The 121,823-nt window shown below is 37.9% G+C and overlaps 2 protein-coding genes across 2 annotated transcripts; both read right to left on the minus strand.

The window, feature by feature from the left end:
- Window positions 1-1,036: 1,036 nt before the first annotated feature.
- CSRNP3 (cysteine and serine rich nuclear protein 3) lies at window positions 1,037-116,938 on the minus strand. The gene is made up of 5 exons (XM_010365305.1): window positions 116,690-116,938; window positions 93,774-93,944; window positions 29,771-30,030; window positions 5,143-5,439; window positions 1,037-3,032 (listed from the first exon to the last, which is right to left on the minus strand). The coding sequence occupies exons 2-5, from the start codon at window positions 93,919-93,921 to the stop codon at window positions 1,977-1,979; spliced, it is 1,761 nt and encodes a 586-aa protein (XP_010363607.1). The 5' UTR covers window positions 93,922-93,944; window positions 116,690-116,938; the 3' UTR covers window positions 1,037-1,976.
- LOC115893294 (26S proteasome complex subunit SEM1) lies at window positions 45,533-46,016 on the minus strand. Its single transcript, XM_030917067.1, has one exon. It carries the CDS (start codon window positions 45,905-45,907, stop codon window positions 45,695-45,697), a length of 213 nt encoding a protein of 70 aa, XP_030772927.1. The 5' UTR covers window positions 45,908-46,016; the 3' UTR covers window positions 45,533-45,694.
- Window positions 116,939-121,823: the final 4,885 nt, after the last annotated feature.

The following is a 121,823-nucleotide window of genomic DNA, read 5'->3' on the forward strand; positions in this document are numbered from 1 at the left end:
TATATATTTGAGATTTCAACAAATCCTCATTCTAATTAGCCCAAAGGGCCAATCATTCAAAAGGAACAACCCTGCTCTCATTACTGCAACCTACATAAACACAAACCCAAAGCTCTTTTAATGTTAATATTAATGGTTATAAATTTGGCCCAATGGAGGGGGGAAGAGAAGGGACAGAAACCAACTGCACAGTGGAAAAGCTGCCAAGTAAACATTTTTTCCCCAAAACAAATTTCAGTAGAAACTTTTTCCATTGGAGGACTTTCTCTAGATCAAGCATTTTTAAGTTCAATTAAATAAAATATTTTTTTTAGAAATTGAGATCTACAATATATTTATATCCATAATTCTAAACACCCAAGTCTAAAAGACATAAAAAATAAGTAGCGATGCAGTCACTGAATAGCAAGGCATGTCCACATTTCAAATAGTTATAAAACATGTGAAGTGATATAACAATAGAAGGTCAAAAATGTGAAACAGGTTTAGCATAGTCATATTGCGTTGGAAAAAAAAAAGGTAGAATTACACTATTTAGTTACCTAAATTAATTTACAGGGAAACGGGATCCTAGAAGTCCTCCGACGAACCAAGTGCAGATAATCTAAAGGTGGGGAGTGCATGTTTTATTTCTATCTGTTCTCTTTAATAAGAGAATGTGAGGTAATTAGAAAGTATGCAATGCATTCTGGACTGTTCTGCTAGTTGTCCCAGGCAAGACAAATAGAAATGCTTCAGAAAAGAAAGGCCTAGTTGAGTATTTGGGTAGAGGCCCCCCTTCAATCAGCTAGTCACTAAGTGGAAATCTCATTATACACTGATTTTGTAGAGATGGATTGATCACGCTGGAGAAAAGGCTGGTTGCTGAGGTCGTGTCTCTTCCATGTTTCCTCAGCCTCCTCTGCATTTACTGAGTTAGGTCCTCAGAGTGGTGAAGGAAAATAGGTCATTTTCCCTTTATAAGTATCATTGGATGATTCCTCTATATTAATTATATGAACCTTATAATAGTTAAAGATCTTTTTAATTTTTTAAAAAATTTTTTCATCTCAAAGAGTTCTCAGTCCCCACCCCACACGAGGTACCGTGAAGGGGCACTAAAGTGCATTTTGATGTAGGGGGTAGAGCTTAAAGGTGCTGTCCAAGCTAAGAACCAAGATGATGCTGTTTAAAAAAGAAAGGCAATTCCTTCTACCTCCATCTCTGGAGTCAGCTGAGGGAGGACAGTGAACTAGACTCTCCCCAGAGGATTGTCCTAACTCTTAACTTTAGAGAAAACTGTGTAAGGACCTGCACATATAGAATCATTTGTTTGTCCAAAATAGCAAAAATAGGCCTATTTCACCCTTAAGAATTTGCAAATCTGATCAGTCATGATCATAAAAATGTGAATGGATTCCAGATGCAATCCATGTGGGCATGCTCTGTGGAACTAGCTATGCATCTTCAGCTTGAATGAACATGCGGCTGTTCATTTTCATCAAAACATGACTTCTAAACTACCATAAATAAAATACACATGGAACAATTAAATCTTTTTCTTACAATAATTACTTTTACATTAAAAAGTCACCATTATCTTCAGATATATCGAAAATTAGGACTCTAAATCTTATTATTTCCCAGCCTTAGTTAACAATCTTGCACAGGCCCGATAATCCAAAATTTGGAGCTCTGATCTACACAGATTGGCAGGTTTCACACAGTTTGACAGGTAGGCAACTGTGAGATATGCGTTTTAAAATTTAGCATTTTCTATCAAAACAGTCTGAAATCTTTTAAAATCCCTACAGAGACTGTATTTGTGCAATGCCACAGTCATGTGGCTAGAAAGGAAAAAACAAAATACAGTCTGGAAGATTAACCATCGTCCAAGTTTTCTTGGTCTTCAGTTTAAACAATGATGAGCCCAGGAAATCCAATTAAATACAGTGCCTTAAATAGGAGAAGAGTTGGTCCTAGAATAATTTAAGCTACTAAACAGGGACTGTCTCAACCACGGGTGATTTGATACACTCTTCATGCAATATGCTCTTTTCTGCAAGGCTCAAAGAATTTTCAGCAGGATGCTCTGAAATGTGACTGTCACCATTCAATGTAGAGACAAACCCTTCCTGGGAGGGGCCTTTCAAGTATGAGTGAAATTCCACTTGAGGGTGATTGGACCTGTGTTCGGGATACAAACTATTGCAGGGCACACCGCTATCATTTTCGGAAGAGGAGCAGCAAACGATTACAGAGGGGTTGGCAGCTGGGTAGTGGGAGGCACCATAGGCCTCTTCTGCTTGTCGGGCATAGTCAACGAATTGCTCCGGGGTCATGGTGTAAGGCACCAGCGAAAGGGTACCGTTTTTGACAGTGTCTCTTTCAGAATAGTTCTCAGAGATCTGATTTGGAGTTCCTGGAATGTGGCTATCTATTTGGTAATACAGAGTTGAAGAGTTGGCATAAAAAGAAGCATTCTTTGCATGGCTTTCGTGAACGGTGGTGCCATCAGAATAACAAAGAACCGAAGGAAGAGGGACAACTTCGGCATGGGTGCCTAAACCTTCCACGAAGCCATCTCCTTTGTCATCATCGTCATCCTCCTCCTCCTCCTCTTCCTCTTCTTCTTCCTCCTCCTCCTCGTCTGACTCACTAGGTGCCAAGCTTTGCGTGCTAGAATCTGTGACTCCACTGCAAAAGCTGCTCCCATCCTCCTCTTCTTCCTCCTCCTCTCCTTGGCAATCTAATTCTTCAGCAGACTGCAGGTGCAGCACTGCAGCCTGGGGTTCAGTTTCAATCTCAAAACCGTCTGCGATTGAATATTCTACGGAGTGAGCGACAGGGCCCATGGAACTACTGTGAGCACTTATCTCACTGTGGCAGCCATTCAGCGTGGGGATTTGCTGCTCTCGGTTTTTCTCCAGTTCAAGTTTCATTATTGTGTGCAAAAAGTGAGTCCGAACACGGATAGGATTAAATTCAATTCTACCTGCTGTGTTACTACATCCTTCTTTAGTGCAGCCACACGGGAAAGACATACGATCCACCTTGGAAGGAAGAACACAGATTAGCACCATGGAACTATTACAAACCAAATAAAAGCCCAGAACCTTTCAGCAACTTCTTTGAATTAGGTAATCCACTTAATTCCACGTATGCCAGAGCAAATGACAACCAAACTTCAAATAGAAATGAAAAGGGGAAAGTGAAGGCTTAAAACATAAGAGTTAACTGCTTTTTATACCTATATTTAAAATAAAAATGGGTTATGGGCAAAAGTGTGTATTTTCAGTTCACTGACCCACTCCATGGCTTTCTTCCCTTTTTTCTCTATTCCCCACTTTCCCTTCCCTCCATTTCTTTAATTTTGCTTCCATGTTTTCAATGCTCCTGTCTTTCCCCCAAGTTCCTTTTCTTTCTGCTGCATCCCAGCTCTTGTGCCTGATTTTAAACAAGCGAACTTACTGTACTCCTCTCCACATGCTATTAATCTAACATATATGATGTACCCATGTTAACTTTTCCTTTTGCTTATTATAAAGTTGCTTATCCCTTTGCTTATTATAAAATGGACTTACATGACTTAGCATCACGCACCCTCACAATGTGCTCTCGTTTGCTTACCTTCTCATTGTTTGGGGTGCTTGGTACATGGGTGCATGTGTGTGTACCATACTGCAGGGCTGCAATGGATATGCACATTCATGACTATGACTGGGGGACTCATGTGTTTAAGTCCTCAATCCCCCCTTCCCTCCCCATTCCATTAGATACAATCTTTTTGAGGGAAGGGCATGTACATTTCATCAATATTCCAAAACGATTTTGGTGATTGGACACTGGAGATACAGTGATTGGGTTCAACAAGTGTTGGACTGACCTCTTCACTCAGGTGAGAGGTGGAGTTCTGGACAATCCAAGGGTACTCATGAGAGATTTGCCAATTGTCTCAGATTCCACAGATTAATCTGTATGCAGACCAGAGTATAGGCAAGAGAAGAAAACTTGTTCTGTCACCGTATCCAGCCAGGGAATTTCCTATGCTAAAGAAGAATAGGCAGACTATTCTAACACAATCATCTTGGCCCCAGTAAAATGTATAGCAGATATTAGAGCCAGAATTTGTATCTGTAATTTTTTTTTATTCATGAATCTCTTTTCTGTGAATCCATCTTAAGCAACTGTTTAGCAGATAGGCACTGCCCTCTTCTTTTGCCTACTTGAGTTGCTTTCTTTATTGAAAAAGCCAAGTTTCTACATAAAATAGTGACACTAATCACAGGGCACCAACGATGTTATAAATGAACGGGGACCAGGAAATTATCTGGTTGCCAATCATCAGGGTTTGGTAAACTTTTTATTTGCAGAGGTCAAAGGAGTAAATATTTTACACTTTGTGGGTCATATGGGCTCTGTGGCAACTACAATACTCAATTCTGCTGTAGGAGCAAGAAAGCAGTCATAGGCAATATGTAAAGAAAAAAAATGTGGCCTTGATCCAATGAAACTCAAAATCATGTGGCAAGGTCAGATTTGGCCTGTGAACTTACAGTGTGCCAACCCCTGGCCTAGTTCAGCTCCTTCATTTTAGAGATAAAGAAAGTAACCCAGAGGGTTTACCTAACTTGCCAATTTCATACAGTTGGCAAATAGCAAAGATGGGAGTACAATTTCGTTTTCCGCAGTCTCAAGCTAGTAATTTTTCCACTAATCCAACCATCTTTAATCAATCATGATTTTATATCCCATGGATGGATCAGAAAATATACACTCCAGTGTTAGGGATGTCATGATATCCTTCAATATTGGTAAAAAGCTGAAAGGTGATATAATAAAGGTGATATAATAAAAAGCTGAAAGGTGATATAATACAAGAATCCAAGATAAACTAATTTTAATTAACTCAACTGCTACTTGGGTTGTCTTTCAAATTATATCTTATATGTATAAGCACTTTATGTATTCCCATGAATGTCCTTAAATTAGTCTTTCTCTCTTCCTGAATTATGTCTTTCTCTCTTCCTGAATTACATGTCTTGCCTTGCCACAAAAATTTCTTTTACATGTGGGCAGCTTCATTATAGGTACCATGACTGCCTCCTTAGGGGGTGGTAGGCAATGTCTTGTCTTTGGATGCCCTGAAATCTCAACCCTTACCTGGCACTTAATGCCAGCCAGGCTGCAGGTGCACGTGTCTGGATCACAGAACACTCGGCAGTCACAGCCACAGTCCTCTCGTGAGAGGCGGATGGCTCGGAGTTCATGCTTTTCCTCCACGTCAATCTTTTTCACTCCAGAGGCACGCAGCAGAGCTCTTCGTTTTTTTGTTGGCAAAGGTTGTAGAAAGAAGTACTCGTCTACCTCTGTGTTGTCCAGGTCAATGTCATCATCAGAAATGTCATCCAGTGTAAGAGTGCTGGCTTCTTCTGATTCTACTGTGCCATTCTTAGTCATCTAAAAACACAAAGCAGCAAATAAGAGACTCATTAAGGGCAGGGTACAAAATCTCTATGTCTTTACTGGGTGAGAATGAACTGTTATATATCATCATGTCTCCCGTAATCAACAAGTGTTTGTTAGATCTTTTTTTTTTAATCCTGAGGAGAAATCACAGAAAGGAAAATAAAGGCATCAAAATGTTAGGTTTTTAAATGTACTGGTAACAGAAGACAGTTAATTGGAACTCATAACCTCCTAATGTTAGGAGCTACAGTTGTTGGAGCTTTTAGACAGTGCCATGTGAAAAACACCAAAGGTTACAAATGCTCATCAGTGAAAGCTATCTTTAGATGCAGTTCACGATAGGCACCTCCAATGATGGAATAAACGTGTCCTTGTTCAGAGGTAATAGCATCCTTGTGGAAGCCATCACCACCTAACTCAGCAAATATGTTGTCCTTGAAATAACAGCTGTCTTTTGAGCTCCAGCAAAACCATGTACCAGGAAATAAAGGTGTGCTGCACTGTGCTACAGAGATTACAAATACAATTATTCTACAGAACATTCCAGGAATGAGGGCTTGATATAAAGTAATCAGTCAGGTCAGTGTGCTCTTAGTAAGACAAAGAACAGAGGGAAGGGCCTGCAAGCCCTCAGCAACCAACAACTGAAACAATAAATTCTGCCCTCAGAGGAGTTCACACAAACCCTCACCCAAAACGGTACCTTCTGCATGATAGCTCATGTGGAAAGTGTCTCACACACCCGTGACTAGTCTGCTTCTATTTATATTTCTTCTCTAAATTAATCTCATCCATCAGTAAGCCCTGAATCAGTATTTCATTTCTTACTATTATATCATGTTATGTTTCCTTCATAAAAAAGCATTGAGAAAAATAAGTTTTCTCTGAATATGAGCGAGATAGCTATCCTGAGGAGCAGCATAGAGTTGATGCAGAAACTCCATGAGAAAAGTCATGGAAGTTCTAAATACAGAAGGAATTTTAATTCTTTCATATTTAAATTTATTACTTCCTAAAATTCATTAATTATAATTATTACTAAGCTTGGTAAGCTTAACAACAGTTCATCCATCACACAGTTAAAATACTTGCAACATCAGACATCATTGTCTCATCTTTACGGGAAAAAGTCTAAGAATTAGATAAGAAAATTTTGTTGGAAAAAACCCTCTAACTAGAAAAATCTGAATGTATTAAAAAACAAATAGAAGACTGGACTTTGCCCTCAAGCAGAGAAACTTTCACAGAGGAAATAACACAGTAGCAAGTGTATGTTAAATATATCACAAACGCCAGGTGCAGTGGCTCACGCCTGTAATCCCAGCACTTGGGGAGTCCAAGGTGGACAGATTGCTTGAGGTTAAGAGTTCAAGACCAGCCTTGGCAACATGATGAAACCCCATCTCTATCAAAAAAAACACAAAAATTAGCTGGGCATTGTGGGGAAAAGAACGAGAGATCAGCTTGTTACCATGTCTATATAGAAGGAAGTAGACATAAAAGACTCCATTTAGTTCTGTGTTTGAGATGCTGTTAAACTGTGACCTTACCTCCAACCTTGTCCTTGCAAGAGACATGTGCTGTGGTGACTTAAGGTTAAAAGGATTTTGGGCGGTGCAGAATGTGCTTTGTTAAACAAGTGCCTAAAGGCTGCTTATGGTTAAAGGTCATCACCATTCTCTTTAATCTCAAGAAAGAGAAAAACATTTGTCTCCTGCCCCTCCCTGGGCTATGGAACATCTCCGGGTAATACCCATTGTGTGCCTTGTTTACTGAGTGAGGAGAAACCGCCTTTAGGAATAAGGTGGGACTTGCTGGAGCAATACTGCTAAAAGGTTTATGGAGATGTCGCATATACATCTCAAGGCACAGCATTTTCCTTTAAACTTATTCATGTTACAAGGATTTTTTGTTCATATGTCTTACTGCTGATTTCCTCCCTACAATGATCCTATTGTCCAGCCACTCCCTTATCTTTTTGATGGTAAAGATAATTATCAATAAATACTAAGGGAACTCAGAGGCCGGTGCCGGCGTGGGTCCTCTCTAAGCTGAGCGCAGGTCCCCTGGGCCCTGCTTTTCTTTCTCTACACTTTGTCTCTGTGTTTTATTCCTTTTCTCAAGTCTTTCGTTTCCACCTAACGAGAAACACCCACAAGTGTGGAGGGGCAGGCCACCCCTTCAGGCATAGTGGTGGGTGCCTGTAGTCCCACCTGCTTGGGAGGCTGAGGTGCAAGGATCACTTGAGCCCGAGAGGTCGAGGCTGCAGCGAGCCATGATTGCACCACTGCATTCCAGCCTGGGTGGCAAAGTGAGATCCTAGAAGTATTTATATATATACATACTTTATAAGGTATAAATATATATATACTTCTGAATGTTTCAGAGCTAAAATCTGTGATCATGCAAAGGTACACATTCCTCTTTATTGGGTTTTGTTTCTTGGTATAATCCAACATTTATTTCCTTCCTTGGCATTTCTTTACATATGCATTGTTTAAACTGTGATAGCCACTAGTAGGATGTCACGTTGACTGATTGTGTTTATCATTTTTGTTAATTGTCATTTGTAACAAGCTGCATGTTTTTAGCTGTATAGATCTGATTTTCTAATGAATTCAAGTGTATAATTGCCTAACATACACTCAATCCTCTGTGATAGGTAAAGCTGTAGTAACAGAAAGGAAGTCTTCCCTTTTACATCTTACCACTGTATGGCACTTTGGTTGCATTAATTCTTGGCTTGTCTCTGTGATCCTCAGCAAGCTCCTGACTCCTCAGCACATGGAGCACACTCAGGACTTGGGTAGCATGATTCACTTTAACACTTCCTACTTAATCTCCATGTTCTGTAATATTTATGCTTACTTGTGCAGTTGGTAACGCAACAACAAAATCTCCATTTTATATCAACAGAGATTTATTTATTTTTATTTATTTATTTATTTTGAGACAGAGTCTCGCTCTGTTTCCCAGGATGGAGTACAATGGCGTGATCTCAGCTAGCTGCAACTTCAGTCTCCCAGGTTCGAGTGATTCTCCTGCCTCAGCCTCCTGAGTAGCTGGGATTACAGGCACTTACCACCATGCCCAACTAATTTTTGTATTTTTAGTAAAGATGGGGTTTCACCCTGTTGATCAGGCTGGTCTCGAACTCCTGACCTCAGGTGATCCACCTGCCTTGGCCTCCCAAAGTGCTGGGATTACAGGCATGAGCCACCTCTATTTTTTCAAATCATTGTTATCAGCCTAATTTTTTTAAATAGTTGTTATCAGATAATATATGAAATCTAAAAGTCAACATGTAAGGTTTTAGCAAACATTTAAAAACATACCAAAATTTTCAGGGCAACATGAATAACCAATTGGCGCCTAAGAATTAAAAAACAAACAACCGTATCTCATATGAACTGCAGCTTCAGTTTACTCCGAATATAGGTGCCCTTAGAAATAAAATCTGCATCTCCTATTCCTTCATACTAAAATTATAATAAGGAATTTCATTTCAAAATAAAAATGTAATTAAGAATCTGTCCTGCTGCGGTGGCTTATGCCTGTAATCACAACACTTTGGGAGATGGAGGCAGGTGGATCACTTGAGGTCAGGAGTTCGAGACTAGCCTAGGCAACATGGCAAAACCACATCTCTACTACAAATACAAAAATTAGCCAGGCATGGAGGGGTACACCTGTAATCACAGCTACTCAGGTGGCTAAGGCACGAGAATCGCTTGAACCTGGAAGGCAAAGGTTGCAGTGAGCCAAGATCGCACCACTATACTACAGCCTGGGTGACAGAGTGATGCCCCGTCTCAAAAAAAAAAAAAAAAAAAAAAAATCTAAAAGAGCTACATACTGTTTCACTCTTGCTCAGTAAACTACAAGTTTTCTAATTGAGATTTTCAAAATCTGATATTAACATTGAAGGGAGCTGATAGGGTTTTCTCTTCATCATCTCAATATCACCTCTATCATTTCTAATAAAGACTGGAGATACTCTAGCTTAGGCTGGTCACTGGCCTATCCTCTCCTCACAGTTTCTGGTTTGGTGTGCAGCCTTTGAGACATATTCCTAATCCCTGCTATCCCCCTGAAGTCCTTCCCCAGTCTTTTCCTCCAGTCTGTGCCCATTTGCTTCTTTAAAATCCAGGCCAAAACTACTGAGTTTAAATGCTCCTTAAAATTAGAGCACTACATAGATTATTTCCAAATGCATTTTAGGGGAAAAAGTCAATGAGCTCCCTAATTTTGTCCACCAACTCACATCGATTACCCTCTCAAGAGCTAGCGCAAATAAATGGAGGCAGTCAGCCAGGACTGCCTCACTTACTCTTGCTGACTCCTTTCCTCCATGATGCATGATATGGTTTGGCTGTGTCTCCAACCAAATCTCATCTTGAATTGTAGCTCCCATAATTCCTACATGTTGTAGGAGGGACCCAGTAGGAAATAATTGAATCATGGGGGTGGTTTCTCTCACACTTTTCTCACTATAGTGAATAAGTCTTATGAGACCTGATGGTTTCATAAGGGGAAACCCTTTAAGCTTGGTTCTCATTCCCTAGTCACCTGCTGCCATGTAAGATGTGCCTTTCATCTCCTGCCATGATTGGGAGACCTCCCCAGCCATGTAGAACTGTGAGTCCATTAAACCTCTTTTTCTTTATAAATTACCCAGTCTCAGGTATGTCTGCCAACAGTGTGAGAACAGACTAATACAGTAAATTGGTACCAGGAGTAGGGTGATGACGTAAAGATAATTGAAAATGTGGAAGCAACTTTGGAACTGGGTAATAGGCAGCAGTTGGAACAGTTTGGAGAGCTCAGAAGAGGACAAAAAAAATGTGGGAAAGTTTGGAACTTCCTAGGGATGTGGAGGGCTCAGAAGACAGGAAAATGTGGGAAAGTCTGGAATTTCCTAGAGACTTGTTGAATGGCTTTGACCAAAATATTGATAGTGATATGGGCAATCAAGTCAGGCTGAGGTGGTCTGAGATGAAGATGAGGAACCTGTTGGGAACTGGAGCAAAGATGACTCTTGGTGTGCTTTAACAAAGAGGCTGGTGGATTTTTTCCCCTGCTGTAGAGATATGTGGAACTTTGAACTTGAGAGAGATGATTTGGGTTATCTAGTGGAAGAAATTTCTAAGCGGCAAAACATTCAAGAGGAAGCAGAGCAAAAAATTTGAAAAATGTGCAGCCTGACAATGCAATAGAAGAGAAAAACCCATTTCCTGGGGAGAAATCAAGCCTGCCACAGAAATTTGCATAAGTAACAAAGAGCTGAATGTTAATCACCAAGACAATGGAGAAAATGTCTCCAGGGCATGTTGGAGACCTTCACACCAGCCCATTCCATTACAGTCGCAGAGGTCTAGGAGGAAAAAATGGTTTCCTGGGCCTGGTCCAGGGCCCCCCTGCTATGTCCAGCCTAGGGACGTGGTGCCTTGTGTCTCAGCTGCTCCAGCCATGGCTAAAAGGGGTGAAGTTACAGTTCAAGGTGTGGCTTCAGAGGGTGCAAGCCCCAAGCCTTGACAGCTTCCACATGCCTTTGTAAGATATGCCTTTGACCTTCTGCCATGATTGAGAAGTCTCTCAGCCACATGGAACTGTGAGTTCATTAAACCTCTTTTTCTTTATAAATACAACCCATCTTCATTCACAGTGATATTCATTTTGTCCATTTTTCCTCTTGACATGATGCTACCGTTAAATGTCTTTTTTTTCCTATCTCAAATAGAATCATTAAATGTTCAGACTTTAGTTAGTCAAATGCAACTCCCTTATTTCATGCATTAATGAAGCTTAAATTAATTGTAACTTCTCTAAGACATACTTATAGAGCCCAATTTCCTGACTCCTCTTTCAGTATGCTTTTCTTTATATCTCACAGATAGATTATGAGTATTCTATGGTACTCAAGACAAAGCTGGGAATTTAACATGGAATTAAACACAATGTGTCTAAAAGCTATTCTGTTGATAGGATAACCAGTACTTTCAAATGAAAGGTCTCTTCTCAAGTAGATACCGCCAATCTAGGACTTGGATTATTTCTCCTGTATTTTTTTTTTCTTGTTTTATTTTTTTTTTTCCTCAAAAAAATAATGTTGCCTCCCCAAGAGCTCAAAGCAAGTCTGCAAAAAAATGTGATTTAAAGAGATTACCAAATAGCCTTGACCCTTAAAACTGTTTTTATTTCTGCGCTTTCTTGAGTGTGAAAGAAAGAGAAATTGCAGGTGGGGGTGAAAGAGAAGTGGTAGAAACAGATATGACATAATATTAATAACAGCTTTTGGATCTGTGTGCCAGGCAGTGTTCTAAACACTTTACCTGCATTATCTCATTTAGGATCATATACATCTCAAGAGGCAAATAGTATCACTGTATTCATTTAACTGATGAGGAAAATGAGGCACAGGAATGTTAAATAATTTGCCCAAGATTGCAAGTAATGAGGATGTGCACCAAGTTATGATCCTACTACGTGACTCTACAGCTTGTGCTCTTAAAAGTAATAATAATTACATATATCTACTCTTTTAATACACTTGACATGTACTGAACAGTCTTTTATGATTATCTGGAATCAGACATTAGGTGTACTGGTGCACAACATACAGCCCTTGATCCCAGTGAACTGGAGTAAACAGACAAGGAGTCTAGCAATTTTAGCCCAGTTCATAAGGATTTCCTAGCTTAGGGTGAACACAGGGCATTTGAGGGTTATGTAGGAGAGGTACCTACAGGTGGGTCTGGCAGTGGGGTGAAGTGGAAAGACTTCAATATTCAAATCTGAAAATAGAGTTGCAGTTAAATGAACAGTGGTGACAGAAGGCATTCCATGCTAAGCAACAATAGTTTCAAAGGCCTGAGACAGGACAGGGCATGATACAGTCATTGACCTAAAAATTATCCAGATGATTGAACTTGTATGGGATCACTCCCTGTCTTGGTCCATAATTGAAGAGCTGAAAGTAGATGAATAGCAGTTATTCAGAAGGAAGTTCTTCTTTGCCATTTGGCTTAGCTAGTTTACAGGTGATGAATACTGACTTAATTTATGATTTGACTTAATCATCTTTATTTTATGTTTATCCCATCTCTGTATGCATGTATCTATGTTGTACTGGAAGTATCTCCAGGTCAAGGCCCCTGTGTGTATATATGTGTGGGGTGGGCATGTGTGAGTGAGCATGCATGCACATGTGTGTATGCTTGCTTTGTTCCAATGATGACATGTAAAATGGACTTAGTTCTTAAGCCACTGTGTAAACTTGTTCAGATTCACTACAAATAAAACCACTATAACTTTTTTTTGACAGATGGAAACCAAACATCTTAATTTTGCAGATTTGTATGCACTGATGACTATGAGAAAACCATTCCCAAAGCCCTACAGGATAAATTACTTTGCCAATCTAAACACACCTGAGGGATGGGACACATTACTGTCAGAATCAGCGGAGTTTTTCTCAGACAGCTTTGAGTCAAATACAGGGATCCCAAATAAAAATCAAGGCTCAACTTTTTGTTGTGTTTCTACCATATCATGTTGTAAATGAGTTCTTCCATAAATTTTAATGAGATAAAATTTTTGTTGCCATCAAGGACCCCAAAACACCTAATTCAATTCAACTAATAAAATGATTAGAAGAGGGAAACAATACTAAAAGTATAGATTGACTAAAATGCCAAGGCAAAACAAAACAAAACAAAGAAACAAAAATAAAAACACTTCTTTTCAGCACTTGAAAGGTATGTTTGCTAACAAAATTTTCTGGTCATTACTGAATTACTCACACGTGTGAAAAAGAGTGATTTCCAGAAACAAGAATGTGAAAAACTATTTCAACTTCACAAACACTGATTACTGCATATTATAATAAAGATGATGACGTTGAGAATGACCTAAGCTGCCATATAGTAAATACTAGCCATTAAGGTCCATATTGTGTATAAATTATCTCACCTAATTTGCATGACAATCTTATAAAGTAAATTTTTTTGTAGTTGAGAAAATTGAAGCTTGGAGAATATAATTTGCCAAAGTCTAGCTAAATAGCCAATTAGTGATGATGCTGAAGATCAAACTTAGGTTTATTTGATTCCAAAGCTTGAGCCATGCTTTCAAGACCAGTTGGAGTAAAAATTCTTAAGAGCAATGGTAGAAAAATTGAACAAAAGGGAAAAAAAAAAGATAAGGTTGCAGTACACTCTAAGAGCTGATCTCAGTGCTGTGGGGCAAGAGACAAAAGGGCAGAACAAGCTTCCCTAGAAATAGTTCACTTAGAAACAAAAGATGTGGGCCGGGTGTGGTGACTCATGCCTGTAATCCCAGCACTTTGGGAGGCTGAGGTGGGTGGATTGCAAGGTCAGGAGTTCAAGACTAGACTGGCCAACATGGTGAAACCCTGTCTCTACTAAAAATTCAAAAACTAGCCATGAGTGGTGGCAGGCACTTGTAGTCCCAGCTACTTGGAAAGCTGAGGCAAGGGGATTGCTTGACTCCGGGAGGTGGAGGTTGCAGTGAGCTGAGATCACAGCACTGCACTCCAGCATGGGCGACAGCGAGACTCCGTCTCAAAAAAAAAAAGAGAAAGGATATGATTCAGACACAGAAAGTGAGAGGTCATGAAAGAAGAAAACAGAGCAAACCAAAAATACAACATCTCACCAGTTAGTACTTCCTTTGGGTCCTACTTTGTGGGCATGTGGAGGTGGCCTTTCTAATGGAAATGACATCAGAAAAAGTTGGTTGAAGCAGGTTGAGCTAATGTATTACTCTTTTGATTTTCTCAGCTGACTTTAAACTTACTTATCCTGGCCTGAGAAATATGTATAGCCTGTGGTCTAGTGTTGTAATACTATATTAGCTTTGGTGATTGATTTACTGTTTATCTCCCCTATCATACTGTGAGCATGTTGAGAGCAGAGACGACATCTGTCTCGTTTACCAGTGTATCCTTTCCACCTTGATAATTACCAGTCCCATAGTAATTGATTAATACATCTTTAAAATGAATAAATGAATATTCTTAATCACTATGGTATATTGTTAAGCACTGTACTAGGTATGGGGGTTTACAGATGTACAACAGCTCTGCCATATAAGGAGGTTTCAGTCTGCTGGGGGAGATGACCATGTAATAAACATGATATAATGCGGTAAGAGCACAAATATATGTGCAAGTTATTGAAGTGATGGGGAGAAAGAGAGAACAGACATGAAAAGGAAGGCTAGGTACAAAGTCACAAAGCAGAATTATTTACTTCCTATTCTGATTCCAGAGTCTTTTTCAAAAAGAAAAACCTTCAAACCAAAAATGCAAGAACAGGCATGTCGGGAAGGATTTAAAACAAAAGGGAGGTGAAGAGACAGTGAAAGATGACTCAGCTGTTTTATGGAAGAATCTCCAGGCCCAGACAATTCATGCTTTCAGGCAATGAAAAAGCTTGAAGTTATGGTTGTGCAGCCTAACAGTTTTGAAGAGTCATGGAGAAAAGAATTAAAAGATAATCAAAGTGGGAATAAATTTTTTTTTTTAAAAAAAGCTAATTCTGGGTAACAATATTCTAGAAAAAAATACTTAAAAAGATGGTCTCTGTACATGTGACAAAAAAGGAGCAGTAATTATTAGACTATTGCCTAATTTTACTATGGGGAAAGTGTCCACTTTTCAATTAAAATTCCACGCAGAACTTTAATATATGGAAGATAAAAGTGAGAATGAGATATGCATCTTGGGCTTTCTGCCCTGGCCCCTAATCTCAGACCCCATGGATTACAGTTGGAAAACCAGTGCTCTAGTCCTGAAAATTTCCTTGGGCTTGGGGGAGGGCGGGAGAAGGGAAGGGAGAGGGGAGGGCGAGGGGAGAGGGAGGGGGAGGGTGGGAGGGAGGGGGGGGGAGGGAGGGGGGGAGAGCTTGAGTGGGGGGGACCGGGACGGAAGGAAGGAAGGAGGAGGAAGCCTTTTCCGCCGTGGGGCTTCGGAAGCGGAGTGAAGTAGCGGGCTTTCGGGGACGGGCGTGAGGGGCGGAGGGCGGGCGTGGGGGAGGGGGGAGGGATGGGAGCCGGGGAGGGAGGAGGGAGGGAGGGCTTCGGAGTCCCTCCCTCCCTCCCTCTTTCCTTCTTTCTTTCTCTCTTTCTTTCTTTCTCTCTCTCTCTTTCTTTCTTTCTTTCTTTCTTTCTTTCTTTCTTTTCTTTCTTTCTTTCTTTCTTTCTTTCTTTTTTCTTCTTCTCTTCCTTCCTTCCTTCCTTCCTTTCCTTCCTTCCTTCCTTCTTTCCTCTCTATCCTTCCTTCCTCTTTCTTTTCTTCCTTTCTTTCCTTCTCTCTCCTCTCTCTCTCTCTCTCTCCCCCCCCCCTCCTCTCTATCAGAGTCTCACTCTGTCACCTGGGACCCAGGCTACAGTAAAATGGGACAATCATATCTCACTACAACCTTCAACTCCAGGACCCAAGTGATGCTCTCATCACAACCTTCCAAGTATCTGGGACTACAGGTACATGAAACTGCCCAGCTAAATTTTAAATCATTTTGTAGAGAAAGGGTCTCACTATGTTGCCTAGGCTGGTCTTTAACTCCCAGCCTCCAGCAATTCTCCAGCCTGTGCCTTCCAAAGTGCTGGGATTACAGGTGTGAGCCACCCTGCCCGGCCAGAATGTCTTATTTTGTCACTAAGGCAAGAATTTAGTTCTGAGAATTTCCCATTCTTTCACTCTGAAAGATTTTTTTATGCTTTTCATGGGAAAAATGGGATGTAATCTGATTAATAAGAATATGGTTGGATACATGACTTTTTAGTTAGCTGAGCAGTAAAAGTGCCTCTAAGGCCAGTGATGCTCAGCCTTTTTTGTACCACCAAGGAGGTCAGGAATGAAGGATATGGCATCTATACATCCTATCAGTAGCAGTGGTGCACCCTGGCAATGTTTCTCCATGGAGGTCATGGTGGGGTGCTTCTCCTTTTACTCTTGAGGATAGCTACTTTGAGAGGATATCCTAAACTTGGCCTTGTTTTGTTAAATGCAGTTTTTAGTCCATAACTTGGATGAAGACCTAAAAGGCAAGCTTATCACATCTGCAGATGACAAGACCAAGTTTATTGAAATTAAATGTAACAAAACTTTATTGATCACCCTCTACAGGCCATATCTGGCACTAAAGAGGATTTTTGCCATGGATATGTTACACAATTTTGACTTATAATGCAGACTTGGCTTAAAAGACCTGAGTTTTGTTTGGTTGCTTTTTGTTTAGTTTGGTTTATTTGTTTATTGTTTGTTTTTTGCTCACCATGAGCTTAATAAGAACAACAAAATTGATCACAGTCCAAAAGCCACTATATCTTTAGTGTATTGTATGGAAAGAACATCCAGAACTTGGGAGAAGATAATGTAACATATTCCTGGAGCACCATGTCCAGATCAATCAAGTACCATATTATGAAGGAGACATAAATAGCACTGTATCCAGAGGAGGGAAACCAGGGCAACAAAGAGCCTACAAGCCATGCCCCGGGATGATCAGTGGAAAGAACCAAGGATGTTTAATCCTACAGAACAGAAACGCATAGAGCCCACAAGCTTTCTTCAAATATTTGCATGCCCATCACCATTGCTTTCAAACAGCCAGAATTCAGAAAATAGGGAAGATTTACTCTGTGTACCTATAGGGCAGAATTCGGGTCAAAAGTTTGCAACCACATGGCAGCACGTTGCTCAATGTAAGGAAGAGCTTTCTAACAATTAAAGCTGCAAAATGAAATAGGCTACTTCAAAAAGCTGTGTGTTCTGGATCACCAGAATTTTTCAATAAGAAGCTAGAAAGCATAGGATATGTATCTAATACAATAAATTCCTGGTTTTGTGGTATGAGTTGGAGAGATGACCTAGTCTATAAGGTCTCTGAAAAACTAAAGGAAAATATGTACATCATTTGGATATTGAGTCAAATCTTATAATATAGTTCTTTAGTTCATCAGCTAAAGTTAACTGCAGGTGGCAAACTGGAACCAGTTTAATTATGCCCTTGAAGAACCAGGAATGTTTGGTTGGTTTGCTAGCTTATGAGAATTTCAACAACCTGAAGTCACAATAGGACCTTGGAATACATATTGCCACACAGTCACCAGGAGGGATGATGATAGTACCAGCATATAAGACACATGAAAATTTCCTCTCAAAATTTTTTCTCCGGGGGGGGCGGAGCAAGATGGCCGAATAGGAACAGCTCCAGTCTCCAACTCCCAGCGCGAGCGACACAGAAGACCGGTGATTTCTGCATTTTCAACTGAGGTACTGGGGTCATCTCACTAGGGAGTGCCGGACAATCGGTGCTGGTCAGCTGCTGCAGCCTGACCAGCGAGAGCTGAAGCAGGGCGAGGCATCGCCTCACCTGGAAGCGCAAGGGGGAAGGGGATCCGTTTTCCTAGGCAGGGGAACTGAGACACACAACACCTGGAAAATCGGGTAACTCCCACCCCAATACTGCGCTGTAAGCATACAGGCACACCAGAATATATCCCACACCTGGCCGGGAGGGTCCCATGCCCACGAAGCCTCCCTCACTGCTAACACAGCAGTCTGCTGCGATCTATCCGCAAGGCAGCAGCCAGGCTGGGGGAGGGGCGCCCGCCATTGCTGAGGCTTAAGTAGGTAAACAAAGCCGCTGGGAAGCTCGAACTGGGTGGAGCTCACAGCAGCTCAAGGAAGCCTGCCTGTTTCTGTAGTCTCCACCTCTGGGGACAGCGCACAGCTGAAGACCAACAGGGGAAGTAGCAGGAGCCGGTGCAGACGCGAACGACTCTGTCTGACAGCTTTGGGGAGAGCCGTGGATCTCCCAACGCGGAGGTTGAGATCTGAGAACGGACAGACTGCCTGCTCAGGTGTGTCCCTGACCCCTGAGTAGCCTAGCTGGGAGAAATCCCCCACTAGGGGCAGTCTGACACCCCACACCTCACAGGGTGGAGTACACCCCTGAGAGGAAACTTCCAAAGGAAGAATCAGACAGGTACACTCGCTGTTCAGCAATATTCTATCTTCGGCAACCTCTGCTGCTGATACCCAGGCAAACAGGGTCTGGAGTGGACCTCAAGCAATCTCCAACAGACCAACAGACAGTCCTTCTGACTGTCAGAAGGAAAACTATCAAACAGGAAGGACACCTATACCAAAACCCCATCAGTATGTCACCACCATCAAAGACCAGAGACAGATAAAACCACAAAGATGGGGAAGAAGCAGGGCAGAAAAGCTGGAAATTCAAAAAATAAGAGCGCATCTCCCCCTGCAAAGGAGCGCAGCCCATCGCCAGCAACGGATCAAAGCTGGTCAGAGAATGACTTGGACGAGAGGAGAGAAGAAGGCTTCAGTCCATCAAACTTATCAGAGCTAAAGGAGGAATTACGTACCCAGCGCAAAGAAACTAAAAATCTTGAAAAAAGAGTGGAAGAATTGACAGCTAGACTAATTAATGCAGAGAAGATCATAAACGAAATGACAGAGATGAAAACCATGACACGAGAAATACGTGACAAATGCACAAGCTTCAGTAACCGACTCGATCAACTGGAAGAAAGAGTATCAGCGATTGAAGATCAAATGAATGAAATGAAGCGAGAAGAGAAACCAAAAGAAAAAAGAAGAAAAAGAAATGAGCAAAGCCTGCAAGAAGTATGGGATTACGTAAAAAGACCAAATCTACGCCTGATTGGGGTGCCTGAAAGTGAGGGGGAAAATGGAACCAAGTTGGAAAACACTCTTCAGGAAATCATCCAGGAGAACTTCCCCAACCTAGTAGGGCAGGCCAACATTCAAATTCAGGAAATACAGAGAACGCCACAAAGATACTCCTCCAGAAGAGCAACTCCAAGACACATAATTGCCAGATTCACCAAAGTTGAAATGAAGGAAAAATTCTTAAGGGCAGCCAGAGAGAAAGGTCGGGTTACCCACAAAGGGAAGCCCATCAGACTAACAGCAGATCTCTCGGCAGAAACTCTACAAGCCAGAAGAGAGTGGGGGCCAATATTCAACATTCTTAAAGAAAAGAATTTTAAACCCAGAATTTCATATCCACCCAAACTAAGTTTCATAAGTGAAGGAGAAATAAAATCCTTTACAGATAAGCAAATGCTTAGAGATTTTGTCACCACCAGGCCTGCCTTACAAGAGACCCTGAAGGAAGCCCTAAACATGGAAAGGAACAACCGGTACCAGCCATCGCAAAAACATGCCAAAATGTAAAGACCATCGAGGCTAGGAAGAAACTGCATCAACTAACGAGCAAAATAACCAGTTAATATCTAATGGCAGGATCAAGTTCACACATAACAATATTAACCTTAAATGTTAATGGACTAAATGCTCCAATGAAAAGACACAGACTGGCAAACTGGATAAAGAGTCAAGACCCATCAGTCTGCTGTATTCAGGAGACCCATCTCACATGCAGAGACATACATAGGCTCAAAATAAAGGGATGGAGGAAGATCTACCAAGCAAATGGAGAACACAAAAAAGCAGGGGTTGCAATCCTTGTCTCTGATAAAACAGACTTTAAACCATCAAAGATCAAAAGAGACAAAGAAGGCCATTACATAATGGTAAAGGGATCAATTCAACAGGAAGAGCTAACTCTCCTAAATATATATGCACCCAATACAGGAGCACCCAGAATCATAAAGCAAGTCCTTAGGGACTTACAAAGAGACTTAGACTCCCATACAATAATAATGGGAGACTTCAACACTCCGCTGTCAACATTAGACAGATCAACGAGACAGAAAGTTAACAAGGATATCCAGGAATTGAACTCATCTCTGCACCAAGCGGACCTAATAGACATCTATAGAACTCTCCACCCCAAATCAACAGAATATACATTCTTCTCAGCACCACATCGCACTTATTCCAAAATTGACCACATAATTGGAAGTAAAGCACTCCTTAGCAAATGTAAAAGAACAGAAATTATAACAAACTGTCTCTCAGACCACAGTGCAATCAAACTAGAACTCAGGACTAAGAAACTCAATCAAAACCGCTCCACTACATGGAAACTGAACAACCTGCTCCTGAATGACTACTGGGTACATAACGAAATGAAAGCGGAAATAAAGATGTTCTTTGAAACCAATGAGAACAAAGATACAACATACCAGAATCTCTGGGACACATTTAAAGCAGTGTGTAGAGGGAAATTTATAGCACTAAATGCCCACAAGAGAAAGCAGGAAAGATCTAAAATTGACACTCTAACATCACAATTAAAAGAACTAGAGAGGCAAGAGCAAACACATTCAAAAACTAGCAGAAGGCAAGAAATAACTAAGATCAGAGCCGAACTGAAGGAGATAGAGACACAAAAAACCCTCCAAAAAATCAATGAATCCAGGAGTTGGTTTTTTGAAAAGATCAACAAAATTGACAGACCGCTAGCAAGGCTAATAAAGAAGAAAAGAGAGAGGAATCAAATAGATGCAATAAAAAATGATAAAGGGGATATCACCACTGACCCCACAGAAATACAAACTACCATCAGAGAATACTATAAATGCCTCTACGCAAATCAACTAGAAAATCTAGAAGAAATGGATAATTTCCTGGACACTTACACTCTCCCAAGGCTAAACCAGGAAGAAGTTGAATCCCTGAATAGACCAATAGCAGGCTCTGAAATTGAGGCAACAATTAATAGCCTACCCACCAAAAAAAGTCCAGGACCAGATGGATTCACAGCTGAATTCTACCAGAGGTACAAGGAGGAGCTGGTACCATTCCTTCTGAAACTATTCCAATCAATAGAAAAAGAGGGAATCCTCCCTAACTCATTTTATGAGGCCAACATCATCCTGATACCAAAGCCTGCCAGAGACACAACAAAAAAAGAGAATTTTAGACCAATATCCCTGATGAACATTGATGCAAAAATTCTCAATAAAATACTGGCAAACCGGATTCAGCAGCACATCAAAAAGCTTATCCACCATGATCAAGTGGGCTTCATCCCTGGGATGCAAGGCTGGTTCAACATTCGCAAATCAATAAACGTAATCCAGCATATAAACAGAACCAAAGACAAGAACCACATGATTGTCTCAATAGATGCAGAAAAGGCTTTTGACAAAATTCAACAGCCCTTCATGCTAAAAACGCTCAATAAATTCGGTATTGATGGAACGTATCTCAAAATAATAAGAGCCATTTATGACAAACCCACAGCTAATATCATACTGAATGGGCAAAAACTGGAAAAATTCCCTTTGAAAACTGGCACAAGACAGGGATGCCCTCTCTCACCACTCCTATTCAACATAGTGTTGGAAGTTCTGGCTAGGGCAATCAGGCAAGAGAAAGAAATCAAGGGTATCCAGTTAGGAAAAGAAGAAGTCAAATTGTCCCTGTTTGCAGATGACATGATTGTATATTTAGAAAACCCCATCGTCTCAGCCCAAAATCTCCTTAAGCTGATAAGCAACTTCAGCAAAGTCTCAGGATACAAAATTAATGTGCAAAAATCACAAGCATTCTTATACACCAGTAACAGACAAGCAGAGAGCCAAATCAGGAATGAACTTCCATTCACAATTGCTTCAAAGAGAATAAAATACCTAGGAATCCAGCTTACAAGGGATGTAAAGGACCTCTTCAAGGAGAACTACAAACCACTGCTCAGTGAAATCAAAGAGGACACAAACAAATGGAAGAACATACCATGCTCATGGATAGGAAGAATCAATATCGTGAAAATGGCCATACTGCCCAAGGTTATTTATAGATTCAATGCCATCCCCATCAAGCTACCAATGAGTTTCTTCACAGAATTGGAAAAAACTGCTTTAAAGTTCATATGGAACCAAAAAAGAGCCCGCATTGCCAAGACAATCCTAAGTCAAAAGGACAAAGCTGGAGGCGTCACGCTACCTGACTTCAAACTATACTACAAGGCTACAGTAACCAAAACAGCATGGTACTGGTACCAAAACAGAGATATAGACCAATGGAACAGAACAGAGTCCTCAGAAATAATACCGCACATCTACAGCCATCTGATCTTTGACAAACCTGAGAGAAACAAGAAATGGGGAAAGGATTCCCTATTTAATAAATGGTGCTGGGAAAATTGGCTAGCCATAAGTAGAAAGCTGAAACTGGATCCTTTCCTTACCCCTTATACGAAGATTAATTCAAGATGGATTAGAGACTTAAATGTTAGACCTAATACCATAAAAACCCTAGAAGAAAATCTAGGTAGTACCATTCAGGACATAGGCATGGGCAAGGACTTCATGTCTAAAACACCAAAAGCAACGGCAGCAAAAGCAAAAATTGACAAATGGGATCTAATTAAACTAAAGAGCTTTTGCACAGCAAAAGAAACTACCATCAGAGTGAACAGGCAACCTACAGAATGGGAGAAAATTTTTGCAACCTACTCATCTGACAAAGGGCTAATATCCAGAATCTACAAAGAACTCAAACAAATATACGAGAAAAAAACAAACAACCCCATCAAAAAGTGGAGAAAGGATATGAACAGACATTTCTCAAAAGAAGATATTCATACAGCCAACAGACACATGAAAAAATGCTCATCATCACTCGCCATCAGAGAAATGCAAATCAAAACCACAATGAGATACCATCTCACACCAGTTAGAATGGCAATCATTAAGAAGTCAGGAAACAACAGGTGTTGGAGAGGATGTGGAGAAATAGGAACACTTTTACACTGTTGGTGGGATTGTAAACTAGTTCAACCATTATGGAAAACAGTATGGCAATTCCTCAAGGATCTAGAACTAGATGTACCATATGACCCAGCCATCCCACTACTGGGTATATACCCAAAGGATTATAAATTATTCTACTACAAAGACACATGCACACGTATGTTTATTGCGGCACTATTCACAATAGCAAAGACTTGGAATCAACCCAAATGTCCATCTGTGACAGACTGGATTAAGAAAATGTGGCACATATACACCATGGAATACTATGCAGCCATAAAAAGGGATGAGTTTGCGTCCTTTGTAGGGACATGGATGCAGCTGGAAACCATCATTCTTAGCAAACTATCACAAGAACAGAAAACCAAACACCGCATGTTCTCACTCATAGGTGGGAACTGAACAATGAGATCACTTGGACTCGGGAAGGGGAACATCACGCACTGGGGCCTATCATGGGGAGGGGGGAGGGGGGAGGAGGGAGGGATTGCATTGGGGAGTTATACATGATATAAATGATGAATTGGTGGGTGCTGACGAGTTGATGGGTGCAGCACACCAACATGGCATAAGTATACATATGTAACAAACCTGCACGTTATGCACATGTACCCTAGAACTTAAAGTATAATTAAAAAAAAAAAAAAAAAAAGAAATACAAGACCAAAAAAAAAAAAAAATTTTTTTCTCCTACCCTCTGATTTAGACCAGCATTGCTTCTTTCAGTGGTAGCTAATAAGCCAGACAGATCCAGTAGCATGCTAGTAAATATTTAACAACTGATACTCTGGAAAAAAATTCTAATTTGTCATGTTTGCCAAATCTCATGGTTTAAATTCACCCATCATAGCTGATTTCAAGTTACCGTTGGGAAGAGAAGTACACAATCCACTTTAGTGAGCAACTTTAACAAGCTGCCTCCAGCACACCACTGAATGTACCCCACATTTTAATCAGGAGAATCAGTGCAATTGACTTCCCTAAATTAACAGTCCAATGTTTATTGCAGAGAAAGAAACTAAAGATTTGATTACATATGCTTAGTTGTTCCATTTAAACTAAAATACCAACAATATTTTGAAAGAACATATTCTTAAATGTATTGCATTTGCCTGGGGCTGCAGCCTACCCTTTCAGTCTCCATCACTTTGTTTAGGTTAATTTTCTCTGTCAAAATAGGTTGTGTATGTGACAGAGCAGGTATTTGGCACATCAAAGTTTTCCATTTGATGTTAAAGCAGGCCTCCATTTGGGGATGCATTCCGGAAGCTGTGACACTAAGTATGCTGTGGCGTAATCTCTACAGTCTAACAGAAATTCTGTAAGGATAAGTGGAGTTCAAACATATCATGACCAGCAGGTTCTGACACATCTAATAAAGAATCAGAGTATGGGGACATAGTTAATAACACATCCAAAAATGTTGATGATTGATATAGTTCAACCGTCTCTCAAAAGCCTCTAATCCCTTCTATCTATCAGGGCATTTAAGGCCCTTATCTGGAAGATAAATCATAAGACTTTTGAGGAGATACAAAGGAAGGGCTGGAGGTGAAGTGGAGAATTATAATATCGCATTGGTAAGTCACTAAATGGGTAAAGTACAGTCATAAATCTGAGATTTGGGATGAAAAAATTTTATGTAGAGTTTCTTTAAAGGTTAATCATTAAAGGAAGAGTTATCATCTGCCAATTGTGTTTTTGTTTGTTTGTTTTTTAAATGAGGGAAGGAGGGCAAGTATCAGCCACGCATTACTCAAGGAACATATGACTGAGAAATTGAAAAAAGTATATAATTCTGAAAAGCAATCAGAAATGGCAGCAGGAATGAAGACAGACTCTTGGATCTCAGAAATAAGAGGAATAACTTGGGTTGAAAAAATATTAAGAGAAAAGCAAGCCAAAGCTGTGAAAGCTAAATTAAATTTCTTAGAACAAGGTAGTAGAATCCAGTATGATAGAACCCAGAGGCAATTGGAACACCAATGCTCTTTTAAAACATACAAATGGCTGCCTAATGCATTTTACAGATACATGTGAATTGGGAATAAAGGCTAATGTAATTGTTCAACAATATAGTGCAGATGATGAAATCTAAGCACTTAATTTGGAAAAGTGTATAGTATTAAGATGACTGCATTGATTACTGTGAAGAGTATGACATATTTGAATGGGCTTGACAGAGAAGAACTGTGCTGTGTAATTTAGAAGTCTAAAGCTACTTATTTCTTCTAGAAATGCATTTTATTCAATCAGCTTTCTCTATTAGTCATTAATAGCCAATGTTTGAAACACCAACACCACTAACAAAAAAAGACACACTTGGACTCCCCCAAATAGAATTGGATTTGTTCTACTAAGGTAATACATGCATATTATTTTTTGATATATCTAAACTTACAACTTGATTGGAAGATGAATTAGTAAATTAGGAGCAATTTTATAATCAAAACATACATTTCTACTTTTGTTTTCAAAGTAACATCTATAGATGTATTACAACATCTAGAAGTGTATATGAATGTATTTCTTTTTCTCACATTTCTCTATTAAAGCCCCATCACGAGAGGTGCCATTATATAAATGGGTTCTCTATTTGGAACTCAGCAGAGACACCCTGGAAAGATTCAGAGGCACAGTGGAAAGAGGAGCTTTTCCTTCCTGTTTTGGGGCTGTTGGTTCTCAGAGTAGAAGGAAAACTATGTAGCTCTGAGTTCAATGAGTTTCCCATGCTGTATTCCATGTCTCCATAATGACGTCTTTGGAAATGTCTGTCTTGTCAGATGCTGCCTTTCCTCTCTCCTTATTCAGCAGGCAATTCACTGCCACTCACAAAGGACCAACTCAGGCCAACTCACAGTGAGCAATGTTTGTCTTTAACAATGCTTACTTTTCTTTTTGGAATTCTTTTCCGTACCAATGACCCTTCTGCTGCCCCAGTCAAAATAATGAAATCAATTTAGCCACATTTACAAAAGGTCCCTGGTTTACGATGGTTTGGCTTTTTATGATTTTTATGATAGTGCAAAAGCAGTATACATTCAGTAGAAACTAGTCTTTGAATTTTGAATTTTGATCTTTTGCTGGGCTAGCAATACCCTTGCGCAATGCAGGGTATTTTCAGCCTTGCAATCATGAGGATGAACAACTGCTACCCCATGGCAAACTGTGTGGCCAGATGATCTTCCTGCCCAGTAGGCCAACGTAAGTGTTCTGAGCATGTTTAAGGTCAGCTAGGTTAAGCCATGATATTCAGTAGGTTGGGTGTATTAAATGCATTTTCAACTTAATGATATTTTAAATTTACAATGGGTTTATCAGGAGATAATTCCGCCACAAACTGAGGGGCATCTATATTTTGTTACTTACACCAGAGGTGTTTACATTTCAAACAAATATCACATTAAAAGTGAAATTTCAAGTATCAGAGTGAAATTTTTGAATAGCTATGCTTTGGGGTAGCTGACTTTGGATAGCTAAACCATAGTCAATAATATTTTTAAAATCATAAAAGTTCATATACTGGAGGACTTACAGTGAAAATATACACAAGTTTTTCTCCATTAATTCTCCTCAGAGTTTTACAAAGCTTATTGTTAAAAGATCATTGCTGTAATCTTTTAGCTTTGTGTGACATGTGTTTCTGAATACTTTAAACACAGTGAGGTTAAGATTGGATCATTTAAAAATCTCATCTTTTAGGTTGGCATTTATTTGGAAGTAGTGATGATAACCAAATGCCTTTTGTTTACATTTCACCAAAGGGGAAAACTGTGTTTTCACTTACCAATAACAAACCAAGACCTGACACTCGCTCAGATGATTGCCTCTCCAACATCTAACACTAAGGAGAATTTTAAAAAACAAATTAGTAATAGAGTGGTCTTTTTGCGCCTTCTTTTCTCATTCAGCTTGTTTAAAAAAAATGTATGAAAGTAGCTGGATACAAATTATAGTACATAGCACATGGGTGAAGCTTGCTGTATGTTTGTGGCTTCCCCTAACATTCATCACATGTACCACGTGCCTCAAAGTTCACCACAATAAATCTTTTGGTTCTCAGATAGCAAGTCAGTCCCCCAACTGTTAAAAACCACTACACACAGTACCAAACCCCAGACAGGATGACTTCCCATAGGTACAAAGATTGTCTTTCTCAATGCCTATAGGAGCTAATTAATTAATTTAAGAATAGGAAGTAATAAGATAATATAATCTGTTTTCTATTTGGATGAGCCAGTTACTTCACATCTCTGTGCTTCTTTTTTTTCTCAGTTGTAAACATGTTCTAATAATTTACCTATTCCACTGGGTCTTCCTGAGAATTACATTAAATCAAGGGCATAAAGTACTTGGCAAATAAAAATAACTTAATAATTGGCAGCCATTACTATTGTGCTACCAATACTTGAATTTGGAGAACGACTGCACTCTTTGGTTAGAGGGTAGAGTTGGTTTGCTGTAGGTGACAAAGGCAGAGGGTAGATTTCAGAAGAGAAGCAAATCTGAGAATTTTTACTAAATTAAGCTACACACAGAGCAAGCATAAAAAACAACAACAATAATAGTGGATTGCTACTGACAAAACTTTTAATGAGACCCGAGACTTTCAGTGAAACCTGCCAAAAATACTACCAAAGGAAATAAGAGACATGCTCTAAGCTAGCTTGTATCCAGCTTAATTTAAGTGACTGCTTTGCCATGCAATTGGGAACATGGCACATACAAACATTGCAAAGTACATAAAAACAAGATGTTTTGAAACACACATCACACCCCTGCCGACTGACTTTATTCTGAAAACTAAAAGTAACACTAACTCAGCTGTGCTTATGGTGCTTCAGGTACTTAACAAATGACCATTTATGTTAAGTACCCTGGATTACCTAAGAAAGATTTTCATTGTCATTAGATAATGATGGAAAAATATTTCCTATGAATTGATAAGGTGATAATCCAATGGAAGAGTGTCTTTAGCTGACAAATGATGTTTTCAGTGTCGTATTTCTCCCCATTTAATCTCTAAAGTGGCACAAAAATAAATTTCTCCACTTGGATACCTTCCTGCCATCTCTTGGTAACTCAAAAGCCCCTCAAACTCAGTATGTCCAAAAATGGTCTCACTATCACTTTCCACATCCCACCCTCAGCCTGTCCCCTTCCTGTGTTCCTTGTCATAGCAAAACAGTAATATCACCTACAACCCATTCAGTTTTGCAAGCCAGAAATTTAGGGGTCATTCCTGACAATCTCTTTCTCTTCCTCCTAAATCCAACCTGTCATCAAACACTGTTGATTTTGTTTGCTAAATTTCTCCCTCTAGTCATCCCTCTTTGACTCCCCTACCATCATCAGTCTAATATAACCTGCTGTCACCTCTCTCCCAGACTGTGGTAATAGCCTTCTAACTGGTCTAATTTCATATATTCCATCCCCTCTCAACACTGCTTACCCTACCCGCAACTTTTTCTCCCACCATTTCATGAGCTGGATTATCCTGCCACTCCAACTCAGCTTAAAACTCTTGATGACTTTTGATGGCCTTAGGAAGGAGAGGAAAAAACACCTGAAGGTGGTTTACAAAGCCCCATTCCTGCCTTCTTTATGTTACTTCACTCTTCTTGCCTCTGCTCCAGCCACACAAGCCGTTGTGGACTCACTGCGCTCCCTCCTGGCAGAAAGTAGCTGATACAGTTTGGCTCTGTCCTCACCCAAATCTCATCTTGGATTGTAACTCCCGTAATTCCCATGTGTTGTCAGAGGGACCCAGTGGAGGATAATTGAATCCTGGGGGCGCTTCCCCCATAGCGTTCTCATGGTAGTGATAAGTCTCATGAGATCTGATGGTTTTATAAGGGGTTTCCTTTTGCACTTGGCTCTCACTTTCTCTCTTGTTGCCACCATGTGATAAGTACCTTTTGCCTTCCGCCATGATTGTGAGGCCTCCCCAGCCATGTGGAACTGAGTTCACTAAATCTCTTTTTCTTTATAAATTACCTAGTCCCGGGTGTGTCTTTATCAGCAGCGTGAAAACAGACTAATGCAGTAGCTCTGGCTTTTCCTGATATCTGAAATGCTCTTGCCAATCCTCTTCACCTAGTCGCCTCTTCAGATTTTCATTTCACTTCCTTGAGAAAGCTTTCCTTGACTCCCTTGACCACATCAATTTCCTGTTATAAACTTTCCTAATACCTTGCAACTCTTCTACATTGCACTCGATAAAGTTGTGCTTTTATTTTGTTTAGCACTTTAATATTTTTCTTTTCTATTATTCTGTGAGTTCCTATAGAGAGAGAACCACATCTATTTTTGGTCACCTACTAGCCCTAGCCCAAGCACAGGGTATATGATCCAACAATATTCAATGGTAAATATTGGTGGAATTCATGAATAAATGATGTCAGATAAGTTTCCCACATTGCTTTCAGTAAACAGACTATGTTGTTTTGCTTTAAAAACAATGTCAGCAAGCAGTCTGTTATGTAAAATGCGCAGTTTGGTTCGTGATTATAAATATGAAACCGGTTAACTCAATCAAATTGCTGTAAGGATATGAGACTTTGCAGAAAATGAGTTTGTTTTTTACCTTTAATTTTAAGGAGTTCAGTTTTTCCTCCCTAAGGTGTTCTCTCAACATCTCCCGATGGAGCCTCTCCTGCTCCCTTGCAAACTCGCCAAGAGTGTACTGGCGCACGCTGTTATGGCGGCTGGACATCCCCAGGGTGCTGCCCCCTTGACTGGGTACACTTGTGAAGCCTTGCCTCCTGGTGAAGTAGTACACGGTGACACAACTAAAATGTACATTCTTTGTCCTCAGCCGCTTCTCCCTTTTGAGAATGGAGGAAGCTGAAAGAGAAAGAAACAATCCTGTGAACACTTGGGGCAGCAGTTTTCAGACAAGGCCAAGAAAATGCCGTTTGGTGATCTTGAATCTATCTATGGTCGACCCTTGCTGGCTACGGCACTCTAAAACTGTTACATCCCAGAGTTGGCATAGAGTTCTTATTTTCTTTCTTAAATTTTCTTCTAGCTGCGGCAGAGTAGACGTTTAAGTATAATGGTGGTCTGTACTTTTAAGTAAACGATATTCTAAGCAAACTTTCAGGAAAGTTGTCAATAGTCTGTGAATCTGTGGCAGCATTTATAGTAGTCCCCACTTATCTTTAGAGGATATGTTCTCAGACCTCCTGTGGATGCCTGAAATCACAGACAGTATTGAGCCCTATATATACTATGTTTTTCCCTATACATACATACCTAAGATAAGGCACAGTAAGAAATTAATTATAATAGCTAATAGTAAAATAAAGCAATTATAATGATATAAGAGCATCACTACTCTTGTGCTTTGGGGTATTATTAGGTAAAATAAGGGTTCCTTGAACATAAGCACTGGGATACCCATGGCAGTTAATCTGATAACCAAGATGGCTACTGTGTAACTAACGGGCCAGTAGCATAGACAGCACTGATGTGCTGGACAAACAGAAGATTCAAATCCTCGGGGAACGGGAATGGGACAGTGTGAGATTTCATCACACTATTCCCAACAGCCTGCAATTTAAAACTAAAAATGCTTTACTTCAGGATATTTTCATTTAATATTTTTGGATTGTGCTTGACCACAGATAACTGAAACTGGGGAAATCAATACTGCAGACAACCGGGGACAACTGTAATTTCTCATTTCCTCTAATCCTTTGCATTTTGGTTTTATGACTTTCACAGAAGTTGTATTATACTATAATCAAAAAAGACACATAGTACAAACCCTCATACCTCGGATCTTATTTCTATGTGGAGGGTGTTTGACATTAAAACAAATGTCTACAAATTTTGGAAAATTTCAAAAAGCAATAAAAACACACACAAAAAGGCTCACTGGCACTATTTAGATATTTTATCAATCTAAATCTAATAAAACTTTCATTGGAAAAGATCAGTGTTCTCATTAAATTGCATTATGAACAATGGGATTCTAATGTAAGTATACATTGGGACAAATGAAATTGCCTGAGATATATCAGAACTACTTCTTATTATTATTAATTATTTATTTATTTATTTTTTATTTTTTTGCGATGGAGTTTTGCTCTGTCACTCAGGCTGGAGTGCAGTGGCACAATCTCGGCTCACTGCAAGCTCTGCCTCCCAGGGTCACGCCATTCTCCTGTCTCAGCCTCCCAAGTAGCTAGGACTACAGGTGCCCGCCACCACGCCCAGCTAATTTTTTTTGTATTTTTATTAGAGACGGAGTTTCACTGTGTTAGCCAGGATGGTCTCGATCTCCTGACCTCGTGATCTGCCTGCCTTGGCCTCCCAAAGTGTGTAAGCTTACAGGTGTAAGCCACCGCGCCCGGCCCTTCTCATTTATTTTTTAATTGATGAATAAAAATTATATATATTTATGATGCTCAGCGTGGTGCTTTGATATATGTATGCATTGTGAAACTGCTCAATCAAACTAATTAACATATCAATGATCTCACATACTGATTTTTTTGTAGTAATGATGGGAGCCTTTATTATTAGTTACAGGAACATCAAGATGCACAGAGAATCCAGGAGAGGTAGACACTGACTGCAGTTGAGAAAAAGAGGGCCACACTTGTAAACATGACCTTTTGAAATTAGAAGACATGGTAGAATCATCTGGTTCAGCCCCTTCATTTTACATTGAAGTAACCCAGGTCTGTAGAATTTGAGTGACTTTTTTTGATGTAGACTATTAGTGAGACAGGTAAGCCTAAACCTGAAAGCTCCTAATTTGCTGCCAAATTATATGATCCACCCCCGCTGGGGAAGGAAAGGCACACTTAGTTGCGAAGAAAGAATCATGCTATTATTTTGCTAGCTGAGGAACTCTCCTCAGTTCATTGTTTTTTTCATGTTTGCTTTTCTATTAGGGGTTGAATTTTGTCCCTCTCCATCAAATATGCTAAAGTTCTAATCCCAAGTACCTCAGAGTGTAGTCTCTTTTGGAAATAGGGACTTTACAGAAGTAAACAAATTAAAATAAGGTCACTAGGGTGGGCCCTAATCCAAGATGACTGGTGTGTTTCTAAAAGTTAAAACTTGGGCACAGACACGCGTAGAGGGAAGACGATGTGAAGAGACACAGGAAGAACACTGTGTGAGGACTGATGCAGAGATGGGGATTCTCTACCACAAGTCAAGAATGTCGGGGGCTCCAGAAACCGAAATACGCAAGGGAAGATCCTTTCCCAAAGCTTTCAGATGGAGCCTGGCCCTGCCAACACCTTGGTCATCGAGCCTCCAGAACTGTGAGCAATTTCTGCTGTTGTAAGCCATCTTGTTTGCCGTCATTTTTATGGCAGCCCAAGGAATCTGACACAAGTGCTCAAGCAGAAAAATGAACAGAAGAAAATGAACTGAGAAGAAATCCTCAGATGGCAAAATGCTATAATTTAACATTTGTGGAGTGCTTCCCATGTGCTGTACTATGCAGGCAACTTTACATGAATTATCTCATTTTATCCTTAGAACTCCCTGGTTGATAATACTCATGTCCTCATTGTTAGGAAACCAAATTACCAAAGGTTAAAAAACATGGCCAGGTCATATAACTAATGAAAAAACTGGGATCTGTTATTCAGAGCTCAGTCTTTTCACTACCATATTTCAGCATACAGCTGAGGCCACACTAAGGGAGGTGAGCAAGGCTGAGATTTGGCATTATACTACCTCTGGAAGACGTCAACTGCTTCTGGCTTCAAGATGATTTTGATTTAGAAGGCTGTGTAAGCAATGAAAAAAAAAAATTGAGTCTAATTGGATTTATGTAAGAATCTTCTTCCAAGGAAGTTCAAGCTCCTTTGTCTCATTTTTCCCCCATGAAACATTCAAGCCAAATATATAGAGGCTGCTATGATTAATACCATTTTATGGATTTGTTTAATCAGTAAGTATAAATTGAGAGCCTACGATGTGCTAGCCACTTTCTAGATGATTGGGATACATCAGTTAAAAACACAGATGATGCTGGGTGTGGCTCATGCCTGTAATCCCGGCACTTAGCGGGGCAGAGACAGACAGATCATCTGAGGTCAGGAAGTCGAGACCATCCTGGCCAACATGGTGAAATCCAATCTCTACTAAAAATACAAAAAGTAACCAGGCAGGGTGGTGCACGCCTGTAATCCCAGCCACTTGGGAGGCTGAGGCAGGAGAATTGCTGGAACCTGGGAGGTGGAGGTTGCAGTGAGCCGAAATCACACCACTGTACTCCAGCCTGGGCAACAGAGAGAGACTGCGTCTCAAAAAATAAAAAGAATAAATAAATAAATAAATAAATAAATAAATAAATAAATACACAGATGATGATCCCTGCCTTTGTGGAGCTTCCATTCCAGTGGTGAGAAACTCAGACACAATGAAGAGACTCAGAAGATTAGAGAGTAAGAGAATTACGACCTTAGCACAGAAATTCGGCTTTCCCAACTTTCTTCTTCTCCACTGTTTTGCTTCTCCAGAAGATATTGGCAGAAAGGGAATGCTTTCCAACTTGTGCGTACTTTTCCATTTATTTATGTATATATTCACTGTAACACACCTGTACTACAGGCAGTAAACTTTCAATTTGATTTAAAAGTTCTGATCTGTTTCATAACCATATGTTTAAATCATCTTAAAACAAGGAAGAATTTGTCAAAATGTAAAAGATCACCAGAGAAGGCAAATTTAACAATCTGCCCAGCAATCTGCTATCAAATCCGACAACCTCATACATCACCCCTTACAGCAGGCTAGAGCTTCTGGTTTTGTGATGATAACTTTATATCTTTTTTGCTCTTGATATCATAAAAATGATGCCCTAAAGGCATTATTGTTCAAGGCCATAAATTTATAGATAAGGAAAAAGGTTTGAATGTACTCATTTAAAACAATTATTATATACACCTCTGGTAATTTTGTGTGCGTGTGTGTGTGTGTGTGTGTGTGTGTGATAGAGCTTCGCTCTTGTTGCCCAGCCTGGAGTACAGTGGCATGATCTTGGCTCACTGCAACCTCTGCCTCCTGGGTTCAAACGATTCTCCTTCCTCAGCCTCCTGAGTAGCTGGGATTACAGATGTCTGCCACCACGCCCAGCTAATTTTTGTATTTTTAGTAAAGACAGGGTTTCACCATGTTGGCCAGGTTGTTCTCGAACTCCTGACCTCAGGTGATCCACCCACCTCGGCCTCCCAAAGTTCTGGGATTATAGGTGTTAGCCACCATGCCCACTCACATCTGGTAATTTTATTACTTACTTTTTAGACAATTGGTGGCACTCTCAACAAATTTCCTTTCCAAATGTATTTAGATCTCCATCTGCAGTTTTAGATTATAAGAATTCTTCACTCTGGGAGGCCAAGGTGGGCGAATCATGAGGTCAGGAGATTGAGACCATCCTGGCCAACACGGTGAAACCCCGTCTCTACTGAAAATACAAAAAATTAGCTGGGCATGGTGGCAGGTGCCTGTAGTCCCAGCTACTCGGGAGGCTGAGGCAGGAGAATGGTGTGAACCCGGGAGGCGGAGCTTACAGTGAGCGGAGATCACGCCACTGCACTCTAGCCTGGGTGACAGAGTGAGACTCCGTCTCAAAAAAAAAAAAGAATTATTCACCCTTCTGGATGAATCTTTTGCACCATTATTCACCCTTCTGGATGAATCTTTTGCACCATGCTTTCCCAGAAAAGCCAAATTACCTTTTCCCAAAAAGCCAGTGTCAGGGAGCAGAAGGCCTTCAGCTGAGCCCCTGGCAGGGCTGACACTGTCAAAAGGAATTAGGAATAGTGCTTCCTCCTATCTATTAGGGTTTATAATTCAAACATGTGCTTATGTTTACTTTAGCATTTGCATATTCTACATAACATTGTGATAACAATTATTCAAAAGCCTATGGAATCTATATAAAAGGAAGTCTTTGAAATACTACAAGATCAGCCTTATAGGGAATATTTTAAGTGCGGCTTTCCTGAAGTTAAGAGCCACCCAAGTCTCTCTTCTGATGATTGAATCAGAGGACTAACATGAGCCTTTATGGGCTCTCTCCTGCCTCCAGGCCTCAATGTGACTAACATCACAAAATGAAGTCATAAAAACGAGTCTCTGCCCTTTGAGCCTGGGAGAAGCAGACTAAATTCACTCAGCACATCTCCCGTAGGGAATCTGAAACCTCCCTGATATACCTACCTAGTAATTTCTGCCCTTTCCAAGAAGACTAAGCTCTACTTTGTGTCTCTACAGAGTTCAGTATTGGCTTTACTATAGCAAGGTCAAGAGCAAGAAAAGGAGGGAGGAAAATGTGGCTTTCATGAGAGCTTTGAAAATTAGTCTGTTTTTGGCCGGCACAGTGGCTCATGCCTGTAATCCCAGCATTTTGGGAGGCTGAGGCAGGTGGATCCTTTGGGCTCAGGAGTTCGAGATCAGCCTGAGCAACATGGTGAAACCCCATCTCTGCCAAAAATACAAAAACTTAGCTGGGTGTGGTGGTGCGTGCCTGTAGTCCCAGCTACTCGGGAGGCTGAGGCACGATAATCACTTGAGGCCAGGAGGCAGAGGTTGTGGGGAGCCGAGATTACAATACCGCACTCCAGTCTGGGTGACAGAGTGAGACTCCAGTTTAAATAAATAAATGAATAAAAATAATTAGTCTGTTTTCATACGTGACACCATTTTTTTTTTTTTTTTTGAGATGTAGTCTTGCTGTGTCACCAGGCTAGAGTGTAGTGGCACGATCTCAACTCACTGCACCTCTGCCTCCTAGGTTCAAGTGATTCCCCTGGCTCAGTCTCCCACATAGCTGGGACTACAGGCGCGCACCACCACACTTTGCTAATTTTTTGTATTTTAGTAGAGAGGGGGTTTCACCATGGTGGCCAGGATGATCTCAATCTCCTGATCTCATGATCTGCCCGCCTCAGCCTCCCAAAGTTCTGGGATTACAGGTGTGAGCCACCGTGCCCAGCTTGGACACTATTTTTTAAGTATCTTTCAGCTCCTTTTCTTTTATCCTAACCATAGTACCAGCCTGAAGCAAAAGTATCTAAATGCAACACTACTGTATACACTGCCCAGGTCTTGGGAACACCATTATATTCAGCACATCTGGCCATATTCGTGTATACAGTAGAGATAATATTGGTCTTTATAAATTAAAGGAATAAACACACAGTTACTGATATTCACTATCTTCAGAAGCTACCTTTTTTTTTTTTTTTTTGAGAGTGAGTCCCGCTCTGTCACCCAGGCTGGAGTGCAGTGGGGCGATCTTGGCTCACTGCAAGCTCCATCTCCTGGGTTCATGCCATTCTCCTGCCTCAGCCTCCTGAGTAGCTGGGACTACAGGCACCTGCCACCATGCCTGGCCAATTTTTTGTATTTTGAGTAGAGACAGGGTTTCACCGTGTTAGCCAGGATGGTCTTGATCTTCTGACCTCGTGATCCACCTGCCTCAGCCTCCCAAAGTGCTGGGATTACAGGCGTGAGCCACTGCGCCCTGCCAAGCTACCCACCCTTGAAAGAATGCTTTCAGGCCAGGTGTAGTAGCTCATACCTGTAATCCCAGCACTTTGAGAGGCCGAGGCGGGCGGATCACCTGAGGTCGGGAGTACAACACCAGCCAGGCCAGCATGGTGAAACCCTGTGTCTACTAAAAATATAAAAATTAGCCAGGCATGGTGGTGGGTGCCTGTCATCCCAGCTACTCAGGAGGCTGAGCAGGAGAATTGCTTGAACCTAGGAGGGGGTTGCAGTGAGCCGAGATCACACCATTGCCCTCCAGCCTGGGCGACAGAGTAAAACTCTGTCTCAAAAACAAACAAACAAACAAAAACAAACAAACAAAAAAATGAATAAACAAAACAAAGAAACAAAAAAAAAAAGCTTTCAAAATGAATGGAGAAAAGAATTGGAACACTGACTAATCCACAATGCCAGGGTAAGAATATAGACACATAAAATAATCTGTATATAAATTATATAAAAAAAGAACTCGTGAAAAGAGCCGATTAAAAATAGAAACCAAGGCCGGGTGCCGTGGCTCAAGCCTGTAATCCCAGCTTTTTGGGAGGCCGAGACGGGTGGATCACGAGGTCAGGAGATCGAGACCATCCTGGCTTAACACGGTGAAACCCCGCCTCTACTAAAAAATACAAAAAAACTAGCCGGGCGAGGTGGCGGGCGCCTGTAGTCCCAGCTACTCGGGAGGCTGAGGCAGGAGAATGGCGTGAACCTGGGAGGCGGAGCTTACAGTGAGCTGAGATCCGGCCACTGCACTCCAGCCTGGGCGACAGAGCGAGACTCCGTCTCAAAAAAAAAAAATAGAAACCAAAGGCTAAGTATTATTCAGCATGTTTGCAGTATCATCCAGGGAAGCAAGTACTCCGGTGAAATAAATATTCTGAATATTTTGATCCCCTACAGGGGATGAGTATATCAAGTATCACAGCTCATTCACACTAGGTTCTAGGAAAATTCAACCGATTTTGCTCTTTCCACACTCACAAACCAATCTGTTTATATGGTATGGAATAAATTTTCAATTTTACCAGATTATCTGCCTGACTTGTCAACTTTATTTCTTATTGAAAATAATCAAATTTGCTTTCTGATTTGTGCTTTAGCTATTTGTGAACATTATTAGTGTATCATTCCACTTGAGTTTGGCCATTTCTGCATGCACACAATCACATAGCTGGGCCTGTAAAATTGAAGATCAGGTTCTGGACCACCAATTCCACCACAGGGCAACCACTCTGGAGCGAATGCTTGAGCAATGAGTTGGTCAACAAGTACACTTGTTGTTTTTTGTGTCAACACCTATCAGCAAAGTCCTGCTAGAAAAGCAGAAAGCAGTAAACGGAGTTATGTATTTTGGCACAAAGTTTGGCACATGGAGGTTGAAAAGTTATGGTCTAGTTTCATGTTAAACGAGAGGAGAATTGTGGAAGATATTAATTCTACCATTTGGGTCTAAAGTCAATAATAAACTTATCTCTCTTAAGTTGATCAAAAGGAAAATGCCAAATAATTTGCAAGTCTATGGTTTTGAATATATTTATTTAGATGAAACTTAGTAGAAGTGACGTGAGATTGCTGAAATCAACTTGTTTTTCTTGGTAAGCGCTGGTCAATGAAAATTTGTGTTTTTAAATCATACAGACCAAATTGATCAGGGGCTCTGAAGACGTGTGATGTGTGTGTTGCTTCTTACCTTTTGAAGAACAAATCAAGATTAAATCTGTTATCAAACCAAGAATTTTAGCTTATAAACAGAAGATCCAGTTTCATCAGAAATTATTTCGTATAGAAATTAGCATAACAGATTGAATATTAAATCAATTTCCAATGATTGAAGTTATTAAGATTAACTTAACATTTACAAACGACTTCTGTAAATTTCCTGTGATCATATGCTCAAATCTTCTCCAACTTGACATGATTGCCAAGGTTGGCTTCTCTTGATAATTGTGTCACCTACATGATCTCAAGTCTTAACCACAAGGAGTAAAAATGGGTCTAGCAACTAAGAACTATAGCAATAATTCCTTTGAAAATGAAATCTAGTTTGGTATTAAAAGTAATCTTTCCTTGTTCTAATTGTCCCTTTTTATTCCAGTCACATTCTTGTTTCCTGAATATACTTGCCCCAGTCATCTTTTTAAATTTAATTTGCTCAAATAAGGTATTTAGTAATACATTGTTTAAGTGGATAAAACTCCAAAAGACTTATACTAAAGAAGTATCATGGGTGAATGAGAAGCAAAATGAAAATAAAGATTAATTGGGACTTTTTCTTTCTAACCATGAACAAAATCCAAATTACCTTAAGTAAGTAATATAAGCTGATCTGTTATTTTACATTCAGTTATAAAGAGTTTAAAACACATACTAACAATCACAAACAAAAGAAAAAAACCCACCTTAAACAACAGACATGATATAGGGAAATGTTTTTAATTATCCAATGTTTTGGAATTAAATTGTTTTTCTTCCCAGAAGAATAATCCGAACTGAAACAGAGGCAGTAAATGTAAAAAAGTATCTTAATGTACCAAACAGTCAGGGGTCTTATTTTTTTCCTTTTTTACTATTGCTCATTACTATGAAAGTAGCATTCAAAAATAAAAATCAAAAAAATAGTAGCCTCCACTTAGGTGATGCTCATCATTTTTAGTCCAAGTCTATTTCTTGCTGATATATTCGGTTCCCTGTATTACGACTAATAGCTCTAAATGCTATTAAAATTGTAGTGCATGTCTCTCCTCAGCCCTTAAATGCCACGCTTCCCTGTTTCTAACCAACCAACCAACTCATGTATTAGTAAAGCAGCAAGTAGAATAGATCATATAAAATATGATAGACACATTTAAGAACCAGTTGTCATTCTGATATCAATCCATTGGTAGAGGAGAACTAGGTTTATAATTCATAGATAGGATTAGGTAGTTTATCCATTTAGCTGTAAATATTTCCCATTCCTATATTAAATTGAACATATTCACAATGGATTACCCTCAAGACTAATAATGTCTTTTGCGCATTGCAGCGTCTGAGTGAAATAATTCAAGACAAGACTCTTTTGTTTAAATTGCTAGTTTACAAAGAAAAAAATCCTCTCATATAAGACTAAGTGACATAATAAGTATTCTATCAAGATATGTGCAAATACTGCATACGCATTTAAACAACAAGAACAAAATAGCAAGAACAGAAATAATATAAAAAGATGACCCTTGAAGCTGATTGACTAAAGCTTTGTTTTGGATCATGAACATGCATGTCACGTCGTCATCCATTCAGTCTGTCGGTTACGTCCACATAAGCAAGCAAGAGATATGCATGAAGGGAACCAGCTCTCCTCCCAGTCTCTGCTGACAGGCACAGCCCAGGCTGTTCAGCTCTCTGCAAGCTGAATTTGACTTCATAGGGTTGGTTTGATCGAGTACTCATCTACTGAAAATTCTCAGGTTGGAAAAAAGTAAGATTTATTGCCCAAGATTTTGATGTAAATTCTGAAAGCTGCATATGAAAATTTAATACACACTTTGACCTTCCAGCCTTCATGTCATAAATAATTAATATGATTAACTCACAAAAGGTGATCACTTTGCAAAACTAGCAATTGTTCATCCACACATTTTATTTTTTAAGGATGCCCTTTCCTCTTCCCCCCTAATTCCTGTAAGTGATCTACAAAACAACAACAACGACAACAACAAAATGGCACTTTGTTTGCTAGGACAAAAGCAAGACATACTATATTTTAAAGTTATAAACTTGAAATTAAAAAAGCAAAAATTTAAGAGGGAGTATAGCTCAAAGCTAGAGCACTGGACTGCAGATCAAGAAAGCAAAAAAAAATTTTTTAATTATTTTATCTTTTATAAATAATTTTTATATCTAATTGACTTAGCACTGATCCTCCTGCTTATGCAAAACTAGTAAACCACTGAAAATATAATGTAACTGCAGAATGCCCTAGCCATCAACATAAAGTGTAATTAATATTGGGGATGATGAATCGTTAAACTAAAAGTTTAGATTAAATTATATGTAAAATTGTACCACTGAGTGATCTACTAATTTTTATTTTAATTTAGATATATGATTTTCCTTTTGTATCAGTAAGTCAAATTTATAGCACTAGGCATCATGAATTTTGGTGTTCCAATTCTACATTTGACAATCAGTCTTCGTTTTGGTTTGATTTGGTTCTTACACAACAAATCGCTTTAAAAATTTATATATTAAAATCCAAGAGAAAAATACTGAAAACACAATATAATATTAATGTTTTGCTGAATATAGGCACTGAATTTTGCTCAGCTCTAACCAAAGCAGACCAAAAATTAGGAATTTTTCCCCCATTCTATATAATACACAGATGCTCCTTTTTAACTTTCAATGGAGTTGCTTTCCAAGAAACCCATCATAAGTTGAAAATATTGTAAGTCAAAATACATTTAATACACCTAACCTACAGAACATCATAACTTAGCCTAGCCTAGCTTACACATGCTCAGAATACCTTACCTCAGCCTACGGGGGGCCAAGTCATCTCATGAAAAGCCTATTTATAACAAAGCATTGAATGTGTTATGTAATTTACTGAATACTGTACTGAAAGTGAAAAACAGAATGGTTGTATGGGTACTCAAAGTACGGTTTCTACTGAATGCCTACTGCTTTCTCACCACTGTAAAATCAAAAAACATAAGTTCAACCAGCATTAAGGAGTCAGGGACTATCCGTACTCAGCTAGCACCTGACGTTATTACTGTTGAGAGCCATTTTACAGAATTTTGATCAATGTTATCAGCTCCTTTCTCTTTCCACACTATCTATATTTTTCTAGATAACATTAATATTTTCCAGGGAATTTTTAAAGATTTCCACACAGCCAATATTAACATTTACATATGGAACATACATTACTGAGGTATCTGCCTTTTCATTTTTAAAGGCTTTTTTTTTTTTTTTTTTTTATTGTAAGCATGTCATATTGCTAATGAATTAGAGAAAATATTTTCCTGTCCCAATGTCTGGAAAATAATAAATTGTCAGATAATGTAATCGATTTAAAATCTGGATTTTAACACTTGCTAAAATCCATTATACAAGTTACATTAATGAACATTGCATTTCTTAGTTTCTCCATTAATATTTTCAGAATTATGTTTGTCTACCTCACATGAATATTATAAGAAATAATTACATTTGTAAAAAATCTTATGAACCACAGATGGAAAGCATTACATATGCAGAGTACTATCTTGGTGATGCTGTTAAACCAAATAAAAAGTGTGTTCCTTTATTATCGGGGAGAAAACAAGTACTACCTACTTCCCAGCTTGTTTCCTTAATCTCTCATATGTGCAATTAAACATTAAAACTTCATGCTTAAGAAACAAATTTCACTGCCACTGAAGTAATAGTTATTTCCAAAATATATAAACCTATACTCTAGTGTTATTAAAATCGCAACATGAATAACATCTTCAGATTATATCATTTTTTATTGGGAAAAAAAGGCAGTCGTTACTAAACATAAATAATCACAGTTCTGGCTGCAGTTCAAGGTGTAAGCACTTCCCTCTGCTGTCTCAGCAATTCTCCTGATGTCAAAGACACATTAAAATAAATGGGAACCATATGGCTCCTCAGCAGAATACTCGCGCTCTTACAACCAAGAGGGCAATGCAATTCATTACCACCACCGGAGAAATATTTTGGGGACATGGAATATCTCAGTGCAAAATAAAGCCGCATGAGGCATTCTGACACAATGACAGAAGGAAACATTTGCTATTCTTCAGCTCTACTAACCTGTTTTGCTGCGTTTTACATTTTCTCAATACCACCATGAGTCTCTCCTTTTACAAGGATTAAACAGCATTTTCCACCTGCTCAGTGACTTCCCAAGCAGTATTTCATCTGGTCCAACAATGCGACCCTGTCAAGCCTAATACATCATGATAATCCAGGTCAGAACATCACTTAAAAACAACAATAAAGAAACAAAACAAAACAAATCCTCAAAAGCAACAAGAGCAACAAAACAATTCTAAAATATCTTGGAAATTATTCTGGAGAGCAAGACGGGGCCCAAAATCACACACTTGAACTTTTAACTTTTCTAGGAAGGATGAAATCTTGATGCATGCTTATAAAAAAAAAGAAATGCCATTAAATCTAAAAAAGCCTTTACTATACTTATCCTGAATAAAAATCTAAGTCATTAAAAAACAAAGGAGGAATTTAATCTACTCTGTTTTACTGAATCCATATGTCTGAAATTCTACATTTAAAATAAAGATCCAGGCTGGGTGCAATGGCTCACGCCTGTTATCCCAGCACTTTGGGAGGCCAATGCAGGTGAATCACTTGAGTTCACGAGTTTGAGACCAGCCTGGGCAATATGGTGAAACCCTGTCTCTACAAAAAAAAAAAAAAAAAAAAAAAAAAAAAAAAAAAAAAAAAAAAAAATTAGCCGGGTGTGGTGACACATGCCTGCAGTCACAGCTACTCTGAAGGCTGAGGCAGAAAAATCACTTGAGTCTGGGAGACAGAGGTTGCAGTGAACAGAGATCTTGCCATTGCACTCCAGCCTAGGTGAAAGGTGTAAAACCTTGTCTCAAAAATAAATCAACAAATAAAATGGAGATACAGGGCTACAGAATTAGAATTAAAGCAGAGGTCATAAGGGCAGCTAGGAGAGGGACAATTGGGTTTACTTGGGTATCCTCTGTTAGCTGGCTGTCAGTGAGTTATTTGGGAGGGTTGCAAATATCAAAAACAAAGGGAAAATTTTACTATAACTATGATTTTTCTGTAAATAGATCACATTTTAAAATTGGGCATGCACTTCAAGTTTTTTTAATCTTCTCAGTATCTGCTACGGTCTGAATGTTTGTTTGTGTTCTTCCAAAATTTATATGTTGAAATTCTAACCTCCAAGGTGATGGTATCAGGTAGTGGAGCATTTGGGAGGTTGTTAGGTTTTTGGGGTGGCACTCTCATGAATGGGATTAGTTCCCTTTTTATTTATTTATTTATTTTTGATTTTTTTTGAGACGCAGTCTCACTCTGTCACCCAGGCTGGAGTGCAGTGGCACAATCTCAGCTCACTGCAGCCTCCACTTCCCAGGTTCAAGCAATTCTCATGCCTCAGCCTTCCAAGAAGCTGGTATTACAGGTGCATGCCACCACACCCAGCTAATTCTTATACTTTTAGTAGAGATGGGGTTTCACCACGTTGACCAGGCTGTTCTTGAACTCCTGGTCTCAAATGATTCACCTGCCTCGGCCTCTCAAAGTGCTGTAATTACAGGCGTGAGCCACTGTGCCTGGCCTTAGTGCCCTTTTTATAAAGAGACCCCAGAGAGACTGTGACCCCTTCAACCACATGAGGACACAGCAAGGACGTGCCATCTATGAGAAAGTGGACCCTTACCAGACACCAGATCTACTGGTGCCCTTGAACTTGGATTTTCCAGCCTCTAGAACTATGAGAAATAAACTGCTGTTTATAAGTTACCCATTTTATGGTATTTTGTTACAGCAGCAAAAATGGACTAAGTCAATGTCTAACAATTTTCAAAACTATGGATAAAATAATTATGTGAGCACAATGTCTGGCATAGAATTATCACTCAATATGTACTAGAAAAATAAAATCGAGACTCAGCTTAAATGTCACCACCAGGAAGCCTTCCACAGAGTCCCTAGGATGAAGTAACTGTTCTTTCTACACATTTCCAAAGCATGCTTGCTTCGATACTGATAATAAAAATGTGAGTGTGTGTGTGTCTCTCTCCTCTACTCAGGTCTTGGGTTGCAAGGATTATGTCTTACTATGGAACCCTCAGGGTACAGCACACTGCTGGGCACTAAAATTCACTTGATACATGTTTGTTTAAACTAAATGAATGAATAATTAAACAATGGGCTAAATAAGTAAGCATTTATATTTCCTAAATATATTTTCTTTAATTCTGAATGATAAGATGACATTCAAGAGTTTTCCCCTGAAGCCTCATGCTCAACATGTCTTTCTTCTTCAATAATTTCTTCTTCAATAATTTCTAGTCACTTTACCTGTTTTCCTGGAGTATTTTTCAAAGCAAAAAATATGTATTGAAGCAAAGGTACACGACTTTCATGGCTTGAGGGTACACATAACTTTTGCATTAGAAACCATTTGAAATATGCTATATTTTACACATCAGAAGATCTAACATGACAAACTAACCCTGGCTCCATAATCTCTAAAAAATCCAACAATAATGAGTTTGTAAACTCATCTCTAAAACGCAAGTAGCTGGTGGGGAAGAGTTACCTGAATATTATAAATGATTTTGAAAGAGAAATCCTGCTGATAATGTATCGCTAATTGGTATTGACCTCTAGCAAAAACACATGACTGAAGTTCCTGCCATTAGCAGTCCATTAGTGATGGTTTTACAAAATGATTCTGCCTCTTAGTACTTAAATTGTCATCTGTGCCTTAAAGGAGTGACTGTCCTGTAAAAAAATCATATTGCTTAAGATTTATTAATTTCCTGTGAAATTTTATAATACACAGGCATGTGTTCTAAGACAGATAATTTAATTTCGTAGGGGTAATGGTGATGAGACATAAGTAGAAGGCCTAGTTGATGAGATCATGAGAGAAGGAGCAGAAATAAGCAAGGACGATTTCAAATTTTATAAAAATATGCAATCATGATAGAACTGAAACATTATGGTCTAGAATATAGGCTGAATGAGGGCAGGGTTTTGGCATCTCTGGGACTGATTTTACCCTAATTTTTTAAAGTCATTTTATTTTATTTATTTATTTTTTTATATCAAAACATTTATTCTTTGTGTTACAAAAACACAAATAAATCCAAGCAGATAATGAAATAAACACATTTTTTTAGTGTCCCATCCTGGGTTCTCTATCCTAGAACTTATTAAGCAGGTCAGGTTTAGGGTACTTCAACGCTTCTTCTGGATGCTATGAAGTCTCCATCTTATAACCATGTTTCTCTAGTTCAGCTCGTAACTGATTAGAGAAATCATCCTCTACATTGTCATCATCCCAATTATCCTCCCAGACATGTGCATCTTCATCTTCATCTAAGCCAGCCCAGTCTTCGGCCGGGAACTCTTCAAACTCGTCGTCTTCCTCTAAGAGACCTAAGTCTACGGGTTGCTTTTTCTCTGACATCTCGACCCTCCGCGCCCAACACCTCCCAGATCAGCAGGAAAGTTGGAACCCTCACTCTTCCTCAAGGAAAGGCCACCGTCACTGCCGCCTCCGAGGCTGACGTTACCATAGAGACAAGTCATTTTATTAATGTTCACAGATGGTGGCAAAAGACATGAGACTCCAGGGCCAAAAATAAAGAACCATATTACTTACAGCCCAGGAAGCAACAAGAGCATCATGTTTCGGTTGGTACTCCTTGATCCCCAAATTCTACAGGGGCAATGTGGAGGGGCCAAACAGATGCTATGCACATAGTGGGTTTGTATTGCACCAAAGGCTCAAAAGCTTGGTAATCTACTGGTTTTTAGCAAGCTGTAAGCAGGACTGTTCTTTGTCCCAGAGGAAGACATTTCCTCATCCCTCAAGCTTGCTTGCTACAAACACAACATTGAGAAATGGTCCAAGTAAGGACAAGTCAGGGCAGTGCATTCTTATTATCCTCAGAAAGATGTAGAAGAGTGCAAAACACATGGGGGAATGTTTTCCAACGGGGTTTTGATTTATTTTTTCATTCACAGATTCCAAGCATCTGGCCTACAGTAGTCATTCAATACACATGTGTTAAATGCATGAGTGTGGTTTATAGGTTAAAATTTTGTAATTTAGCTCATATTGCATCATCTAGCAGTTTTATGTTGTTAAAGAATACTCTAAAATACCCATGGGAGAATAGAATCACTCTATAATCTTCTCTCTCTCTCTGTCTGTCTCTCTTTCTCCCGTCTCTTTTTCCTGCATGTAGCTCCAACCATCTTTACCGAAGTTTCTAAATGATAGAATACAGCACAGAGCAAATTTGAAAAATACGGTCATAAAGAATATGCAAGCTGGGCACGGTGGCTCACGTCTGTAATCCCAGCACTTTGGGAGGCTGAGATGGGCGGATCACCTGAGGTTGGGAGTTCAAGACCAGCCTGGCCAGCATGGCAAAACCCCATCTCTACTAAAAATACAAAATTAGCTGGGCATGGCGGTACATGCCTGTAATCCCAGCTACTTGGGAGGCTGAGGCAGGAGAATCGCTTGAACCCAGGAGGTAGAGGTTGCGGTGAGCTGAGATCACGTCATTACACTCCCACCTAGGCAACAAAGAGCAAGACTAAATCTAAAAAAAAAGAAAAAAGAAAAAAAGAAAAAAATGCATAATCATTTTTAGATTTCCCAGAAATGTTATCAATGCCACTTCTGTTACTAAACACTGCAATTCTTGCAAAACAATAATCTCACAAGTAAATATGTCATAGCTATCATATAGTATGTGAAAGCAAAATTCAAATCACCTGAAGAAACAATCTTTTCCTGTGAGGAGTCTACAAACTGAAAGGTTTCCTAAGGAACGCTTAATGAAGCGTTTTTATTCCTGTGAAATATATTTTTCCTCTAGGTCTCCTCAGAGCTCACAGATACTTCCCTTTGCAAGCATCTTGCCAGAGGAGAGAATCAGTATAAAGCTCTTTGGAATCATTTTGGCAGCCCCAAAGAGCAGTATTAGCTACAGCTCTGCTTTCACTTCTACATGCTGCATAGGGCAATGCATACATTATACCGTATGTGTGTGTGTGTGTGTATTCTCAGGTAAAACTGGATGCATAGAAACATCCCAAAGAGTCTATTTTTGTCTTTTATCTGTGCTACTCTTATGACATATGGGCTATTTGTTACAAGAAATATTCTTTCCAAAGCCAAATGTAACCTCAGACTTTGACTGTAAAAAGGAAGGTATAAAGAGGTTTGTTTCCCCTGTACATTTTAGGAGTTTATATTTCCTTGGATAGGAGCAGAATAATGCTTATACTGCATTTTATAAAAGCAGGATCCAACCTCTTTTATCTTTAAAGAGCACTTCTCAAAAAATTTCCATGTTTCCTTTATCATCTGAAGCAAACTAAAATTCCAAATCTTGGTTCTCAGTATTATCTACTGACCAGTTCCTCTGATCTCTGTCTCATGTACACAGGCTTCAATAACTCTAAATTTAATTTTTAAGTGATTTACATGAGGAAAATTTTCATCTCTGATCCCTGCCAGAGACCAATTCACTTCCCAAAGGGTCTCTTGGACTTTAGAGTTGGAAAAAAGGAAAAAGTGAGAAGCAGAATTCTTTTAAGGTAGACTTGCCTGCTGTGGTTCCCAGACGCCTGACCTTTGATTAAGGATTCAGTAAGGATAACACAGGATATTTTTTGAGTATGTGAATAATCCTGGGAAAGTTAAAGGACTATTACTCTTCCCAGATGATAATGAATTTAATTACTTTCCTTCAACAGAAGAAGTTACCCTTTTGTCTTTAGTAAGTCTTTGGAATTGAGAAAGACTGGAGGAGGCGAGAGATAGCTTTGAGTAAAGAACTCTTCAGGGATGGGAGGTCTAAGCACTGACAATGCAGGGGTGCCCCAGGGCAGCTCAAGGGTATTAGAGAAAGGTAAACTAGAACTGGTGAACCATTGTTGTGGTTTGGTTTAAAATTGCACACAATCTATTACTACAGCAGTAGGTTTCCATTATTTATACATAAAACAAAGATATTGGTATGCATGTTTAAACATTTTAATAATAGAGGTGTGTGACCACAAAAGTTTGGAAACCTACTAGAACACAAGAGATGGAACTATGTAAAAGATAAATGGACTATTTTCAAATGTTGCTTCTATTAGTGGTGTTTTATTTGTATGCTTACCATGTGTCAAGGACCTTTCTTATTGCTTTATAGGTATGAATTCATTGAATCCTCACAGCAGCACGATCATAGTTTAAATAGGTAAAACTATACCAATTTTGTAAATGAAACTGTGGTCCAGCGAGGTGAAGTAATTTACCAAAACCTTACAGCTGGTAACACAGAAGCCTGATTTGAATGCAGACAGTGTCAAGCTCAAGCTCAAGCTGTTAATCTTGACACTGTATTGCCTTCCTTTATTAGTTCTGGAATGGTCTCATACTCTTTCTTCTTCCTTGTTATATCCTATGAACTGCTGCTCCCAGGATCCAAACTCTAGAATTAGGCAATAATAATCTAGCTACATTATTTAGAAAACGGGTAGAGAAAGCTACCTGCATCTTAGAAGCTGCTAGAAGCAGCGTAAGTAGTAAACCCCTGTAAGCCTCTGCAGTACCAGACTGCTAGTGGCCCGAAGCTATCAATCCTAATGATGCAGGCTTTGGAGTGAAACATACCAGTAGGTTCATTGCCACCTGAGGTCAGCTATTGCATGAATTCCTTATCTGGAATCTCCTAGGGCAGTGATGAAGTAATGGCATAAACACGAACTGTGGACAAAAAGCACTTAGTTCATATCCTGCTCTGTCATTTACTTGCTGGGTGACCTAGGACAAATTAATCTTTCTGTCTCAGTCACCTTATGTATAAATGGTTTTAATAATAGTACTCACCACATAGTGCTGTTATGAGGATTAAATAAATATTTGTAACACATTAAACAAAGTTTGGCACATAGTAAGTACTATATAAGTGTTTGTTAAATAAAAGTAAAGAAATCAATAAATCATTTATATGATTTGAATTCACATAAATCATTTATATGAAGCAGTAGAGTGCCTGACACAGAGAATCAATATGTGTTAACTATTTACTGGAGGCAACTAGCCCCACATGATAAGGGTTTTACAATTAAAATGCTCTGTTCTGTACTTTAAATGTATAGCATTCTGGAATTTAAATGCTTTTTTTGGGATCTGATATTTGGTTTTGGCACATAAAGGTAATGGACACTGAATATCTCATATATTTCTGACAGATAATTGACAAATATATCAGGAATAATGCTAAGTCCTAGGGTCATCATTATGAATGAGAGACAAAAGGTATCTGTAAGAGACAGTCTAAGATGGATATTTTAATCTTGATTTTCTGAAGGAGGAATTAGAGGCTCCAAGGGGCTCTCCTCCAAGGTCATAAGTCTGGAAAATGAGTCTCACATTCAACTCTGCCTGGCTTCACAGCAATGCCCTTTCCATTTCCCTGTCTGCTGCATCTCCTCAGGTGTCAAAATGCTGACTTTGTCATTCTCAGATTTGTCCTTTCTTTGCTGTTGGGTATGGCAACTCCTGTGTATATTTCATGGAATTTAAAGGACACCTTTTGACTTGTTCCCTTTAAAATGAACAGATTTATACTTATCCATCCACTCATTAACTTCTTCACTCAGCCATATATGTAACCATGCACCTTGTGGCCAGATCACTAAGATATGAAGAAACAGTTGATTCTCATTATTTATAGACTCTAAATTTATTTGTAACTCCAAATCAATACACATTCCCGGAGCTTGCAGAACAGTGAAAAATTGAGTTGTCCCATGTGTAGGTTCCCAGTTGAAGCTGAACAAGGTGACTTTTGCCTTCCTATTTCAGCTCTCCTACTGTAAACAAGTGTCCTTCATACGGTGTTTAGTGCCACATTGTTTGCACGTTTTGTGTTTTTTTGTAGGTAATTTTGCTGTTTTAAAATGGCCCCAAGTACAAGTGCTGTCTACTATTCCTAAGTGCAAGAAAGCAGTGATGTGTCATGTAGAGAAAATACATGATAAGACATGCTTTTTTTCAGGCATAAGTTGCAGTGTTGTTGGTCATGAGTTTAATGTTAATCAATCAACAACATATATTTAATAAGGTGTCTTTAAACGGAAACAAACAAAACAAGATTATGTATTGATTGGTGGATGAAAATGTTATGACCAGAGGCTCACAGGTACTAGGAGCAACGACTCTGTATTTACTAAATCAGTTTTCCCTGAAACCTTATAGAACATAACTATCATGAATATTGAGAATCAACTGTACTTTTTCTGTCACAAGACATTTCCCAACAATTGATAAGCAAAGTTTATGAATACAAAGCTGACAAAAAATAAGTCAAATATTAAAAAATATATTTAAGAAAGTGTTCAACTTCAGTGATCACAAAGAAATAAAAATCAAAATTACAAAATATAATTTTTTCTGTCTAGCAAAGAACGCAAAATTATACAAATTTTCAGTTGTGGCAAGAGTACACAGAGATAGGTACTTTTCTATACTACTGGTTGGCATATTAATGATTACAACATTTTCAGAGAGCAATTCCTCAATGTATAACAAGAACCTTAGAAAATCTTCATCTTTTAAAAAATAAAAAATAAATAGTTCTAAATATAGGAATCAGTATTAAGGCTATGATCAGAAATTTAGAAAATGATTTTTTTTTTTTTTTTTTTTTGAGATGGAGTTTCACTCTTGTTGCCCAGGCTGGAGTGCAATGGCATGATCTCAGCTCACTGCAACCTCCGCCTCCTGGGTTCAAGCAATTCTCCTGCCTCAGCTTCCCGAGTAGCTGGGATTACAGGCATGTGCCACCGTACCCAGTTTATTTTGTATTTTTAGTAGAGATGGGGTTTCACCATGTTGGTCAGGCTGGTCTTGAAATCCTGATCTCCAGTGATCCACCTGCCTTGGCCTCCCAAAGTGCTGTGATTATAGGTGTGAGCCACCACTCCCAGCCTAGAAAATGATTTATGTCAAAATGTGTTCATCACTAAGTTAAATATAATAACGAAACATTGACAAAACACCTAAATGCCTGACTTCATAGAAATGGTTGAGTAAAATGACTGTCTCTTGTGCTATATATATAGGGATATTTTTGTAGCCAATAAAATTAATAAGATTTTATAGATATTTTAATAATATTAGAAAATGCCTGATATAGTATTCAGTGAAAAAGGGCTATTAAAAAGGGTTTAACAATATGTAGCAACTATATAATAGTACATTTTAAAAAATACTGAGTTAATACAATGCAAATACTGGTTGTCTTAGAGTAATGAATCTGTATCTGTACACTTTTTTGAACTTTCCAACTTTCACACAATGAACATTCACAAAAAGTAGATTTACAAAGACTGTAAATTCTCCATTTGGTACATTAAGAAACACTTCTACTATAGTTTTCTGAATTGAAGACAATGAAATTGTTTAATGCATGCATGAAATGGCATTCCTATAAATGAGTCATCTTGTACTCTGGCACTTATGACCATATGTTTTACATTTTCAAAACTCCATTAAACATAAGCACTGGTACTTATTCACAGAGATCCATAAAGTATGTTACAGAGCAGAAACCACTCAGTAATGGTCGTGAATGTGGCGCTCCTTTCCTGTCCCAATCACGACCAGCTGTGAGTACTAATACCACCTAATTCTGAGCCAATGATAATGAGTCTGAAAATACACTAATAGCTCCATCTCCATTAGTGATGCCAGGTATACAATTAATCTGTTTCTCCATCTCAGGGCATACTCACACCCACTGGGTAGTAGGGTTTCCACCAAATCTCTATATAAAGACCCAGACAATTTAAGATGTAGCCTTATTCTTGCTTCTGGATTCACGTTCCATTTCCTTGTTAGAACTCAAGCTTTCCTAGTGACAGCCCTAGTCTTGTTAAGGTCTTTCCATCTGTTCAGAACATAGACTTGTTCCTTTAATTTCAAGCTATATTATGAGTTCCTGCTATAGCCTTGTTAAATCAACCTAGAATCATAGTTCTGTGACTCACCTGTTGCTTTGATCCAGCAATACCTTCTGCCATACTTTGTGCCATTCTATCAGAAATTTTAGCTAAAAACAAAAACAAAACAAACAAACAAAAAAAAAACAAGCCAACCAAACCTACCTTGGATCAGAACTGAGTATGCCATGACACATGTGATATTGTGAATAGGTCTGCTGGTTATATCTTCCATAGAGGTCAACCCTACTGCCCAGTGACTGCCCTCATTGCCAAGCCACCAGTCATAAACCAAATCTATGTGTTTTGCTCTAGCATTGTTAAAAAAAATTAGTAAATAAACTAATTAATGCTTAATACTCTAATTATTTAAAAAATTATAGTAGCATTAGCATGATGAAATTTTAGAATGGATGGAAACAATAATATTTTTGTTAGAATTAAGTTTTGCTAGAATTAAAATATGTATATGGCTTACATATACAAATATTACATATGTATGTTTTTATAGTTACGCACCTACTTATGTTAAGTATATAAGATTAATTTGTTCATTTAGTTCTAGTGAAGCCAAAGTTAGACATGGCGATAATGATTACTTGTCCTCTCTTGAATGTTGATGCTATGGGTTATGAGAACTTAATGGGAGAGGATGGATCAGAAAAACACAAATATATCAATATTACTGGGAAAATACCTCAAGACACATGTCTTGATGGAGTTAGTACAGTTATCCTCATATACAGGCCTCTGAAAATATACAGATCATCCTCCTATGTTATTCACTCAAAAAGAATCTTACCTATAAACTCCTAAATTATCCATTCATTCATCCAATTATGCACACATGCATTCATATTTACTTATTCACTGAATAAATATGTATTAAGCCCCTAGAATCCAGGCAATTTCTAAGTAGCTTCTGTGTAAGTTACCAATCTGCTTACGTATGAATGTGTCACTGGCCATAGTTAATAAGAGCAAGAAAGGTCATTTGAGCCAATGGAAGGCACTGTTTCTCTTAACATTAATAGGAATACTATTAAAACAGTAGCATGCATTTACATAAGTTTAAGAAACTGGGTTATAACAATATACAGGTTTCTTTACCCTTAGGTGTATTTGTTACTCCCCATGGTGTGTTTGGATATGTGAGCTTTGAAGCAGAAGCTGGTGGGGAGGTGAAGGGCTCTGCATCATGGTGAGAGGTGACTCTACAATTCTCGGGAGGAACAATTGGGGAGGGAAAGAGATAATGGGTATAGAGCAAGGAAGGGTAGAACCAAAGAGATGGAGGGAAAGTTGCATGTTTGTTATGCAGTGACTACCTCTAACTCTCAAATAGATGTTTAATCCCATAGAATTGTGTAGTGCTGGCCTACAAGCCTGGTGAGCTGTACTGGCCCATGACTAAAGCATCTATAAGCTTACTGCCCCTCTAACACAAAGACTAAACAAGTCTAGACTGGTTTTACCATCAGGTAAGATACCGCCTTTAGACAAGGCAATATTATATCATATGAAAACAATATAATAAATAAAATAGGGTATCAACATTTCTATTTGTCTGGTGTGCATAAACATCCTATGATACCATGTAAGAACACAAATAATCCTGTTTCTGTCTCACTTGCCCTCTCCCAATGCTAACCTCTTTATTAAAGCACCTGATTAGCCCACAGACTGCAGTCTCAAATGTACCTCTGGGAATGAGGGTAAGGGTTTCCAATGACTGTGGAATTTAAAGTTTTCCTTTAAAGCTCCTTCTTTTCCCAGGAGTAAAATGGAGGCAGGCTTTTGTCATCAAAAGGAACCAAATTGTCCTATGTGGTGTTGAGGTACACTTTTTATAAACATACAGAGAAAAGAATGAGTTTTGTCTAGGTTCTGCCCACTTGTCTCCACTATGATCTCAGTCAGCTTTTCAAACAGAAAATAAGAGGCTGCCCCCACGGGCACCCCAGAGGCCCAGCCTGGCTGCCCACTTTGGCAATTCTCCCACTCATCAGATCTGCTGCTGCAGGGCTGCTCAGTGTGTACAGCAATTCACAGAGGGAGAGCAATCAGCTCCCTCAGCGGAGAACACTAAGTCAGGAGCTCCAGGCTGGCTCCTCCCCAGCTGCAGTGTAAGTCTGGGAACACTCTCCTCAGGACTGCACTGGCTGGATTCAATAGCCCGCTGGGCCTAGAATGCATCAGGGACTGTTAGCACTCTGGGGAAATACCAAAGTGAACAACACATGCTCCTTTCTGGACGAGATAACAATAAAGTAAGGCACACAGATGCACATCAAATAGCAAGGCAACCATACCAGTGTGAGAATGACTTTCCTCTGCAGGATGTATTAGAGTACTTTTTAGACACTAGAGTGTAATTGTTATCACCTCCAGGTAGGCTTCTTCACCAGGTTGTGAGCAAGGAACATGCTTCACTGGTCTTTAAATTCTCAGCACCTAGCACAGGGCCTAGGTACTTCCTAAAGTAATCCAGATCTCTATTCATATCCCTTTCTCTAAGATCCTTTCCTTAACTTCTCTGTCTGAGCTATTTACTCATCCATCTTCTTTATTTTCTTTCTCTGTTTTATTTTTGTTGAGTCTGTATCATTACTTGATGTTATGCATATGTCTGTTTCTTATCCATCTTGGCCACCAGAATGGAACCTTTGTAAGAATTGGGCCCTTGTCAGTCTTACTTACCACTGTATGCTGTGTTCCTAGAATACTTCCTGGCAGACAGAATAGGTGCTCAATATGTGCTTTGTTTTTTTGTTTGTTTGTTTTTCAATAATGTTTTTCTGTGTGTGTGGTTCTTTTTTTTTTGACAGGATCTCATTCCCATTGCCCAGGCTGGAGTGCAGTGATGTGATCTCAGCTCACTGCAGCCTTGACTTGCCAGGTTCAGGTGATTCTCCCATCTCAGCCTCCCAAGTACCTAGGATTACAGGCACACACCACCATGCCTGGCTAATTTTTTTGTATTTTTAGTAGAGACAGGGTTTTGCCATGTTACTCAGGCTGGTCTCGAACTCCTGGGCTCAAGAGATCTGCCTGTCTCGGCCTCCCAAAGTGTTGGGATTACAGGTGTGAGCCACGGGGCCGGACCTCAAATAATATTTTATAATGATAGTCTATGAATAAATATTTGTAGAATAAATGAATTGGTTTAATAGTGTAACAGACATAAGGAGTGTTATGAAAACCCAATGAAGATATTAATTTTGACTACTGAAAGATCATGAGAGGCTTTGTGGAGCAGGGCCTTGGAAGTGTGGATGGGATTTCAACAGTTCAGGAAAGTATCCAGAGGTTGTAAGGGGCAGAACACATTCAGGGAGCCACAAATAGTGAATGATTGCAGGGGAGTTTCTGTCTATACTTTAGTAACTAGTTACATTTAACAGATATTTATGGAGCAACTACTATGTGCCAGGTATTGCTCTCAGCAAGGAGGAAATGAACAAAGCAATAAGAGGCAGCCTTAGTATTCAACATGTAATAGCTGGATAGGCTAGCATGGTTTCAAGCTTAAATCTTAGGATCAGGAGACTGGATTTTGTTCTGTGCTCAGTGGGGAGTCTTGGAAAGCTCGTGAGCTGGGAGATTAAAGTTCTTATGTGGAAAACAAAGAAAGGCATTAGAATGCTGAACAAAGCAAGATGAAAGAAGCTACGATTTTCAGAAGAACTTGCTTTCTTTTTGTAATTAAAGCATACCTAAATATTTTCCACACTGGTTCATAAGAAATCCTAGAAAAATAACAAAATCAAAATATTATCGATGCCAGAATTTGAGACTTCACAATAGGCCATTACTTTCCTTCTTAAAGACAGAGACTATAAATCCGCTTACTCTAGGACTTTAGTGATCCTTATGCCAACATAGTTATAGGTGATTTAAGTGATAGAAAGAAACAATAAAAGACAATCTTGGCTGCCTTCCTTTTAGTAATAACATTACATTATTAAGTCCTTTGGAACAGGGCATCACTAGATTTAAATCTCTTAAATCGGTATTTTCAGGTAACAACTGGAATGAATGTTTTAAGAGATATTAAACAAGCTTAACTGCACAATCAGTGTATAGTTCACTTACGTGGTTTTTTTGCTAAGTTTAACGTGACAGAAATACTGCATTTGCATAAAGTATGACATGAGAAAATGTTCAAATATTATAGAATATACCAAAAGAAGGTAAGGAAGACAATATTTTTCACATGCCTACCACAGTGCTAAGGGTTTTTCAGGCTTTATTCATTTCTGGAACAGCCTTAGAAATGATATAATGAATTTCTACTTTGCAGATAGGAAATGAAAATTGATAGCTGGTGAGTCATGTGGCCCATGTTGTTTCAACTCAACTTGATAATGCAAAGTTCTGATAAAATAGACGAAATAAAGACATGGTTGAATCATGGGGCATATGCCATAATTATTTAAATGTCTCATAAAGAAATACTCATTTAAGTCCCTTTTTATGAATCAAAATAAAGTATTCTTATGGAGACTCTATTTGAACATAAGATGGTTAGATTTGTTGATTTTTAGGTTTAGGTTTTAAAAATGTAACTGTAAAGCTCTAAAGTTCCGTTGCAGGGATAGAACATTCATGGGGAGAGCGAACAACATTCGGTTTCCTCATTTTTGTTTTTTTTTTTTAAAGAGACAGGGTCTTGCTCTGTCACTCAGACTAGAGTACAAGGCTGCGATTATAGCTCACTGCAACTTCAAACTCCTGGGCTCAAGCAATTCTCCCGTCTCAGCCTCTCAAGTAGACGGGACCACAGACACATGCTAATTTTTAAATTTTCTATAGAGACAGTGTCTTGCTATGTTGCCCAGGTTGGTCTCGAACTCCTAGCCTCAAGCAATCCTCCGGCCTCAGCCTCCCAAAGTGGTAGGATTACAGATGTGAGCTACCATGCCTGGCACTTTATTTTCCTAATAGAATTGCAGCCTTGTGACATTGATAAAAGAATAAAAAGAACATGTTCACACTAAATTCAGAATTAACACCTAGCTATATTCTCATAAAATGTTTAATAATTTTCTATTATTTTTAGTGTGACGACAGTCATATTTTGTTATCATTTCTAGGCCTGGCCATGCAGCACAGAAATTGTAAAAATTCTACAAGCAAGTCTTGAATCAGCTGATACTCTAAATATTAATAGTATTTAAACCCATCCCTTTGAAACACGTTCACCCATATTTGATTGCCAGATATTAATCTTTTCTTTAAAGGGCCAGATATTAACCATTTGGCTTTGTGAGCCATTCAGTCTCTTGAAACTAGTCAACTCTGCCATTATAGTGCAAAAGCAGCCGCAGACAATAGGTAGATGAATGAGAGTAGTTGTTTTCCAACAAAACTGTATTTATAACAACTGGTGAAAGAGTGGGTTTGGCTGCAACGCTGTAGTTTGCTAACTTCTGATTTATAGAACAGGTATGGCTATAAAAATGTACTTTAAGCATAGTGACATGTTCTGATTGTTTACTTACTGATCTGTGTAACTTATCTGTTTCCACTTCTGCCTCTTCTAATAGACTGAGGTCTTTTAAGGCATGGAGAAAATCATGCTTTTTCTTAATATTCATAGTACATTAAAGGCAGGAAAGCTACACCTCAGCCCGGGGCTGCACTGCCACCCTGGGCAACTTCGCCAAGGCCACCTTTGATGCCATCTCTAAGACCTACAGCTACCTGACCCCTGACCTCTGGAAGGAGACTGTGTTTACCAAGTCTCCCTATCAGGAATTCACTGACCACCTTGTCAAGACCCACACCAGAGTCTCCGTGCAGCGGACCCAGGCTCCAGCTGTGGCTACAACATAGGCTTTTTATACAAGAAAAATAAAGTGAATTAAGCCTGTTACAAAAAAAAAAAAAAAAAAAAAAAAAAAAAAAACAAGAAAGCTGCTATAATGGCATCCATAAGAGCTTACAGAATATCAATGGAATAAATAAAATATATGTGTCAGTAAAATTAGATTTCCACAGAAGACAGGCAACTTGTACATTGGTCTTCCCACCAAAGTAAATAGCTCACTAGAGTGAGAATATAAAAACGCCTTCCCTGGCACCACTCATCTCTGTTGAGGACACTCATGGCCTGCACATCAAGCTGCCCCCCGTAATTTACAGGCAGAGCCAATTTCCTGCACCCACACATACACATACACATTGTTTCTAGCCCCTAGTCAATTGCCTGAAGTCATAGTCACAGGGAGCCGAAATTCTGAATGTGTATAATGCATGGCATAACTGCTGTTTACGAAGAACAAGTCATTTATTTTATCATTGAAATGTAAAACCCTCTAATATACCTCCTCAGAAGTTATCTGGCTCAGAATATTGCAATAGTAAGGCAATCATGATTAAGTTATAATGTTTTATAATGTTTAGTGCAGGTAATAAATCTTTTATTTTGAGCATAATGAAAAAGCTCTACAAATAATTAGAAACCTTGGCTCTAATAAGAAAATGTTAACAAATAATTAGCCTCCCTGGGGTATTCATTCACATGTCTCTGTATGTCTCTTAGTAGGCTTTTAATAAATGTTTGTTAAATAAATGAAGGCAATAGACTTTTGCTACACTAACTCTGAATAATCAAAGAGCTAACTTTGAACATGTCAAATATCATCAATTGTATTATATAAGAAATACAATAATTTCTGATAAAATTCCCACTAGAGGGTGGCTGTACAAGGACAGTGTTCCTAAAATGGTGCTGAAATTAACTGTAAGAGATATATCCATGTATGGAGTAAATGTAAAATGATCACTTTGTCTTTCATTTGATAACTGGGAGAGAGAGAGATACTGAAAGCAGTTCTGGAGAGGATCCTGGAGACCCAGGCTGGAGAAGTTGTTGCTGTCCAGCTGAAGGAACAAAGACCCATGGCAGCTGTCATGGGTCCCGACAAGGCGTCCACCACTCACTGGAGCTAACGCCACGGGGAAGTCGGGAGATAGCAAACAGGAAAACATATGGTGGATTTCAAAGTGATCAAAGAGAAGGCATTATAAATGGGTAGCACCACAGGAAAAGAGGGAAAGGCAATAAATCAGAGGGAATAAACAAAATCTTGAAGGAAAAGGAGTCAATCTTAGGTATACAATAAATAAAAATGGCAATTCTAAATGCTGTCTTAGTAGAAAACGAAAAGACCAATTCAAAATACACATACACACTTTTAGGATTAATGCATTGTTTCCTGAGAACACTAGAATTTAATTTTTCAGGCAGAAAAGGAGACAAAAAAGGAGCTTTTTTACGTCTTCAAAAATCAAAGAATAGACAGCCTTGGATGATGCACCCTAGGTCTTATTTTAGTCTACATACAGATAGGATGATTAAGCTTTTGTACAGTATGTTGAGAGTCTTTGAAAGAAAGCTTGTTTTAAACAATCAAATTCACCTGAGTACAAAAGAAAATGCTGCAACCTTTCTTTTAAGTGGTTAGAAGTGAACCACAGGAAATCAGCTTGAGGTCCTCTAGATCTGAGAGAAGGAATGGCTTGCGGAATGCACCAGGCAGGGCAGCCAGAAATAAAAGGGGAATCAATGAAAGGTAGAGTGCAAAATGAAGATAAATAAAGATGAAAACTTTTACAGGGAAAAAAAAAGGCAGGGAGATCAAATAGGATTAATGCTGGGCCACCACTTCGGATTTTCACAGTTTACTGATGGTTCTGGGGTTTAACATTTACTAATTTGATTTCTGAATCAAACATATCGAGATATCTTCATTTCTCAGTTGGTAGAATATTTCATGAATGATCCTGGAGGGAGAATATTTCACTCTGCCTCTGATTTAGGTCTCTCTTCTGATCCAATGAGTAACAAAATGACCTGGGACAAGTCGCATACCTGTGATGCCTCAGCTGCCTCACAGAAAAAAAAAAAAAAAAAAAAAGGCATCATAACTGTACTCCTGGATTCATAGCATTTTGGAGAAAAACCACGGCAGCTTTACCTCCATGAATGAGATGCACAAACAGGAGCATAAGAAAGCAAAGCTACTCCGAGTGACGTGGTTATAGGAGAGTTCCAGGGCTGCAGAATCTGCTGTTGTTGAATATTATATAATGAGGCAGAAAGAGGCAAACACTGAGGATGCACTCTTGTCCTCTATCTGTACCCAGAACCTGAAGCAGGAACGAGGGAGTAACGTCAGGAGAACAACTTGGTGGGAGCCTGCGGAAGTGGAGCACAGACTATTTCCCTTGAGCAGGGTGACTTTCAGAAATTACCTATGAAAATGTTCTCAAACTTGGTGTCAGAATTACCAGCAGCAGTCATATGCTGGAAAATGTTTAACACATGGCTCTTACCCTGATTTGTAGTGTTTGTCAATCTCCACAGTGTAACTATTGCCACTGTAACCAATTTTTCTTCCACAGATTTAAGGAGGAGATAAAGAGCCTGCACTACCTGGTTCCAAAATTCTACCACCTGAAGGACTTGTTTAAAAGCACAGATTTTTAGGCCCCATCCTTAGTGTTTCTTTTTCTTTCCTTGAACTTTTAAAAATAGAGATGGGATCTCACTATGTTGCCCCAGCTGGTCTGAAACTCCTGGGCTCAAGTGATCCTTGGCCTTGGCCTCCCAAAAGCTGGGATTACAGGCGTGAGCCACTGTGCCCGGCCCCCTCATCCCTAGTGTTTCTGATTTGGTGGTTCCCACAGGATACTGATTCTTTTTTTTTTTTGGAGACAGAGTTTTGCTCTCGTTTTTTTTTGGAGACAGAGTTTTGCTCTCGTTGCCCAGGCTGGAGTGCGATGGCGCGATCTCGGCTCACTGCAACCTCCCCCTACCAGGTTCAAGCGATTCTCCTGCTTCAGCCTCCAGAGTAGCTGGGATTACAGGCACCCACCACCATGCCCAGCTAATTTTTGTATTTGTAGTAGAGATGGGGTTTCACCATCTCTTTCAGCCAGTTGGTCAGGCTGGTCTTGAACTCCTGACCTCAGGTGATTCGCCCCGCCTTGGCCTCCCAAAGTGCTGGGATTACAGGCATGAGCCACTGTGCCTGGCCAATACTGATGTTTTTTATTCCAGGTCTATACTTCGAGAACCGCTAGTCTATGAGGAGAAATGTTGGAGATAATAAGTACAGAAAGCAATTGAAAACCTGTGATACAGTGGTCTACAAAAGAAGACACAAGAAGTAGAAATGGGGGAAAAAGGCACAAAATGGTGTATCAGGAAAGAGTAGATCTAAAAGAAGAGTATGTTTGTAGTAGGGGCTGGGGAATCTCTGGAGCCTATCCCTCAGGGTTCATTTGTAATAAGAACATACTAAACAAGAGTAAGCAATGAATTATAAGGTTTGAATATGACTTGGTATAAAATCATGCCAGAGTAGGGCTGGTAGGATAATTCTGTGACAATTCCACTGGGCAGGCTGGGGTTAAAAACTACCCATTCTCTTCAGGAATTCAACAATGGCTTCAAGGGAATTTTTTGCTTGTTTTAGCAAACATTTTGAAGCATTGACAGCTCCAGTACAATTCACTGGGATATATATAGTAGGGCAGTGGAGAGAAAACGAGTCTACTGAAGAATGGGTTCATGAGAGAGCTCTCCATTTACTGACTGTGTACTGTGGGAGGAATATGTGTAACATCTCTGAGCACAGTTCCTCATTCATGAATGAGAAAAACGCATGCCCTGACCATGTCTCTGCGTGGTGAAGAACAAATAAGGACATCTTTTCAACCATCGTTACTAGTGGTGGGGGGAGTCAATTGTCAAAGTAAGGTCATGTGACAAGAGGAAGAAGTGTGACTCAGTGGACAGAGAGTTTTCTTTAGGTAGAAGTGAGTTATATCTAGTAGTGGAGGGCACCAGAAACATGGTTTGCATATGACTCATGCAATCAGTGCAATGTGAGGGGAGAAGAGTGGACTCAATGATGACAGAGTATCAGCGCGTTCTTTTAAAGAGGCAGAAAAGGCTATGTCTAGCAGACTGCCACAAATCATTTCCCAGTAAAAGTAAGCTATGCCTACTTCAAGGGCCCAGAATGAAGAGAAAAGAACTCAGAAAAGCTGTCTGTGGCTATAATAGAAAGAGCAGTCAGTGCAAAAGAGCTTCCAGGGGAAATAGCAAAGGATTTCAGGTAATGGAAAGAAGAACAAAGCAAAGAAAAACAAACTATCTGGCAGAGACAATAGAGAAATCAAGAAAATGGCAGGAAAATTACTGTGGCTGCTAAAAAGAGGAAATGAGTAGGCATGCTTCAGAGGTAAAGGTATTCTCAGGCCAGAGGGAGAAGAATATTGAGTGGAGACAACAAGCTTAGTTGCCTTCCACAGTAGTCAAACATTGAGTGGGAAAAGGGGATGCATTAATAGAAACTCTAAGATAACCAACAGGGACCAAAGAGAATAGTCAAATGGGGAGTGAAGGAGTTCAAAGGCAGCCATGAAGAACTAACCTTCTCTAAAGTAAATAAAAGCACAAAGCTGGAATAAGCAATGTGTATCCCATGAGAAAGGAGGCCAGCAAGAAGGCTGCAAGATGGTGGAGGAAGTTCAACTACAGAAAGGAAAAAGGATCTGTTCATTGGGTTCTTGAGAAAATGAGATGTAATTGAGGGTACGGAAAACCATAGGTAGGCGCATGGATATTTGTTGGTTTGGGAAGAATATAAGTAATTTTATCCTTACATTTAAAAGTATGGAAGAGTCAAGAGCTTTCACCTATGAGAAAGGCTGGTCCACAATGGGGTGAAGTCACTTGGCCACTGGGTACCAAGAGGAGAGGGCAGCAGCCATGAAAGGTGGCAGAACACGTGGTAGCAGCAACAGGAAGTCTGTACTGACCTGCTTGGAGAGTGTCAAAAGAAACTGCATGTTACAGCAATGAAGCAAAACAGTAAGCTTTTAGAAATGCTCTGTTCTCAAATATTTATCTCATGCTTTGGACAAGGAAATATGGAGTGTTAGCAATACTTTGAAGGGGGAAATAAGGTGTTTATGTACCTGCAGTACACCAATCCATATACACTGTAAGGATTAACTTATTATAAGCTGTTGAGTTAGTTATTAAATCCAGCCTTTGGACTTTTGTACTTGCCCTTTTGCCTGGAATATTCTTACCTTAGATACCCATCTGGCTCCTTCCCTTACTTGATTTGAGTCTCTGTTTAAGTTTAGTCTTACTGGAAAAGCCTTTTCTTACCCTCATTTCTTTCACTATCTCCTCTTTCTCTTTTCTTTTTCTTTCTTTCTTTCTTTTTTTGAGGCAGAGTTTCACTCTTTTGCCCAGGCTGGAGTGAAGTGGAATGATCTTGGCTCACTGCAGTCTCCGCCCCCTGAATTCAAGCAATTCTCCTGCCTCAGCCTCCCAAGTAGCTGGGATTATAGGTGCCCACCACCATGCTTGGCTAATATTTGTATTTTTAGGAGAGACAGGGTTTCACCAAGTTGGCCAGGCCAGTCTTGAACTCCTGACCTCAGGCGATCCACCCACCTCAGCCTCCCAAAGTGCTAGGATTACAGGTGTGAGCCACTGTGCCCAGTTGTTTTTCTTTTCTTTCTTTCTCTTTTTTTTTTTTTTTTTTTTTTTTGAGACAGAGTTCTGGAGTGCAGTGGCGTGATCTCGACTCACTGCAACCTCTGCCCCCTGAGTTCAAGTGATTCTCCTGCCTCAGCCTGCTGAGTAGCTGGGATTATAGGCGCCCACCACTGTGCCAGGCTAATTTTTGTATTTTTAGTAGAGACAGGGTTTCACCATGTTGGCCAGGATGGTCTCGAACTCCTGACCTCAGCCTCCCAAAGTGCTAGGATTACAGGTGTGAGCTACCATGACTAGCCTCCCATTTTTCGTTTCTTTCTTTCTTTCTTTTTTTTTTTTTTGACAGAACCTCATTCTGTTGCTGAGGCTGGAGTGCAGTGGCATGATCTCGGCTGATTGCAACCTCCGCCTCCCAGGTTCAAGCAATTCTCCTGTCTCAGCTTTCCAAGTAGCTGGGATTACAGGCACCTGCCACCATGCTCAGCTAATTTTTCTTTCTTTTCTTTTTTTTTAGAGATGGGGTTTTGCCGTGTTGCCAGGTTGGTCTCAAACTCCTGACCTCAGATGATCCAACCACCTTGGACTCCCAAAATGCTGGGATTACAGGCATGAGCCACCGTGCCTGGCACTTTTTTTTTAAAAGAGCACTTACAACTACACGATATGTATATTTGTTACCTGTCTCCTCACCCAAATGTTGGTTCTTTGAGAACCAGGTAGTGTCTGTCTTACTCTCTACCATATCCAATACCTAGAAGTATGCCAGGCACATAGGAAGTGCTCACTAAATTCTTATTGAATGAAAGAAAGGATCCCTGGTCCCATTTTGCAGATGAGGAATTGAGCTCATTTAGTAACCTGTCTAGGACACAACCAAAATGATGGGAATCACTATTTGAAATGAGATCTCTTGGACTGTCAAGTTGTTTCAGTAGTTCTGCATGACTTCTTTAAAAACACAATGCGGCACATATATCTGAGGGGCAGTGTGATGTAGTTGCTGGCTTCACAGTCAGACTCGGACTCCAATCCTGGCTCAGCTACTATTTAGTTTCCCACTTTCCTCAGGCTTCTTACCCTCTCTCTGCCTGTTTCCTCTTTGTAAAATGAGAATACCCACCTCACTGGTTGTAGAGATGAACAATACGATGTGTGGCACCTAAGAGACTCCTCATGCATGCCAGCTGAGACTGCTGAAGCAAAAGAATAAATAAACGAAAGAGGTGATGGGAAGGAGGAGGAAATAGGGAGAGGCAGGGGAAGGAAGGGTGAGAACCCCAGTGTGCTTTGCTTTCTTCATGGACTGTAGGATGAAAAGAAGGCTTCTTAGTTAAGAGAAGAAAACACAGGCAGCTTTTGTGTAGAAGAGGGACCTCTCAGGGGAAATGTATGAGGCACCAGCATATAACAATGGACAAGAGCAGCTGGCCAGCAAGGGACTGTGTAGGTACCAGGTTACCTCAAAATGGATAAACCCACAGGATATTTGTAGTAATTTAAATCCCTGAAAGTGAGGAAATTGTGAGCTTACATCAAAGAAAAATAAAAAGAGTGACTTAAAAGAATGTTTCAGGAAGAAAAAAGGACTGGCCTGATGGAAGCCCTCTTTGACGATTCTATAGAGCAGGCATGAAGCCTTTATCCATTCCCTTCAGGAGGCCACATGTAACCAGGGTGGGGTGCATATATTCAGAATCTAAAATCTGAGTCTATTTTACCTTTAGCTTCAGAATGCACATAAGAAAGCTTAAAATAAATAAAAATATTAGCATTATTTTATTAAAAAGTCCAAATTATATAAAATAAAGACTATTTTTCCTTCCTTCCCTTCTAAATTCTAGAATGCTCTCCCTGAACCTGCTTTACAGACGAGGATGAAAGAAGAAACAAGGTAATTAAGCAAGAGACAGTTCAAGGTGGCTAGGACTCTTTTGTTATTGGTTGTAGGAGTGAGAGGGATAAGAGAAAGCTTCAAAGACGAATGGAAAGATGAGGCTAATAGACTCCATGTGCTGCTATGACAAGAAAAGCCAGACAAGGAGATACTCCCTTTTGTGGAGAGAAGGAAATAGGCAACAGTTGCCTCCCTTGCAGTCTGCTCTAAAAGGGAAAGGAAGAGAGTTAGAAAAAGTAACAGTAGGAGACAAAAAGCCTAGACAACAGCTACCTATAAGTAGAATCCAAGTTTCAAAAGCAGGAATTCAGGAAGGAGGGAGAGTCCTCGGTGACTGTACACTGTCAAAATATCTTATGGCTGTAGATGTTGCTGCCTAGGGTATTAAAAATTCAGTATGTAAATGTAGCACAAAAGCATGATTACACTGTTCCCTTAGTATCGACGGGGGGTTCATTCTAGGATCCCCACTGTTACCAAAATCCATGAATGCTCAAGTTCCTGATATAAAATGGTGTAGTATTTGCATTGGACCTATGCACATCCTTCCTCCTTCCACATATTTTATATCAGTAGTCCCCAACCTTTTTGGCACCAGGGACTCGTTTTGTGCAAGACAATTTTTCCACAGACTGGGGAGGGATGGTTTCAGGATGATTCAAGTGCATTACGTTATCATTAGATTCTCATAAGGAGCACGCAACCTAGATCCCATGCATGAGTGGTTCACACAGGATTTGTGTTCCTATGAGAATCTAATGCCCCCGCTGATCTGACAGGAGGCGTAGCTCAGGTGGTAATGCTTGCTCGCCTGCCTCTCATCTCTTGCTCTGCGGCCGGGTTCCTAACAGGCCATGGACAGATACCAGTCCACGGCCCAGGGGTTGGGTACCCCTGCTTTAAATCATCTCTAGATTACTTACAATACCTAATGCAATATAAATGAAAATAGTTGTTATACTGTATCCTTTTAAAAATTGTTATGTTGTTATTTTTTATTTTTTTAAAATATTTTCAAACCAAGGCTGGTCGAATCTGTGGCTGCAGAACCCACAGGTACAGGGAGCCTACTGCATGCCAAAAAGTCTAGGTATGGAGACGCTTCATACAGGTACAGTACAAATTCCTAAAAACATAGTGTCTGGGTTGGAGGAGAAGAAAGTGCTATGAGTGAGTATAGACTGTAATAGAGACTAGTAGCTCTTTCTCCAACCTCTTTATTTCTTCTCTAGTAATATAATTTTAAGCTAGTGAATTTTAAGCTAGTGATCCAGCCTTCCTTGCAGTTAAGTGGGATCCTGTGACTTACTTCTGACTAATGAGTATGAGTAAGAACAGTGTATAGCAACTTTGGTTTTGTTTTTAAAGAAGTATCTTTTCTACCATTTCTTCCTTATCTCCTTCCCACTGGAGAAATGGGAACATGGTGGCAGGATCTGACGTAGCCAACTTCAAACACAAGACAGAAACAGTGTTAAATATGGTGGATCAACAAGATAGAAGAATCATGAGTTCTCAAACCCATTGAGCTTTCATAGTAGCAGTAGACTACTTAGGATTAGAGCTTTATGTGGAGAGAAATAAACTTCTATTTTGTTTAAGCTACATAATATACTTAAACATAAACTATACAATGTAGCTAAAGCTATTATTATTTTGTTGCAGCAGTTAAACTAATACATAGACATCAAAAAAGGTACTTAAATGTAGGCTTCTCTTTAGTATATTATTTTTAGAAACACAAACATTTTGATGTCTACAAAAATGTATAGATCAAGAATTAACCAATCAAAAGATTTATAAAGCCAAACTAAAAGTAGAAAGAATTGGCTGCCTAATAGCATGATGAACAATACATTTATGAAAGAAGGGAAATAGGCTGCTAGAATTAAAAATACTTACCTGTAAGGAAAAATAACGTTAAACATTCAAATTCAAAGGTACTCTTTTCAAAATGCCATGGTAATCTCAGAAGTTATTTTTTTAATGTGAAATATATGGCAGAAATAGAGTAAGATGCCTTTTAGAAAGGAGATGTTTCAAAAAAGAATAAAGAGACCAGCTTGAAGAAAGCTCTGCCTGCCATTTGTGAGAGTAGGGAAATGTGTTAAATGATCTGAAGAAAATTCTCTAAGTGGTAAAGCTGAATGCTCTAAAGAACAAAATAAACATTCTCATCTGTAGAAACATTTAATAGCACACATAGGTAGAAATATCAAGTGGAAAATCAAAATAATAAGAGGTAAGGACTAAATAAGACCAAGGCAGTAGAGAAAGGGAGATAAAGCATGTTTGTAAGTTGTGTGTTGCAGGTATCAAGACTAAAATGTAACAGAAGTGTTTAAAATAAACCATTGTTTTCCTCCAATGGTACAAACTCAATCAAGAACAACAAAGACAAATAGAAAAGGATAATGATAACTTGAACTAAATTCTCTTTAATTAAACTATATTATTTTCTACAAAAACAAAACAAAATGGCTAAATATCCTCTTCTCTGTAAGACATTCCTGGTCCACACTCCTTTTAAAAAGTAATATTCTGCTTCTGTGCTGCTTCATGTACTTTTTATTGCTCCTGCTGACTCATTCTATGCTCCACTGGAATTTATGTCTCCTTTTCTTATTGGTAAAACTAGGAGTTCCTTGAGGGCCAGCCCATATTTTATTTCTTTGCTCTGTATCTCCCATTCTTAGCATATCAAATAGAAGAACACTTGAGGAAAATTGTGCCCGCTGGGAAGAAAGTGAGATGAAAAGCCAGAGTTGGCATCAATGGTATTTCAAAAAAAAAAAAAAACAAAAAAACAAAAAAAAAAAAACTGAAGGAGGCAAGCAGAACACAAATAATAATATTTTGGTAGGACGCCTGCAGAAAAAGCTGCCAAGAACAGCTGTGGTCAGACTGGACTCAATACAACGCCCGGGACTACAATGGCCCACAACTGCTAACCAGGAACTGTGATTTGTTTAGTTTGGATTCTGACTTTGAGCTTAAGATAAATCTTAATGTGATCATATATTTATGTTCTTTTGCAATCAGGAAATAAGTTAAATTAAGAGAGGCCAGGTTACCTATGTGATGGTCATTTCTCTCCTAAAGTGTAATTTTGAAGAAAAGCAGGCTAGAAAAAGGTCAGTTAAATGATTAGTTATATATAAAGGATAAAACATAATGATAATATTATAATATATATGGAGAAAAATGTAATTCAGGGATGGAAAGGAAAACTTGAGGCCTCTTTTTTTTTTTTTTTTTTTTTTTTTTTTTTTTTTTTTTTTTGAGACCGAGTCTCGCTCTGTCGCCCTGGCTGGAGTGCAGTGGCCAGATCTCAGCTCACTGCAAGCTCCGCCTCCCGGGTTTACGCCATTCTCCTGCCTCAGCCTCCCGAGTAGCTGGGACTACAGGCGCCCGCCACCACGCCCGGCTAGTTTTTTGTATTTTTTTTTTTTAGTAGAGACGGGGTTTCAACGTGTTAGCCAGGATGGTCTCGATCTCCTGACCTCGTGATCCGCCCGTCTCGGCCTCCCAAAGTGCTGGGATTACAGGCTTGAGCCACCGCGCCCGGCCCAACTTGAGGCCTCTTAATCCATAGGCAACACTGACATTTTGGTTGTAGTAAAGGAATTATAATGTAATATCCTACAGATAAACTCCTTCTATGAAAATATGTGTGGATTCACTGAACTGGGAGGCAACTGACAAATACCAAATGTAAGGCATCAGCCACTGCATTTATGGGCTACCAGTACTCATACAACCTACTATGGGCCTACATTATAGAATGTAATGGAAAATCAGCCACAAAATGAACACTTTTTGTTCTGTTGATTGAAACAAAGCAAGCTATTTGTAAATGACAGAGACATCTGTGAAATGCTAATAAATGCTGAATGGTCTACCTTACCAGCCCTGTTAGACATTTCCTCATTTCTAAGCAAATCATATTTTAGCATTTAGTGGCAATAGTTTTTCAATATGTTCAAGACTGAGGTTCCTTTTTAATATCAAAATTATTCCTCATATCATCTTTTAATTGGAAAAAGACATGGACAAAAGCCACTTTGAACCTGTAATTAAGCGGATATGTTTTATTTCATTATAAAATCAGTCATATAGATTTTAAAAACATATACACTTAAACATATTATTTATTCACTTTCCAGGCAATGTTTGATCCTTTCTTCCTTTTTTTTTTTCCCACAGTGGGTTATTAGATTTCTTGGATAATTTTTGGAGGGTTTATATGGCTATAAGCTCTGGCTATAACACATTGATCACAAAGAAAAACTGTGTAAAAATGTATCATGCTTATATGGTTTGTCTTGCAACAATTATGGAAAACCATGCAGCAATTTTAACTAGAAAACTGACTTTATTTCTACTTTTTAAAAATTTTGCAACTAAATATTTTTGCTTCTGTGATATGTAAGTTCCCTAGGAATAAGAGGAGAAGTGCATGTTCTTTGGGTGTCCACTTCAGATTTAGACCTTTCATCTCAGAATTTTCCTTTTGTTTCCAAGTCTTGCTCTTATTAAGAATATGTACCCCCAACCTGAGTAGCAAGTTTAACTTAATTAACTAGATGAATGGCTGCTCTAATACATTTGAAAGAGCTCTTTAAACTTTTTATACTTGGAATTTCAAGTTTAGAAATCTTAAAGATAAAAAGTCCTCTGACTTAGGTGGTTATATATTTAATTCATTATCTTTGTCAGACTGACTACTAGGGAAATGTACCAGGTTAAAACTTCCTTACATTAGCATATTTGTCAGTGGATAAATGCCAGGATATCAGACAAGAATTTGAGCCTCTAACTCTTCTCCTTTTCATAGTGTCTTCCATTTTGTGTGAGTGTGTGTGTGTGTAGAACTTTATACTTGAGTTTTTAAAAGACGTGTTCTCTCTAGAGATTTCTGCCACTTTCTTGACTTTGCCAGCCGCTGTGAGGTACAATAGGGGATGAAAAAATTCATAGGTGGCCCCCAACAAACTAACCCCTGAGAAGCACTGTTTGTTCCTTAGCCTCACCACGAATAAAATACTTTCTGGTAGCAAAAAGAGTCAATATGACTCCATAGTTGTAGTTTTCGGATTGTATGAATTAGAATCAAAAGGAGTTTAGGTTGGAAGATAAATATCCTGTAATTTTTAAATGTTACAAGTCAGTAAATGAAAAATTAGGACACAGAAGAAGAGATTTTCCTATATTAAATCCCTCACTCTATCATCTTCTAGGAACAATTGTAGGTAACTGTATTTACCTAAGAAATTTAGCTTTACTTTACCTTTGGTTGCTCTTTTTCTCTATTTTACTTTAGTTCTCCTATAATAAGATACTCACAACACTGGGACCCTCATGTACCTTCTTTTAGAGACAAAGGCACTCACACTAACTAATTCATGACTGACAGTTTTATGACTTTAAAATGCTATCAACTATTTAACCATCCCTGAAGAAAGAATAGGAAGGGTATGTCTAAATGAAAAGAAGTGTATACCTAGCATGTTACTGAATGTTTGAACAGCTTTCCAAACTCATACCACATAATTAAAACATTCATAAGGATAATCTAGCATAATGTTGGTATATACTACTTTCTCCAACCTCTAGTATATTACTGAGTCATCCTTTCAGACCAACTCAAAATATTTTCACCTAATATAGTCTTCATATTTCACCTTAGAGCATTTCTCATCCCCATGAAGGCTATTATTTCTAGCGCTCTATAATCCTTCCACATATATGATTTGCTCTGTGTGGGCTCTGGACAAGAGGAAGAGGTCAATGGATAGCAAGTATTTCCTAATGCTGGCTACATAGTTCTATGAAATGGGGTAAAATGTGTAAATGTTCAATTTGTTTAGCTCTTGGTTCATACGATCTTTCTGTTGCATTGCTCCTCAACAGCAAGGCTGCCCAACTTTATGAAATGCATAGAGCCCAATTAAATGACGGTACTATTTGGGTAGTCTGTATTAGTAAATTGATGACAATGACAGCTATGTGAATAACATAACATGCTTCACAGAGAAGAACCAAAACTGTTTGTAGCTAACACGTCAAATACAGTGTCTAAGGGAGAACACTGGAATTCAGCAGGGAAGTGACAGGGACCCTCTGAAGCACAGAAACTTGAGATGGCAGCACAGAGAGGGAAGCAAAGCAGTCAGCCAGTATTGGCTCAAAGCCAGGATGGACTTCTCACTGCAGGAAAAATGTGAGTGAGAGATCCTCAATAAACCATATTCCCATCACAGATACCTGCAATCCTAGCTACAGAGGAGCCTCTTGCTTCTCACAGGCCCTAGCCAAGTACAGGGAGCTGCATGTAGTTCACATTACTACATTGTTCTAGAAAGGAAATTCATGCTTGATCCTACCCACTCCTCAGGACTCAAACTGCTGTAGCATGACACCATTTTTAAAAGCAGAGCCAACATTCAGACTACAACCTGCCCTGGGGCCCAATAACCGCTGCATGTTGACATCCTTGGGGTCCTGCCAACATCTCTCCACATCCACTCAGAGTGCTACAGCATTGTGACATCAGCTGGACCCAGTGCTTCAGTTGCATCTCCAGCACCCAAGCCCATGCAGTGCCCTATACCCCTAGGAACAATTGGTCAAGCACATTATGTGGGCCACGCACAGGACATAGGGAGCTGAAGAATGGGCTAACAGAGTCTGAAAGCCACATGTCTGGGACTACCATTGCTATGACCATCTCCTCCAGTTGCGGGACCACCACACACCTACATATACATATCATCCAGGGATAGGAAACACGGCCCTTCTACGTCACTACAACCACTGCTAGTGCCTGCATGCACCAACCAGGGATCCAAGGACCAGCCTGCTCAGCCCATCATTGCCACAGCCAGTGTCCGCACATGTGCCACCTAGGGGCCTGAGGATTGTCCTGCCTGGCACCACAGTCTCCAGCAAAGCCTCACCACAGCCTCCACAAACAACTGCTGCCTAAGTCACTGAGGAACGTAGACATTACTGATATTGACTACAGCCAAGGAAATCATATGGACACTATGCTACAATGCCCACCCAAAACCAAAACCAAAGTACCCTACCCAACTTACACTATAGATGCATCTACAGGAAAAATTCTTTCCTTGTGAAAGTTTCTATTATGCCAAATGTGCAGCTATCATGTAATGATACAGAAACATGAAAAAGCACGGAAACATGACACTTCCAAATGAAAACCACAATTCTCCAGCAAAAGACCTCACAGAAAACGAAACCCATGAAGTGTCTGAAAATTCAAAATAATGGTCTTAAAGAAACTCAGTGAGATACAAGAGAACACAGATAGATAATTAAAAAACTAGAAAATAATTCATGATCTGAATGGGATATTCAAGAGAATTAGATATAAAAAGGAACCAAACTGATCCTTGAACTGAAGAATTCAAAAAATAAAATGAGAAATACAATTGAGAGCTTCAAAAACAGGCTAGCTCAAGCAGAAGTAAGAATTTCTAAACTTGAAGACAGGTCTTTTGAAATAACCCAGTCAGACCAAAAAAATATATATAAAACAAAAAACCCAACAAATTTAAAGAATGAAAAAATGTGAGAACGCATCAAATGACCAAATATTGGAAGAGATATTAGACATCCAAACACAGGAAGCTCAAACAATCCAACATATATTTAATTCAAAAAGATTCTCTCCAAGAGACATTATAGTCAAACCATCAAAAATCAAATATAGAGAATTTTTTAAAACAGTAACAGAAAAGCATCAATTCATTATTTGCACAGCAGATTATTAGATTTCTTGGATAATCTCTCTCACATTAACAGCAGATTTCTGAGCAACAATCTACAGGTCAGGAGAGAAGGGGATAATATATTCAAAGTGTTTTTTAAAAAAAGTTAGTTAAAAATAACTCAGCAAAGCTATCCTTCAAAAGGAAAGATAAATAAATTATTTGCCAGAGAAGTGAACCTGAGTGAATTAATTGCCATTAGTGTGGTCCTACGGGAAATGCTTAAGGAAGTCTAACATCTGGAAGCAAAAAATGATGTCCACCATCATAAAAATACATAAAACTATAAAATGTACTGGTAGAGCAGATACACAAATGATAAAGAAACAAACAAGAAACAAATGTTATCATTACAGAAAAATCACCAAAAACCAAATATGTACAATAAGAAAGTAAGAAAGGAACCAAGTATACACAAAGCAATCAAAAACTAATTTACGGAATGATAGGAGTAAGTCCTCACCTATAAATAACAACCTTAAATGTAAATAGTTTAAATTTTTCAGTTAAAAAATATAGACTGGATGAATGCATAAAAACACAAAACCCAATTATATGTTGCCCACAAGAAACTCACTTCATCTGTAAAGATACACAAAGAATAACAGTGAAGGGATGAAAGCTGGGCATGATGGCTCATGCCTGCAATCCCAGTGACTCAGGAGGCTGAATGAAGCAGGTGGATCACTTGAGCCCAGGAATTCAAGACCAGCCTGGGCAACACAGTGAGACCCAATCTGTTAAAAAAACAAAAACAATGAAACCACAAAAATTAGCCAGATATGGTGGTGTGTGCCTGTAGTGTCAGATTCTCAGGAGGCTGATAGAAGAATGACTTGAGCCCAGGAAATCGATGCTGCAATGAGCTGTGATTGCACTAGTGCACTTCCGCCTGGGTGACAGAGTGAGACTCTGTCTCAGAAAAAAAAAAAAAAAAAAAAAAAAGTGAAGGGATGAAAAAAAGATATTCCACATAAACAGAAAACAAAAGCATGCTGAAATAGCTACAATTACGTCAGACAAAATAGATTTTAAGTTAAAAAATGAAAAGAGACAGAAAACATTATATATAATAATTAAGGGATTGATTCAGCAAGAGGATATAACAATTCTTTTTTTTTTTTTTTTTTGAGATGGAGTCTTGCTCTGTCACCCAAGCTGGCGTGCAGTGGCATGATCTTGGCTCAACGCAAGCTCCGCCTCCTGAGTTCAAGCCATTCTCCTGCCTCAACTTCCCAAGTAGCTGGGACTACAAGCACCCGCCACCACATCCAGATAATTTTTTGTATTTTTAGTAGAGATGGGGTTTCACCGTGTTAGAATGGTCTTGGTCTCCTGACCTCGTGATCTGCCTGCCTCAGCCTCCCAAAGTGCTGGGATTACAGGCATGAGCCACCACACCCAACCGAGGATATAACAATTCTAAGTATATATAGCAACTAACACTGGAATATTCAGCTATATAAAGTAAATATTATTAAAGAGAGACACAAAAGCAATAATAGGACTTCACCACCACATTTCAGCATTGGAGAGATGATTTAGACAAAAAGTCAACAAGAAACATAGAACTTAACTTCACCATAGACCAAATGACTTTAACAGACATTTACAGATCATTAAATCCAATGGCTGAAGAATACACTTTCTTTTCATCAGCACATGGAACATTCTCCAGGATAGACCATATTTTGGGCCATGAAACAAATCTTAACAAATAGAAAAATATCCAAGTCATGTAAAGTATCTTCTCAGTCCACAATGAAATAAAACTAGAAATCAACAACAAGAAGAACTTTAGAAAGTGTAAAAATACATGAACATTAAATAACATGCTCCTAACCATTTATTAGGTCAGTGAAGAAATAAAGATGGAAGTTTAAAAAATTTTATTGAAATGAATGAAAATGTAAACACATCAACACACACAAATCAGTACATGTGTTACAACTCATCAACAAAATAAAGGCCAAAACCATGTTATTATCTTAATAGATGCAGAAAAAGCATTTGATAAAATCTTACAATCCTTCATGATTAAAAACTGTCAAGAAATTAGATATAGAAAGAACATGGATCAACACAGTAAAGGCCATATATGATAAACCCACAGCTAACATCATACTGAATGGGGAAAAGCTGAAAGTCTTTACTCTAAAAACTGGAACAAGACAAGGATGCCCACTTTCACCACTCTTACTTAACATAGTTCTAGAAGTCTTGATCATAGCAATTGGGCAAGAGAAATAAATAAAGGGCATCCCAATTGGAAGAGTAAGTTAAATTGTCCTTTGCAGATGACATGATTTTATATGTAGAAAAACCTGAAGAGTCCACCAAAAAGATGTTAGAACTGATAAATAAATTAACAGTAAAGTTGCAGGATACATAATCAACATACAGATATCAGTAGTGTTTCTATATTTTGATAATGAACTAGTTGAAAAATAAATAAATAAATTTAAAACAACTACAAACAAAAAACAAAAAACAAACAAACAAAAAAACCCTGTGAATAAATCTAACACATTGTAAGAAAGATCTTACAATGAACATTACAAACCTTAGACAGGCATAGTGGTGTGATGAAAAGATATTGAAGAAATGTCTGATGAAAGACATCGGAGAGGACATAAAAAATAGTAAGACATTCATGCTCACGGATTGGAAGAATTCATATTGTTAAAACGACCATACTACTCAAAGCAATCTACAAATCTATGCAATCTCTATCAAAACACCAATGACATTCTTCACAGTAAAAAAACAACTCTAAACGTCTTATGGAACTACAAAAGACCCGGAATAGCCAAAGCAATTCTGAGCAAAAAGAACAAAGCTGGAGGCATCACACTAGGTGACTTCGAAATCCACTACAAAGCTGTAGTAATCAAAATAGTGTGGTACTGGCATCAAAACAGATGCATAGACCACTGGAACAGAAGACCCAAATAGAAATCCATGCAATTGGCCGGGCGCGGTGGCTCAAGCCTGTAATCCCAGCACTTTGGGAGGCCGAGACGGGCGGATCACGGGGTCAGGAGATCGAGACCATCCTGGCTAACACGGTGAAACCCCGTCTCTACTAAAAAATACAGAAAACTAGCCGGGCGAGGTGGCGGGCGCCTGTAGTCCCAGCTACTCAGGAGGCTGAGGCAGGAGAATGGCGTAAACCCGGGAGGCGGAGCTTGCAGTGAGCTGAGATCCGGCCACTGCACTCCAGCCTGGGCGACAGAGCGAAACTCCGTCTCAAAAAAAAAAAAAAAAAAAAAAAAAAAAAAAAAAAAAAAAAAAAAAAGAAATCCATGCAATTACAGCCAACCTGTTTTCAACAAAGGTGCCAAGAACATAGAATAGGGGAAGGATAGTCTTTTCAATAAGTGGTTTGGTGAGAACGGAATATTCATATGCAGAAAAAGTAAACCAAACCCCTATCTCTCACTGTATACAAAAATCAATTCCAAATGAACTAAAGACTTAAACATAAGACTCAAAACTATGAAACTCCTAGAAGAAAACACAGGGGAAATTCTTCAGCTCACTGGACTAAGGAAAGAGTTCATGGGTAAGAATTCAAAAGCTTAGGCAACAGAAGCAAAAATAAATACATGGGACTAGATCGGGATAAAAAGCTTGTGCACAACAAAGGAAACAATCAACAGAGTGAAGAAGATATTTTCAAACTATTCATCTGACAAGAGACTAATATCCAGAATATATGAGGAATTCAAACAACTCAACAACAAAAAACCAATCCAATTAAAAATGGGCAGAGGATCTGAATAGATATTTTTCAAAAGAAGACATATAAATAGCCAACAAGTATTATAAAAAAATGCTCAACATCACTAATCATCAGAGAAATGCAAATCAAAACCACAATCAGACATCATGTCACTCCAACTAGAATGGCTCTCATCAAAAAGACAAAAAAACAACAAGTGCTGCAAAAAATGTGGAGAAAAGGTGACATGAATACACTGTTGGTAAGAACGTAAATTAGTGCAACCATTATGGAAGACAGTATGGAGGTATCTTTAAAAAAACTACACATATAGCTACCACATGATCCAGCAATCCCACTAATGGATATTTATCTAAAAGAAAGGAAATCAGTATATTGAAGAGATACCAACTTTACTGCAGCACTATTCACAATAGCCAATATATAGAATCAACCTAATTGTCCATCAACAGAGGAATGGATAAAGAAAATGTGGTATGTATACACAATGGAATACTTTTCACTCATGAAATAATAAAATCCTGTCATTTATGGCCACATGAATGAGCCTGGAGAACATTATGTTAAATAAAATAAGTCAGGCACAGGAAGACAAACACCACTCATGTTCTCATTTATATGTGAGAGCTAAAAAAAAATTGGGCTAATAAAAGTAGAGAGTAGAACTGTGATTATTAGAGGCTGGGAATTGTAGGGGAAGGGGGAGGATAGGAAGACGTTGATGAATAGATAAAAAGTTATAGCTAGGTGAGAGGAATAAATTCTAGTGTTCTGTGGAACTGTAGGGTGAAAATGGCTAACAATAATTTAGTGTATATTTTCAGAAAGCTAAGAGAGAGGATTTTGAATGTTCACAACACAAAGAAATGATCATTTCTAGTTCATTACTGAAGTATAGACACACTACTGATATTTGTATGTTGACTTAGGTGGTTATAACTGATACTTTTCCCGAAATGTTAGTAAAATTAATGCAGGTCATATAGTACTCTTTTGCACTCTGTTTTACACACACATAGTTTATTATTCCGAAATTCTAAGGTAATCAATTTTGTTACTATAGATATAATACAATTTTGAAAATTAGAGAATTAATTGACTACCAAGAATAGCAACAAAAATAATGTTTCAAAGAACACCTTGTATATAGCAGAAAGCATTTAGTACTTTGGCAAGCATCTTGTGATTTTGTAAATATCACCTAGACAATGTAAAGATAACTTTTATACAAAAAAAGATAAAAGCAAGAGCAAATGTGTTAAATTATAAATGTTTTTACTTTTTGGGCACTATAAATAAAGCTACACAATAAAGACTTTAAGTAAATTACAAAGATTTTATTTAATACTTGGAAAATTAAACTACACCCATGGAGAATTCTGCATATGTTAAAATCAAGCTAGATTAAGAATTATACATCATTAAGTAGAAACTTTGAAGCTTCTACAGACAGGCATTATATTAAGAGTTCAAACACTGAACTGAGACTGGTCTGGGTTTGAATCTAGCTTCACAACTTTACTAACAGTAGGATCCTTTGAAAAGTTATTGAACGTCTTGACATTCCAGTTTCATCATCTGTAACATTAAGATTAAAAATAGAACCTATTTCATAGAATTGCAGTGAGAACTAAAATATGTTAATTTATGTAAAGTGTAAGAGTAAGCATCATTTTTATAGCTCACATTTTTTTTTTCATCACTGGAAAGGGAACCCACCCTTATCATGAGGTTGAAATGAAAAGTAAACTAGAAACTAAGAGGTGATATCTGGTACAGTAGCAATCGGTTTTATAATTTTTATTCTTTTATTTTTTAATTTGACAGACAACATTGTATGTATTTATCAAGTATAACATAATGTTTCAAAGTATATACATATATATGTATATACTTTCACGATATATGTGTGTATATATATACATATACACACATATAGTGAAATGGTTAAATCTAGCTAATTAACAATTGTGTTGCCTCACATAGTCATCATCTTTGGTGTTCTCATTTATCCCCCACTTGCTTGCTGTCTACATGCCTGAGCCAAGCACATATCTCCATTTGGCAATACTTCCCCTTGCTTACTACACTTTTTCTTTTCCTAATCCCATATTCTGAGCATGTACATATACATTTTCAATCTAGTCAACTGCATTATCTCGTCCTTCCCTCCTCCCTCCCTCACTCTTCGACTTTTAAGCATCAGGTTACTATCCATTTCTTCCAGCAAATTGTCCTTGAGAAATATTACAGAAAATTTTCCAGAAATACCAATGCCAATATTTATTTATCTGCCTTGGTCTTTACTCAAAATTCACGCTTTATTGATGTTCTGATAGTGCCTAGAGTTCAGAAGAATGAGTCCAACAGACTTCAAGCAAACATTTGTTGTGACTATTTCCCATAAATCGTATCTTGGAGTGCGCTCATAAAAGCTCCCACATGTTTCCATTAAGGTAGTCTTCAACAGAGTTCTGCAAAGGGTTGATGCTAAATTGATATTTTTAAAGCCTGATGCGGTCCATCAAGGGGGCGGCAGCTGCCAAATGACTCCCATCTCCGCAGCTCTGAAGCACTTCCTGTCAGGAAGCAGGCCTGGCTGAGAGGTGCCACAATGCTCAATCTTACCCCTTCAGTCACGACAGTGCCAGCAATTCTTCTTCCTTTCTCCTTTTACTCAAAGGAAATGAAAATACCACTCAAATAAATAAATACAAATGAAGACGGAGGTGGTTCAGTTTCAGAAAAACCCAACAGGCCAAAGTTCTGACTATTGGCCATGGCATCAGAAGACAAAGATGCACGATGCCAGTACAAAAAGTTTTATGCACAAAAGAATTAGTAAGCAAAAACAGGGTATTCTGTTTGAACCCAGCCTGTCTAATATTTGTAGAGCTTCTCTCATTTAAAATGGAGTCTATGTGCTGTTTTATTAATTAGCAGTACACTTTACTATATTTTCCGAGTTGGATGCAAAATATTATGTTTTCAGAAATTTGGAAAGAGATGCTAGATTAAGAAAGATTGATGATGCTGTTTTCAACACTCATTGTGGGAAACAATATAATATAACGATATTAAAGCACAGGACCCAGAGTCAGATTAACATAGAATCAAATGCTAGCATGATTACTTACTGGCTTTGTGAAAAGGTAGCTACTTAAAATCTTTCCAAGCTTCAGATGCCTCATAGGTTGCACTAAGTAAGTAAGGTAATGCACATAAAATATCAGTGCAATCCCTCCCATTGAATGTTTAATGAAAGTTCGATAAATGCCAATTATTACTGCTGTGATTATTATTCTCAACTCGTGATATTTTAGGACTAATGCCAGCAAGAATAGAAGAATAAATACTGGGAACTCTTACTTCCATAACGGCTGTGATTCATCCTTCTTATCATACACCTGGCTGCTTCTCATAGTTACATGATCTGCCTGCATCTAAAGATATTAATGCTTGCATCTCTCATCTCGATCTTTTCCAGGCTTCTCTCCCACTCTTCCAAAAGCATAACTGTCACATGCCTCTTTTGTCTGGAGACCTACTCCCTGTTTAGTTAGAATTTCTGAATAACTATTAATAAAATATATGATGTCCCTCCTTGAAAATATCAATATCATCGTCATCATTGTCATCATAGTTAACATTTTCTGGGTGCTTAGGAAATGTCAAGTAAAATTTAAAGCATTTTGCCTGTATTCACTCATTTTAGCTTATAAGGCAGATAGGGTACTTTTTTTTTTTTAAATCAGTATTTATAGATAAGAAAACCAAAGGTGGGGGATATTACATTACTTGCCTCTAACTAGAACGTCTTTTATGAGAATTTAGGTAATCTGACTCCAGACACTACATTTTTTTTTTTTTTTTGAGACGGAGTCTTGCTCTGTCACCCAAGCTGGAGTGCAGTGGCGTGATCTCGGCTCACTGCAAGCTCTGTCTCCCAGGTTCACGCCATTCTCCTGCCTCAGCCTCCTGAGTAGCTGGGACTACAGGCACCCGCCACCGTGCCCAGCTAATTTTTTTTTTTTTTTTTTTTTTTTTTTTTTTTTTTGTATTTTTAGTAGAGATGGGGTTTCACTGTGTTAGCCAGGATGGTCTCCATCTCCTGATCTCGTGATCTGCCCGCCTCGGCCTCCCGTAGTGCTGGGATTACAGGCATGAGCCACCGTACCCGGCCAGACACTACATTTTTAACTACTAGACTGCTATCTGTATGGGGATTTTAATAGTCATCTTAAAGGTACCATCCCAAAGGGATCACATTAATGGTGGGAATTTCAGTCATATGGTAGAAGATATTTTAAGACAGGTAAAGCCTTTTAAAATATACTGTCTGTATGCCTGCATATTCTGTTGACAAGTGGGGTTAAGCTCACCACAATTAGCACATACATGAGACAAATGTAGATATTAACCTTTATAAATAACATTTCGTGATACCAGATGACTATCTGTTTTTTAAAATGTTCCAGGTAAATCATTCCTTCCTGCTCTTAATTCTTTTGTTACTTTCTTTTAAAAAATATTCCTCTGTGTTCATGAAATGTTCCAAAGTTAACATTTACTTATGGCAGCGAAAGGCAGCTTTGAAGATAGTTGTGAAAAATCATTAAGTACATAAATATATTTTTCATTGCCAGTAGAAAAACATACACATACAACTCCCTTTTCCAACCATCATTTCCGATTTTTACTAAGATCTAGTTTTTAAACTGTCTTTTCCACAGTTCTAATGTACAATACTTTGAGTGCATTATCTGTGTGTGTGTATATATAGTATTATATACTATATATAGTATATAATACTATATATAGATAAATAATAGTATATATATGTTTAATAGGATATTTTATTATATCTTGTAGATCCCACAAAAATGAAAATCTTGAATTATTTTATTGGATTTTGTTTGGGGGCTGGCTTAATTAAACAGATATATAGATAGATAGATACTATTATATATCTATATATAATATAGATATTATATATTATATACATACTATTATTTACCTATATATAGGTAAACATTTAACTGTATATAGGTAAATAATAGTACGCAAGCATAAACTTTGAAAACACAAAGATGTCCTCAAATATAAGACTATAAATAACTCAAGCAAAAGGGACTATTGGAGGCATACTATATTTGGAGGGAAGAGGGATTACTAGAATCTGATGCAACTTATAATACTTTGAAGACCAATCTATTCTCACATTTTGTGAAAGAAGAAGCAGGTTAAATGATTTAACCAAAGTCAGAGTAAATTGTAACAGAACTAAACCTAGAGAGAATATTCTGGCTCCTTGGCTGTGGCTTTTTCAATTACAAGAAATAGAATGAGTTTCCAGTGAAGTTCATTCTCACAAGTTCAACTGATGCACTAGGGAAAGAAACATCAGAGCAAACCTATATATTTTTCTTCATAATAGTTCCCAAACACAAGACAACTACTTTACTGATGGTCAACTAAAGAAATAATATTCTGTTTTAATACCTCAGGGGAAAAATGTTCTGTGGAACATATAACTGTATATACAGTGTGACAGTGTATAGTGTATTTATAGCACAGAAGCAATTTCCATGGGTGATTTTTCTAAATGTCACTGTGGGGACTGGAGCTGAACACCTGGGGAAGATATGGGTCCCTATTTTTAAGACTTGGTAATAAATACGTATGAAAGGATCTCAAGAAAATATGTGACAGTGTCACTTAGCTATCACTGTGAACAAGATGAATGCTCTGAATGGATTTGTTAAAATTTAGTTCTAATTGATGGCCAAGTTTGGCCTGGAAGTTTCTAATGTTGTGCTAAAATGTTCTTCTGCCCTTTCCTAATAGGAATACAAAATAAGACAGATACACAAAAGAAAAACAGTATACTATAAAATAGTTGCAAATTGTGATATGTTCTATGAAGGAAAAAAGGGGGGGAGTTGCTGAAAGAGAAAATAATGGCGCAAAGGAGTGGTAAGGTGATCTTTGGACTTTCATCCCAATTGAAAGGTGTATATATATATAATAGGGTATTTAAAACATATTTAAAAACTATAAACTATTTCATGCTTCTAGAAAATAACATGTGCTTAATACCCATATTTGTGGATGTTAATATTTTGCTATATTTATTTCAGATTGGTCTTCTTAAAATACAAAAAAAAGTAAGAGAGTATAGCTAAGGCACTCCCATCCATTCGACTCTTCATCTCTAGAGGTTGTAAGCCTCACATTTTTGTGTATTATCCCTTCCTATGTTATATTTTTACTTCCATAAAAAAATGGTGCTGCTCTCTGTGTGTGTTTTAATTATGTAAGTACTATCATACTGTAGAGTTTTACAATTTGTATATTTCACTTAACTGCATATACATGTACATCTGGCTGTTCAATTCAACTTATTTTCCAATTTGTCATAATATGAACCAACCGCACCTTATGCAATCCTACTCAAATGGACAATTATTCCGGTTTTCACTTTTCACTACTGGGTTTCCTCAGTAATTTAATCACCTGACACTCATGCCAGTGTTAGGAGAGTTCCTCCTTTAGCACATGCTTGTCAATACATGGTATTTTCAGACGCTTAAAATTTTGCTAATCTGATGATATGACATACATGAAATGATGTCTTCTTTCAATTTTAATTTCCCTGGTTCCTAATAGAGTTACATAGCTGTTCATAATTGTGTTAGCCTTTGTTTTTGGTGTATTATCTGCTCAGGCTCTATGTCTTTTTTTTTTTTTTTTTCCTGCATTGGCTCTTCCTTATTTTTGCAGTTCTTTTACATTCAAATACTAATTCCTTGTCATTTAACGATTTACAAATATCTCTTTTTAGTCTGTAGCTTGTCTTTTCACTTTCTTGGTGGGGTATTTGGTTATATATTCAGTTTTATTTTAACGTACCCAAATACATAGTATTTTTTACAGTTAATGCTACAGTATGTTACTCTGACATACATATATTTTCCTATATTTTTTTCTGTACATTTTATAATTTTAAAAAATATTTAGATCTTTATTTAGTTCATTGGGAATAAAATTTCAAGCAGAATTTTAGGGTAAGGAAATTTGTCATATTCAAAGAACTGAGTAAAGATCAGTGTGGCTGGAGTTTGGAGATGGAGAGAAGGCAGGAGAGTGAAGGATCAAGCATAGGAAGGAAGTACAGGATTGTGGAAGCCACAGTAATGAGTTCAATTGAAAGTGATTGATGAATTGAAAATGACTGAAAGATGCCAGCATAGAGAAGGGGCTGAGGCTTGAACAAGAGAGGAAGCAGAGAGGGCATCTGGAAGGCTCCTGCAGCAGTCCAGGAGAAAGAGGACGGTGATATGGTTCAAAACAAATGGAGATAAGTGGACAGATTTCAGATATATTTATATAAGACATGACTGTGGGAGAAAAAGCAAATACATAAGAAGACAGAAATAATTTTTTAAAATCTCAGTAGGCTGAAATAAAGAGCTAAATCGAATGTTACTATTTTTAAGGCTAAATGTGAGGTCCTGATCCTGAATTTAAAACAAATCAAACAAGAACTAAATGAACTGCATTTATATGATGTTAGTGATCTGACTTAGTAATGCACTTTTTTCCTAGCCGATTCAAAGGATGGTGAAGGTAAAAACAACTCAGACTCCCTCAAGTGTGTTATACAGCTCCTGCATAAATAACTGCACAGCATCCAATTAAACAGTGATGTTTCTGCCTGGGAAAGCTATATATAAGCAAATGAAACCAGAAAGGTACATGTTAAGAATGCATAATTATAGTGAGACCCTATTTAAAACACAGTTCATCATTACATGTATTCAGATATGATAAGTAATAAATCAGGATCCCAATATATCACAATGACACTCATCAAAATTATAAATTATAGTTAGCTTATAAGTTGGTATTTATTTACACTAATGTTTGTGCCATTATGAAGTCTTCCAATAAATGCATCTCTCTCTTTTTTTTTTTTTACTTTATAAGGTTTAGTTGTACTAAAGAAGACAAGTCTTTACAAAGCTAAATGTTATTAAACATTTAACAGTAATTGAACCAGCACCAGGTAGCAAGAAGTATATACAGTTAAGTTCTATAAATCTCGAGAAAAGATAAGATGTGTGCATAAATAACTCCAGTGTAAAATAGAATACAGTAAGTGTTGGAGAAATGCTAAAATACTGTTAGATTGTGAGTTTCTGCAGAAACTGGATCATGTCTCGTTTACTTTCATATTTCCACCTCCTAATACTAGTGCAGTGAATGGCAAGTATCAAATACCTAATAAATGTCCATTCATTCATCCATTGATATAAATACTTATTATATACTGATCAGATGATAGGTACACATTCCTGTCTTTAATAAGCTTACATTAATTCCTTCGAAACTCATTTTGAGAGCCCTGCCTATCAGGGTAAAGACATGTGGGTAATAACAAATATGAATGAAGCGTGCAAGACGATGAGAAAGCAAGCTCTGCTATACATGAAATAGGAGGTGAGGGAAAAGTGACTGGAGGAGACATGAACATTGTGTGCTTTGAGATGGTGATAAAATCTACCTGGTGGGATGCTTGTGTGGCATTATCAAGTAGCTGAGTTTGAAAACACAGTTTTGTCATTTTCTCCAAAACTTTTTTTAAAGTTTTCAAGTGTTTTGAATAAAAAATGGATATGGAGTGAAGAACATGGCAGGAAAGTGGTAAAGAGTCCTGGCCTTTAAATAAAATAAAATACTGAAATAATAGAGCAATTGGTGCTGCATGGAAAGGTATATAAAGAGAAGCAGTGAGTGCTACATTGGGGAAAACAAGAGATGAGGTTAAAAAAAAAGTGGGTGAGGAGAGAAAGGAAGTGGAAGGAAAAGAGGTTATGATCTGAGTTTGTAATACTGGAATTGAGTATTTCAGAAGGAGAATTGGTGTGGTTTGCAAAAGTCTTGTGAGTGAGGTTGCAGACATTAGGTGCTAAATGAGTGGTGGTAAAAGACATGAATGGAACAGAAGTAAGGAATCCAAGTCAGAGTGCTCAAGGAAACACGAGGCTGATTGGTTCTACGAGCCATCACACAGCTACTGGCATCACTCAGTTTGGTGGAAAATACTAGGATGGAAAGAAGGGAAACCACTGCCAAAGTCTGTGAATGTTGGTGAAATATCAGGAAATTCTGAGGAAACGGCGAAGAGATGTGTCAAATGAGAGACTTGGTAAAGTTTTTATGGAGAAAGAAATATTTGATATGAACCTTGTAGCAGGTATAGAACTTAAATAATCAGAAATTGGGACAAAAAAAGAGACATTTCAGTTTGAAGGATGGTCTCAGTAAGACCAGAGGAAGTAGCAGTGGTTAATTATTTCTGATTTATCATTACTGGAGTCCACAATCTTGCAGACAGATGATCTGGTAACAATTCTATTGTATCAGTCAACAGGCCTTATTGCATATCCAAGTGAGTATTTTCCAAAGGACCACTAGCTCATAAATATCTTCCTCCACTCATAACTTACTTAACTCCTTTATCTCCAAAACACCTAATGATTCAACTGGTCCATGTCTGAACATGACTATTTATGATCTGCATGTTTCTATATATGATCTGCAGCTGGTCCCAGATGGTGTCCCCCAGGCCAAAGCTAATTAGTTCTTTCCCAGGCGTAAGTGGGTGTGAAGAGTCTGGGAACCTCTTAACTTAATAGTAGATTTTCAGAGTCACCTTTATCTATGCTGCTTCCTTTTCTGCTTGGCCTTGACTCTAACTAATGATGCTATTTTGGATCCTGTTTCTTAGAAGCATATTATTTACAGACTAGAAAGGATCTTTTGAGCGTCATGATGTCCTACCTTCTGCTTAAGCAAAGACTTCTCCTACAACTCTTGTGTTGAGCTTGGTCTGAACACTCCTCCATTGTTTACAAAAGCATTGAGTCAGGGGTAGATTGAGATATGTGTCTTTGCTAAAGTTAGTTCTCAAAGTAATACTACAATGCTGGGTAGACATAATTTATCACTGTATCTCCAAGTTGTATTTACTGTTTGGAATATGTCACTTTGACAGGTTTGAAAGGTCCTAGCTTGGAGCCTGTAACATAAGATACCATGTTTGTTGAAATTAAATCTAAATCTTCAATGCATTTTAACTGCTTGGAAAAGAGAACAGACATGTTCCAGTCATACTTTATAAAGTTTAATGTCAAATCTGTTTTCTATTGATTCTTTATGTCTAATCCCATTATGAAATGTGGAGCCAGTAGTAGGGAAATTACACTGGAAAAAGACTGACTTGGGTGTACATGATGGCATATTTATGCCTTGTGTATTCAGAGAGAGAAGGGAGGGAGGGAGACAAGGAAAGAAGGAAGGAAGGAAGGAAGGAAGGAAGGAAGGAAGGAAGGAAGGAAGGAAGGAAGGAAGGAAGGAAGGAAAGAAGGAAGGAAGGAGATTGTATCTTAGCTCTTGGGTAAAGTATAAGTACATTTATGAATGTTAATTTCTACTTTTATAAAAGGGCATGATAATTGGCTTCTAATCATACAACACTTTTTGGCTATTAAATGAACTCAAGAATGTGAAAGTGTTTCATAAATTAAAACCATCTTAATTCTATTGTAGGACATCCACTGCTTGCATTCATGTGCAATTTAGAATGTATATCCTTTTACTTCTCGATATTTTCACTTCTTAAATACTATACATTTATTTGTAGAAACACTCTGTTTCAAGAGACATAATGTGTTCCTTTTGGGACTATGGCTTATCACATAGCTTCTCATTACTTATGTGAAGTGCCAGGAGCCTTGAGAGGGCAGAAAAAAATTCTAGTTTCTCTGCAGCTCTCCTCTTGACAGTGCTCAAGTACAAGCTGATTGGCTATAGAGCCATAGGGATTTGATGAAACAAAGCGTTTCACAGCAATACAGACTCTGCTGTTTCTATCTCAAGGGAAGTACAAGATATGACCTTGGTTGATGACTGGTAAGTATGCTTGTTGCCTAGCAAAATTCAGAAGCCCAAGGAAAAAGCCATAATGACCTTATTGATTTATATTTTGAAGCTTTTATTACCATAATGTGGTGTGCTACAAATTGGATATTTCAACAGAAAGCTTACAATAGCATGGAATTTTCTACTACCATAGCTGTTGACACATATCAATCTTATCAATTTCTGTATTTATAATGACAACAAAATGATATGTTACACAATATGTTAGTGCTTATGAAACATGGGGTACATGAGATAGATTAGCCCAAGATGAGTGAGATTTAAATAAGGGCAACCACATTTTAAAGAATCCCAATGTGAAATTAAATTATTTATTAATGCTACACAAATTTGATAGTCTTCAAAAATCCTTCTTTACTATAAAAGTAATCATTTTTAAGTAAAAAAATTTAAAGAAATAGGATTTATCAATAATAACATTTCTGAAAGTTTATAACCATTGATTCACATCCAACAAAACCACTGCAGAGAAGCCCATACCTTAATCTAGACAACATAATAAATAAAAAATGTCCTAAAAATTTATATATCAATTTTTGGACTAGCAAATAATCTGAAATACATTTCTAGAAACAAAAAACTCTTTCAGCTACTCCTCTCACACTGGCTGAAAATGCTTAGATCACAGGATGGGCACGGTGGCTTACGCCTGTAATCCTGACACTTTGGGAGGCTGAGGCAGAGGGATTGTTAGAGCCCAGTAGTTTGAGACCAGTCTGGGCAACATGATGAAACCCCATCTCTACAAAAAATTATAAAAATTGGTCCGGTGCAGTGGTGTGCACCTGTGGTCTCAGCTACCTGGGTGACAGTGAGACACTGTCTCAAAACAAACAAACAAACAAACAAAATATAATCTTTTCTTTACTCTTTCTTTCTTTTCTTTTTTCCTCTTTCTTTCTTTTCCTTCCTTCCTTTCTTTTTTCTTTTTTTCCTCTTTCTTTCCCTCCCTCCCTTTCCTTCCTCCCTCCCTCTCTCCCTCCTTTCCTTCCTTCCTTCCTTCCTTCCTTCCTTCCTTCCTTCCTTCCTTCCTTCCTTCCTTCCTTCCTTCCTTCCTTCCTTCCTTCCTTCCTTCCTTCCTTCCTTCCTTCCTTCTTTCCTTCCTTCCTGCCTTCCTCCCTTCCCCCCCCTTTCTTTCTTTTGGTTTTGGTTTTGGTTTGTTTTGAGACAGGATCTTGCTCTGTCACCCAGGCTTCAGTGTAGTGGTGCAATCATGGCTCACTGCAGCCTCAACCTCCTGGGCTCAAGTGATTCTCCCAAGTAGCTGGGACCACAGGCATGCACCACCATGCACCACCATGCTATTTTTCTTTTTAATTTTTTTAGAGATGGAGATTTGAGACCCAGGCTGGTCTCAAATGCCTGAGCTCAAGCAATCCTTCTGCCTCACGCTCCCAAATTGCTGGGATTATAGTCATGAGCCACTATGCCCAACCTCTCAGATCTTTTCTACAACAAATATTCCAGGTAGAAATTTTGTCTTTTGATGCCTTACTATTTTTTTCCCACTTTATGTCTCTCTTCATAATGTAAATATAGTGAAAAAAGCACTATTAAATGAAAAGGGCACTTTTTATTAAATCATTTCTTTAATTTTATTAAAAAGTATGAAAAATCTCTGCCAGATTATATTTAATACAAAGCTAAAACAGCATGTTAGTAAACTAACCATTGCCACGACCACTGATATTATGATGTGCTGAAACACTTCAATGACTTCTTAGACATCATAAAATAAGTCTACTTTCTTCAATGAAAAAAAAATCTCTGCTGAGCACAACTTATAAAAAAGTTTATATTTGCTGACTAATATATACCTTACCATTTCATAATATATACATCTTGCCATTTCAATCTGCTGTTTTGCAACCATAAACACAATGTGAACTACAGTTATAATTTTTAGCAGTTTAAGTTGGACACTTTGTTGTGAGAACACATATAAAATTAACAGAAATAAAAATTAATAAATACAAAAATTCATCCATAATTTTAATTCCTCAACAAATCAAAGAGCACCTTACCATTCTTTACCTTTGTGCATGCACAGACTTAGGCTTTGCCTGACGGTACAGATAAAATATTGTGTTCTGCTTTTCTTACTTATCATTATTTCACAAACATTGTACATATTGCCAAAAGGTCTTCATAACTATCATGAAAATAAATTAATTGAATGAGTTACCATAACTTAATGGATCACTTCCTCACTCTTAGGTTACCTTTCTCTCTCTCCTCCCCAATCCCTCTTTTTTGGGACTACTGTCAACCACAAATATTTTCATTTTTACAGTTTTCACCTTGTTTTTAATGTTTCTCTCTTCAGATCAATTCTCTGAAGTAGAGACTTATGAACGCTTTTATGGCTCTTATTTTTCCGAAGTGCTTTCTAAATATCACTACCATTAATAGCAATGTGTGTGCCTACAATTTGTACTGCAAGCTTCACCAGCACTTGGGTAGGTATTAGTATTTTTTATTGGAGAAATGAGTACTGATTTCAAGGGATGAAGTCTCTGTGATTTCATACTAATGAAATCTCATTAGCATTTTTTAATCTGCCTTTTTGTTACTGTTGTTGTTAAATGCTTTAAAATATTTGCTAATTGTATTTCCTACTACGTGGGTTTTCTTTGGAGATACGTGTCTTTGTGTTTATCTCAAGAAATTACATGTACTTTCGCTATACTCCATCCAGAAAATAATGCAAATATTTTTTCCAATATAAACTGTTTTACTTTGGGTTTTTTCAAAATAGCAGATAAGTTTAATACTTTTACATCATTAAATATATTAAGTATTTTTTAATGTGATTATTTCTTCTTCTCATATCAAAGTTCATATAGTGATTCTACTAAATGTCTGGCAAAATGCAACTTTCCTTATTATTAAAAAAATTATCCATGTAATCTATCTGGTATTTTGGCATATGTTGTGAGATGTGAGTCTAAATCACTTCTTTTTCAAATTTCCTAATACCACAACCATTTCTTAAATAGTCTTTCCCTTTCTCATTGTCTTATAATGTTATTTTCTTAGATGTAAAATTTTCATATATAATATGTTGGAATTTTCTATGCATTCCTAGATAGGGCACATTAGAAATGCCTGGGCACGTTGGCAGGTTGAACATTTTGTTTTGGTTTTAGTCTCATATTTATAAATTAATGTTGAAACCATTAATATCCAGACCTTTATATCCAGAAACATAATCCGCCTCTTCACTAATTTGGTCTTCCTTTATAACCATGAGAAATAACCTTTTAAAAATATGTCCAATATTATATAATAAAGGGGCAAAGTAAGACCATGCAGAAGGTAGAGGCTATGTAGTAGGACATGTATATATATCTAGGCTCAACTCCTATGTAATCTTGTGCCAGATGCTTACAAAAGCTTTTTTCATGTGTATTATCTCACTTGCTCTCTTTGATCTTTGCAATACCCTGTGAGATAATGATGTTATTATCACTACAGGTATTAAGACCAAAAACATAAACACATCTCTTCTTTTGAGTCAAAAGCACAAGCTCATTGCATACCATCATGATATATGTAAATGTAGTTGTAGACCACCTACATCACACAATAACTTTGTCCCTGAATACTTTATAAATTTTTCTGCTATAAAAATTGCAATCATCTTTTCATCATATTGTCTAATTAGTTGTGCTTGCTTAATGGAATTCTATTGATTTTACTATATTTATTTCATGCTCAACTGCTATTGAGTTCCTTATTACCTCTTTAAAATATGTTTAAATCATTCAGTTTTTTTGAGTTGCTACATTGCCAGTGTCAATTCTTTGTTATAGAATCATATATTAATAACATTAACTAATTGGAAAGTAAAAAACCAAGACCAGTTATCTGTCATGATATTAAGACATATTAAAATCTTCCTGTTTAAGAAATATACATTTTAGGCCGGGCGCGGTGGCTCAAGCCTGTAATCCCAGCACTTTGGGAGGCCGAGACGGGCGGATCACGAGGTCAGGAGATCGAGACCATCCTGGCTAACATGGTGAAACCCCGTCTCTACTAAAAAATACGAAAAAACTAGCCGGGCGAGGTGGCGGGCGCTTGTAGTCCCAGCTGCTTGGGAGGCTGAGGGAAGAGAATGGCGTAAACCCGGGAGGCGGAGCTTGCAATGAGCTGAGATCCGGCCACTGCACTCCAGCCTGGGTGACAGAGCGAGACTCTGTCTCAAAAAAAAAAAAAAAAAAAAAAAAAAAAAAGAAATATACATTTTAAAAAGATTATTTAACTATTGCTAGTCAGTTTCCTTTAGACTATAGATTACATTACCTTAAGAATTTTTCATATCAGTCCTTCAAACCTCCGTTTATCTTGTCTGACAGAAGGGCTGACATTACAATGTGGCAAAAAAATAATAATAATAATAATAAAAGAATCAAAAAGAAAGCATAGGCTGGGCGCGGTGGCTCACACCTGTAATCCCAGCACTTTGGGAGGCTGAGGTGGGTGGATCACCTGAGGTCAGGAGTTTGAGATCAGCCTGACCAATATGGCAAAACCCCGTCTATACTAAAAATACAAAAAATACAAAAAAATACAAAAAAATAAAATAAAATAATAAAATAATTAGCTGGGTGTGGTGATATGCACCTGCAGTCCCAGCTACTCTGGAGGCTGAGACAGAAGAATCACTTGAACTTGGGAGGAGGGGGTCAGAGTGAGCCGAGTTCACGCCACTGCACTCCAGCCTGGGCGACAGAGCGAGGCTCCATCTCAAAAATAAACTTAAAAATACAATAAATAAAGCATAGATTTTTTTTTTTCTTTTTGGGCTTTAAATACTCAAGAAGAGAGACTAGAGGAATTACTAGGAAAGAGCCATTAGACTACACACACTTGCACATTTGGGAGAGATTTGCTGCCTTCACATTTCTTCTTAATCCCTGGCTGCCTAAACTCCTTCTCATCATAATCTAGACGCTCCATTCCTTAATAATGCCTTTTAAAATGTTTTCTCCCAGAACATCATTTCAATTATTGAAAGGATACTTTTCTTGAAACTGGATTTATTTTTTGTCTTCCCCCATCTATTCCCAGAGTATTAGGTGTTTACTTGGAAAAGTATTATTAATGAAATGTGATCTTTAAATTCAATTAGTTAACGCAGTCAAATAATCCACTGCAAAAAGTATTCTAAATGAAGGAAGCTACTGAGTCACCTGAAAAATATTTCATTTTTGGGTAAATGTTTTTTGTATTTGGTTGACGGGAAATATAGCATTAAAGGTAAAAATAAAAATGACACAATTAGTTTTGCTGTAGAACCAGACAATTAACTTCAGTTCTCATTTCAGTACTCACGGGTAAAATGACTAGAAGTGGATGGATTGACACTGTCCCCACTGTCAGCACTTTCACTGCTGGAAACTTCATCATCCGATTCCCTCACAGAGGAGCAGGGTGAGGAGCCGTCAACTTCTTCAAACTTCCTCTTTAAAATTCCACTCATAGCTGCAGCACTGTCACATGTACCTGTAACAGGAATGAGAGCAACAGAGCATTGAAATATTTGACCGCTGAACGTGTAGCCAAGGTCTCCAGAGTCATTTTTATGTGGCTTTTTATACATGAGCTGAGCTATAGCTTTCCCTTGAAAGGATCTTTAGCAGATTTTTTTTCTATTTTCAAATTAACAAAAATAAGATTAAATTAAATATGAATATTTAACCATTTGATTACCAAAAAGTTTTTATATTTTGAGACATAGTTCATTTTAATGTAACATAATTATTTCTTTTTATTGGCAAATTGAGAAAATCCATCTGAGTCCAAGAAAATCTGTAAAGAAAAATAATGCCAATGTCTCCACAAGTCCTTGATTACAACATTATATGAAATTCAGCTGGAAGGAACACAAAAAAGTATGCACAACCTTTGTACTGAAGTTCTAAAATTCAAGAAACCTAATTAGCTGAGCACAATGAAGCATATAAAAATAGTTCTAAATTTTAGGTAGTTTCCATTTCAGTATTGCAATGGGTGACATACGTCCCCATGCTACCTGCTTGCTGAAGCCCTTGCCACTTTTTCAGATACTCCCTAAAGCTATTTACCTGGGAGATAGCAATAATTGAATTGAAAGGCCTATGGGTAGAGAATGGATATGGTTTCTCCTAAATTATTTATCTTGGGTCAATGGACTTTCCCCTTTCCCTGGGCTGACCTTTCTCCACCTTCTCCAGTTTACCATAAACTGGCACAGTCAAGTAAGGAGCACAAACTTTCTTTGCAGAAGTAAAGATATTTTAGGGTATAAACATTTTATAAATTATCTTAGATATATGTATATGATCTTACATTGCTAAATTACATTAACTTAACTGAAAGTACAGTATTTAACTGAAAGGTTAAATATCCATTATCCAAAATGCTTGGGATAAGAAGCGTTCTGAATTTTGAACTTTTTTGGATTTTGAAATATTTGCATCTATATAATGAGGTACCTTGGGGATGGTACCCGAGCCTAAAGACAAAATTCATTTATATATATCTTATTTATATAAGCTGAAGGCAACTTCCTACAGTTTCTTTGATAATTTTGTGAACAAAACAAAGTTTTGACTCTGTTTTGACTGTTACCCATCAGATGAGGTCAGATAGAAAATTTTCACTTGTAGCATCATGTAGGTGCTCAAAAAGTTTTGAATTTTAGAGCATTTTAGATTACAGATTTTCAGATTAGGGATGTCCAACCTTTATTAATACAGCAATTTCATGCATTCCATTTTCCACTTAATTTATTTCACTTGATTCTAACTCACATCTGAGGTATTGAAGACATTGTCTCCTTTTTCTGCCAGAGTATAGTCAGTCCTATAAATCAGGTGGAAGAAAGACCCTTAACACTATTCTGAGACCCCTGTAGTTACACTGTCTCTGTACTGCTCTTGGAAATCTCTGAAATCACTTCTGTGCAGATCGCAGAGCAAGCAGCGAGTTCAGATTCCCTGAGCTGGGCCAGCTCTCCAAGGAAGGTCTAAGTCAGTATTTTGCAAAGTGTGCTACCTGAATGAGCAGCAGTAGCATTACCTGGGAGTGAGATGGTTAGAAATGCAAATTCTCAGCTCCCATCCCAGATCTACAAATCAGAAATACCCAGGAAGTAGGGCCCAGCATTCTTTATTTTATGAAGCCCCAAACTGGGTGATTTTGCAGCACACTCAAAATTGGGAATCAACTGTGTAATTTAGTTTCCTTTTCAACCTCTTCATTCATAAACATGGCTCTTTCTTGGATGTGGCCACACACCAGCCCTAGATAGTCACATAAACCAGCACTGAATTCCTAGTAAAAATCTCTTCTTTGACCTTTCCTGGTGTAATTCCTAGTAAAATTTAGTACAGAATTTATATTAGTCTGTTCTCATGTTGCTATGAAGAAACAAACACCCAAGACTGGGTAATTTGCAAAGAAATGAGGTTTAATTGACTCACAGTTACACATGGCTGAGGAAGCCTCAAGAAACTTACAATCATGGCAGAAGGGGAAGCAAACACATTCTTCTTCACATGACAGAAGAGAGAAGTTCCAAGTAAAAGGGAAAAAGCCTCTTATAAAACCATTAGAGAACTCATGAGAACTTACTGTCAGGAGAACAGCATGAGGGTAACCGCCCCCATGATTCAATTACCCCCCATCACATCCCTCCCGTGACATGTGGGGATTATGGGAACTACAATTGAAGATGAGATTTGGGTGGGGATACAGCCAAACAATCATTCTGCCTGTGACCCCTCCCAAATCTCATGTCCTCACATTTCAAAACACAATCATGGCTTTCCAACAACCCCCTAAAATCTTAGCTCATTCCAACATTAACCCAAAAGTTGAAGTCCAAAATCTCATCTGAGGCAAGGCAAGTTCCTTCTGCTTATGAGCCTGTAAAATCAAAAGCAAGTTAATTAGTTTGTAGATACAATGGGGGTACAGGCACTGGGTAAATACACCTGTTCCAAATGGGAGAAATTGGTCAAAACAAAGGGGCTACAGGCCTGTGCAAGTCTGAAATCCAACAAGGCAGTACTTAAATCATAAAATCCAAGATACAATAGGGTAGCCATGAAACCTTAACGTTCCAAAATGATCTCATTTGACTTCATGTCTCACATCCAGGGCATGCTAATGCAAGAGGTGGTCTCCCACAGCCTTGGGCAGCTCCGCCCCTGTGGCTTTGCAGGCTACAGCTCCCCTCCTGGCTGCTTTTATGGGCTGACATCGAGTGTCTGTGGCTTTTCCAGGTGCATGGTGTAAGCTGTCAGTGGATCTTTCATTTTGGGGTCTGGTGGACAGCAGCCCTCTTTTCACAGTTCCACTAGGCAGTGCCCCAGTAGGGACTCTGTGTGGGGGCTCCAACCCCAAACTTCCCTTCTGCACTGCCACAACAGAGGGTATTCATGAGGGCTTCATCCCAGCAACAGACTTCTGCCTGTACATAGAGGCATTTCCATACATTCTGTGAACCCTAGGCAGAGGTTCCCAAGCCTCAGTTTGACTTCTGGGCACCCACTGGCTCAACACCACGTGGAAGCCACCACAACTTTGGGCTTGCACCCTCTGAAATAATGGCCTGAACTGTACTTTGGCCCCTTTTAGCCAAGGCTGGAGCTGAAGCAGCTGGGACACAGGGAACCATGTTCCCAGGCTGCACAGAGCAAGGGGTCCCTGGGCCCACCTCAGGAAACCATTTTTTTCCTCCTAGACCTCTGGGCTTGTGATGGGAGGAGCTTCCCTAAAGGTCTCTGACATGCCCTGGAGACATTCTCCTCATTGTCTTGGTGATTAACATTCAGCTCCTCATTACTTATGCAAATTTATGCACTGGGCTTGAATTTCTCCCCAGTAAATGGGTTTTTCCTTTCTATCATATCATCAGGCTTCAAATTTTCCAAACTTTGTGCTCTGCTTCCTTTTGAATGCTTTTGCCACTCAGAAATTTCTTCTGCCAGGTATCCTAAATCATCTCTCTCAATTTCAAAGTTCCACAGATCTCTGGGGCAGTGACAAAATGCTGCCAGTCTCTTTGCATAGCAAGAGTGACCTTTACTCCAGTTCCCAACAAGTTCCCCATCTCCATCAGAGTCCTCCTCAGGCTGGGCTTCATGGTTCATATCACTATCAGCCTTTCGGTCAAAGCGTTCAACAAGTCTCTAGGAAGTTCCAAACTTTCCCATATCTTCCTGTCTTCTGAGCTCTCCAAGTCTCTAGGAAGTTCCAAACTTTCTCACATTTTCTTATCTTCTTCTGAGCCCTCCAAACTGCTACAACCTCTGCCTGTTACCCAGCTCCAAAGTCACTTCCAAGGTTTTGGTATCTTTTTTTTTTTTTTTTTGAGACGGAGTCTCGCTCTGTCGCCCAGGCTGGAGTGCAGTGGCCGGATCTCAGCTCACTGCAAGCTCCGCCTCCCGGGTTTATGCCATTCTCCTGCCTCAGCCTCCCGAGTAGCTGGGACTACAGGCGCCCGCCACCTCGCCCGGCTAGTTTTTTGTATTTTTAGTAGAGACGGGGTTTCACCGTGTTAGCCAGGATGGTCTCGATCTCCTGACCTCGTGATCCGCCCGTCTCGGCCTCCCAAAGTGCTGGGATTACAGGCTTGAGCCACCGCGCCCGGCCGGTTTTGGTATCTTTATAGCAGCACCCCACTCCCTGTGGCACCAATTTACTGTATTAGTCCAGTCACATGCTACTATGAAGAAACACCTGAGACTGGGTAATTTATAAAGAAAAGAGGTTTAATTGATTCACAGTTCCACATGGCTGGGCAGGCCTCTGGAAACTTACAATTATGGCAGAAGATGAAGCAAACACGTACTTCTTCACAGGGCCACAGAAGAGAAAGTGCCAAATAAAGGGAAAAACCCCCTTATAAAATCATCAGATCTCATGATAACTCCCTCACTATCACAAGAACAGTATGAAGTTAACTGCCCCCATGATTCAATTACCTCCCACTGGGTCCCTCCCATAACATGCGGGGATTATGGGAACTACAATTCAAGATGAGATTTGGGTGGGAACACATCCAAACCACATCAGTGTTGGATGTTTCATAAGTATTTATTACTAATTTCAATTCATTTCATTCATCTAAGCATGCATTTAGTAACTATTGTATATGTGTTTGACTCCTTGAGTGGAATAGGGGATACAAAAGAAAGTTAGATGGTTACCTCTCCTCAAGAAGCAAACATTCACTATGCTGGGCTCCATCAAACTAAGAATACTCTCAAATTCATGTTCTACTCAGTTGCTTTATTAATCTACGTCTTTCTGCATAAATGTTATATTAACAATGGAGATAACTGACAGCAATAGGAAGATACATCACTGTCCACTCTTTTGAAAATAAAATCTCTATTTCTACTCAGATTTTACCACTATTCAGATTAGCATATTATAGCATATTATTTTCTCCATTTTAAAGAGTGTGAAATGCATAAAATGTTCATGCATATCTGAGTAGGGCGAAGGAAAAAAAGATATTTTAAGTAAAGTCTTGAAATAAAAGTAGGACAGGATATAAATTTTAAAATGGTTCACTTCAAACAAGATGCAAAGTAATTCATAAGGGAGAGACTCCAAGACACAAAGTAATACAAGATGGAAACCTATGTTTAAAAAGTACATTTTTATAATAAGATATTGCAATGGGAGCAGTTAGAAACCATGTTCTTCTTCCCCCCACACTCCCCAGCTTCTTTAGGAAAGGTAGACTTCTCAAGAATCAAGGACACTTAATTGGGCTACAGGGATGCATGTCCCAACATTACAAAAGGTGGTACTTGGTACTCTTCTTTTCCTTTCTCACCTCCTCAAGAATGAGAAGGGAAAATTTTGAAGAGATAATAAGAGAATTAAAAGTCTCTTTTTTCCTTTTAGTTAAATTTGGGGATGTCAAGACCTGAAGATATGGAGTTATAGGTTCATGTAAGTTCTGTCTTGGTCTTTAAAACTGAAAGAGACTGAGTTACACTCAGGTCAAAGGAAGTAAGGAACTGTTTGCTAAGGGTGTGATCAGTATTTAAGCTAACAATTAAACATTCACATAATTACTGGGAATCATATTCTTAACATATACCTACACCCATGGAACACCTGTTAAGTAAAAAATTGCTTGTGTAGCGATGAAGTATAATACCTATCCAATTTCATTGCCTTTAAAAAATATTCCCTATGCGTTTCCTATGTGAGTATAACAAAATGTCATGGCAAAATTTGAAGGCTGAATGATCCATTGTTTACCATTATGCAACCCTTAATCTAGACTTAATAGTGGAGTGTTAAAGGGAGATGTGGTTTTCTTCTATATCACCTACATCATCTTTCTAGGAAAGAAAAGAATATAAGGATGTAGGGAGAAGGCCCTATTAATAAAGTGTTGTATACTGATTTGTTTGTACTGTGTTGGAGGATTGCAATGACTGACTGACTAGATACAGAGCCAGGTGAGGATAATTAATGCCTATCCCGTAGCTGCTGTACTCCTTAAATACCTACATATTATATTTTTGTTCCTACAGATGAGGCCAAATTAAACTTGGTAGTATACAGCAAATGAAAATGCACCAAACATTACAAATTGGCTTTACTTAATTTATTTATTTTGATTTGTTAGTTTTTAGAGACACGGTCTCTGTTGCCTAGTCTGGAGTGCAGTGGCATGATCATGGCTCACTGTATCCTCAACCTCCTGAGCTCAAAGGATCCTCCCACCTCTGCCTCACCAGTAGCTGAAACTACAAGCATTCACCACCACCATGCCCAGCTAAGTTTCCAAGAAATGTTTTGTAGAGATAGGACCTTACTATGTTGCTCAGGCTGGTTTCCAACCCCTGGCCTCAGGCAGCCCTCTCACCTTGACCCCCCAGACTGCTGGCATTACAGCCATCAGCCACTACGCCTGGCCCTAAAGTTGGCTTTTACAGCACCAAAGCCCAAAGAACAGAGATAAAGTTGGACAGGAATTAATCTATTTTAAATATGAAGAGCTGAAAATCTAAGCATAGAAAACAGCCATTTTATCACAGCTATTGTTGTCCAATTCATGAAACACATACTAGTCAAGGGCACCACCATTTCTCACTTAGACCAGGCCAAGGGCCTCCCAATTATTCTCTCGCATCCACTGCTGCAAGCTTTCAATGTGTTTTCAAGGTTGCAGGCAGAATGACAAATTTAAAATGCAAATCTGATCATGTCAGTCTATGGCTTAAAACTCTTAAGTAGCTTCAGATTGCCTTAGGATAAAGTTCAAAATCCTCAAGACAGCTTATAAAGTCCTTAACAATCTAGCTTATCCAACCTCTTCATCCTCATTTGAGCCACTGGCCTTGTCATTGATATTTCAGCTCTAATAATCTTGCAGTTACTACAACTTGCAATTTCTGTCTGGTCTTTAGGACATTTGATATACCATTCCTTCTGATCTACTTTTTAATTTATTTTCATAGCATTTACCACCTTCTAAACCCGTATTATTTATTTATGTATTTCTATGCTTATTACTTACTGTTTTCATCTCCTGATAAAAAAATACAAGAGCAGGGATCTTTGTTTTCTTTACAAATGTTTCAAGTGCCTAGAACAATGCCTTGTATATAATAGGTGCCTCAATAAATATTTGTTCAGTGAATTAATAAGAGCCTTTAATTTCCATACTTTAATATCTGTTTTTTTCTGCTAGACTGAAAGCTCCATGAAGGCAGAAATGCTATTCATCTCATTTACCACTCTAACTCCCCTAACAGCATATTTGGTTGAATGAGAATGAAAATGAGAGATGAAACTGATCCCAAAGCATAATACAATTTTTTTTGCTCGCGAGCAACACAAAAGCCAATTCTAGACTAACTTAAGCAAAAGATTTCTGTTGAGAAAACACTGGACTAGTTCATGCAATCTACGATAGAGCTTGAAACCAAAACTCAGGAAACAGGAACTGGGGCAGCTTCTGGGATTATGGCTGTAAAAATTGCTTCTCCGGAGCTCTGCAATTACCAGGTTTAAGCTCCAGCAACTTCTGTCTGTGTCACAGTTCAACTGTAACGTTCCAAAGGCTCAGCAACGTTTTGACCTGTCTTGGTTCAGGTGTCTGCCCCTTGATCATTCAACTACATGGCCATTAGGCAGAGAGGGAAACACTGTAAACAGGGGCCCACCTGGCTGGGTATGACTCCAGAGACTCAATCGCATTTCGAAGCCAGTATCCTTTCCTCATCTGTCATCGATTTATCTTTTTTTGTGCGTTTATCAGTATAATCCATGAATTCACGTCTTGGCCACATTCTCAGTTAGGGATTCCCCTTTCCCTGCACCCACACTTCCCTGTCTATTGCAAACTTTAATTAAGAACTACTTTATTTTAAAACATTAAATAAGCATGATATGATCTCAGAAATCTGTTATTTTTCATTAACACATACTACTTATTTAGTATTTATATTAGATATGACCATTGCGCAGAAGCTTGTGAGCACATTTATGAAAAAGTAGCGGAAAAGTATAAATGTTTCCTCTCTCTCTGCAAAAAATAACTCATAAAGAAACAACACTAGATTTTCTGTGATTATAAGGCAATTGTTTCATTTAATATATCTCTGTCTTATTGGGAAGGCAAAGCTAATGGTGAGTTCAAAGGGAAAAATATCAGAAACCAGAAGCATGTTAGGAGGATTTGACTAAAAATGTCAAATCAAGAGGATGGATAAAAACATATATTTTAATGCCTGTGGAAGAATGACTGAAGTGAACCTTTGGGTATATCTTGAAATCTTGTTCATTTTACTTTCTTTTGACAGTCTAAAAATTCCACGGTTTTCATAGATAACTCACTGAGTTCTTACTATCCCACTGATATTCATCTAATGTTTAATCCTTTTTTCTTCTTATATTTTACCCCTATTTCCTTTCTGTTATCTATCATAAGGAATTGACTACAGAAAACATGTCTTAAGAACACCATACATCCCCATGTCTGAGGAGCAGGTAACATGATTTGTAGAACAACCTCTTAAGGTTGTCAGATTTAGTAAATAAAAATATAGGATGCCTAGTTAAATTTAAATTTCAGATTAAAAAATGACATTTGGGACACACTTACACTAAAATTTATCTGAAATTCAAACTTAACTGAGAAATCTACTTTTTTATTGTTTTTTGTTAATCTGACAGCCCTCATTCGTGCTCTTGATGAGAAAGGAAATGACTGTGCAATCAACTAAAACATCTAAATAGGAAAATCCATTTAGACTGGAACCACATACATGAAAATTCCTGCCTTTGAAACCCAGTAAATAAAACATGAAAGTCATTAGGGTGAATCATGAATTTACCAATCTGAAAAAGTTTGAGTGCTGAGTGATGGTTTACAGAGTAAGCACAGGCCTGCCTATCACTGATGTAGGAAGAAATGAACTTGACAGGAAGTAACTCTGGCATGGCAAGAATTTTCTTATATGGTAATGGGATGTTCGCTTTCATAAGATGTTATTTCTTTCCTGGCAGGAAAAGGAAAGGAAGGTGAGCTGTGAATTCTGGGTTCATTTGATCTGCAGGATCTTTATTTCATCACATTGTGTAGTGCATGAGCCTTAGTGGGTATTCTATCAGGAACAATAGGAGGCATCAAGAGCCCCTCTGTTCACTTTTACTTGGGAGATTGGGTTTATCCTTTGCATTGCTGATTTTTTATTTAAGCAAAGTGAGAGTAACTTTTAACTGCAAGGATCATTAACAAAGATTCTTCCACCTTTATAATTTGGCAACGGTGGAAGATTTTAGATCAACGGGCATGTTACACAACTTGCATTACAAGGTGGCATGAGAGGAAGGATTTTCTGTGATTTGTGAAAGTGCAAAATAATCTACTTCGCATTCTTCCAGTAAATTCTTCCAGCAAGCACAAAACACTAAGAAACTATGATAAAGTTCTATTCCAATGAACTTAATAAGGTAAGGGTGCTGGCTTCAATCAGCAATGGGCTGAGGGCCCAGGAAACACCAGTGTCTGGATTGAGTTGCATAGGAAAAGAAGCTTTTCTTCTTTAGCTTTACTCAGAAAGGAACGTAATTTTGGTGTTTCTTCTGATTGCTTCACCAAATTCAAATGGTGAAGTGAGAGACATTGTAAATAAGCTGATGATAATACCTGTGAGCGGCTCATCTGTGATAGAGGTTAGGAAGAGTTTAGCTGGCAAAAATAAGAATATTCACAATGTCAAATTATCAACCAGATAATCTACTGGGCAAGATAGACGATGAAGAGGACAGTGGCTCAATTGATGGTATATAGGTTTTGTTACAATATTCAAGAAAAGAGAGCTCAGTTAAAAAAAAAATCATGCTATGATGCTTTTATAATTTCGAGAAATAGCTTTAATTAACCAAATGTTCTTAAATCTCTGAATAAATGTTTAACTGTTAGTTTAAATTGAATCCTTTTCATTTCCAATTTTTAAAAACCATGATTTTGAATAATCTATAATCTTCTGTCCTTATACTATTATGTTAATCAAACACTGAATATAGTCTAAACCAAGCTTGTCCAACCCGTGATCCACAGGCTGCAATGTGGCCCAGGACAGCTTTGAATGTGGCCAAACACAAATTTGTAAACTTTCTTAAAATATTATGAGTTTGTTTTTTGTTTTAGCTCATCATCTATCTTAGTGTTAGTATATTTTATGTGTGGCACAAGACAATTCTTCTTCTAATGTAGCCCATGGAAGCCAAAAGATTGGACATCCCTGGTCTAAACTCTTTACTAGATAAACTAATCATCATTTTAAGCAGTGCCCTTCTAAAAGAAACAATTTCTTTAGTAGGTTTCATAAAATCAGAGCAACTCTGAATTTTTTCCAGGCTTTTGACTCAGTTCTATAAGATTTTTGTTGTTCAATCTTTAAACAAATTCTCTTCCTTCCTTTTCTTTTTCTTCTTACTCATTGCACTCTCATATTCTTTGCACAGCAGCCCGTAGAGTTGGGATAGAAGAAGAAAAATGCCACCTCTTCAAAGCTGAGTACTATATAGTGACATCACATTTCCCTGACATCACCCATAGTGGAAATAAATTCCAGATGTCATTTAGAAGACCCTCTCTTTGCTACTACCTACCTCTTTGTTTTCCTAGCCTCAGCTGCTTTCCTTAAGGGTGCTACAAACCCAGCACAGAAGTTGTGTCAGAGGGGTTCAAACCAGAGCGACCCCATCTTGAGTGAGGGCTAGAAAAATGAGGCTGGGACTTGCTGAGCTGCATTCCCAGAAAGCTAGGTATCCCTAGCTTCTGGGTATTTACAGTTAAGGAAACAGATTGATAATGTTTACTAAGTAGACTCAGACTTGGGAGTGTCCTAATATCCTGAGATATCTTAAGAACAAAAGCATTCCTAATTTGGCTTTAAAGATAATAACATTGATTCATGCAAAATATAGTAATTAAGAAAATTAATCCTTTATCTCAAACCCTTGTAGCAGAGCACATCTCCCCATGACCTTTTTTTCATCCTATTTATACAAGCATTGTAACTAAGGTGGACACGTTCCTCCTCTTACTTTCGGGAACGCCCTACTCTGTCTATGAGTAGCTGTTCTTTCACCACTTTACTTTCTTTTGCTTTGCACTGTGGACTCTCCCTGAATTCTTCCTTCTGTGAGATCCAAGAACCCTCTCTTGGAGTCTGGATAGGGACCCCTTTCCTGTAGCAATTGTATATGCTTGTGTTCATTTAATTTGTTCTATTATTTGTTCCCAAGGTTTAATTTAATGTCATTGATTTGTCATACTTTGTGTGTGTGTGTGTGTGTGTGTGTTTTCCTAGCATGAAACATGAAGACCAGGGGAAGTACAAGCCAGGAGACTATTATGTAAAGAGATATGGGAAGAGGAAGAGGACTTAAATAGAACTACTATGTGCCAGCTACTTTACAATCTTTATCTTACTGAATCTTTACAACAATCTTGGCCATGTTACCCTCATTTTACAGTTAAAGAAACCAAGTTGCAGAGAGATTAACTACTTTGTCAAAGTTTCTTAGCAAGCCAGGATTAGAAGTCAATACATCTATACTATGCTTCCTCCCACTGGGGTCTTTTCCAGCAAATCACAGATGGTAACTACAATGCATAATATTTTTAATTTTTAAAAAAGTGCACATGCATGTTGGGGGAATGCTCCTTTGAAAGCCATATTGAATGTAATTGTTTGTTGGAAGGCATGACTTTTAGGTCATTCAAACAATTACCACTGGCTAAGCAAAAAGTGCCTTGAACATTTATCACTTCATACATTCTGAGAATAGTTATGCATTTTTCTAAAAGAAAAAAAAAAGACATATATTTCTACAATACTAGAGTCATTTCTGCCTAAAACCATTTGGCAAGAAATTAGCATATCTGCCGCCAAAACAAGAGGAATCTGGCAAAGATTTTACAAGGTAAAATCCCACAAGGCGTTTCCATGGGGCATCACCAATGTGAAAAATGCTGCTGGTGGCTTGCCAATGTGAGAAGCACAAGTTGGCCAAATGTACTTCACTTGTCCAGGTGTCTGCTTAAGCCAAGAACCCTGGGAGCACTCCTGGCTAATAAATATTTTTGTTGGAGAAATAATAATTGTGGGGTTCCCAAATTATTTATGAATGCTTTTATGCCAGAACTGTTTGTGACCTTGAATTAAAGAACTGAGTTACTTTATATGCGGTGGATCACACTTCTGCAGTTTGATGATTTGCAGTTTGTGAATTTGATTAAGAAATGAACACTTTCCCCAGAAAAAAAGTGCACATAGCAGAAATGCATGCCATGTATTATAGACTCCCAGGATAAAAACCTCTGCTCTGGTGATTGTACCATTTCCCCAGCTTTGATGGGTGTCCAGAACTTGGAGAGATGATTCACCAGGAACCCATTATTTCAAAGTATAAAAGAAGTTTATAAACCTGTTGCCAACATTCCTTTTACGATCAGGGTCACCCACTTCCTAAGGCAGGGCTCTTTCCAGCTCCTTCAGTTTCTTCTGGCATTTGTGCTAAAGGACCTACTGCATCTGCTGGAGACATTTCCGGGGGATTTCTTTACTGTTGTCTTGGCTGCCATATACTACTCAAACGACTACCCAAAACTGGCCTCATCTGCAACTTTGTGGCTTGAGGAATACTTAACAGGAATGGTTCTACACTTTCCTGGACAGTACCTGTCTTTCCTAAAAGGTGGTTAGATAGCCTCATTCCATTTATAATAACTCCAGTTAGCCTTTAGTGAGCACCTACTATGGGTCCGATGCTCTGTAACCATTCTCTGTAACCTTCCACCACATTCTACAAGGTAGTTTTAACAAAGGAAACTGAAGTTTCAAAAGTCTAGATCACCTGCTCAAGGTTTATAGCTGACCTAGTCCTTTTCTGAAAAATATTCCTTGACAAGTACCACACTGTGGTTAAGTGGCCTCTCTGCATTCACACCACCTGGTCTGTGCATTTATCAGTACTTATTAGACTGTGTTATAATCCCTGTTCAACCCAATGTTTTTCTCACATTTGATTATAAAACACTTTGTGAACTGAATAGGTATTCCAGTGCCTGCTCAGTAAATGAATGGACATAAATTTGGAGTCTGAATCCTGGAGCAGCTACTAACAAGTGGCATAATTTTAAGTAGGAAGATTATTTCTCTGGGTCTCAGTTTGCACTTCTATCAAAATAAGGGGGACAGGCGCAGTGGCTCATGCCTGTAATCCTAGCACTTTGGGAGGCAGAGGCAGGCGGATTGCCTGAGGTTGGTAGCTCAAGACCAGCTTGGCCAACATGGTGAAACCCCATCTTTATTAAAAATACAAAAATTAGCTGGGCATGTTGATGCATGCTTGTTATCCCAGCTACTCGGGAGGCTGAGGCAGGAGATTCACTTGAACCCAGGAGGCAGAGGTTGCAGTGAGCCGAGATAGCGCCACTGTACTCCAGCCTGGGTGACAGAGTGAGGCTCTGTCTCAAAAAAAAGGTGGGGGCGGGATGGGCAGGGCATAACTAGTAAAACATAGGCTCTGATACAAAGCAGACCCCAGGACCTGAGAACAAATGACAAAAGCCATGACTTCTGTGCAAAGACTTCATACCCGCTTCCCTCACCCCAATGGCTAAATTGACTTACGTCTTGCTGATAAAGAGAAGGACAGCTATTCCATTCACTAATAATTACAAAGAGATTCTGCATGACTCTCTCTGGCTGGGAGGTACTCAGGAAGCGTTCCATGTTACCCGTACTTGTGTGCCATTGTAATTAGTATTCATACAAGATGGCCAGAACTTGCTTTTGAATGCCTCTTGGCCCTAAACATTGATCATCATTTGGCATTTGGCAAAATGGTATAGTGGAATACACTAGTTTGAAAGTCAAAAGTTCTTCCTTAAGGTTAACTTTTGTTTTTTTTTCTGAGACAGAGTCTCACTCTGTCGCCCAGGCAGTGGTACATCTCCGCTCACTGCAAGCTCTGCCTCCTGGGTTCATGCCATTCTCAGGCCTCAGCCTCCCACGTAGCTGGGACTACAGGCACCCGCCACCACGCCTGGCTAATTTTTGCATTTTTTTTAGTAGAGACGGGGTTTCACGCTGTTAGCCAGGATAGTCTCCGTCTCCTGACCTCGTGATCCGCCCACCTTGGCCTCCCAAAGTGCTGGGATTACAGGCGTGAGCCACCGCGCCCGGCCCCTAAGGTTAACTTTTAAGATGGTGTTTTAGTCATCAAAACCAGAGGAAACAACCAAGAACATGACAAGGCTTTTAAAACTGTTGAAATTTGATCAAGTGCCTGGTGTAAGCCTATTTTTCCCTCCCTAACAACAAAAGTACCAAGTGAAGTCAATGAAAAATTTATTTTACATGCTTGCCATTAAGACTAAAGAATAGTACTTAGCCTAATTCCTTGGACAATTTGCAAGACTTACCACATTGAGGGAAAAAACACATGGATCTAAAAGAGTTAAAAATTATTATTATTGCATCACTGGAAGATAGCATTTTTTTTTTCTCCTTAGCACTTAAAAAGTTTCCCGTTGTCCTTTAGAAAGTTTCTGATCGAATAGCAAAACAGATGAGGCAATGTAAATCAAAGGCTATTGAAGATAATGATATCCTTTTCCTTTAGAGGAATTATCTGAATAGTGTGAAGGAAAAGGGACTTTAAAAAAACATTTTCCTCATAAAGTACACTAAAACAGACATCAGAATAAAATATGGGCAAGCTTTAGAACTTTACCCATCCAAGCACTGGGATCCTGTCAAAGATACTGCACAAAAAATAAAGGAGATTTAAAAAATTACAACAAGTAGAAAAAAATACTTTGGACATTCTTCAAAGCAAATCACCACCTTAAGCACAATATAGATTTTTATTATTGAAGGCAGGGACAGGGAACAATAGTTGTTCAGCCTGAAGCTGACACTGCATTAAGCAGCAATTAGTAAAAAAAAATATATATAGTGTAAAATTAACTCCCTGGATTTTCAAGTCTCAGTAAATGTTCTACGGAAATGTAAAACTTGTTCACAATAGAAATAAGTTGCACCATAGTCATACAATCTTTTGAAACTTGGACATTCACTGTTTAGAGCCGATTCACCCTTTAAACAAGTTTCACGAAAGTAGAGTCATATTCCTGCAATCTACTCCGAACTGGTTACTAATGTGTATTTACCAAAAAGCACTTCTAGGTATGCTACTATTAAAATAATTTTAAGTAAAACTGTAGATATATTTTTCTAAGTTTCTATTGGAAAACGTTGTGACTAAATCAATTGATTCAATATTTCTAAACACCAATATGATATTCAGGGATGATCACCTCATGATTCACACAAATTAGCACTTTTATGTCATTAGGTAGAATTAAGTGCTTTATACACCATAATAACATTGGCTCAGCAAACATTTCTTGGACACTTTCTATGAGCCAGGCTCCCCTTATACTTGAAAAACTTATAGGCTATAGATGAGATAGAAACTCTGGATGAAACAGAGATGAATAACTATTGCCTTAATTGCATGAAGTCAGAATGGAAAAATAGTAGAGTAGAGGCACAAAGATGGAAATTTGCAAAGTCTTAAAGGATATAAAAAAAAGGGAGCTCAGAAAAGCACATATTGCCACATCATACCTGGGGATTTTGTGGAGACTGTACTTCTAGTTGGAATGATTGAAGGTACATATCTATGAAGCCACATATAGTTTGAACCTTGATGACCATGCTGATTGCCTTCTCTACTTGTCCCATTCAAATTCTAACCATTAACTGCTTAGTATTACCTAGTATAACCTCCAATAAAATCCTGGTAGGTTTCTATTTTTGGAAAACAGATCTCTTCCTCATCCATTGAAACTTAAGATGTTCCATGAGGATTTTCTGTAACTATAAGTTTAAGCTGAACTTGCCTCATCAGCACCAGGAAATCAACTTGTGTGGGTTGAAAAATGTTAATATTAGCTATCATCTATAATATTCCTATTATGTGCCAGGTATGTATCATGTCATTCCGTTTTCATAAAAATCCCTTGATATAGAGACTAATATTACCACTTTGCTAATGAAGAAGACAAGGCTTACAGGTTTCAAGTACCATGTCAAGGCCACATGGCTTGCAAATGTCAGAGAACATTGTGTAAACAACTCCGGGGCTGGGACTTGAACTTAAGTTCTTAACAATTCCCTTATTCAGCCTCTTCACATTCCATGATATAGCTTGAAATCGCACATAATATACAACACAATAAAAGCTTTTCCTATCAAGAAAACAATATACAACATTTTTCTGTTTTTTTCATTGTTCATAAATTGACCTAAATTTATAAGGTTTTACTATATTAAACAAAGTTACTCAGGTTTGTTAAAGTAAGAATCCTCAGGCCTTTTAATATGCTAGTGTGCAAAAGAGGACCAGAATGAGAAGTTATTCTCCAAATATGCTGGACTAGATCTCATTCTTACAGTCTTCTTTTTTTTTTTTTTTTTTTTTTTGAGGCGGAGTCTCGCTCTGTCGCCCGGACTAGAGTGCAGTGGCCAGATCTCAGCTCACTGCAAGCTCCGCCTCCCGGGTTTACGCCATTCTCCTGCCTCAGCCTCCCGAGTAGCTGGGACTACAGGCGCCCGCCACCTCGCCCGGCTAGTTTTTGTATTTTTAGTAGAGACGGGGTTTCACCGTGTTAGCCAGGATGGTCTCGATCTCCTGACCTCGTGATCCGCCCGTCTCGGCCTCCCAAAGTGCTGGGATTACAGGCTTGAGCCACCGCGCCCGGCCTCTTACAGTCTTTTGATATTAGGTTCATGGAACCAACACTCCTTTAGATCAAGTTCTTCACAGTATATGAGAACACCTACTAAAATGGCATTAGCTGCTTTGTGTTATATTAGTGAGATTTCAAAGAAATGGTGGTTGATGGTTCAGTTGTCTTACTTTCCTTATTTATGATTGGGGAGAATGTAAGACATGAGCATGAACACATGTGACTAAATGCATTTCTAAATGAGTATGTGGATTCATAAGCTTGCATGGAAACAAAGAACTGAACAACCAAAAATTCTAGCACTGTGGTGCTAGCACTGTGGTGAAAGGTGGTGAATTTAATGCCAGGATTTGAAAATGAGATGGACCACAAGTCCCCAAATTGGCAAGAAGTATATGGAACCAATGATTAGTCAAATGCAACCAAAAAATTGGTCTCTTTGTTTTTATTTGTATATCTGTTAGATATTCCTCATTTTTCTATTTGCTATAAAGTTCAAATTTCTGTTGATAGTTCAATATTATAGATTCTCATTGTACTAACAAGAGAAATTTTTCATTTATTTGGAATTCAAATGATTTTCAACATTCTGAACAGAAGACAAACTAAAAATAAATTTTGTTTATTTTTTATGTTCCTATACTATATGTATGTATCTGTCAGGAGTTCAGTACATAGTAGAAGTATGGAGGAAGGTTTCTCTCTTTCTCTGTCCAGGAAAGTCAAAGTAATTTAGAATTGAATGTAAAGCAAAGTTCAAAACTGATTTTTGAATTGCTCTAAAAGGACAATTATTAACTATGTTAAAAATAATATATATTAACATTTTAAAAGAGACAATAAAATTATAAAAAGCATATAAAATTATATATAAAAAGTATATAATAGTAAGAGGCTATTTGGTGTTGGAGAATAGTTGGGAATAGTTTTGTCTTTTGCAGTAAGTGAATATAATGGTTGGACTAATAATTCTTATACCATGAAAAAAAACCTAAACTGACTTTCACTTTGCTCTACAAGGCAGTATGATGTGTACTATATTTTTATTTCATGACCACTATTAGCATTTTTAAAAACTGGCCTTTATAGTCATAAACTTTAGCTATTTGGAAAATCAGTTTATATCATGCAGATTATTTTCCAACTCTACTAGACAAGGTATTACTATAGCATTACTATAGGTCTAATAAGATCTTTAAAATCATTTTATAATTTTATTGTTCTTATAATTTTTAATAAAATTGATGGAATTTTATGTAAATTCTAGAATAGGCAATAAAAAGACAATTGTTTTGATTGTTTATTTTAAAATATTATATTAAAATAGAGAAATGTGATTGTTTTGAATACTCAATTATTTTGAGCATTTTCCTTCTACATGTTTCAGTAATTTAGTTTTTTTTTTTTTCTATTTCATAGGCTCCAGAAGTTCAGGAGAACAAATATAGCAATAATAAAACTTAAAACCTACACATGTGATTTTGAGATGACAACAGTTATTTGTAGATTTTAGACTATGTTCCACACTGCTAGACTGAGTAGAACATGTTTGCCCTGAAATCTTTTCCAAGCCTACAATATGGTCTCTAGTTTCAAGTGGTGACAAAGACAGACTGGTAATCAAAGAGCAGGAAATTCATTTTTGAAAAATCCTCAAAGATTCCTTTGAAGTCTGATATAACACTATCTCTTTAAGTAGACTAAGTGCATATCCCCAAAGATTTGTTTTTAGTTTACTCTATTTATTCTTTTACTTCTCAAATTTGATTTGAATTGTATTTATACAAATGCATTTTTTTTCTATATACATTTAGATATTCAGACTACAGACTTACTGTGTATATGCTGCTGAGATTTGTATGGAAGTAGCATGGCTCGAGCTATTGCAAAAGACTTCAAAGTTTTGAGTGAATCTGCATAGAGACATAAATTATCCAGGATATTCAAAGCCACAAATTAGCTGTAGGACATATATAGCTCTCTCGTGGTTCACAGAATCACAACAATTCTCTTTATTTCACATTTGTCTATTATCACGTTTTCTCCAAGAATCTTCATGGGCTTTCCTTCTTTGCCCGCACTGTTTTTATTTCCATATTCAGAACATGCTCTGTGATAGAAGTTGCATTTACAAAGTTAAAAGTACTGGACTACCTAAATGAATGTTAAACTTGGTTCTTTTCTCCCTCTCTGCCTACAACACACACAGGGATTAGTAGACACAAACTACAGGCACTGCTGAATTAAATATAAAATTAAACATTTTAAGAAAAAAATTGTTGGATTAAATATGATGTACCACTAAAAATATTTTCTTTGGCTGCCTGAAATATATATATATATATATGTATATATATGTGTGTGTGTGCATACATAATATATGCAACAATATGTATAACATACATATATTTTTACACATATGTGTGTGCATATATATTTATTGTTTTAGACATATATAAAATAATTATATACATATTATATTATATTATATATATATAAAAGCAAAGTCTATAAATATTGTTTGGACCAGAGGACAGCATATTCTGACCAACATAAAAAGAAAACAGCTAATTTAAACAATACCCCTTTTACCTGAAGTCATTGTTGAAAGTTTCAAAAGAGAAACACTTTAGAAGAAAATGTCAGTTTTTGAATTTTTTAAAAGCTCATATAAAACATGAATTCCTTTTCCTAAATTAATCTCAGGATCCTGGATAAATGTCATACTGTCCCCATAGAGTGATAAAGGGTGAGAATGTGGCCCTGAATAACCACTAAGTGAATTTCATAAATACTGGAAATAACTGTCCTTCACTGTTTTAAACAGCTATCCTCCTGTTTTGGTTCCTCCTCAAGGCCCCCTCTATTTTACAGTAAAACATATTGTTGCCAAAACACTCATCTTAATCATTGTAATAAAATTAACTCCTTCTTTTCAGGGCAAAGAAAGTAATTAAGTTTAACTAAATATGTACTCGATCTTTGCATGTAAGCTTCATAAAATTCATTTTTAAATATCTTATGCAAATATAAAAACATAAAGCAGTCATTTCATGGCTAAAAGCTATTTTTGCCTCTTCATCTTTTCCAACATATTTTCATGCACATACAACCTGTAATAATACAGACAGATGCACAGTTGACGCAAATGAAAATAACATTTTTTAATCAACATTGTAACTGCTGAATTGATATACTTAAATGCTTTAATGATGGGAATAAACAGTTTGATTGTACTGTTTTAATTAAGTTTGAAAAACAGAAATAAAAAAACATGAACAATAAAAGTGAGTACACATTTGTTTGGTGCAGGACAGACTTTCCTATGATGTAATCACACATTTTACAAAAGTGTGATATTTCGTGCATGAAAAGAAGACTTTTGTCCTGTCTGTGACATTTATAAGGATCACTTTACAATGCAGACTTAACTGAAAGGAAAAGTCATAGGAAGTTGAACACATTAAGTTCAAATAGCATTATCCAAAAAGTCCCAAAGAGAATTTATAACAATTATAAAAATCAAAGAAGGGTTTAAAGGATCTAGCCCCAATATAAGAAATTATTGCTCTGAGAAGATATTTGGCAATAAAACATAGAACAAAAACTCTGAAAACCAAAACCCTTAAAATGGAATGAAAATATATTTATTAAAATTGTCCCTATGAGATTGTGTGAGATATGAACAAAAGAACTCCATTATTTAATACCAGATACATCACAAGAATCTTAGGCTAGGAACTCAGATCTTATTTTAAATACATTTCTTTAAAAACTGTGAAAATCCTCTAAAAGTTGTAAGCCTCGATATTTATCTAGATGTTTCAACTCAAAGATCTCTCTTCAATAAAGAACTTACCGCCGAAATGGAATTATTTAGAAGCCTAAACCCAGTTTTTTCTCACATGAAATTATTCTATTGGAATAAAACACCCATGTTTCAAGTAGAGAAATACGAAGAAGAAAATTAAAACATAAACTAGTTAAGGGAATCCTGAAAACCAGGAACACCCTGCCAATTGCCATGATGAATTAAAATAGCCAATGCTCATCAGTGTCTTTAATAGAAAAAAAATCAGGCGCATCATGAAATGTCACCATACCTGCGTGCACTATAAACGACTACGGCACACACGCTGTAAAATCTTCACTCTAAGAAATAAAGCACACTTCATTTAACTGCTGCAAAACACTGCTGCATAAAGCCCAGTACATTTTTTTCAGGCAACCGATCCAGCTTTCCACCAGCCCTGTGACCTTTGAACTCCCTTCTGCCCCCCTCCTCTCGCTTCTGCAGTCAAAGCCTCCAAGCTGGTCTCATTTGCATAAGGCTCAGGCAGTCCTCCAGCAGCTGAAACGGAATGCTGGGTAAGGAATTGTGGAACTGCGGCTCTGCCAGGCTACCTGAATCACGGGAGAGCAGGAATACGCGATGGGGAGTGGGCACGGGTTTTACTGGGCTGTCAGCATCACATTCCCCCGTGTCTATTAATGGATAAACGATTTTAACGCTTTGTTTTAGAGTCCTATTCTCACTGCTTACTCCCTCCCCACCAAAAGAAGCTGTCAGCAGCGACTATGGTAACCAAGGAAACCCAAATAGTCAAATGCTTCATTTAAATACGTGTGGAAGGCCAATTTTAAATTTTCATTAACTTCCCTTGTTTTTGAAACACAGCTTTTTAAAAAATTCAAATACATATTGCACGTATAATCAGGCACATGGGCTATTTCTTTTTGCTGCTGTGGTTAAACAGCATCTTACAGGCATAAATTTTTATTAGTCGCTACACAAATACATGAGGTCACTATAGTAATTCTGAAAATGTTAAATGTGCCCAAGTGCCTTAGAGACTATCATCTTAAGTGGTGTCCAAAAATTAATTGTAAAGAATTTAGGTCCCAGGATGCCTTTAAAACAATACAGCAGTAAAAAAATGTAGAGCAAAGTTAAACTATGTATTTAAATCTAAAGATTCATATAGCAGCAATGCTCCTCTGGCTTTGGCAAAGATACTCAGATTCAGTGTTGTGCTATTATTTTCTAGTTATTTCTTCCCTTATATTGCTACACACAACAATCTCTATTTGAAACAGAAACTTCTCTATGGCTCATAAATGCAAGAAGTGGTTATTTTCTACATAGAAAAGGTCATGTGTGTACATATTTTATAAATATACATAAAGACGCATAATCTTTCTAAATGGTAAACCAACAAAAATATGCATCATCAAATAATCTCTTCTTAAAAATTAAGCAAATTTGTTTTTCTCTAAGTATCAATGAATAGTATTTATAAAATAAAAGGTTTTATGCAATAATCTTTTCCATTTCTCAAAAGAAATATAACATGAAAAATTAAAAGCACACAACAAATAAATATAGATATGTATTACTAAAGTATAAAATACATTGTTCTAATAGTGTTATTAACATTTCAAAATTTCCTTGTTTTTAAATTTTGTAATTCAAATAACTGAATATTCCAAACCTTCCTTTTGCAGTATACTAAAACACATCAACAAATTTTGAATGATATATTATCTAATTTATAAGACATGTAAACTATTGCAATGCAGATTGTTTTAACACTGGAAAAATAATTTTGAAACGTTTTACATGAGCTATTTGTTAGTAGTATTCTCTTTTATATTATTTCTGCATACATAAGAAATTAAAAATTATTGGATGAATTTGTTTCTTACCCATAAATTTTTAAAATAGAATAAATAACTTTTCAGTTTAATATAAGATATCAACATTTCTCTGTCACATCTGACTACATCGACAATTTAATTGCATTGGGTCAATTCAAGTGCATCCTTAATATTATACACTACAAATATCTTGCAAAGTTTTTGTTTAAGGGAAAACACACACCAGCCCATTCTAATTTAAATCCAGTCAAACACAGGAAGTGTTGGAGTAATTTATAAAATCACCAACCTGTTCAAATAGCTGTAGTCTTAGTCTTTGCACTCTTTATTCATTAGGATCCAAAATAAATGATCATTTTATAATACGTGTCAGCATCACCGAAGACACAGTTCTTCCTGGTTCAGAGGAATCTTCTTAAATTTCCCAGCCCTGTGTTTTATTGCTTGTACCATATGCTTTATTGTTCAGCAACAAGAGCTTCACTCTGCACAAAGACTCATTACCTACTGCTTGCTGCACGGCATCAGCCTCACTGAGGCTGCCTATATGTGATCACATGGAGTTTTGTCTGAGAGAGCCAGGCGTGCCACTGACTTCACTGTGTCTATGGATATTTTTATCATCTGAGGTCTACTAGGAGGAAGGAATAACAGATAAGGAAGCTGTTCTAAGTCACTAATGCAGCACAACTTATGGAAATCCCTTCACAAGATTTTTTTATTATTATTATTATAGAAAATGTTTGAGCAAGCTCCAAAATAAGTTAACTAGATTTTAGTTTAATAAGAGGCTGAATAATAATTTAAGGAAGGAGAACTTGCTAAAAGCCATTTCTTATCTCATATTTTCTGAAAGTACTTTTGTACGAATGTTATTAAAGAGCCTTGCGCTACTGAATGATTTGGCAATATGTTTTAACCTTTAGATTGCTGGCATTTCTTTTTCTTGGTGTTTTGTTTTTTGTAAAAAGATAATTTCTGTTTCCTTCAAAATATCCTTAATTAAAATCTCAATCACTAAAAGATACTATATATGAATAAAAATAGATATCCTAATTACTTTTGATAAAGTAGATGAGAAGGTGAATCTTTTTTGTTGATGTATATAAATGAAGTAGATGACTAATTTATCTTTTCAAAAGATGACACATTCCTAGAACAGCAGACTTAAAGGAACAATGCAGATTTCAATTTAAGTTCTAAAGGATATATGGTTTTTATTAATTTTTTAAATTGCAGTACCTTATTTTAGACCACTTACCTCAATAAAACATATGATTTACCTTATCTGATTTCAATGTTAACAAGTAGTTTCAGGGAAAACTATTCAACATTTACAGGAATTTTCCACTGCACAAATGTTACATTAATATATATACACAAATATGTGTGTGTATGTGTGTGTAGTCAGATTGTCTTTCTAAAAATATTTTTAAATATATAAAATTATTTCTCCAAAACTGAAAATGGATTGTAGATTTCCAAATAAAGAACTATTTAGTTATTGGAATTTATTTTAAAAAATCGATTTCTTATCTCTTTAATAACTAAATTAAAATGATGTTTGAAAGCTTGTTACTTTTAAGTCTCAGTGAAAATCTTATGACAAATACATGCAAAGTGCAACAAACAGCACACACAGATGGAAAAGTCAGAAGCACCAAAAATACAGATGAGAAAATAAATTTTCTGAATAGTTAGACATATAGTAATTTAATGGTACTTATAAATAATTCAGTAATCAAAAAGTGAATATACATACACATGTATATATATTTGCTTAAGCCTTCCATTAATAAGAAATTCTTTTGGGGCAAAAAATATTATAATTCAAAATTTTTTGTGTGTCAATGGAAAGTTTTAAAAACAATTTAAAACCAAAATAGGCAAGTATGGTTAAATAGCTTAGCTTTTAAATACAATGAGTTAATCTTTCTTTATAATATTATTTGCAGGGTTAGCATTGATTTAGAATGTTTATGACTTAAATAAATACCTTTTGATGGGTTTTTCTTAACATTGAAAGAAATATTCAGATATGTTTTAGATACCACCATTTTAATGCATTTGTCCCCAGATGTTCATGTTCATTTTTAGCACAGCATTAGAGCTATGCTAAAGCTGCAAAACCTTGGGGCATTAAAAGAAAAGGGAAAACAAAGTGTTTCTGGCTTATAGTATACTTCTGGGTTCTTAAGATATGTACATCCTAGTTAATGTATTTGATCATGTCACCCATGCTAATGTACAAGGAAGTAAACAAAAGGCAGCCATTTTTTCTTACTGCATCACTTCAAAAACAGTGGAATAAAATGGTTGCCCAGTGGAAGGAAAGAAACAGCAGAAAACTAAGTTACTTGTAAGTTTTTAGAAAGTGGGAGTGGGAGAACAAGAGTTGGGAAATTGGAAAAAAATCCACATATATGTGAAATTTGTGTGTATATATGCAAAGGAATAATGTAACAATAAGAAGGAACTATAAATAAATACAAGGAATATGAAAGTAGCTAGCAATTAAAACAAATTACCGGTAAAATTGGGAGTCTCCAATGGGAAGTCTACAGTGTATGGTATTAAATATAAGAGCCTGACAATTTATTCATGTTGAAAAAGATATTTAGAGGTAGATATCAGAGCTAGAAAGAGATAGAATGAATCACGGGATGGTAATAATCTCTCCAGGTCAGCTATTGTCATAGATGACCTTGGTAAATTATTTCAGCATCTTACGCCTTAGTTTTCAAGTCTGCACACCGGGAACAGAAAAGTCTTTGGAAAGTATGTCATGGAAACCTATAGCATTAATTTGTACTTCAATTCCTTAAATTGGCTTTAACCAAGTATTGTCAACTAATATTAATAAAATGGAAAGATATGATATAAAATCTAATGATTGCTTTAAAAATTTTTTAAATAAATTATTCTAACAACACAAACAAGTATAATAAGTAGATAGGACTTTGGAAGTAAGAGGTTTTTTTTTCTAATACATGCAGAAAAAATATAATTAAATTTAGGAAGTACTATAATTTGAAATCTCATAAAATTGCCTCAGGATAAAAACAAATTATAAAATATGCCCATTCTTCTAATCAAAACTCTGGAATCTGTGAGATGGCAAGAGGATAGTCCCAGAGATTCTCAAATTACACAATGAACAATGGTGGCTCTGCTTATAAAACAATTTTATGGGCCAAGAATTTTTTAAATATGAAATTAACAAAGAAACACAAGATCATAGCTTTAAGAAGCAAATTCCATCCAAGATTAAAAGGATGTTTTAATTTACTTTGACATATTAAAAGCTGTGAATTGGAAAAAAATTATGTCAACTCTTACAATTGACTCTTTATTAGCTTGTTTTTTCTCTAAAGACAAATAGGCCTCATAGAATTCTTTTATTTACTCCCCTTTCCTACAAAATAAACAAACCTTATCAGAAGTAATGCAAAATATTTGCTATCCAGTTCTTGCAGTAATTTAGACGTGAACTTATGCTAACTGGACGATCTCTTGAACATTCTACTGCATGAAGAAAGATTTACTAACACCATCACCTATGTTTCCTGGAACCATATTAACTGGTATACATACCAGTTGCTACTATTGGATTCAACCTTGATGAGGCTGGATTTTCTTGCTATATTTTCTTCTCCTTCACAACACATTCAGAGAAGTCAACAAATTGGCTATGTCAACCTCAAAATCCAGGACTAATTCAATTCAATTGAACAAACATTTATTGAGAAGATACTATGTACCAAGCTCTGAGACAGTTGCTAGGGATATAAAAATGAAATATACACTGTTCTCAAGAACATCATAGTCTCTTTAGCTTAAAATTTAAAAAATGTGCTGAGCATGTTATATGAAAGTGTTAAATGGTACTTTTTCAAAAGTTTGCATATTTTATTGAGTGAATATGTATTTTATGTATACACTTATTTATTTTCAATATATCTGCTAAAATCAGAAAAATCCTTTTTGTAATTAAAAATAATTTATCAAATGTCAAATTGTAAGGTATCCTGTTAGTTTTGGGTATTATAATTTAGAAGAGACAAAACTTCTCTTCATAACAAAATATTTTAAATAGAATAAAAATAATGGCAACAAATTCTTTGCAATTCTTTCCAGCAAGAAGTAAAGTCCAATTCCCTCCACCTTTATTCTTAGTTGGTCTGAGTGATTTGCTTAGCCAGTAGAGGCTGCAGCAGTGATGCTCTGGAAAGTCCAAGTCTAGGTCCTAAGAAACTCTGTGGCTTCCACTTGAGCCTCTTGAAACACTCGGTCCAAGAACTCTGAGCTGCCATGTAAGAGGATTCACTGCCCTGAGGCTGTCATGATGGAGAAGCCACATATAGGCACTCTGGGAGAAAAGGGAGTTCCTAGTAGTAAGTGGTACTTTGGGAAAAGCCCAGAAATAAAGGCAAGAGCTTTACTGACTATAATAAGAGGGACTTTGAAGAGACTTTGGTGACAGGAGATTTAGACATGTATTGGGATTTTGAAGGAGGATGTCTGGTGCTCTCTCTTAGATCCCTCTGAAGCTGAGGGTGAGAAGATGTTTGCAACATGCAGGACATTGTAAAGTCACCAGGGGATAAGATAAGAGGTATGGGCAAAGCAATGAGTAAAGAAGACAATTTCGGCAGTTGAGGAGGGGCCGGGTGGAGCACTGCAGCAGCAGCTGGGATCTGATGAAGAATCAGGGAGAAACAATGGGGGCATGAAATAAAGGCGGTGACAGAGGAAGGAGAAGAAAGGAATCCATCAGTGAGAATGATGAAATATTTAAAATTGTTTAGATAAACTGGTCTCTGATCTTATTGATAGCCTTAAAAGTCAATGATTCAATGATTAAGCTGCCAATTAGATCCAAAAGAGCATTAATTAAAGTAGTTTCATTACACAGATTCAGTAATTTCACAGGTATTTTTATTTGTATTTGCCTCAGTTAGTTAACTTTCCAGCACTGTGACAAATTATTAGTATCAAACATTGTTAATGTTATATTTGGGAGGCTGAGAATAACTGTAAAACAATAGGATCTCACTTAAATAAAGTACACAGTGGATAGTGTTGATATTTTTTCTTGTGTCTGATTTCTAATTTAGGAAAAAATAATGTGGAAAAGACACATATGTTTTAGTTATGCAAAGATAAAAAACAGATAATTTTGGATAATGCAAACTAAGACTTAAAACACACACACACATATATACACACACACGCCACCATTACCTATTGAAGTAAACAAGCCTACTGGAGTTTTATCCTTCCAATTTTTCATTCTATTTGGATATTAGACTACCAAAGCAGCAGATGTTAGCTTAAGTGGCCAGTGAATGGCCATTCAGAATGTTGCAGGTTAAGTGGTAAGGATAGCTCTATAATTGCTGCTACTGCATCTACAATATGCA

The sequence above is a fragment of the Rhinopithecus roxellana genome, chromosome 14, assembly GCF_007565055.1.
Source record: "Rhinopithecus roxellana isolate Shanxi Qingling chromosome 14, ASM756505v1, whole genome shotgun sequence".
Classification (NCBI taxonomy): Eukaryota; Metazoa; Chordata; class Mammalia; order Primates; family Cercopithecidae; genus Rhinopithecus; species Rhinopithecus roxellana.

Coding starts and splice junctions, on each gene's coding strand:
- LOC115893294 (XM_030917067.1), bottom strand. CDS start 45,907: ATGTCAGAGAAAAAGCAACCCGTAGACTTAGGTCTCTTAGAGGAAGAC.
- CSRNP3 (XM_010365305.1), bottom strand. CDS start 93,921: ATGAGTGGAATTTTAAAGAGGAAGTTTGAAGAAGTTGACGGCTCCTCA. Junction 30,031..93,773: donor CACTTCTAGTCATTTTACCC/GTGAGTACTGAA, acceptor TTTCTCTTTCAG/CTTCCTCCATTCTCAAAAGG. Junction 3,033..5,142: donor TGGCTGGCATTAAGTGCCAG/GTAAGGGTTGAG, acceptor CTTCCTTCCAAG/GTGGATCGTATGTCTTTCCC.